The 107,036-nt window shown below is 46.4% G+C and overlaps 3 protein-coding genes across 17 annotated transcripts; 2 read left to right on the forward strand and 1 right to left on the reverse strand.

Annotated features, from left to right (window-relative positions):
- The first annotated feature begins 13,246 nt into the window (after positions 1-13,246).
- NHSL3 (NHS like 3) lies at positions 13,247-41,831 on the forward strand. 5 transcript variants are annotated; one of them, XM_067725308.1, is made up of 7 exons: positions 13,247-13,537; positions 35,092-35,262; positions 35,348-35,403; positions 35,696-35,819; positions 36,378-36,494; positions 36,580-39,114; positions 39,538-41,831. In XM_067725308.1, the coding sequence occupies exons 1-7, from the start codon at positions 13,306-13,308 to the stop codon at positions 39,558-39,560; spliced, it is 3,258 nt and encodes a 1,085-aa protein (XP_067581409.1). In that variant the 5' UTR covers positions 13,247-13,305; the 3' UTR covers positions 39,561-41,831. The 5 variants fall into 5 exon arrangements, with proteins under 5 accessions (XP_067581409.1, XP_067581408.1, XP_067581410.1 ...); XM_067725307.1 differs by having other exon boundaries at positions 13,248-13,537; positions 35,089-35,262; XM_067725309.1 differs by lacking the exon at positions 13,247-13,537 and adding an exon at positions 23,079-23,235 and having other exon boundaries at positions 35,089-35,262.
- A 281-nt stretch (positions 41,832-42,112) lies between these two features.
- On the reverse strand, positions 42,113-72,783 carry YARS1 (tyrosyl-tRNA synthetase 1). Of its 3 annotated transcripts, XM_067725314.1 has the most exons (14): positions 72,558-72,783; positions 69,284-69,430; positions 68,972-69,147; positions 61,406-61,535; positions 58,155-58,235; positions 53,908-54,000; positions 51,052-51,187; positions 50,489-50,574; positions 47,247-47,382; positions 46,380-46,477; positions 45,324-45,517; positions 44,642-44,783; positions 44,464-44,506; positions 42,113-42,971 (listed from the first exon to the last, which is right to left on the reverse strand). In XM_067725314.1, exons 1-14 carry the CDS (start codon positions 72,612-72,614, stop codon positions 42,967-42,969), a joined length of 1,524 nt encoding a protein of 507 aa, XP_067581415.1. In that variant the 5' UTR covers positions 72,615-72,783; the 3' UTR covers positions 42,113-42,966. The 3 variants fall into 3 exon arrangements, with proteins under 3 accessions (XP_067581415.1, XP_067581414.1, XP_067581416.1); XM_067725313.1 differs by lacking the exon at positions 44,464-44,506 and having other exon boundaries at positions 72,558-72,782; XM_067725315.1 differs by lacking the exons at positions 44,464-44,506; positions 53,908-54,000 and having other exon boundaries at positions 72,558-72,782.
- A 133-nt stretch (positions 72,784-72,916) lies between these two features.
- Positions 72,917-104,752, forward strand: S100PBP (S100P binding protein). 9 transcript variants are annotated; one of them, XM_067725319.1, is made up of 9 exons: positions 72,986-73,066; positions 75,385-75,440; positions 76,015-76,056; positions 78,987-79,103; positions 79,867-80,708; positions 81,368-81,453; positions 82,958-83,061; positions 99,837-99,924; positions 102,143-104,752. In XM_067725319.1, exons 5-9 carry the CDS (start codon positions 79,869-79,871, stop codon positions 102,282-102,284), a joined length of 1,260 nt encoding a protein of 419 aa, XP_067581420.1. In that variant the 5' UTR covers positions 72,986-73,066; positions 75,385-75,440; positions 76,015-76,056; positions 78,987-79,103; positions 79,867-79,868; the 3' UTR covers positions 102,285-104,752. The 9 variants fall into 9 exon arrangements, with proteins under 9 accessions (XP_067581418.1, XP_067581426.1, XP_067581417.1 ...); XM_067725325.1 differs by lacking the exons at positions 75,385-75,440; positions 102,143-104,752 and adding an exon at positions 86,458-86,485 and having other exon boundaries at positions 72,956-73,066; XM_067725316.1 differs by lacking the exon at positions 75,385-75,440 and having other exon boundaries at positions 72,957-73,066.
- Positions 104,753-107,036: the final 2,284 nt, after the last annotated feature.

Below are 107,036 nucleotides of genomic sequence, written 5' to 3' on the forward strand. Positions count from 1 at the left end.
GGCCCAGCCACTCCGCGGCATGTGGGATCTTCCCGGATCGGGGCACGAACCCGTGTCCCCTGCATCGGCAGGCGGACTCTCAACCACTGTGCCACCAGGGAAGCCCCTGAGTCCTTTTTCTTTTACAGAGGACCTCCCCCTTGATGGAGCCCATCCCCATCCCTAGAGAGTCCCTAGCTTTCTCTGAGTCTCTGTCCCCTTACTGAGCTCAGGTCCGCCTCACAGAGCCCTCACGCCGGAATGGGAGCTGGTAAACCTTTCAGTTGAGTCCTTCAGGCACTGTCCTTTCTCACCTGCAAAGAGGACTATCTGGACCCTGAACCCATCCACTCAGGTTGGGTTGAAGCCCTATTGCCCAAAGAACTGCAGGGCTGCTAAGGAGAGAGGATGTGCTCATTTGCATGGGATCATTTAATATTCAAATGTCCAAGCTTGGACTGGTGAGGAATGACTGCTAGAAGGCATGCTATTTGCATATTTCCTTTTTAGTGAGGAAAACACCCAAACCCTCCTCCCTCCCCAGCTCCCCTGTTTGGAGCCTGACTGGGGGAGAGCCTTAGTTGGGCTCTGCAGAGAAGGTACAACTATGGAGAATGTTAAGTAGGAGCTAGTTTAGGTACTAGACCCCAGAAGTATGCTGAGGACAGGCCTTGGATGGGAGAAGAAGCAAGGATTCCCTCCCCATTCCCCAGAGGAAGCCAGGATCTGGAACAGAAAGTAGAATGAAAAGGGGGAAAGATTCTTAGGATGTTAAAAACTGAGGTGGCTCTTAGGGATTTCTTAGACTCTACACAATGGCTACACAGGGTACATATACTACCACTGCTCCATTCTGCATCCCCTGCGTCCATGGCAGACATGATTAATTGATCACGGCACTGTGAACCCAGAGCCATTTGAGGCAGCAGTTAGCATATGAAATTAAATCTATTTGTCTCCCCTGATTACTTCAACCCTTTTCTTTCCAGACAGGGAACCGGAGGCCCAGAGAGGATGCAGAAAATGCAGATTTATCCACCCATCCTCCCTGGAAGCACATGGGTCATTCTCTTGGAGGGTGAGGGAGGGCAACTCCACTCTGTGTAAGAAAATCATCACAAAAAGGTGCTTCTGGGTGGAATTACAGGTGATTTTGATTTACAACTTTGTACTTTTCTGCATTTCCCAGATTCTCTTTGAGCATGAATTCAGTTTGTAATCAGATATCTCCCAATAATACTAAGTATCTCTCTTTTTTCTCTTTTAAACACTATGTGGTACCTGCTTTAGGCATTATCTAAATCAACCCCGACAACCACTCTCGTAGGGAGGTGTTATTATTGCTATTCCTGTTTTAAAGAGGAAGAAACCGAGACTCAGGGAAGTCTAGAAATTTGCCCAAGGTCACACAGCAAGTGGCACATCTGTGACTCTAGCCACATTAAATGCAATTGAATCAATCAAAAGTTAATATCAGGGATGGTCCAGGTCTATGGGAGAATGCTGATTGGCTTGCTTTTCTGTATAATCTACATAGGCTGCCCCATTCAGGAGGAGGGAAGTAACTTGCCCAATGTCACTCTCAAACTCAGTGTTTGTCCACTGTTGTGTGGACAAACAGCCTGGGCCCCAGAGAAGGCTGCTGAGCAGCCTGAGGAGAGAGTAGAGGCCTGGCATGATCCCCCGCTCCTCCCCAGGACCTGGACACCTCTCACTGCTCAAGACAATGGGAACACTGTGCCCTGGCAGAGTGCAGAATGGTAGGACACCGCCTGCCAAGGTCCTTGCTATTCCTCTCAGCATGGCACGGTGAGGAGAGGATGGAAGATGCTGAGGAATGAGATAGGGGTGCCTCAGAGCTGAGCCAACAACAGCAAGGGCAGAGCAGGGAGTGGGGGGGAAGGAGGGTCTGCCTTCCACTGGGACTTGGGAAAGGGGCCATTTTGGCAGGACCATGGGCCTAGTGCCTCCCTCCACCCAGCTTTTGCAGGCGTCACCCACTGGTATGCCTGAGCCCCTCAGCCCCCTTGTCCACTGTCTCCAAACACCATCCCTTCCTGTGTGCCCAGAGCACGGGATGAGGACACCAATGGACCAGCCCTCCAATCTCTGTGACCCTGCCCAAGTCACTTTGTCTCTCTGAGCTTCCTCACCTGTGAAAGGGAGGTGACAGGTCCTACTTTTCAGGCAAGACCCTACTTTTTTTTTTTTTTTAAAGAAGATGTTGGGGGTAGGAGTTTATTAATTTATTTAAATTTTTGCTGTGTTGGGTCTTCGTTTCTGTGCGAGGGCTTTCTCTAGTTGTGGCAAGCGGGGGCCACTCTTCATCGCGCTGCGCAGGCCACTCACTATCACGGCCTCTCATTGCAGAGCACAGGCTCCAGATGCGCAGGCTCAGTAGTTGTGGCTCACGGGCCTGGTTGCTCCGCGGCATGTGGGATCCTCCCAGACAAGGGCTCGAACCCGTGTGTCCCGCACTAGCAGGCAGACTCTCAACCACTGCGCCACCAGGGAAGCCCAAGACCCTACTTTTTAAAGGCAAGCATAGAAGCAAAGGACCCCAGCTGGAGTGGGTGACGCAGCTCAGCAAATGCTGGCTGTTAATGTGACAAGGGCTCTCCTCTCCCAGCCTGCCCCACTCAGCTGGCAAAGTGAGGACTGGCCAGGAGAGCTTGCTGGGGAGGAGCCCTCTTCCTTCCTGCCCCTTTCAGCTGGGTATCAAGATCTGAGACCAGATGTGTGGCCGAGTGACTCAGCCCTTTCCTGCCTGGAAGCTCCTCCCTGCCTGCCTCACCAGGCTGGGCCAGGGAGGGTGAGACAGCAGATTGGAAGTGGGGATGGCTGGTCCTGAACAACCTCAGGGGAGCGGTGAGGACAGGGTGGGGGAGGGAGAGGAAAGGATGAATGAGGCTAGTGTAGCTTGGCCTGCAAGATGGGAATGGGATGGAGGAGAGGGTTTGATCATGGGGCTGTCAAGGAAGAGACTGAGGGTGTCCTTGAGGCTAGTTGCTGACTCAACCCACAGTGCTCATATGCTCACCCCCCCCCCACCTGCTTGCATCCCTTCCCCAGTATTTCCAGGCCAGCCCCAACCTGTTTGCCCCGCCCTCCTAGGCCTGCATACCGATGGGATGCTCCCTTTCTTCCCTGTTCTCTCCTTCTCTTTCTAGCCAACCGCCTCCACTTTCTCACCTCCCACTCAGGCAGGTCCTATTATGGACTCCCTGAAACACGTGGAAGCAGCTCTCTGGAAGGTTGCCTCTCAGTTGCTAAATCCCTTGCCCAACCTTGATCTCTCAGGGACAGTGGGCACTGTTGACCTGACCCTTCTTGGAGCTCTTTTCTTGGCCTCAAACACTACCCTGCTGGTTTCCCTTCTATCTCTTGAATGGTTCCCTCTCTGATCTCAGCTTCCTACTCTCTCCCTTAAAGGTATGTGTTCTATAAACTCAATCCTCCATAGTCTCCATATGGAGGCAGGATTAAGTGCGTGGACTTTGGCATCTTGTGGATCTGGTCTCAAATCCTGCCTCTGCCTTTTATTAGCAATGCAACTTTGGAAAACTACTTCTCTGAGCCTCAACTTCCTCCTCCATCAAATGAGTTGATATTACCTATCTCTTGGGGATCAAATGGGATAAGGCACATAAAGCTTTCAGCACTGAGGGACTTCCCTGGTGGTCCAGTGGTTAGGACTCCAAGCTTCCACTGCAGGGGGCATGGGCTCCTCCCTGGTCTGGGAGCTAAGATCCCAATGCTGCAGGGCGTGGCCAAAAAAAAAGTTTTCAGCACTGGGTCTGGCACTAGTCAGTATTCAGTTACTGGCGGTTGCTGTTAATATCTTTTCTTCCTGGTCAATTTTCCTCCGCACCCCACCCCAACTCCTACCTAGTAGGTATATCCAGCTGAATGTCCTAGTAGCACTTCAGACTCCAAATGGCCAAAAGCAAAATCCCATCCCTTCTTTTTCCTCCCTAAATACTAGCTTCTCTTCTTTTTTTTTTTTTTTTTTTTGGATAAAAATAATAACAAATGTTTATTAATAGCTTCTCTTCTTGATGCCCCTATTTCTTTTTTTTTCTTTTTAATTAATTAATTTATTTGGTTGCGCTGGGTCTTATTTGTGGCACGCAGGATCTTCTTTACTGCGTGTGGGATCTTCCATTGCGGCATGTGGGCTCTTAGTTGCGGCATGTGGGATCTAGTTCCCTGACCATGTGTCGAACTGGGCCCCCTGCATTGGGAGTGTGGAGTCTTAACCACTGGAACACCAGGGAAGAAGTCCCAATGTCCCTATTTCTGTTAGAGCCCTTGGGATGTCATTCATTCATTCAATGAAAAGCTATGTGCAGGGAAGAGAGACTTGAAAAATCATTGTCTTTGCCCTTAAGGAGCTCATAGTCTGAGGAGGGAGACAAGCAATTTAATACAATAAGATCTATTAGAGGTTTGTATGGAGAAATCCATACAAACAAATCCTTACAATCCAGGAAGCCTTCCTAGAGAAGGGAGCATTTGAGTTGGCACTCGCAGGCTGAGTAGGAGCTTGGAAGGTGAATGAGTCAGGGAGAGCTAAGGAACCAGCCATGGGCAAAGGTGCGGCAGTAAGAGGTATGAGAGAGCAGAGAATGGCCAGGCCCTTAGAGCTGGAGGCTCATGGTTGGGTTTATTTATTTAAATTAAATTATTAATTAAGTTAAAAAAATTTTTAAAATTGATTTATTTTTAATTTATTTTTGGCTGTGTTGGGTCTTTGTTGCTGCGCTTGGGCTTTCTCTAGTTATAGCGAGCGGGGGCTACTCTTTGTTGGGGTGCGCGGGCTTCTCATTGCGGTGGCTTCTCTTGTTGCGGAGCATGGGCTCTAGGCATGTGGGCTTCAGGAGCTGTGGCACGTGGGCTCAGTAGTTGTGGCTCGCGGGCTCTAGAGCACAGGCTCGGTAGTTGTGGCGTATGGGCTTAGTTGCTCCGTGGCATGTGGGATCTTCCTGGATCAGGGCTCGAACCCATGTCCCCTGCATTGGCAGGCGGATGCTTAACCACTGAGCCACCAGGGAAGTCCCTAAATTAATTATTTTATTTTGGGCCACACCATGTGGCTTGTGGGATCTTAGTTCCCTCACCAGGGATTGAACCCAGGCCCTCAGCAGCGAAAGCACAGAGTCCTAACCACTGGACCGCCAGGGAATTGCCCACGGTTCGGTTTAGAGAGCTCACTTGGGGCAGCAAGGAGGACTGCTGGGAGGAGGCAGAAGTGGAGGCAGCAGGGAGACACAGGAGGAGGGTTAGGGTCTGAAAGTTTACCCCTGCTTTGCTCTGCATGCTCTGTGCAAACTTGGGAAAGTCACTTGACCTCACGGAGCCTCCATCCCTCATCTGTCAAATGGAGATAATAATAGGCACCCGAGGGGATGTTGGGGAGGGCTGGATGAGCTAATGGAAGGGAAAGTGCTGGACAAAGGCAAGCTATTGTTGTAAAATGTCCACCAGGGCAGGCTGGGTTCCAGCCACGCCCCACCTCAAAAATGGCCTCCTTGAGTCTTGTCTGAGTCAGCCCACATCCTCCCTGGCTCTGAGGTGGGGGGTAGGATGCAGGGGCACAGATGCCCACACAGCTGACTCTGGATCTTGGCTCACTGGCTGTGTGACCTTGAACCAGTGTCTTCCCTACTCTGAGCCTCATTTCTCCAGCTGCAAAAATAGGATTGAGAGCCTAACTGCAGGGCTGTTGGGAGGATTCCATGGCACCTGGTAGGTGATCATTAACTGTATAGTTCCCTGTTCCCTGTTCTCTGGTCCCCTTGTCCAGGGCCTGGCACCAAGCTGAGCAGAGTGGGAAACAGTAAATATTTAATAACAGATTGGCTGAGAGCTCCTGACGGGAGGGACGTTTGGAGGAGCCAGAGGACACCTGCTCCCCTAGCAGGGTCTGCACAGATGTCCCTGAGATCTAGGGGCAGACACATCCCAATCTTGAGGGAACTCTTGCCTTCAGTGACTTCCTGGGGAATCCCATCTAGCAGGGGTCCTCCCAGGGTACCCCAGTGTCTCCTATCCTATCCTCTCTTATTCTGTCGCAGCAAATGGATGGGGACCTCATTCAACAACCGTTCACTGAGCCCCTCCCCACTGTCCAAGCCTGTGCCAGCACCAGAGGTTCAGAGACGAAGGAGGCCAGGAAGAGATGAGGAAACCTGCTCTCCAGGGCTTCTAGCTGGGAGGGCAATGGAAACATGTTTGCTATAATGTGGTTGTATGTGATGTGGCCAAGGACTGACTTTTGAGAAAATCAGACCTTAAAGAAGGGACTCAACCTCTCTGGGCCTCCATTTAACCATCTGTAAAATGGGGACAATACTTCTTATCTCTTTAGGGCTGTTGTAAAGATTAAGGGAGGCAATTATATAAGCACTTAGGGCAAGCCCTGGAAGCTGGTCAGTCCATCAGCGGAGATGCTTTGACAGTGATGATTGTAAGTCATGGCGGGTGTCTGCTGAGCGCACTGTGGGGCCGGGGTGAATCTGCACGGGGGAGTCAGTGAAGGCTCAACAAGAGGAGCATTTGGGCTGGTCCTGAAGGACAAGTACTTTGCCAAATGCAAAAATGGGGAGAGGGGGCTTCCCTGGTGGCGCAGTGGTTGAGAGTCCGCCTGCCGATGCACGGGACACGGGTTCGTGCCCTGGTCCAGGAAGATCCCACATGCCGCAGAGCGGCTGGGCCCGTGAGCCATGGCCGCTGAGCCTGCGCGTCCGGAGCCTGTGCTCCGCAACAGGAGAGGCCACAACAGTGAGAGGCCCGCGTACCGCACAAAAAAAAAAAAAAAAAAAATGGGGAGAGGGAGGTCAGGCTGGAGAGTGAAGGGCCCTAGGTGTCCAAGAGGCTGGGATTTACACTGGAGTCAACAGGAAGGGATTTAAGCTGCCAGAGGGACAAGATCCAGATATAGCATCAGAAAAGGTGCGTCTGGGGTGTGTGGAGAAGGGATTGAGAGGTTAGGAGACTGGGGGGAGCTGGGGTTGGAGCTGTGCCTGCATCACTTAGTCACCTGCCTGGTGCTCACCTGGGGTCAATGATTCAAAGGTTCCTATCCCAGGAAGACATCTGCCCCTTAACAGGAATTTATAGGGGCAACGCCTTTAGCCAGAAGAACAACCCGGGGAACCCAGAGCAATCAGACAGAAAGCCTGTTGGGCCAGCCCTGAGGTGCAGCCCCTCCCCCTGCCCTGGGCCTCCCCTTTGTGAATTTGTGTCTCTGTGGTTGTCTGTGGGCTGAGGCAGCAGAAAGAGTATTTTGGAGTGAGCCAGAGCTACATCCAAATCCTGATTCTGCTAACTGGCTCTATGACCTTGGTCACATTTCTTAACCACTCTGAGTTGCTTTTGTGGGAAGTGTTCAGACTTGTAATATTTTTAAATGCTTGTATGTAAACGCGTAGAAAAAATATATGCATACTGCCCACTACCACTAACAGTGGTGAGGTGGAGGTGGGGAACATGCGTAAAGAGGCACTTTCACATTTTACCCTGTTTATTGCTGCTTGGTTTGGGCATTTTATAGATACATATATTCTACATTATCGCATTTGTAAAAAGAGGGGATAACAATGCCAACTTCACAGATTGTTGGAAGGATTTTAAGAAGATCCTACAGATATAATCCCTTTCACACTGCCTATGCAGAATTGACCCTCACCAAGTATTAGTTCCCTTCACTTCCTCTTGCCTGAATGTGTGTTGGGTTTTGTGCATCGGTGCTGCCATCTGTAACTGTTTGTTTATATTTATGTGACTAGGCCTTCTGTATATCTCTCTCTGATTTATGGGCCAGTGGGTATCTGTGTGTGTTGTTTTTGTATCAGTGGATGACAGTATGAGTGTCTGTGCATCTGGGAATGTGAGCATTTGTGTATATATGTGTGTGTGTCAGCATGTCTGTGTATAATGGGGTATGTTTCTGTACCTGTGTGTGTTTACATGTGTTTAGATATCAGGCTGTCTCAGTGTACCTGGGCGTTTATGGGTACTCAGAGGTATCAGTGTGTATCTGGGTTTGTGTCTTGGTGTGTGTCCATGTATCTGAGTATGCCAGGGTAAACTGGTGTGCATGTGGGTCTGTCAAGCTGTGTTTGTGTCTCGGCGTGTTTGTGTAGGCCCTGTGTGCGATCATGGGCCCCAAACATCTTGACCCCTCTCCCAGCTTCCAGAAGGCCCTGAGTGTGGGCACTTCCTTCCTAGCCCTGCCCTTGGGCACAGGGCCAGCCTTGCTGCCCAGGACTGGTGGAGTGGGTGTCTGCAAACACCTGGAGGCCCCACCCAGCAGCTCCCTACAGGAAGCCTTATCAACTGGCAGACCAGGCTGGTCATGCCCCTGTTTCGGGGGTGAGAACTGAGAACTGACCGCCCTCCTTGGACAGCAGTGAGCCCTGTGGATCTGGGGGTCAGGAAATCCTGGCTCTCTCAGCCTAGGTCAGTGTCCATCTGGCCAGCTTTTGTGCTTGTCAGATGCAGCCAGACAGTTGGGAAACAAAGCACATCTCCATGGCAACTCGCCTCTGCCTTTGAACTTGGGCAGTTCAGTGGTTTTGTGGCTCCTTCTTCAGGTCTGGCACTGGGATGGGGGTGGGCGGTGAGGATGAGTAATGAAGTTTCCATATATGCTCAATGCATCACCCCACACACCCCAACCCACTCCAGTACCTCCACTCACACTCTCCTTTTCTAGGTGAAATCAGATATTCAGATGGGGTAACTGGTGCCCAGAGAGGGCAAGTGTCTTACCCAAGGACACCAAGTTAGTGGCAGGACCGAGATGAGAAACTTGTTAGGCTAACTTTTAACAAGCCATTAGCCTGGGCTGGCTGGATAACTCATTTCGGTGCAGACCTCAGATAAAGCTTCTCCTGACATTTCTACCAAGATGCTAAAACTCTTACCATTTGCCCTTGCTTGTCTATGAAGTGTAGTATTTTCTAATTACTGACTAAGAGAAACTGTTGCAGAAATAAACTGAACGCTGGCTCTCTGTTAAAACAATAACCACACCTGTAACTCAGGATTTCAAATTTTTAGTCCATCAAAATGTTGGCATTGTTCCTGCTGATTTATTTTGTGTTAAGTAAATGTTATACATTTTGATTTATAAAAATAAATTCATATGTATAAAGCATTGCTTTTATCTGTTTTATCTGTCAGACAAAATTCAGGGGGCTTTTGTTTGCAGGGAAAAATAAAAGTTCCACTGCTAAAAGAAAAAGGTTGAAACCCACTTTTTTACACTGTGTACAGCTCAGAGAGTGACAGTCTGATCACAGAATAGCTGGTCAGTCTGGAAGCCTTGGAGCACAGAGCTGGTGCTCAGGAGATAGTGGCTGAAAGAATGCAAGGAATCAGAATTCATTCCACAATGGAGACTGGGCAGTGGCAACAGCAACCTTTCCTTTCTCTCTGTCTCCCCCTCCTCTCTCTCTTTCCTTCCCTCCCTCAGCCTCCTAGGAGCTGGCAGCAACTCAGAGCTGAGAGCCCACAAGACTCCATCTCCATTCCACACACATCACCAACACCTTGGGCATTATTTCACCTCTCAACCCAGCAGGGAAAATGGATGGAATTAGGCTTGGGGCCTGATTCTAAGAGATGCTGGGAGGATCAAAGAAGACCTCAGCAGGGAGGTTGTTTGAAACGTTGATACGCTGCCACAGATGCCAGGAGCCACAGAGTAGGGGCCACAGGAGTGTCCACTGTGGGGATGAGACCTGCAGGGTCTCCCCACGCCCCCAGGTTAGGGAGGAAAGAGGTAGAGGGCAACAGATACAAGGAGCCCGTTTCTATCTTCTCCCACTGAAAAGGATCAAAGTGTAGATTCTTAGTTCATTCTGAAACAGGAACCCCTTTGAGAATCTGTTAAAGCTGTGGACCCTTTCCCCAGAAAAAATGCATACAGGTGCATTTGAAGTTAAGCAGAACATTTCTGGAGGTTCCTGGAGGGCCAGCTGCGGCCCCAGGATAAATACTTTGCTTTTCCAGGGTCTTAACTGCCCACCCTTGAAAGCAGCAGGGGTGGGGCAGGGGCACAAAGCAAGTGATCAATTAGAACCCCCCCCCCCCGCCTCCCCCCCCACGAACACAAATCAGTTTTAAATTCCACCTCTGCCCAGAGGTAGCTGTGTGCCTGTTGGCAAGTCACTCCCCCTCTATTTACGCTTTCTTATCTATGGAATACGAGGACTATTAATCTCTCAACATCCTCGACTTTGCAGAACTGCTCTGCCCTCCAACTGGTCTAAGAACTGAGGGAAGCCAAAGGTGCTCCCACCCACAGCTGCATGATTTACAGACTCTGTCCCTTCCTCGTGTTCCCGGTAAAACGAGGGAGGCTCAGCCATACCTTGGCGTGGCTGCTTAGTCTGGAGTCTGTAGGTGGAGGCCAGGCCTAGCAGCGGACAAAGCTGGAGCCTATGGGAGGCAGGTCTCCCAAGGGTGGGGGGTCAGGAAGTGTAGGATGGGTGTGAGGGCAACATGGGGTGGTCCTGGGTTTTCCAAAAACAGAGGGAGCAGGGAATTCCCTGGCGTTCCAGTGGTTAGGACTCTGCACTTCTAAGATCCTGAAAGCCATGTGGCACAGCCAGAAAAAGGAAAAAAAGAAAGACAAAAACAGAGGCAGCAAAGCTGGATGGCCTCAGGGGCTGTAGCCCCAAGCTTGGTTATTGCTGGTTCCTCCCTGGGGACAGGCTGGCAGCTTCCTTCCTGGTCAGGTGACAGCCTGGCTCCAGGATGGACTTTGGGCCCTGCCGACAGTGACTGCTGGGAAGTCAGTTTCCTTAGCTGCCCAGAGGGCCAGCAAAGAAATGTAGCTGAGCTGAGCAATCATGAATCCAGAGAGCAGTGTTGCAGGCTAGCCCTTCCCAGCTAGCCCTGAGGGTCTCAGAAGCAGGCCAGTCCATTAGGCCAGGGGACAAGCAGTAAGGCTGGGCTGCTGGTCTGAGGGGTGGCTGGAGATGGGAGGTGAGAATGTCTGGGTGTTAAGAGTTAGGAGCAGTGAGGGGAACACAGACCTGACCTCTCCCCACTCCCCTTTCCTCTCCTCTTCTCCTAATCAGGGGACCCAATCTGTGAGTTGACTCCTCGGGGTTGTGTTTCTAGGGGACCTTTCGCTGAGGAATTATATGAGCCACTGGCAGGGCCAACTTCGTGGGCGTAGTCCACACGGCCCTGCTCTTAGAAAGGCCCCATGTTTGGTTGAATGCTCTGCCGTTGCCTTCTTGAAATTTTTAATAAATTTTGAATAAAGGCCCTGCATTTTCATTTTGCACTGGGCTCTGCAAACTGTGTAACCAGTCTGGCCACCAGGAAGAAAGGAGGTGCTGAAAGGGTTGGTGGGGGGCAAGATTGCCCAACATTCCTCTCCTGATCGCCACTTCCAAAAGCCAGAGCATGTTTGCTTTCCTCTTTCCTCCCTACCAATGCATCCAGACTCTCCAACAGGCCAAGGCCCTGTGCATCGCTCGCTCTCCGAGTCTCAGCCCTGCCTATAACTATTTTCCTCTGATACTCACCAATGGAAGGAGAGGTAGGGTCCTTAGGGATAGTGCTAGGCTGGGCAGAAACCAAATGAATGGTGGTTAGATGGGAAACTGAGGCCCAGCAAGGACAGTAATCTGCCCCAGGTCCCCCAGGTGGTAGGGGGGAGGTGTCAGTGATGGCCCAAGTTTGCCACAGCTGAGCCGCTGGGGGCACTCGGGGGCTAAGGCAGGTTAGAGAGGTCACAATGCACACTCTAATCCTTCTATAATATAGTGAGTGTTGTCTATACCACAGCAGGGCTGACTGGGCTGGGTGGGGACCAGGAGAAAGCTATTTGACCAGGGTCAGGTTGGGCGATGAAGACAAATTCTAACCGGTGGGGTAATCATGATGCCCTTCTGGGGACCCAGTGAGGGAGTCTAAGAGCCCTGAACCCACAGCTGGACCCTAGGGCAATTTCTAGCTCCTGGGGACCAGGCAGAGACAAGACCTAGGTTGTCGATCTTAGCTCCTCTGCTGCTGACCACCTCTGTGCTCTTGGGCAATCACTGTCCTCTTCTGGCCTCAGTTTCCTTTCTGTACTATGGGGGTATCACTCCCTGCCCTGCTTCCCTCAGAGCTTGTTGTGGGATCAGATGATATGAAAGTGCTTGATCAGCTATAATAAAGAGCCAGAGGTCTGGAGGAAACAAGCACAGCATTTTAATGATTCTTAAAGGCTTCCTTTCCCTACCAGCTTCCTCAGTCACACTTGTCACCTGCAGAGGATCTCAAAGCACCTTATAAAGTTGTGAGTTTAATCCAAGATCAGCTCTAATCAGTGTTGAGCATCTCAGTGGAAAATTCAGACCCAGGCAGGAGTGCTCTGGGGACTCCCTGCCTGGCCCAAGGGTAAACTGAGGCACGGCTCTCCTCATCCCAGTCACCCAAGGATGAAGCAGGAACCCAGGAGGCATGGGTCCCAGCTCCACATCGAGGACAGATGGAGGCTGGGGGAAGATGGGGTGAGGAAAGGTGAAGGTGAAGGTGGGGTGAGGAAGGGGAAAGGAGCGAAGGGACGACTCCCAGTCGCCAGATGGGAGAGGAAGACCCACTGTCGGTCACAGGTCTCGGGTGGGTCTGACGTCTGTCTCTAGAGCAAAACCTCCAGTACTGCCCGGGTCCTGGAAAACATTCTCAGAATTCCCTTATTGCAGAAGAATTCCAGAATCCCCCATCTCATCCCGGACCAAACTCAGGGCACCAGGTTCTCTTGGGGTCCAACCCCAACACCTCTCTCCCCCCTTTCCCTGCGCATCCCCATCATCGCCCCGTACTTCTCTGTTCGAACCCAGCTCTCCTCAGTGCCCCCGCAGAAACGGAACCTCGGTACCGCCCCCTCCCGGACCCGCCCCGCCCCGCGACCCCGCCCTCTCGGCCCCAGCCCGCAGGCGCGGCTTGGGGGCGCGGGACTACCCTCCCTCTGCACCGGACCTCGCCCTCCCCGAGTCCCCGACCTCCCGGACCCGGGCCGGAGGGCCGGAGGAGGCGGGGAGGGGCCAAAGGCAGCACCGCCCCCGCCCCGCGGCCTCTCCCTCCCGGCTCTGTCCCTCCCGGCCGGCCTCCGCGCCCCGCCCGCCGGCCCGCGGCCCCTCCCGCGCCGCTCCCGCCGCCCGCCCCGCTCCTCGCCCTCTCTGCCTCCGCCGCCCAAACTTTTCTGCGGGCGCGTCTCCGCGCGGCGGCCGCCTGCCCGCCCGCCCGCCTGCCCCCGGCCCATGGGCGCCCCGCCGCAGGGGGCCTGACCCTCGCGCCGGGTACCCCGGCCGAGCCATGGCGGCCCGCGCGCCCCCCGCCGCACCTGCGGCCGAAGAGCCGGGGGGCCCGGGCGGCCCCCCGCGCAGGAAGAAGTCTCGCTCCGGCGTGTCCGGCCTCCGCCGTGCCTTCAGCTGGCTGCGGGGCAAGCGGCGCAAGAAGGCGGCAGGGACAGAGGGCGCCGAACCGGCCGCCCCCCGGGCCAAGAAGGCGGACGACAAGGCCAGGAGGGCCAAGGGTAAAGGCCGAGGTAAGGCGACCGGGCACCTGGGCAGGCGCCGGGCGGCGCCGAGGGTGCGGCCTGGGTGGCTCCTCTGGGGGTCCGCGGCGTGTCGGAGGTGGTGACTCCCTAGGCGCCGTTGCTTGGGGAGCGAAGAGCCCAGGGCTCAGCCCCGCTCGAGATGGAGAGGACCCCCCGAAGGGGGCAGGAATCCCCTGGCTTAAGCAGGAAGTGCTGGCCGCCCGGCTCTTGGGACGGTGAGGCGGTGCCCCCTTCCCCCAGTCTCACTCAGGTTCTGCCCTCTGCTGCTGAGTCAGGGGGTCAGAGTCTTGACTCTGGCCTGGGACCAATGGGAGAGGCACGTGACCTTACATCTCTGGTGGGGGGGTCCCTCTGGGTCTGGAAAGCCAACTGCACTCAAAAGGTGTTTCAGTCGTCGAGGTGGATCCGGGTTTCCAGCCCCACAGAGGACCCAGCACGGAGCATAACATGCTTTAGGTTCTTAGCAGTGTTAGCTTTTCCTACCTGGTCCCCCTCACCACTCACCTGGGCCAAACCGCAAACATCCACCTCCTGGGGTGGTGAGCTCAGGATCTGAGCCAACTGCCCCACCCACCACTCCTTCCCCCCGCCTTGGTAGAAACGGTCTTGTGTTGGAAGTGTGCTTGCAGATGGGGGAAACAGGCCCAAGTTAATGGAGAGGCTGTACCTGGGGCAGCGGTGGTTACCTGATGTACTACAGCTAATTCCTTGCCTCTAGGCTCCCTCTGGCCTGATGGATGGGCAGCCTGACGGGAGGGGTGGCTGATCTGGCCCATCCCTACTGGAATCACTTTTCTTTTGGCCGCTTGCTTTGTTCTTCCCTCATCTTCCTCTCTGTTTCTGTCTCCTGATTGAGGTGGAGGGCGTGAGTCTCTGCAAGAGGGTGGGGCTCCCTTGGGGCCAGCCGTCCTAGGAAGTCTACCTTTCCTGTGTTCCTGCTTCAGTGCTAGAGGTGAGGAAATGGCGGTGTGTGCAGGCCCATCCCATTCTGCCTGTGTTTACCCGCCCAGTGTCCTTTAACCACCTCCTCTGGAGGATAATTAGATGGAACACTTTAGGGGTCAGGAAGAGGGTGAAAGGCCTCTTGTGTGATTGCTTCCGGCCTGATCTTCCTTTTGGATATGGGCCCTGCTCCCCTGCAGCCCAGCCACAAACAGAAGTTGGGTGCTGGGGCTGAGATGACTGGGCCAGGCCCCATGGGAAGGTTTGCATGAGGGGTGTTTCCAAGGGCTCTGCAGTCCCCACAATATATGAAGTCTGTCCCAGGGCTGCCCCACTGGGATTCAATCTGAAGTCATCCCTATCACACTCGAGGGGGCATGGGTCAGAATTGCAGCAGGATGGTTTGTGGTCAGACTGTCAGGATTAGAGATAGAAGGCTAGTGGCATACCCCAGGGCAGTGGACACTTTTCCCCTGGGAGATCAGCCTGGGTGCAGGGGCTGGAAAAGCTGACTCTGTAGGTCCTTGCTCCGACAGTCTGGGTTAAGGGTCATTGGGTCAGTGGCAGGCCTCCCCCTGCCTCGTGTTTGGTATTGGGTAGCACTGGGCTTTCTGGGCAGCAGGTCGACCTGATTTGGGACCACGTGCATGGGCAACACCTCCCTGCCCCTGGCTGTTGTTTCTCCAGGTCTGAGGGTGGCCGTAGGTATGTCTGGAGGAAGTCCTGCTTCCTTTTGCTCCAACCTCCTATTATTCCAATTGTTTCCTTGTCACCTGCCTGGCCAAACTTCTTTTCTGTTTATTAAGAGAAATAAATCCAATCTCTCTAATATCCACTGGCACTGCTGGTCAGGAAGGGGAAGCCCAAAGAAGGCTTAACTCTTTCTGGGGAAAATGTTTAGAATGAAGATTGGGGGAGATGGGGAGGAGGCACACACAGAAAATTCCTGGGAGGTCAGGGGCCTTTGCTAGGGAGGTCATTATCTCCCTGCTCCCAGTTGCTGAACCAAAGACCCATAGATGCAGGTCTTGGCTTCTTTAATCTGAGTCCCCTACTATAAAAGGGAAAACTGAGCTTGGGATAGATTTTGAGCCTCTGTTTTCCAGAACCCCCGTGCTCCCCGCACTGCCCTGCACAGACTTAGAAAGGAAAGAGAGGAAGTCTGACATTTATTTATTATTCTGAATGTGCCAGAACGCCCCCCCCCCCACCTCCCCGCCCCACATCCATTACCTCCATTATCATTTACGACCATTTGAAGATGGAAAAACTGAGGCTCAGGGACAGTTTTGAGCGATTGATTTGGCCACCTGGGATTTGAACTCAAATCATCTGACTTCCAAAACTGGTCCTGCTTTCATGATTCTCCCAAGGACATAGACCAGGGGGTAAGGCTTAAAGATCTTCTCATCCAACCCATTGTACAGATGGGAAGAGGCCCAGAGAAAAGTGAGGGAACTTGATAAAGTAGGAGGAGTATCAGAGTCAGGCAAGTTAATGAGAGTTCACATCCTGGCCCAGCGGTTAGCAAGCCCTGTGACACTGGGCAAGCAACTTCTCTGTGGCCTCACTGTTTCCATTACTGTCTCTTGAAGAGAGGGGACCTTCTCACTGGGCTAACCTTCCGGCTAGACATATCCTTGATGGGTCTGTGAGCTTTCCAAGATTCTTACAAAAGAGGATGTGAAAATTATTTGAAAGTGAAGTCACCATAGAAATGTAAGGGGTCGCTGTTATTGTGTTTGTGAGTTTATTCACCTGAGTTGTAAGGACCCAGTCTGGAAGGAATGGGCTTTGAAGCTGACAGGACAATTCTGTCCTGGGCCCTGGTCTGCCCCTCTCGGGCCATGTGACCCCGGCAGGTTATTAACCGCTCCAAGCCTCAGTTCTGCTACCTGTAAAATAGAGATAACAAATCCTGGCTTTACAGGGGTGTTTCAAGGATCAAATTAGAAAACAGACATGCAAGTGCATTGTGAATTGTGGAGCATGGTCCAGATGTCAGCGGGTTGCTGCTGCTGTGATGCTGAGGACTTGAGCATTAGCTAAGTTTATCCTGATTCATGTTTGGAAAACAACTCATTGGTTACACCTCAGATACCCGTGATGATGATGATTATTGAGGGGGGATCCACGGAAGGTGGAGTCTTACCTTTGTCCAGCGGAGGATTCAGGCACAGAAAAAGTAACAGACAAACAAACAAGCAGACATCCATATATTTCAGAAATATCATGTGGACTCTAGACAAGTGTGTGGGGAGGAAGTGTTTCTGGGATGGATGCCAGGACTGGAGGCTGGCAGATAATCGGGGGAGGCTTCCTGGAGGAGGTGAGCAGAGTGTGGAAGGAGGGCAGGGTGCTGACTAATTTGAAGGGGAACATGAAGGCTGCTATGTGCCAGACCCTGGCCAGGCATTTTCATGAATGTTTTCCCTTGTCCTCAACAACCTGGGAGGTGGTCAGTTACAACCATTTATAGGTGAGAAAATAGGCCCAGAGGGTGAAAGTAAGTTGGTCAAGGTCATTCAGCTTCATTCATTTGAAAAAGACATATTCCTTCCTAGATAGTGTCATGTACTGGTCAGGGTAATGCAAATATTTGGGACAAGACGGGCAAGGTTCTTACTTGCATGGACATGATGAACATAGCGTAGCACTGACAGAGCCACTCAATCTGTCTCCAGAGGCCATACTCCAAACAAGATAATATGAGGTTGGATGTGTTTCTGACTCGAGGGGAGTAACTGCTGTAGAGCTTAGGATCAACTTCGGGGAAAGGAGTATACAGCCCTCCCGAAGGTTTCTGTCAGGCAGTGGGCAGTGGCTGGGGGGGTGGGTGCTGGGGATGGCTCCGATACTGATAGTGAGAATTTAGGAGCTACCCTGCCAGGCTCAGGAGATTTAACCCCATGAACGTTGGCCACTCACTCAGGGAGAGCTGTGCTGGGCATGGGGTTATGGAGAGAATCCTGCGTTTGAGTTCTGCTTTGCCAAGTCCTGCCTCATTCTTGGCAAGACACTGTCTGTCTTAATAAAGATGGGGTTTAATGACCTCTGACCATTAGTGGCCCTTTCTCATTCTAGAATTCTGTGAGTTTGAGAATGGTCTGGAGGAGCAAGCTGGAAGGGGGAACTGGGGGTGGGAGCTATGTTCAGGGAAGGAGAGCCTACCTTTGGCCAGTCAGATGGACACGACATCGGGACCCAGTGGTCTGGATGTCATAGGAAGGTGGGTGAGGATGCAGGGTGAATAATGCCAACTCTCCCTGCTGAGGAAGGGGCCTGTGTAGCTCTAAAGCAAAGTGAGGACCCAAAGGCACTTTGGTTAGTGGTCACTTTGCCTCTCTGAGGTCCGGGTGGTATCTGTTTGCCTTTCAATAAACACTCCATGTATTTCCACATTCTGTGCCATTGCATGTGCTGTTCCCCACCTAGTATGTGTTTCCCTTCCCTTTTCTATCCAGTACTTCTATTCATCCTCAAGGCCTGGTCCAGTGTCATCATCTCTGTGATACTCCTGGGGAAATTATTGCCCCCAGACTCTAGAGCAGGGTGCTCAAGAGATTTGGAGTTGAACAGCATATGCTTTTCTTTCTTTTTTTAATATTTTATTTATTCGTTTATTTATTTGGCTGTGTCGGGTCTTAGCTGCGGCATGCGGGATCTTTTGTTGCAGTGCGCGGGCTTCTCTAGTTGGCGCACGGGCTCTAGAGCACACAGGCTCAGTAGTTGCGGTGCGTGGGCTTAGTTGCCCTGCAGCCTGTGGGATTTTAGTTCCACGACCAGGGATTGAACCCTTGTCCCTTGCATCGGAAGGGGGATTCTTTTTTATTTTTTTGGCTGCAATGGGTCTTTGTTGCTGTGCTCAGGCTTTCTCTAGTTGCGGCGAGCAGGGGCTACTCTTTGTTGTGGCGTGTGGGCTTCTCACTGCAGTGGCTTATCTTGTCGCAGAGCACAGTCTCTAGGCGTGCGGGCTTCAGTAGTTGTGGCTTGTGGGCTCTAGAGCGCAGGCTCAGTAGTTGTGGCGCACAGGCTTAGTTGCTCCGTGGCATGTGGGATCTTCCCGGACCAGGGCTCGAACCCGTGTCTCCTGCATTGGCAGGCAGATTCTTAACCACTGCACCACCAGGGAAGCCCAGAAGGTGGATTCTTAACCACTGGACCACCAGGGAAGTCCCAGGATATGCTTTTCTGGTCACCTTCTTCTTGGGGAGGGGCATCTCAGTGTCCTTAGCCTGGGGCCTTGGCTGATGTGATATGGGCAGGGCTCCCTCTGCTGTGGGATACATCAGTGGGGGAGTGGTTTCCATAAAGGAGTCTGGGTCCACCTTCTCCAAGCCCCTCTGAAGTGATGAGCATTGTCTGCCTTGGGTCCAGATGGGAGAGGGGGTCTCACTAATTTATTTCACAAATACTTATTAAGTATTTAATATTAGGTAATAAGTACCTACTATGTGCCAGACTCTGTCCTGAGGATGAATGAAAGACAAGGTCCCAGTCCTCGTGAACCTCACAGTTTGAGGGGGGTAGTAGACATTGAACAAGTAATTAAGGGTCAAGAAGTGTGACTAAGGAGGGAACAGAGTGATCTTCCCCGAGAGGTGATGCGAGCTAAAATGGAAGAATGAGGGGAAGCTGGGGTTGAGGGATTTGCAGAGCTGGAACCAGGCAAGGCTTCTGTTGGGGGTTGGGACCAGCTGGCTGTCGCATTCCGTGGGCACAGGCATCACCATACCTTACTGTTCTGAACATCCTGAGGGCAGGCCCTGGGCTGACTGTCTTTTCCCTCTGCCCTGCCCAGCACAGGGCCTGGCATTAAGTGGCTTTGGGTGATAGGTGGGTAATCTGATATGGGCCCCCAGAGCACGGGTATCTCCAGATCCTGGGCGCTCAGAGCTGATAGCCTGAGATGTCACAGGGAGCCCTCACGGCACATACAGATGGGCAACTGAGGCCCAGAGGAGGAAGTGACTTGCTCAAGGTCATACAGCCAACCAGTGTTGGAGGCAGAACAGGAGCCCACACCTGCCAGGCTGACCTCAGCTTCCCCACTCCTTTGTTCTGACTTCAGATGGAAAATCCCATCCCAGAAAGGGCCCTCGAGCAGGGGTGGGATGAAAGGAGCAGGAAGCCGAGGAGGCCGAGAAGGCCTCATCCATCCCCTCCCTTACCTCTGACACCTTCAGAAGGGGCCGGGTCCAGCTGCCTCTCCCCCTCCCTCCTCAACGGAGGCCCTGGATCCGCACCGGTGGCACAGGGCCCAGGTTCTCCTGGAAATCCCCTTCAGGCTGGGGGGCCCTCCCCCCACCACTCTCCCTTTCCCTGTGGCCAGAAAAATCTCTAATCTGTTGTCGGCAGAGGGCAGTGGGAGCGCCTCCCCTCCCCCACCCGCCCCTCGGAAATTCCCCTCTCCTCGAACCCTCAAAGCTGTCTCAGCTGCTCCTGGCCTGTCACATGCTGAAGAAAACTAATGAGAGGCGGCATTGTATATTGTTTAGGCCGCAGTGAATGTGGCGGGGTGGGGAGAGCAGGTATACACACCTCTGCCTCCCATCTGGAGAACCCATGGACGGCCACCTCCAGTCCTGTGGCTGACTTGGGGGAGGAAGTGGGTGGAAGCAGCTTCCTTGGGCAGCAGGGATGAACTCGTTGTCCACCTCCCCCATGACTATACTCCCCAGGACTCTGTGCTCTAGTGTTCCGCTGTCCTGGGGGCCGGTTCACCAAAGGCTGTCAGCTGCACTCCCAGGGTGCTCTGTGCTGGCATGGAGGGGAGATGGAGACAGCTTAGCCTGCCAAGGGTTTAAACCCTGAATCTTCTGGCAAAGTGCATGCTTCCCAGGAGGCTGCTGATGGGGTCTGTTCCGAGTAGGACCTCCTGCCTGCTTTAAGATACCCTCTCCTCTAAGCCCCTAGCCAGCCGAGGCCTTTAATACTATCCTCCAGGAGGGTCATGAGACACTCAAGCCCTGCCTTGTGGTTCCAGGAGTTCTGGTCCATATGCCTACCATATCACCTACTTCTTCCCACCAGTCCTACCCCAGGCTCTCCCAGGCTCTCCCATGCACTTGACTCGTTGGTAGTACTCTTCCTCCTGGATCCGGGAGCAAGCACAGCATTTGTAGTGAAAGAAGGTAAGACTGGGAGAGTGCCTTGGACTCTCTTGCCTGTGCCTCTTCACCTCCATTAGTGCTCAAGGTGCCATCATCACCACCTTTGCCAGTTTCTGTTCAACACGTAGGGATACCTACTGTGTGCCAGACACTGTGCTGAGCCTGGGGCTACTAGGAGGAGTGAGAGGATCAGTGTCCTTGAGGAACTTGTTTTCTGGTTGGAAAGGGACATACCAAAGCAAACTGTTGCCTTGAGACAAGTGCTGGGTTGGTGTTACACAGGGTGCTGGGGAGCCCTGAGGTGTGTGATCAGTTCTGTATCAGCGGACAGCATTAATGCCTGTGGGAGCCCCAAGAACTGGGCTGGGGGAGGGGGGGTCAAGGAAGACATGGAGGAGGACACTGTCTAGCAGGGCCTTGAGGACAGGCAAAGGTGGAAGAGGAAGGAGCTTTGAGAATGAGAGGGGTGTGGTCAGAGATGAGGCTGAACTGGTGAGCGGGGGCAGCTCCTGCAAGGTCTCCTGTGAAGGCCAAGTTACCTGCTACACTCCAGACATCCTTCTAAGCTCTTTGCATGCCTGTCCTCACTGAATGTATACCAAGGGATTTGGACTTTACCCTTGAGTGTTCTCTCTGCCCCCCCATACCACCTTTCCCCTTTATGGGCCTCAGGTTCCCCACCTGTAAATTAAGGGAATTGGGCCAGCAAATCTCTGAGGTCTCATCGAGCTCTGCCACTAGGACCCTCTTCTCTGTGCAAGGCAGGGAGCCTGCTGCACACAGCATGGTATACAGTGTATGCTCAACAAGTATTTTCTGCGTGGATATATAAAATACCAGCCCCTCAGGGACTACACTGTTGTCAACCTCAGTCTCTTAACAAGAGATGGGCCTCAGGGAGGGTGTGGTTCAGCTTTAACTCTCCCATTTTGCAGGGAGGGAACAGGGTGTCTTGGAGCCACTGGGCATAAGAGGCAGCGAGGTGTAGTGGAGGGGCTTGCTGCGGTGGCAGAAAGGATGAACCTTAAGGGGATTAGAACTGAGGGCCGTGGGCTTCCAGCCCAGTGCTCTTTCTCTGTCTATACCATGCTGCCCCTGGTTGGAGAGATGGCAGAGTGATCGTAAAGGAGAGTCCTTGCCCAGTATGTGGGCTCCTGGGCAGGTCCCTGGACACAGGGCATTTGTGAGAACATGAAGATGTGGGGGCCTTGGGCAACCTGGAAGGCTTTCAGAAGAGGTGAACCTTGGCCTGGGCTTTGAAAAACAAAGACTTATTTAACGGGAGATGAGAGAGAGTTAGGGTTAGATGCACACAGACATGTGCTTCCATGTATGTTTACCTATATGCTCCATTACTTACACATACCCCGCCCCCCAAAGGTAGATAGATATGGGTATATCAGCAGACAATTGCACAGTCATATTGATACAGAAAAGCACATGCAATTACAGTCTTATAGACAAACGTTTTTACTTACATGCACTCAAGCAGACTATTACACACTCAAATACACAAAAAGCAGGGATATTCAGCCAGCTTGAGGGAGTCACAATTATATAGGCAAATACACAAAAGCACACATCCAGACCTATGTAAACAGACTCAATTATATGGATACAGGCATGCAGTCACAGATGATGACACAGAGAGGAACCCACATGTTCAGGGTCACAGATGCACAACTACACAGCCACATTCAAGAACGCAAATACAAATGCCCAATTACATGCCCTCCTTCAAGGTCATGGAGAGGCACAGATAAAGTGGTGGGGTAGGTAGCCTGGAGCAGTGGGTATTGGACTCAGTCTGGGTTTGAGTACTGGCTCTGTAGCTTAATGCTGTTTGACTTTGGGCTAATCATTTGATTTCATGGAACCTCAATTTTCCCATCTGTAAAATGGAGATGATAAAAGTACCTACCTTACGGAATTGTTTTGTGCATGAAATTAAGTAATGCATGAAAGCAGTTATCACAGTGCCTGGCACATAGGAAGCGCTATATAAAAGGGTTCTATTGTTATTTTGAACACCATTACTACAGAAATACAGTCAGATAGATGTATTTGTACAAACAAGCAGAGACAGGAGATACACAGACACGTGACACTCACGGGGTGGTGGTTGGTGGGCCCTAGCAGCAGCAAGGCTCCAGACCCCGCCTGTCTGGAGCCTGGGCACCTAGTTCTCTTGGTTCAACTGCAGTCCTCAGAGGCAGCCCCTGGCCTGGGAGAGCGAGCGATCCGTCGGCCCCACCTGGACAGACCCGGCCTTTCCCAGAGCACTGGGCGGGGCGGCTCAGCAGGTCTCCCAGGTCCTCAGAGGGGTGGAGCTTACGGGATGTGCGCCAGGCCCCGCCCCCTGCCGGCCCCTCCCTCACCCCGGCCATTGGCCGCAGAGCCCGGGGGCGTGGCCGAGCTGGGGCTGGGGGCGCCTGCGGTGGCCGCCCGCGCTTCTCTCTGCCTCCCTCCTGTGGCTGCGGGCCCGGCTGCCGGGCTGGTAGGGCTGCGCTAGGGTTCCCGCGCCGGCTCCCGCGCCCACCATGGGCAACTCACACCACAAGAGGAAGGCCCCAAGCGGCCCCCGGGCCCGCAGCTTCTGGCGGTTCGGGCGGTCGGCGAAGCGGCCGGCAGGTAGGGGCTGGGGGTGGGGGCGGGGCAGGCGGGGAGGAGGGTCTTCCTGCCGCAGCCGCCGCCGCCGCTGCTGCCCCCTCCTGGGGCTTGTTGGGTGTGAGTTTGGGGGGCCGGGAATCCCCCGCACAGACCCCACCCCTCACATGCAGACAGAGACACATGTACGCACGAATACCCGCGGGCGGGCACATGTACATGTTCACAATTTACAGTCACATACACAACACCCACTCAGATGTATGGACATGCAGACACAAAATCACATACACATTCACACCCACACGATCGCTGTGGGAGGCACAGATCCTGAGATACAGGTACATATACCTATGTATACGGTTTACCCAGCCACACGAACACCACCACAGTCGCAGATTCAGACACATTCGTGTAGGTACAGTTGCCCAACGTCTTAGGCACACGTATGTACACACAGGTTCAAAACTGCACAACCAGCCAGACCCCAAAGCACTTATACATACACACACACACATACACACGCACGCACGCACATTTGTTCCCCAGGCTTTAGCCCGCACAGGCTGAAAGTTTGCAGGAAGGAGGGGAGACAAAGGTTGAGGGGAGAAGCAGGAAACCAGGGGCTGGAGACTCGAGCCGCCTCCATCTGGCTTGATCGGGAGTCGGACTGGTTCTCTGGGCTCCCTCCCCACCCCCATCCGCACCGCCGCTGCCTCTCTCTGTCCCCCTTCCCCCCCCCACCCGCGGTCCCCATGGTCGCTGCCGCATCTCCCCCTTTCAGTGCAGCCACCGAGCTGGAACGCAGCCCTTCCCAGCGTGCTGCAGGATCTGTCCGCGGGTCACATTCCATCCTCCAAGTCGGGGGGAGGGGGCAGAATGGGAAGGCCTCCAACCCCAAGGCTGGGAGCCAGGATTCCTGGTTCCCCCCAGTGGGTGTGGCGGTTCAGGGTATCCCCGGGTCCCAAGACGTGTTGGAGGAGGGACTGTCTAAAGTGCCTAGTTCCTCCGCCTGGTGAATCCAGACCTGGGGTAGGGGCAGGGTGGGGATCCACCCCCCACCCCGCAAGATAAGGGGTCTCCAACAGAGTCGGGTATCTGCTGGTTTTGGGGAATGAAAAAATCCTGGAGAAGGTGGCTTGGGGGGCCTCCCTCCTGTGGTGGGAGAATCCACCCATGACTTCCCAGGATGGCCTACATTCCTAGAGGTTCTGAATTGAGCCTGATGATCTCATCCCTCCATGCAGGGGGCAATAGAAAGGGCCTAGGCTGGGATTTAGGGTGTCTGGGTTCTCAGTGTTCCTCTGGTATGGGCTCTGTGACCTTGAGCAGATTGCTTTCACTTCTCTGGACCTTCCTGGCTCCTAGAGGGAGGTCTGTCTGTGAAATTAGGGCAGCTTAGCTTCGGTGACTTCTTGGGACCCTTACAGTTCTGGCTGGCTATTTCGTCGTGAAAGAGACTGATAGAGAAGGTGGGCTTGTCCAAGGTCATTGCCTGCAGTGGTTTGAAGAATAATCATGATTATTAAGAAAAGAATTAATTAAATTCTGGTACGCTCTCTGAGGTTCCTCAGAAGCTGGGTTGATGAGAGACTCCTGGACCTTCCAGTAGTCTCCCTGTCCCAGTAATCCTGAAATCTAGGTTGTGCCCACCTGTCTCTCCTCTTGGAATCGGCACCAAGGGGCTGGGGCTGGGGCTGGTGAATCTTCATCTGCCCTCGTATGGCCACTCTAATCTGATGGTTTCCTGAGAACCAACTGTGGATCCAGACTTGTGACCATTTGTGGTGGGGGAGAGAGAGATTAAGAGGGCTGTTTACAATCTCCTGCCCGCCAGCCCTTACAGAAGAGGCCTGGGGCTTCTAGCATCTCTTGTGCTCTTCCAGTTCCTGCTGCAACTCAAGGGTCAACCAGGCTTTAAAGGTGTTCCTAAAAGCCCAGAAAGCAATGTCAAGGCAACATAGAAGAAAGCGTGGGGGGCTAGGGAATATTCTAGGCTATATGTTAAAAGGCTTTTGGGTTGCAGTCAGTTTTAGAAAACTGGGGAGCTGGTATTAAAGAAGTAACTGTAGGGTTGGAATTAGTCCTGAATTGTTGATTAGACAAGAGAACCTGCCCAGGGATGCATTTCAGCTCTGGGGTATGGTCGTGAGCAAAGGCATGGGGTTGAGACTGAGTGTGGAGGCTGGAAAGCAAAGTAGTTGAGGTTTCTTCCTTGTGCCTGGGAGGAGAAAAAGTGAATGTAAACCTCAATCTCTTTGTTTTTACTTGTGCTGAGGATTCTAAGGCTTCCCTGGCTTCAGCCTCTGCTGACACAGGTCCAGGTATGGGACTGGGGCTTGAGTGCTTACTCCTTTGATTAGTCTGTGAAAGGATGGGGGAAAGAACGCAAGGCAAGCAGAGAGGGCTGGAGTCTACAGGCCAAAGGGAGCCAGTGAAAGTGTTTGAGCAATTGAGGAGCCAATGAAAGTGGTATGTTAGGAAGATGGCAGGTGCAGGCAGGACAGGTTGGGGGGTGGGGTGGTGAGAGTGGAAGCTCATAGAAAGGTCTGGAGGCTGTTGCAGTAATCCAGGGGAGAGGCTGATGAAGTGAGGGCTGGGGACATGTTGAGGGCTGTGGGAGTGGAGAGGAGTGGCAGCTGCAGAGACACTGCAGAGGAGGTGGCAGAAGTGATAGGAAGGACCTGGGATTAATCAGATGTTGAGAGTATGGGCCAGAGAGTGCTGTGAAGGCTCTATGCGTGAGGCTGCTTGGCTGGGGGTGGCAGCAGAGCTAAATGCTATGCTAAACCCTTTACTTTGATTAATTCATTTGTCCTCCAACGGTCTTACAAGCTGTAAGCTATTATTCCCATTTTACAGATGAGAAAGCTGGAGCTCAGAGAAGTTAAGTCACTTGTCCAAGGCTACTCAGCAAGGAGGTTGCTGAACAGGGATTCAAACCCAAGCCTGTCAGATTCCAAAGCCTGTGCTCTTAATTATTTTAGGTGTAGATGGATATCCTCTTATGACGGAGGGGCCTGCATGTCCTCCGGGTGAAGAAAGCCGGAGGCCCTGGGGGATTTGGACTCCGTATGGTACACAGGTGGAGGAAGCACTGTGGAGGAAGGGCAGGGGTTGAGGACTAAGCATTGAAGCCGCCAAGAGCTCAAAGAGGGAGCTGGTTGGCAGTGGGAGGGGAAACTGAGTTTCAAGGAAGGGTTGGTCCCATGTTACAAATGCCCTTGGACCATAGAGAAGGGTGAGGGTGAATAGGGAGAGGCCTCCTCACTGCTGCAAAGACATTGTAACCTGCTGGGATTGTTTGGCCTTGGTTCTCAGGAATCCAACTCAACCCTCCCAGCCCCAGGCCATCTAGGCACTTGGTCCTGGGAGGTACGGAGAATTGGTGAAGGATGTGAATTGGGAGCTCAAGGAGCACCCCCAGCACTCTGTCCTCTTCCTGTTCCCATGCATTATACTGTCAGGCTTACACACATGGCCCTCCTCCTGATAGGGTTTATTGTTCCCACTTTGCAGATGAGATTGAGGGAAGGGACTAAGTCATTGGTGGAGTCAGACTCCGCCCTGCCTCTGGACCTAGAGCACCAGTGGCCGCAGCTGGGAGAAGACCTGCTCCTGTTACCTCCCTTGCCCCCTTTCTTCCTGTTTCCTCTCCCTTACTGGGGTGGGGAGACTTGTGACCAACTGTATGTCTAGACTTGCTTGTGGGAGCCCTGGGCTTCCAGATAAGGGGCTGGCCCAGCCCTCTCTGGTCTGAGGGATCTGAGATAAGCTGAACCCCCTTGCTGCCCCAGGTCCTGACCCGAAGTGAGGGACCACTCCCCTCCTTCTAGCGGCAGAGTCATACATGCCAAGGGCTCCTTAGAGATCATCTCCCCAACCGTCCCACCTCACAGATGAAGAAACTGAGGCCCAGAAGATGGCAGTGCCTGATTCAGGATCATGCTTCAACTGAGGGGCAGTGAGAGCTCAGGCCTAGGACATCTGACTCCCGGGGCAATGGGATATCTGGTGTGGGCTCCGAATTCCCTTTCCTCCCAAACAGGGGGCAGTTAGGGCTGCTAGATAGGGCTAGGTCACTGAGGAGCTGATAGGAAGCTGATGTTAAGTGTCCCTTATCAGACCTTATCTTAATAATGGTTCTCAACTCCACTTGAGATTTGAAGAGAGCTCCAGAAGTGGATGGGAGAGGAGGCCTCTAGAGGCATGGGAAGAACAGCAGCCAGTGTGAGCTGGGCTCACATCCTGATTCTGCCATTATTAGCTGTGTGACCTTGGGCAAGTCACTAACCCTAGGGGAGTGCCTCTGTATGGTGAGGAGGATTTAGTGAGAGACCATGTGTGTCTCAGTCAATTGGCACTCAGTAAATGCTGGCTTATGATTGGCGAAAGTGAAAAGGCCCCCATGCCTGGATAGGCAGAGGCTCCCTCTGATGACAACACTGTGTTTACACTTGGTTGCGTGGCTTTAACTTTCCCAGGCACTCTGTGAGGTGGGTGTTAGTCCCACTTTACAGATGAGACTGCAGCCCTGAGAGGCTGATTCATTTGTCCAAAGCCTGGAATCCAGACCTTCCGACTCCCAGCCTTTTTCTCTCCTGGCTTCATGGTGGCTGCCTCTCTGGCATCTATGAAATGAGGATAATCATGCCTTGAAGGAACAAAGGAAAGGGCTTTGGAAAGTCAGGATCTCACCCTGGCCGAAAAAGATTATTATGTTACTGTCGGCAGCAGATACTGACCCGGAAACTCATTATGACATTTACTAATATTATGGTAGCTAATTCCTCCCTGTGTTACTGCCTGTTCCCCCAGGCGCCTGTAGGACGGGATCCTCCCCTTTCTGTCCCAGGCGCTCCCTACCCACCAATATTTACCGTAGAACCGGCCTGTCAGCTCTGCCCTGGCTAGGCTGGGGCTTCGCACTGAGAAGAGGAAGGAGGGAGATTCCCCTCGTGCAGAAGTGGGGTGCAGAGCTCCCCCACTTTGGGCAGTGACTGAGGCTATGGCCCCCTCCCTCCCACGCCGACCCCTTAACTTCCTGAGACTTAGGGTCACTAAGGCGTTTGCAGTGAGACCCAGGTTCTGGGCTCTGCCACTTCCTGTTTGGGTGACCTTGAGCAAGTCACTGTCCCTCCAGCCTTGTGCTCATTTGTAAGAAGGGAACTCACACCTACCTTTCATGTTTCTCATTCGCTTTCTTCGAGACAGTAGAAGAGGAAAATGTTTTGAGAGAACCATAAAGCGCCTTCACCTGAGAGTTGTGTTCACTTCCTTTTGTCTTGCCTCTAAGAGAATAAAATCTACGCATGCTCTGGATTCTGCTCCTATGGGAAGGCCCGGGTCCCCTCTGGGCCTTGGTTTGCCCACCAGTACAAAAGTGAGGGGCTGAGACTTAGGGGCCTCCAAACACCCTGAATCCTGGCTCCAGAGCAAGGCCACCTGGGCAGCTGTGCCCTCCCACTTCATTCCTCTCCCCTGAGTCAGGCCAGCCTGGCTGCGGGGCATGCCGCAGCCCCCGCCCCTTGCTCTGGAATGGGGCAGGTTGAGGCCTCACCCCGTGGAGGATGTTGCCAAGACAGTACATACGCATGCGCACAGGTGCACGTGGCCTTGGGGGGCGGGGGCAGGGGCTCCCTTTCCTATTCCTCTCTGTTTCCAGGCTCAGGGGGGCCCCAGAGCAGCGGGTACATGCATCTGCCCTCGTGTACACGCAGCCACCCAGCAAGACCCTGCATGAATCTGCGCAGTGGCGCTCGGGTGTGGGGAGGGCGTGGACTAGGGAGGCGTGGGTGTGCTTTGTGGACGTGGTGGTGAGAGCACCCGCCTGTGAGGGATGGCCCCAGTGAGGCTTTTTGGAGGTGCGGTCTGCACACTTCTGCTGGTGGTCTGTATCTCAGCTCCTTCCGGAACTTGCAGGTGTGCTTCCTGGTGTGCGTGGCCTGGAGCAAGGTGTCTTCTCAGATCCAGGAAGCCTCCTCCCCTGGGCAGGTAGGGGAGGCAGAGGCTGCGTGGTGAGCCTCAGTCCCAGGCTGCACCTCTGGACTGTGCTGAGGCTGAAGGTCCTGGAACACGGACTCCAAGTGTGGCCTTAGGCAAGGTCCTTCTGCTCTCTGGGCCTTAGTTTCCTTGCGAGGTGCATGCTCTCCATCCGAGGCTCGGGTTGCTGAGCCTCTCCCCAAACAAGCTACAGGTGTGTAGACCTGCGCCTGGGGTGGCTCAGAGGGACCTCAGGCTCTGGCCAAGGCGTGGGTGGGGGTCGGGGGGATGGGTGTTGCTGGGGGAACCAGATGTTATCAAGTGTGAGAGCCTTGGATCCTGCTGGGGAATTTGCAGCTGTGACCCTGACTGCAAGCTATGGGCCTGGGACCTTGATGAGCTGATGTTTCCCCACCCCTGACTTAGCAGAGCTCAGCCCTTAGTTTCCCTGGTTGGGAGAAGCTGAGCATGCCTTTGTCCTGCATGGTTGAAGCCTCCAGTTTTGGAACCAGCCAGAGCTTGGGAAGTCACCTGGCTCTGTGAGCCTCACAGGTCAGTTACCAGGAGAGTATCTTTGAGTACCTGCTTCGAAGGACTGTTGTCAGATCTGTGAGGGTAGAGACTGCCTTCCACCAGCACCTGGCATGGTGCCTGGCACGAATTAATCACCCTACAAGTGTCGGTCTACTGCTCTTTTCTGTTTGAGTGGGACTAATAAGAGGGATGGATGGGTATGGCCTAAGAGAGAGGGAAGAGGGGAGGATGTGGTCAAGAAACCTCAAATTTTGCGGGATGGTAGGGTCATCCAAACCTTCTTCAGAGGGAGATCAGGTTTGTAGCTGGCACAGTGGGCAGAACGTGGCTTTTGGATTCAAGTGGTCTTGAGTGTGAATGCTGTCCCGCCACTTACCAGCTTTATAATGCTTGCCCTCTCTGGTGTCCATTTCCTCATCTGTAAAACGGAGATAAAAGTGCTTACCGGGCTTCCCTGGTGGCGCAATGGTTGAGAGTCCGCCTGCCAATGCAGGGGACACGGGTTCGTGCCCCGGTCCGGGAAGATCCCACATGCCGCGGAGCGGCTGAGCCCGCGAGCCATGGCCGCTGAGCCTGCGCGTCCGGAGCCTGTGCTCCGCAACGGGAGAGGCCACAACAGTGAGAGGCCCGTGTACCACAAAAAAAAAAAAAAAAGAAAAAAAAAGTGCTTACTTCGTGGGAATTCCCAGGCGGTCCAGTGGTTAGGACTCGGTACTGTCGCTGCGGGGGCCTGGGTTCAACCCCTGGTTGGGGAAATAAGATTCTGCAAGCCGCACAGCACAGCCAAGAAAAAAAACGTGCCTACTTCTTAAGGGTGTTGTTTAGATTTCAGTGATCTGAGGATATATACTATCTAGCCCCACAGAATTTTGTTCTCTAGAGAGCAAAGGCTCAGGTATCTGCATGAGTGGTCCCTGAGAAGTGGCACAGCAAATGGGGAAGGACCAGTAGGAGGATCTTGCAGCATGGGAGCCATTGTGAATTCTTAGATCCCTAGAGACTCAGAGAGAGAGAGGTGCTGTGAGAGAGGGGTGTCCTCAGAGTCTGGGGGACAGCACTTTATAGTTCACAGACCTTCTCTTCCACAGTCTCAGCTACTCTTTGTTTTTTTTTTTTTTTCTGGCTGCAGCGTGAGGCATGGCATGCAGGCTCTTAGTTCCCTGACAAGGGATGGAACCCATGCCCCCCTGCAGTGGAAGCACGGAGTCTTAACCATGGGACCACCAGGGAAGTCCCTCAACTACTTTTTTTGGAGTTGCCAGGGGGAATCTCTTTTAACACCGTCAATACTCAGCTGAACCTTTAGTACTGACCTCTTGGGGTTCTTTGAATAAAATCCTGACTCTGCCAAGGCCTCTGGGGCCCAACCTGACCTGGCTCCTGCCTTTTCTCACCTGCCATTCTCTCCCTTGCTCATCATATTCCAGCCACACTGGCCTCCTCTCTGTTCTGGGAAAACCACCCCACCACACCTGCCTCAAGACACCTTTATGCTTGCTGTTGCCTCTTTCTTTTCTTTCTTTTTTTTTTTTTTAATATTTATTTACTTATTTGACTGCGCCAGGTCTTAGTTGCAGCACACAGGATCTTCGTTGCTGCGTACGGAGTCTTCATCGCGGCATGCAGAATCTTTAGTTGTGGCATGCAGACTCTTAGTTGCAGCATGTGAGATCTAGTTCCATTACCAGGGATCAAACCCGGGCCCCCTGCATTGGGAGCGTGGAGTCTTAGCCACTGGATCACCAGGGAAGTCCCTGCTGTTGCCTTTTTCTAGAAGGTTCTATGCCTAGCACTTGCCCTGGTTGGCTTCTTCTTTAGGTCTCAGTTCCAATAGCCTTTCCTTGATGCCCCCTAAAGTCACCCACTTCCTGTCACATCTCCTCAGCCCTCACTATCTAAAATTATTTTGCTAGTTTACCTCATTCGTGTATTCATCAAATATTTATTTATTTATTTATAAAAATTTATTTATTTATTTATTTATTGGCTGTGTCAGGTCTTTGTTGCTGCGTGTGGGCTTCGTCACGGTGCATGGGCTTCTCATTGCGGTGGCTTCTCTTGTTGCGAAGCACGGGCTTTCGGCACGCGGGCTCAGTAGCTGTGGCTCATGGGCTCTAGAGCTCAGGCTCAGTAGTTGTGGTGCATGGGCTTAGTTGCTCTGAGGCATGTGGGATCTTCCCAGACCGGGGCTCGAACCCATGTCCCCTGCATTGGCAGGCGGATTCTTAACCACTGTGCCACCAGGGAAGCCCCTCATCGAATATTTATTGAACTCATAGTATGTGCCAGACACTAGAGATATACTGGTGAACAAGATAAAAGTTTTCCAATAGCTGTAGCCCCTAGTACTAGTTTAATAAATATTTGCTGATTAAATGAATGGATACAACAATCTTATAAAGAGGAGTTCTTAGCCTTGTTTCCATGTGAGGTCATGACTTGTATGTGATGGAGCTAGATTTGAACCTGGACCTGACTTCCCTCCAAGTACCTTCCCTCCTGCCCCCCACTCTTACTGCCCTCACCTGTGACTAATTCTGTTCTCCCCCCTGCCTGGTGATCCAAGAGAGTCGCTGAGTCACAGAGTGAGACCAGTGAGAAGAATCCTGGGCTGGAGGAGGGAGAGGTCTGTGTTGAAGGCCTGCCTCTGTTTGTGTGACCTTGGCGAGTTAGTGCTTTTCTGGCTGTTGATGTTACATTACTGAAGTGGGAAGATAATCCTTTGGAACGTCTGGGGCTGGACAGACACGTGAGGGGTTGTTAGCACCAGCCACTGTGATTCCGCTCTGGGCATCTCCCCGGCTTCCCAGCACTGTGTCCTGGGCTGGCTCCTGCTCCTCCAGGGACCTCTGCCAGTGTGTCCTTGCCATCCGCCCAGGCAGTCCTGGGCTTCTGCCTGGCTGCTGCATGCTGTGAGCCCCTTCCCCAGGGAATCACCCTCAGCAGCCAGGAGGACTTGGGGGTGGGCACCATGCCAAGTCTAGTCTAGTGGCTCTTCCACCCACCATCTGGCAGCCGGCACCCTTGCCTTAGCTCTGGCTCGTGACCGTTTAGAAAAGGACTTGGAGACAGGGGTAGTGGGCTGCCCCTGGAATTGAGTATCTTTGGCCCTCCTAGTCATCCTTTGCACAAGAGCCGAGCACCCAGAGACTCCGTGCCTCAGTTTCCCTGTCGGAGTCTGGGAAGGTGCCTGCTCCTGCCCTGCACTCGAGGGGCGGGGTCGGTGGATGGGCGGGAGCAGTGGTGAAGGTGGGAGGAGGACCTGGAGAGTAGCCCCTCCCCCTCCTCTGCCTGGAGCCGGCGCTCTGCGGCTGGGCGGGCAGACTCATCCCCTCAGCGCTGGGTTATGGTGAAGGCATCGCCCGGCGTTCTGGAGAGGTCAACGTAGGGGACGGTCCGAGTGGCGTAGGCAGTCATGGTGGTGTTCCTGGGCCGCCACCTCCCGGCGCTCCTCGGGCTCTTCAAGAAGAAGGGTGAGTGGGTGTGGCTGTGGGGGAGATAAGAGATCTCCGACACCCCCATTTGCCAGACCCTTACGTAGAATGGGGGATCAAGGCCGGGGAAGGCAGTGGGGTGGGGGATGCGGGCTGGTAATGAGGCCAGACTCCCCTGTCCGCCACGGTGCCTTTGTCCAGCAGCTTTCCTACTGCCTTTGTTTGATTTCTGCTTGTGTTTCAGAGGATGGCTCTAGGTGTCTCTGACCTTGAAGCCCGCAGTCCTCGGGCAAGATTGCCTTCCTCCAGGGGTACTCACGCTTTACTGGGTACATCCCAATACCTCAGTTCCAAGAGGTAGTGCACCCCCTCCCGGGTCAACTCAGTGTGTGTGTGTGAGGATGGGATGTGGGGAGCAGAGTAGAAAGGAAAGTAGTGCCCCTGGAAGTTGGGGAGCAGATCAGGAAAATCGTGTTTAGAGGCCTGGGGGTGAAGTTTTGAGGGGAGGGGCCTATCCCCTCCTCCTCCTAGGAACTGGGCTTTCAGGCCTGGATTAAGATGTGGGGGCCAGAGGGCCCCCAGTTTGAGTGTGATTCAGGAGTCCCCTCGGGAAACCTGGAGTTTAGTCTTGGCTCTGACTCCGATTTGCTGGGTGACCTTAGGCAAGACCTTTCCTCTTTGAGCCTCTTTGTGGACTTGTAAAATCAGGAGGTCGGGGAGAGGAGGGTCACTGAGAGACCTCCTAGCTCTGACCTTGTGGGATTCCTGAGGATTCCCTGGGCGGGAGCTTGGCTGTTGAAGAATGCGCTGAGGAAGGCGGAATGGGCAGTTCAGGTGTCTGAATTGAAGATCCTGATCTTGGGGCGTGGCCCTTTAAAGGGCTTGTTTTGTTCCTGTCCCTCCACAAGGTGCTGCCAAGGTCACATGACCCTGCCAGAGCTTTTGCTTATGTTGTGGGTTCCGTTTAAAGGGGGGCTGGGGCTGCAAAGTGCTGACACAGCCCCTATTCCCAGGATTAGATGCCCAGCTCCTCCATGGGCAGGGCCTGTAACAATATCCTTTGTAATGGACCCCAGGCTCCTCTGCACCAGGGCCCTGGGCCTCCAGGAGAGGGGGATACCTGGGACTGTTCCCCAAAGAGAGGCTGGAGCTGCCTCAGGGGGAGTGGAGTGGCTGGGGTCCCTCTTCTCCCCTCCCCAGCCTATCCTTCCACGAAGGGACAGCTGCGTGGGTGATTAGGGGACCCAAGTGGCCATATCCTTGGCTTAGCCCACACCCCAGGACTTCCTGGGAATCTGGTTATGACCTTTGCTAGTGCCCACCCCCTTCCTAGTGTCCCATGTGTCTTTTTCTTGGGGTGTACAAAGAGGTGGTTTGTCTTCCTGTAAAGTGGAGCTCAGGATCTGGAGACAAGAGAAATGTATTTGCTATGGGCTGTGTGTACACTGGAGTGTCTTGCATGGGGCCCTGAGTGACAGTTGTGTGTATATTTGGGTACTGTTTGTGTATATACAGACTGGGGACTGTGGGTGTCATGTGTGTATGTGGTGGCTGGGTGTGCTCTTGGTTTTACTTGGATGCTATGTGTTCGTATACATGCTGAATGAAGCCTGTGGGTGTTGTGTGCATATATGGTGGGCATGTGTGCCTTGGATATTGTGCCCTATATGGGGCCCTTTGTGTGGTGTGGGTGCTCAGGTATATGTACACTTGGATTATAGCTTGTGTATGTACTTGGGGGCTGTGTATATTGAGTGTATACCCCAGGACTGTGGGTTGTGAGTACAGACTGGGGGAAGTAGGCACTGCATGTATGTGCAGGTGCCCTGTGCACTCTGGGGACTGTGGGCGCCCTTGTTGCAGTGCCTGTGCCTTCCCAGGGCCCAGATACCTTTGGGCCTCACTTTCCTTCCTCCTCCATTCCCAGCAGGCTCTGCCAAGGCTGAGAGTGACAAACGACTAAGTGTGGGGCCAGGCCAGGGGCTAGGGTCTGCAGTGGATGAGCACCAGGACAATGTCTTCTTCCCCAGTGGGCGACCGCCTCACCTGGAAGAGCTGCACACGCAGGCCCAGGAGGGGCTCCGTTCCCTCCAGCACCAAGGTAACCTCCTCCTCTTCTCTCCAGCGCTACTTTCAGCTCCCAAAGTCAGGGGCCTAGCTCAACATACCTTTCTGATGCCTTTCAGAAAAACAGAAACTGAACAAGGGTACCTGGGACCATGGAGACACACAGAGCATCCAGGTGAGCCCTGCCCCCAGCTCAGTCTTGATGTATTCCTCTCTCCCTACTTGACCTCTGACAAGTATGTCTTTGAACCCTTCTGGATCTGTTTCCTTTCTGTATCATGAAAGGCTAGACGAGATGCCCCCGAGGGCTGCTCCAGGGTAGCTCTAGCTGATGCCTGCTCAGTGCTAGGTGATGCTGGGGCAGGTCGGTGGGGGGTGAATCTGAGTCAGAAGTTACAAAGGGGAGCCTGAGGAGGCAAAGGTAAGCCCCACTCACGCCTCTGGGCTGATCCTTCTTCCCCCAATAGTCCTCCCGGACCGGACCAGATGACGATAGCATCTCCTTCTGCAGCCAGACCACGTCCTACACAGCTGAGAGCTCCACGGCAGAGGATGCTCTCTCCGTCCGCTCTGAGATGATCCAGCGCAAAGGTATCCACTCACCAGCCAGGATTGTTGGGCAGGAGAGGGGGTGGTGGGCACCCAGCACCTGCAGCTTTCCCTTTTCCTCCTAATCTAGTGTTTCCCAAGACTGTGATTCAGTGGATTCAGGAAACATAGTACCCTGTGTCCTCTTGGAGGTTCATAATGAGCATTAACTGAAAAGCAGGACAGTGAAGAGTTGAGAAACCTGGTTTTGAGCCTAGTGTTGCTATTTACAGCTGTGTGATCTTGGGCCAACCCTTTACCTCTCTGTTTGATGTTCTAGAAAAATGAGGATAAGAATACGTACCTTATTGGAATGAATGCCAAGTGTTTAGCATGCTAACACATTTAATAAGTGTTCGCTAAATGGAAATCATCATTATTGACCTAGTAAAGCCTTCCAGAAGGCTTGCAGAAAAGTGTCTAGCTTTGTTTGTTGCCCATGCCTACTTGACTGTGGAAGTCTTTTCTCAGAGTTCTTATTAATATTCTATAAAAGTTGTGCTCTGCAGAATGTGCCCCAGACCTGCTCTAACAGTTTCTCTCCCTGGACTCTGCCCACAGGCTCCACCTTCCGACCGCATGACTCATTTCCCAAATCATCTGGAAAGTCAGGGCGTCGGCGGCGGGAGCGGCGGAGCACGGTGCTGGGACTTCCACAGCACGTGCAGAAGGAACTCGGTGAGCGCCTGATGAGGAGGCTGTGGGCGGGCAGCCCTGGCCGCCCCCTCTGCTGACCATCCCACACCCTCCTTGTCCATTCCAGGCCTGCGGAATGAACGTGAGGCACCAGGTACTCCTCGGCCTCCCGGTCCACGGGACGTTGTACGCATCCCCACGGTGGATGGCCATCCGGCAGGCCCGGCCTCAGGGCCAGGGGCCAGGGTGTCCCTGCAGGCGCTGGAGGCAGAGGCTGAAGCCGGTGCCCAGGCAGAGGCCATGCTGCAGCGCCACATCGACCGCATCTACCGGGATGACACGCTCGTTGGCCGGTCCACGGGGGCCCGGCCCTTGCCGCTGACCCGGCCCATGTCCCTAGCAGTGCCCGGACTGACCGGAGGGGCAGGGCCTCCAGAACCCCTGAGCCCGGCCATGTCCATCTCGCCCCAGGCCACCTACTTGTCGAAGCTGATCCCGCACGCCGTGCTGCCGCCCACAGTGGACGTGGTGGCCTTGGGCCGCTGCAGCCTGCGCACGCTGAGCCGCTGCAGCCTGCTCTCATCCAGCCCGGCCTCCATCCGCTCGCTGGGCCACTTTTCCTCCGTCTCCAGCCCGCGGCCCCGCAGCCGCCACCCTTCCTCCTCCAGTGACACCTGGAGCCACTCTCAGTCCTCTGAGACCATTGTGTCTGACGGCTCTACCCTCTCCTCTAAGGGTGGCTCAGAGGGCCGGCCAGAGAGCTCTGTGGCCAACAGTAACGTGGCGCCCCCTCCCCTGGGGGGCAGCGGGAGGGGCTCTCCCAGCGGGGGCAGCACTGCCGAGGCCTCGGACACTGTTAGCATTCGGAGCGGTGGCCAGTTGTCCAGCCGGAGTGTGTCCCTACGGAAGCTGAAGCGGCCCCCGCCACCTCCCCGCCGGACCCATTCGCTCCATCAGCGCAGCTCAGCAGCACATGATGGGCCCCTGGGGCTGCCTCCCAAGCCCGAGCGGAAGCAGCAGCAACAGCTGCCCCGGCCGCCCACCACTGGCGGCGGGTCAGAAGGGATGGGGGCAGCACCCTGTCCATCCAGCTCAGCAGGCAGCTGGGTGCCTGGCTTGTCTCCAGGTGGCTCCCGGCGTCCCCCACGCTCCCCAGAACGGACACTCTCACCCTCCAGTGGATACTCGAGCCAAAGTGGTACCCCTACCCTCCCTCCCAAGGGTCTAACAGGGGCCCCTGCTTCCCCAGGCAAGGCCCAACCCCCTAAACCAGAGCGTGTCACTTCACTTCGATCTCCTGGGGCCTCAGTCTCCTCCTCCCTCACGTCTCTATGTTCCTCCTCCTCTGATCCGGCGCCCTCAGACCGCTCTGGTCCGCACGTGTCGACCGCCCTGGGTGACAGGTTTGTCATACCTCCTCACCCCAAGGTGCCTGCCCCCTTCTCCCCACCTCCCTCTAAGCCCAAGAGCCCAAACCAAGCTGCCCCTGCTCCAGCTGCCCCTGCTGTGGTCCCTGGGCCCATCTCTACCACTGCTGCCAGCCCTGAGACCCCACCTACTCCCCAGACATCCCTAACCCCGCCTCAGGCAGCTCCCGGTGCCTCCAAAGACCAGTCGCCCCCACCATCCCCACCCCCATCTTATCACCCGCCCCCGCCACCCACTAAGAAGCCAGAGGTGGTTGAGGAGGCCCTGTCTGCCCCAGAGACTGCTGAGGAGGCCCTCCAAGATCCCACCTGGCCCCCACCCCCGCCTCCTGCACCGGAGGAGCAGGACCTGTCCATGGCTGACTTCCCTCCACCCGAGGAGGCCTTTTTCTCTGTGGCCGGCCCTGAGCCTGCAGACCCTTCACAGCCCCCGGAGCCCTCCTTAGCTACTGTCTCTTTCCAGAGCCAGCCCTGTGGTACCCCAGATCTTCCTCCAGCTCTGCCAGCCCCATCTGTTGCTGGTTCTGTCCCAGAGCTTCAGGCCAAGGTCCCTCGGAGGGAACCAGGGGGCTGCAGCAAGGGTGGCGGCCTTCCCAGGGAGGATGCTGGTGCACCCCTGGTCACACCCTCACTCCTGCAGATGGTTCGGCTGCGCTCTGTAGGCACTGCCACAGTGGCTCCGACTCCAGCGTCAGGGCCGTCGGCCCCCCAGAAGCCACTGCGAAGGGCCCTGTCAGGGCGGGCCAGCCCAGCGCCTGCCTCTTCAGGGCTCCACGCTGCTGTTCGGCTCAAGGCCTCCAATCTGGCTGCCAGCGTGGGCCCTGTGAGTGACCAGCCCAATGGACCACCTGAGGCAGAGCCGCGGTCCCCTGCCTCTACGGCCAGCTTCATCTTCTCCAAGGGCACCAAGAAGCTGCAGCTGGAGCGGCCCGTGTCCCCTGAGACCCAGGCTGACCTCCAGCGGAACCTGATAGCTGAACTTCGGAGCGTCTCAGAGCAACGGCCACCCCAGGCCCCAAAGAAGCCACCTAAGGCCCCCCCGCCTGTGGCCCGCAAGCCTTCTGGGGGAGTCGCCCCCCCCACCTCCCCCAGCTTTCCTCCGGCTGAGCCCCTTCCTGCTCCTCCCAGCAACGGGCTCCCCCATGCCGAGGACAGGACTAAGGAGGAGCTGGCAGAGTATGGAGGTGTGCTGCAGCGGGTGGGTCCAGAGGAGAAGCTGGGCCTGCCTGGCACAGGTACGGTGGGCAGGGAGGGGTGGGGTGTGGGTCCCATCACTGGTAATGGCAAACAGGTATCAGAAGTCCTGCCATTAGGGATTTGCTCTTGGATTCTGGTCTCGGGGTGCCTGGGAAGGGTGACCTGTCACCTCTGATGAGCTGCACTGAAGGAGCATGGATGGTGGGGCTTTGGAGTCAGACCTACTGAAATTTGAATTCCAACTTTGCCATTTTATCTACCCATCCTAGCCTCGGGTTCCTCACTGTAAAGTGTGAGGCAACGATACATTATAGTGGCAGAGGGAACGTTTGTAAAATGTCCAGCCCAGTGCTGCTGTCGTGGTCAGTAAAGTGAGGGGGTGAGGATGTGCCCTGGGCTCTCACTGGTCAGAACCAAGCTAGGGGGTCCCTTGCTGAGTATCCCTTCTTTTCTCTCCACAGACCCACAGAAAGAGCTGGTCTGACCACCAGGCACCTTGCTGGCACTGCTGACCCATCCCAGGAATACAATCTCAGGGACCTGAGCGGCTCCAAGGATGAGAGGATACGGCAGACACTTAACCTAATAGGGAGGACGCCTGCAGCCTTAACCTCCACGGCCTTCAATATTTACACAAGCCTGGTGTGGCTCCTGTCCTCCAAGTCATCCGGCTCTCATGCCTTTTCCTGAATGGATTCACCTCTGGCAGCTGCCGCTTCAGTCGTGGCCTTAGCCTCATCTTGAAGGAGGTAGCTGGTGGGAGTGGGTGTCTGTGCCCCCTGCTGGCCTCAAGGCCACAGAATTGGGAACAGAACACCTCACTTGAGGTTTTTTTTTTTTTCCTTTTTTTTTAAATGTCCAAATCATGCACATGCTGTAGTCCAGAATCAAAGCACTTTTGAAAAGTGGCTGCATGTCCATCCTCCAGGGCCCGCGAAGCCACATTCCAGGGGCCTGTTTACATGGCAGCAGCATCAGTCCCCAGTAGCCAGCCCATGGCTGGGACTAATCTGTCCCCCTCCTCCGATCCAGTTTGCAACTTTTCTTAGTTCTTGGAGGTAGGCAAGTCGTTGTATTCCCACAGGCTTCTCCAGGCTGGAGGCAGGAGTGGGGCTGTGGAATTCCAAAGCACAAAAGGTGCAGTGGGGGTTAGCCCTCCTGTGCCTCAACTTACCACCAACCAGCCTCCTACCTTCTGGTTCTGCCAGGTGCTCCATGCAGGGGACAGGAAGTGGGAGACTGCCAGGGCCCAAATGGGTGGGGGAGAAAGAACCAGAGGGGAGGTCCACAGGCTCTCTCTGTCCTGAGAGAGTGGGAGAACAGAGTAGAGAGTCACGTCATGGGGCACTTGGCCCTGTTTTACTTGATCAGGTTGGGGTGGGTGGGCACGACTCTTCAGAGGCCGGAGCCGCAGGCCATGGCAAAGCTGGGTTCCTGTCAGCTCGACAGGAAGTACTGAGGACATGGATGGAGGGGTGGGTCTGGCAGGGAAGAGCCTATTTGGGCAGTGGGCCCAGACCCGGCCCTATGGATTATATCCTCTGACCTTTACTCTGCTCTGAGCATGTCCTTTCTGCAGCTGCCTTTCAGCACAGGTGGTTCCACTGGGGAGAGCTGACGCTGAGTGACAGGATGGGAAGCCAAAGAGGTGCATTCTATGACAGACTCTTCCCTAGTCAATGAGGGGGAACTTAGCGCTCCTAGCGGCGGGCTGGGTGGTTCCCCCCTAGACATCAGCCTCTGCTACTGATCTCTCCTCCAGGAATTTTGCTGACCTTCCCACTTTCAACCTGTGCCACCTATCTCGGTAAGCTGGTTTCCTCACTGGCCCCGGTGGCTCCACGGGGGTGGCCCTAGTGCCTCCTTCCACTGCAGCATGGCTGTCACCAGGTCACCCCTTCTGTCTTGATCCTCTTTCCTCAACGGTGACTCAGGCTTGAGCCGGGCAAGGGACCTTGCTTTTAGCTGCTTCTCCTCCACCCAGGAGAGAGGTTGACCCCCTCCCAGAAAAAGAGATGGGAACACAGGGGATGTGGTCTGAGATCCCAGGTTCCTATGGCCCTCTCTCACTATTCTCTTCTCTCTGTAGCTATAAACCAATGTTCTTCCCTGCCCTTTGGGTAATGGAGAGCTGCTGCTGGGTATGTGTTGTGCCTGCCCAGTGAGTTGGGGAAAGAGGACAGTCAGTAAGCCCTCCTCTGCTCAGAGCTCCTGATTCAACCCCCCGGGAACTGGGAACCAGAAACCAGGACCAGGCCAAAGCTTCCATGACACCAGGCCCTGGCAGCAGCCTCGGAGCTGCTGGAGGTAGGAGGGAGCCCACCTTCTGTGTTTCTTTCCCTCCCCTTCCTATGTTACTGGAGCCCCTTGTCTTTAGTTAAGACTCCTCTGAGCTTGTTTTCCCACTGGGTGGAACAGAGTAGAAAGGAGAAGGGAGGACCTCCAAGAGGCAAATCCTTTTGTCCTCTTGGGTAAATGAGCTTGCCCTAGTGCACATGGAGACCAAAAGCCTCTGATTTTTAATTTCCATAAAAATGTTAGAGAAGTGTGAGTGTGTGTGTGTGTGTGTGTGTATACACATATATATATATATGTATATACACACACATATATATATTTCTTTAAGTTTCTGAGTCTTTGATATGTCTATACAAACAATCTATTCCCTCTGCTCTGAAGCTGGAGTGATACACGTGGAAAAAGCTCTGTGTGGGTTTCATTCGAAGATGTTAATTAATTAAATGATTAAAACTTGGCTGTGGCTGCTGCTTCTTAATGGGGTGGGTCAAGGTCGTGGTCTGGGCCCACATTTAGAAGGGACAATGTTCTGGACCCTAAAATGAGCCTCTTCTTTTTAACACTGCTAAAGGGGAAGTCAAGGTGTCTGCCATCCAGCCTAGTCCACCCCCGCTCCCATTACAGGGTCAAAAGTCCAAGATACAAACAGCCCGAGGCTGGGTGAGGGGCCCAGAAGCTGCTACACACTGTGTTCTCCTTTCCTGAGATGGTGCAGCTCACAGACAGGTCCTGTCCAGACACCCTTGTTCAGACATTTTATTTGAATTTATGACAATGATGCTTAGTGGTCCTGATTGAGATGCCTTACGGAGAAGCACCGCACCCTCCCTGAAGAAAGAACCAGGCTGTGCCGTCTAATAACACGCAGCTGGTTTAGGGAGTGTCCCCCCCAGCAGGATCAAAGGGCAATCCAGGAGTCCTGGGGCAGGCTCTGCCCCCAGCGACAAGCCTCAGGGTTGGCAAGCATTCGGGAAAGGTGCCAACCACTTGGTAGACCACTAGGTTCTCTGTTTTCCCTTCCCTTCCCTTTTCAAACCCCCAGTTTCCTGTTGGGGAGAGGCTGTAATTAGCCCAGTTCAGGCACCAGATCCCAGCCAGAGGCATAGCTGCTGGGATAACGCTAAGAAAACTGGAAACCAATATTTTTCCAGTTACAAGGATTATGGCATAAACTTTTTCTGAGTTAACAACATATTGAAACCAGATTTGTCAGGTCAGCTGCCAAGGGAAGAAGGTAGGGCTGCACTCCCTGCATTGCCCCGTGCTCATCACTACCCGGGAGGTCAGCCTTTCCCTGCAGCCAGACAGGATGATCCTGGATCCTGGGGAGGCTGAGCTGCACCTCACCGAGTCTTGCACCTCACAGAGTCCCAAACTTCCTGCTTCAGTGTCCTGGGAGATGGGTAAGCAGATGATGGATGGAGCAAATTAAGGAGACAGCAGATGACTCAGGATGATGAGAGAAGGAAGGAAGACGCCAGGTTGGCTAGCTGATGTTCCCCCCTTTCAGTGATTTACAGGAGATGTACCCTAGCTTGGTCATGAAGTTGGTTTGCTTCCACTGTGCGATGCACTCCTCAGAAATTCTGAAGTCAGCCTGGACAAGAAAAACAACAACAAAAGTGATTATAGTGATGGTGGCAAGACTACAAGAAAACAAAGACTCTTATACTACTAGTAGTGTAAATTGACTTAACTTCTCTAAGAGGGCAGTTTGCGAAAAGCTTTCATTTCAAGGTATTTCTATCTTTTGCCTAAGGTAAGTCCATTTTAGGGATTTAGTTGTAGAAAATAATCATGAATAAATACAAAGAACTAGGTACCAGGACATCCATCGTAGTATTCTAAGAGTGAAAAACTGAGAACCACCTCAATGTCTAATAAGGTTTGGGGTTAATTATGATCATTATGATATAATACTGTATATATGTATGTGTATGTGTGTGCGTGTGTGTGTGTGTATGGTTCTCCCCCGCCCCTCAGTATTTAAGAAGATGGGGAAATCTTTGAGGCCTAAAGTTAAATTAAAAAAAAAAAAAAGAAGAAGAGGGACTTCCCTGGTGGTCCGGTGGTAAAGAATCTGCATTCCAGTGCAGGGGATGCAGGTTCGATCTCTGGTCAGGGAACTAAGATCCCACATGCTGCGGGGCAACTAAGCCTGCGCGCCACAACTACTGAGTTCACGTGCCTCAACTAGAGCCCGCGTACCGCAAACCATAGAGCCCACGTGCTCTGGAGCCCGTGCCACAACTAGAGAAGAGAAAACCCGCAGGCCACAACTAGAGAGAAGCCCGCACTGCAGCAAAGAGCAACAAGCAGATCCCACATGCCGCAAGGAAGACCCGACACAGCCAAATAAATAAATATTTTTTTAAAAAAGAAAAATAAACATGGTATGACTCAAACTATAAATATATTATCACTATGCATAGAGAAATTCCAGAAGGAAATAATCACTAATGACATTTTTCAGCATCTCTAGGTAGCAGGACTATGGATGTTTTATTTTCATTTTCCCCTACATTTTAGCCACTTCTACAATGAAAATTTATTTTATAGCTAGAAAAAAAAGTGGATTCAAAAAACTGGCCTGGAAAACTAGGAAAGGAGGGAGGGGACAAAGCCATTTGCCACTTGCAGGAGGATGGAGAGGTAGAAACCACTCTAAACACCCTCCAGAAATACTGTCTAGTTGAGGAAACAAGGAACTAACTAGGAAAAGTCACACGTGTAGTGTTAGTTCCACGAGGAGAGTGAATCTCTGCTGCTTTACTCAATGATGTAGCCCAAGCACCTAGAACAGTGCCGGACACATACATTAGGGTGCTGAATGAATGAATGAATTCTGGGCAGGCCATGTGAGTCAATGCCCCTGAAGCAAAGAGAATGAGTGCTCTCAGATCAAGGTGGGCAGGAGGGATCCCGGGAGGGCTCTGATCCTGGCTCCATCATTTCTGGTGACCCTGTGTGGCCTTGGCAGGTATCCTGCCAGATAAATTGGGGATCATCTATCACAGACGGAAGGTCAAATGAGGAAATGTCTCAAGTCCCTGACACAGTGCCTCAAACAGTCTGTCAGTGCTCAGTACCTGCGAAGGCCCACAGGCTCCTCAGGCACCTCATTTGACAGGTCTGGAATGAAGAAGGAAGAGGGGCTTAGACGCAGGAAGGCCCAGCTGGGAAAAGGGCAGGTGTGGACTCAGTAACAGAGCAATCTGGAGACAGTCCAGGCAGCCCTGGTATGAGGGAAAAAGTGCAGATTGTTACCTGCAATTTCTCAAAGACTTTCTTCTTGGGCTTAAGCTCTTCATCTGGTTGGCCTTTCTCATAGCCCTTCACAAACACTCGCTCACCAGGAGCAGAGCCGGCAGGAGGGTCCAGAGGCTCAACCTTGCGGCTTGCCCCTTCTCTGGGAAGACACACAGGACAAGATAAGAGTGAGGCTATGGACTGTCTCCAGCTGCCATGGAGGCCAAAGCACTGGGGCCTTTTCCTAGGGGCCTAATGGGATTTAGGGAACCCTCAATGCCAGGGCCCTAGGAGTACTTCACGGCTGTACTACGTCTCTGGATATCACCCGCATTGGGTTAACCAGGGCTGAACTGAAATTCTGTCAGGAGAGACTCCAAAATCTGGGCTTTTAGGGGAGGGAGTATATGACATAACAGCCAGCGAACTGGGTCTGAATCCTGGTTTCACCTCTTACTAGTAGAGAGACCTGAGCATGCACACAGCTTAGAATCTTCAATTCCTGTTTTAATAAAGTTAACTTTAGGTAAAGTGCTTCATCCAAGGCTCTTGTACAATAAATAATCCCTCCATGCATCATCTTTTGGGTAGTGTTCTCAGGGCCTCCACCTGGCATGTGGAAGGGCAGCATGTGGGCTAATCCCCCCTCTTCCGGGCCTCCCCAGGCCCTGTGCTCCCCACCCCCCAAGTCCGCACTCACATAGAAGCACACAGAAGCATGCCTTTGGACTCGATTCCTCTCATCTTCTGGGGTTTCAGATTGCACAGCACCACCACCAGCCTGTCCTGCAGTTCCTCCCTGGGCGCAAACTGCACCAGGCCACTCACCACAGTCCGTGGTTCAGCTTCCCCCACATCAATCTTCTCCACATACAGGCTGTCTGCATCCGGGTGCTGCCAGCAAGAGATGTCAGGCTCAGAGAACATCATAATGGAATAGATCATGGGGCCTGGTGAACCCTCTGACTCCAGAAACGGGCATCCACTCCTTACTGAGGCCCTGGAGGAACCCTCTTAGCGCTAACTCTCCAGGTCCCAGGCAGCAGACATGAGAAGGGGCCCCAAAGAGGCAGATTTGAGTAACATGAGCCTAATTACTTGTGTTAGAAGTGGAAGGAACCTCTAACAGAGATTAAAATGGCCTGAACTGCCTGGGTGGCCACCATTATGGCCATGTGTGCACCAGATCAATCCCAGTCCTGGGGGGACTGGAAGACAAGAGGCAGCTGCTGGCTTCACCATCCGAAACAAGAGCATCAGCTATTTCAAGGTAGTTTTGGTGGTTAGTCTAATACGGTGAAAAGCAAATCAATACTGGGAGAAAAAAATACCCAGACCACTGGTCCCAGGCCACTGGTTGCATAGCCATCTGCCTCTGGAAAAAGGAAGTCCTCCCTTCACCATTTCCTGGGGTGGGGAGAGGGAAGGACAAAGCAGCTGATCCAAGATAAGGCCTGTGGCTAGTCCAGACAAGCTGGGAGAGACCAGGTGAGTCAATCAGACTGGATTTGGTAGATAAACAAGCTCCTTCTGACTAACATCCCTCCGTATTCTGAGTTCCTGGCTGTGTTTGTTTGAATAAGGTCCAGAGATAGCAAAGGGAAAAAGCCTGATGCCTGGAATTAGATGCCTGGGTTCTGACTCGCAATATGACCTCAGGGATGTTACTTCCCATCCCAGGCCAGGTTTCCTCCAGATGGAAGCAGACAAACCTGACCCCTGTCTGCCTCTCCGGGACGTGGCGGAAAATGAGTACCTTGTCCACACTTATGACTCTCCCCACACGGATATCCAGGCGGGATGGGATGACCTCCTCTGGTTCTGAATTCTTGGCTGGGCCTTTGGCAACTGGCTCTGGAGATGAGAAGAACCCAAGGCTCAGAACTCTCCTCCTTCCCACGACAGGTCAGCTGCTGATCCCCCCAAATGACACTAGCAGGACTTAGTGCAGAATCCCCAGAATCTACCCACTGAATTATACCTTCTTTAAAACAGAGCCAGCAGCCTTTGAGAAGTGACATGCCAGATTTCATCTCTCTCTCCTGCAGGTATTGGGCTGGAGGGGAGGGGAGGGGCCCAGTGTAGCTCTGCCACCATTCGGGCATTTCACATATATTCAGCCATTCCTCCTTTTCTGGCAGGGCCACACAAGACTCTCAATGTTATCTCAGCATCGTTGATGCGTGGCTGGCCAACTAAGAACCAGTCAGGAGCACGTGGAAGGGAACTGGGCAAATCTAGAGATGAGCTTCCCTGAGATGCTGCGCAGACCCTGCCCAAGCAGCTGTTACCCTCATGGTCTAACCCAATTGGTCTCCTTAACTGAAGAAGCGGATTTTGTGAAAGGATCAAAGTACATGTCTCAAACCAGCACTCACAGCAGTGTTGGTAGAGCAGGATGTAATCACTTCATAGTACCCACCAAACCAAATTCAAGATGACTGGAGCTCCATTCCACCAGTCACGGGGCATGACATTCCTGCACTTCAGACCATGCCCCCACCACCGGCTTCTTGGGGCTGAATTGAAGACAGACCCTTTTCTGAGGCCCACTGACAGGCTCTCTACCTGATGATGTCACACCCAACCCCCCCAAGCCCGACCCCTCCCCAGCTGGCCTTACTCTGCTTCGAGGGATCTGGGTAGGCAGCGCTGGACAGTTTCTTTAGTGCAGGGGTATTAAACTTTTCCCGGATGGGATCCAGCAACTTGTTGAGGGCGACTTCAACAGAATTCTTTAGGTCTCCAGGGTGCACAACCTGCAAGTGTTCAAGGCCAGGTGAGAAGGGGCACTGGAACAGGTGAACTGGGCACAGGACACCTGAATCTACTAAGAATAATGTGCATATAGGATGCAGGGTGTTTTCTGAGCAGAGTCTTATTTGAACCTCAGAACAAGCTTGTGAAGCTGGTAGAGCAGAGAAGGGGAAATAGGTTCAAAAGGTTATCTAATACGTCCAAGACCCAGGTCTTTTGACACTGAATTCCACACTAACGTGGGGGTTTTTAGAGGCTGAATGTTTTTAATTGACTTCTTCTAGTCCCTCCATTTATGCTCAGAGTAGTGGCGTAAAGCACATGTTATTTACAGGTAGGGAAACATTCACATAGGGAAGCTAGGAGCTAGAGACAGCCTGAGAGGGGAGCTGGGTGAGCATGAAGGAAGAACAGGGCTTTGGAGTTAGAGCCTGGGGTGAGTCCCAGCTAGCTGGCTGACCCCCAACCAGGCACTTAACCCCTCTGAGCTTTGGATTCTTCACTTAAAAAATGAAAATAACAATACCTTTACCTGCTAGAGTCAGAATAAGGATTAAATCACTTAACATGGGTAAAAATGGTGAGTAGTGCTAGTACATGGTAGGAGCTCAGTAATTCCATTTTTTCTTCTCATGTCCTGTGACTACCACTTTTACATCCAAATCTGGCCCCAAAGGATCTTCTAAGATATTCTGAGGGGACGTCCCCTAGGTATGAATACATGTAATAAAACAATGCCTATGTTTTTGTTTCTGAGATTATTCCTTCGTTTCCTCGGGAATGTTTCATTTTTTTTTAAAAATAAATTTAGTTATTTTAGGCTGCATTGGGTCTTCGTTGCTGCACATGGGCTTTCTCTAGTTGCGGCGAGCGGGGGCTACTCTTCGTTGCAGTAGGCATGCTTCTCATCGCAGTGGCTTCTCTTGTTGTGGAGTGTGGGCTCTAGGTGTGAGGGCTTCAATAGTTGTGGCACGTGGGGTCAGTAGTTGTGGCGCACGGGCTTAGTTGCTCCGCGGCGTGTGGGATCTTCCCGGACCAGGGCTTGAACCCGTGTTCCCTGCACTGGCAGGAGGATTCTTAACCACTGTGCCATCCAGAAAAGTCCTGAATGTTTCTTTCTTTTTTTTTTTTTGCGGTACATGGGCCTCTCACTGTTGTGGCGTCTCCGTTTGGAGCACAGGCTCCAGACGCGCAGGCTCAGCGTCCATGGCTCATGGGCCCAGCCGCTCCGCGGCATGTGGGATCTTCCCGGACCGGGGCATGAACCCGTGTCCCCGGCAGGCGGACTCCCAACCACTGCGCCACCAGGGAAGCCCCCGAATGTTTCATTTTTAATAGAAAAGCTTTAGACCTGCACTGTCCAATATGGTAGCCACAAGCCTCATGTGCATATTTAAATGTAAGTTAAAATTCAGTTCCTCAGTTTACTGGTCACATTGTGAGGTTCAACAGACACATGTGGCCAGTGGCGACTGTGTTAGTACAGACAGAACATGTCCACCATCACAGAAAGTGCTGCTGGTTACGCTGTCAGACTCCTTCTTCAGAAGCGTTTCTTCTATTCCGTCTCATCAGTCCCACAAAGGACTGTTCACAGGGTTGAGGAATGGGGTGTGGGTTCTGTGGCTGCCTCAGATGGCAGACAGAAGGGTTTCAGAGCAATTAGCTGCCAAATGTCCAAAAAATGGGCCTTAAGGGCCCTCAGACCTCAGAGGTCATTGAGTCTCTTCTTCCACTTGATGCTCAAACCCTCATACAACCTTGCCTCCAGTGGTCCTCTGGCCTCTGCCTGAACACCTCAGTGATGGGGAATGCAAGGTCAGGCCAGGCAGCCCTACCCACCACCACATCATTGAGGCCACTAGAAAGTTCTTCAAGCCTAAACAAGCCTCCCTGTGGTTCCCCACCCGCAGCCCTAGTTCAACCGTCTGGTGCCACTAGAAGGAACCTCACCCCTCTCCCAGGAAAGCCCTTCCTGTGTTCAAGGATGGGTGAACACATACTTGCTTCCCAGCTCAACACGCCCAGTTCTTTCAGCTGTGCTTTGTGACACAGTTTGCAGTCTGTTCCCTATCATGGCATCCTTCCTCTCCCCACCAGCACACCCCAGATTGTCAAATAAACCTCACACAATTGAAGTCCAGGGCTGAATGCACAACCCCAAAGGTACTCAGAACAATGTAGAACTGAACGGACGATCAACTCCCTGGTTCCAGACTCTACATTTCTGATGGCTGAGGCCAAGACCTCATGAACATTTCTGACAGCCCCGTCACATTGCTGATTCAGCCCAAATTCAGTCAGTCAAGACCCCTCCTTTCATTCCCCATACACACTGTTATCACTCCTTCCCTTCATGATCTGGCCCTGCCTCCCTCTCCCGCAGTGCCCCCCCATCACCTTGTAGACTCTAGTCAGACGAAAGCACTTGTGATTCCTTAGACACCATGCTGTTTTCATCTTACCACATCTGTGCACAATGCATTCCCTCACAGGCTTCCTCATGAACTCCTAATCCTCAAGTGAAACCGTGTTTGGATGTTGTCCCCTCCATAAAGCTTTCCCAGACAGCCAGGTAATCACTTCCTCCTGTTCTATTTCTGGACCATGTATACTTGGTACAGTAACCAGTAAATGATTATTTATTTACACGTCTGCCTCTCCTAGGGACTATGAGCTTCATGAGGATTTAATCCTCTTTGTAATGCCAGCCCCTAGCATGGTGCCAAACACATGCGAACCTAGTGAGTCTTTTGTTAAATTTTTTGTCGAAATGAGTAGTATTCTCTATTCTGTTCTTTAATAGTTGTGTCTCTTTTCTGAACCTTGATTTTGTACCTGTCCCTGAAATGCTTCATCTTGTTGAGTTTGTCGGCCCTTCATTCTAGGTTAAGTCCTTTGGAGTGTGATTAGGACACCAATATATTAGTTTTGTGCCATTGCTAATCTAATCCATGAACCACGTGAATCTAAGCCATTAATACAAAATATATGGACCCAACAGCATGATCACAGAGCCCTGTGGCACGTAACAAGAAACCTGGCGAGGCCACGTGGAGAGATTTGTCAGAATGAGTTCAGTGGAGATTACGCCTCCTCTGGTATTACCTCATCAGCAAAGTCCTTTTCCAGGTCCAAGTAAGCTGTGTAGGTTTTGTTTCCACCCCATTTTTCATCTCGAAGGATCACGAACTCTGTAAGGAAAAGGATCCATGCCAACAAACTCACTGATAATGGCAAGTCAGCATTCCTGGCCCAAATGTATGGGTATCTGTAGTTTCTGCCATGTATCTTGAACTTCATCATATGGCATTTTATTGTTTTTAAATTGGATGAGTGGCGATGTCGTATACCCAGCTAGCATCCAAGCTCGGGGGAACGATTGTGTCTTACATCTCTTTTGTATTCCTCTAGTCCACTTGCCTGACCCCTTCATTTCTACCACCCCTGCTCACCCTGACACCCCACTTAGAACCTACCCTGTTAACAAACACACAGATAACTCAACGATATCCCCACTTCAATCACACATTAATATATGAGAAATCAGAGCAGAGATTCGGGGAAGCCAGCCCCTGGAGGAAGACTCTGTGACAAACCGCAAGTATGATCACAGCACTGGTTTTGCTTTTTCAGCCTGGCCTCCGAGAAGAAAACAGGCAGTATCTTACCAGACTTGAGGGGAAAGAGGACGTGCTTGATGAAGGACAGAACGCCGTTGTTGTCCACATTCCCCGGCTCACAGAAGGCCTTCTTCAGTTTTTTCTTCACATCCTCTTTCCGATCCAGGAGATCTATCTTGGACTCCTAGAAGCCAGGGAGGAAAGGAGGACCTCTTGTGGTTGAAAATGAGAATATGCTCAACTAATCTGTATTTTAATTTTTTTGGACAAAGATTTAAACATTAAATGACTTTAACAAAAGCAGAATTAATCGGAGTGAAGGACCACTCACAATACTAAATAAAAATATTTTAATTTTTCTCTCTTCTTCCCAGGCCTTATTTGCAGCATATGGAATCGTTACAAATTTGTAGCTGGAGAATAAACCTCCTGTGTTTTTTCTCTTGAGACTGTATCATAAGTACTTTTGAGTGGCTACCTAGTCTTCGCTTGTAATTTTTATGCTGTATTATATTCCCAATTATTAGTGACAACATAATTTATTTGGCAATTTCTAAACTGTTGGATTATGTTCTCATTTTTACAAACTATATACAATGCTATGATGAACATCTCTGCAGAGGTCCTTTTGCCTTCTCTAGGATTATAGCTACCAAAAACTGCTAGGCCCCAAGCTGTTTTCTGACAGGCATATATCAAGTGACATTGCCATCAGCAGTGTGTCAGAATACTTGTTTCACAGCCATCACCAACACCAGGTATTAGGTATTATCTAGAGCCATTTGTCCTTTTTAGGGTAACAGGCTTTGTTTCTTATTTTGGAGTGAGTGAACTCAACGCCCGTTTGTGTCCAGTGGTTACCAAGCTCTGGTCAACATACGACTGTATGTGAATCACCTGGGGTGCTTAAAATAACACAAATTACCAGCTCCACCCAAACCTAATAAATCAAAATTTCTTGGGGTTGGCCCAGGCATTTGCATTTTAAAAAGCTCTGCACGTGATTCTGCGGCAGTCACATTTAGGAACTGCTGCTGGCACTGATTTCCAGGATGAAGATATGGTGAACGTTACTAAATAGGGTGAGTGATAGACTTTGTCAGAGAAACAACTGACACATAGGGTATTTTAATGAGAGAAAAAGGAACGAGTCTATTCCTTTAAAAATAACAATAATGGTTTCTATGTCTATATTTACTAATTCATGATCAGACAAATATCTAGAAATCAAACTTAAAGCACTAGATGAGTGTCCAAAAATGATTCCAATCAGAATCAACTAGTAAGCTTTGAAAGAAAATACAGATTCCTGAGTTGTTTCCCAGAACCACTTTATCAGAATCTCTAAGGACAGGGCCTTAATCAACTCTCTCTCTCTCTCTCTCTCTCTCTCTTTTTTAAAAGTCCCCTAGCTGATTCTGAAGATCAGCCACATTTGGGAACTCAGAACCCAACCTTTCACATCTTTGAGTTCCACTAATTCTTCTATTCTGTGCCTTAGTGATCAGAACAAAACTGCACTTTCCCCAAGCAGGAGTTTTAAATGTTAAAAGACATCATATTTATCAAAATCATTATATTAAACATCACCCTAAGAATCAAGATGCTAACTGGTGTCAACAAGGACATACTGTATAGCACAGGGAACTCTACCCAATATTCTGTAATGATCTATATGGGAAAAGAATGTGAAAAAGAATGGATATATGTGTATGTATAACTGAATCACTTTGCTGTACACCTGAAACTAACACAACATTGTAAATCAACTATACTCTAATTTTTTATATAAAATTTTTATATAAAATAAAAATTAAATGAAAAATAAAAAGATGCTCAGGACTTTCCTGGTGGCGCAGTGGTTAAGACTCTGAGCTCCGGGCTTCCCTGGTGGCACAGTGGTTGACAGTCCACTGCCGATGCAGGGGACACGGGTTCGTGCCCTGGTCTGGGAGGATCCCACATGCCGCGGAGCGGCTGGGCCCGTGAGCCATGGCCGCTGAGCCTGCACGTCCGGAGCCTGTGCTCCGCAACGGGAGAGGCCACGGCAGTGAGAGGCCTGCGTACCGCAAAAAAAAAAAAAAAAAAAAAAAAAGAGACTCTGAGCTCCCAATGCAGGGGGCCTGGGTTTGATCCCTGGTCAGGGAACTATATCCCACATGCATGCCGCAACTAAGAGTTCGCATGCCACAACTAAGGAGCTCGTGAGCCACAACTAAGGAACCTGCCGGCTGCAACTAAGACCCAGTGCAACCAAATAAATAAATAAATAAAATATTTTTTAAAAAAGATGCTAATTGGTGAAATGCAACCACAGCCTTCTCATTAATAAGGCTGACTTTTATCACAGTTCTATGGGTGAAGAAACTACTTTTGCTTGTACATTTTTTTTTTAATTTATTTTTGGCTGCGTTGGGTCTTTGTTGCTGCGCAGGGGCTTTTTCTAGTTGTGGCGAGCGGGGGGCTACTCTTCGTTGCGGTGCATGGACTTCTCATTGCAGTGGCTTCTCTTGTTGCGGAGCACAGGCTCTAGGAGTGTGGGCTTCAGTAGTTGGGGCTCACGGGCTTAGGTGCTCTGTGGCACGTAGGATCTTCCCGGACCAGGGCTTGAACCCGTGTCCCCTGCATTGGCAGGCGGACTCTTGACCACTGCACCACCAGGGAAGTCCTTTTGCTCGTACCTTTTATCAGCAGCGGTAAAACTTAAAATTATGATTGGATCTCATCAGGACTGCTCCCCGGGTCCTTCAATACTCAAGAACCACTGGAATTAATTGGATAACTTAAGATTTCTTATAGCTCAGATATTTGAGAATTTTAGTTAGCCAGGTTACTGTTCTTTCTAGTCCTCAATTTCTTCATCTCTTGAAGATTTCTCAACTCAAGTCAGAGCTGGCAACCTACCTCTTCAGAAGAGCTCATTTTGCTGCCAGTTAATCCTGGAACCATAGGGTTCATCAGGTGGACCCGTTTTGAGTAGCCAAGTGCAGGGAGGTACTAGGGGGTTAGAAAGAAACACACGAAAGCAGATATTAGTATGCATTCCTCCTCGGTGCCCTGATCTCATCTAACCTGGCCTGCCACATAACAGTTTGATATATTCGTGCCAATCTTTTTTTTCTACTGAATATATAACTTTTCAGTGGTGATCATAATATTAACAAGGGTTTTTTTTCCCTACTGTTTTTCTATTAGTATTACATTGTGAGGCTATTGGACTTACCCTACCGCCATAAACAACTCTAAAAGCTGGAAATATAGAAATATTCCATTTCTATAAGCTGCAAATAACCATTTGCAGACATTAGACAGCAACAAGTGTAGGGCTACAAATCTTGAGAGAAGGGAGTTAGGTGACCCTACATCCACCCTGGCTTTCTCCTTGAGGGCATTTTTTTCAAACTGAGTGCTGAGAAAAAAGAGACCAAGCAGAGAACAGCAGTCTGACTAAGCAGAGGAGATAGAGATTGGAATTCAAGGCTACCAGGAGGCTAGGATTTGGGGAGGGTTCCAGAGAGAAGGGAGCCCCCTCCAAAAATCTAGATCAAAGTTCTCCATTGCTTTCTTGATTGACTCATAGCTGTGCGTTCATTCGGAGAGACAGCAGGAAGCCCAGCAGAGAACAGGCTCTGGGAGGCTGGAGACCTGAACAAATTTTAGGGGCTCCACAGTGCTGGGGAGACAGAAGTTGAAGTTTAGGTCCAATCAAAGCAGAGAGGGCTTTGTGAAATACCCTAAGATTTCAGTTTGAGACCCCAGAAAGGCCACATACTAAGATAAGGTCCATATTATAGGAGTAAGAGCAAACTGAAATAGACCTATTCTAACAAAGCCTAAAACCCACCCTTGACAGAATCAAGGTGACAAGTCAGTAATTAAACAGAAAACATGCACTCTATAAATATAATTCAGAGCCTCTACAGCATATCTACGGTGTCTCTGATATACTGAAAAGTACTAGAAATGGGAAGCAGAAAAAAAATGACTGATAGCCAAGAGGAAACAGTCAATAAAAGCAGATGCAGAAATAATCCAGATACTGGAATAAGGAGATCAGGATGTCAAAATAACTACGATTGGTGTGTTAAAGGAAACAGTGGAAAAGATGGACAAAATGGATAAAAGATGGAGAACTATAAAAGAGAACTGGAATCTATAAAAAAGGATCAAATGGAAGTTCTAAAATGGCACAGTACAATACTGGATGGATTTAACAGAAGACAGGATTAATGAACATGAAGAAAAATCAATAGACAATAACCAAACTAAAGCACAGAGGGAAACAACAGAACAGGCTATGAGACATGTGGGACATGATCAAGAGGTCTAATGTGTGTAAAATTAGGGTCTCAAGAGGAGAGACAGAAGAGGACAGAAACAATAAAGGAAATAGTAGGGGACAATTTTCCAAATGTGATGAAAATATCAACCATTAGACTCAAGAAGCTCAGCAAAATCCAAGCAGGATAAATACAAAGAAAACTAAAGCTAAAAACACCATTGTCAAATTGCTAAAAATCAGAGGCAGAGAAAACATTAAAAGCAACCAGAGAAAAGATATACTATCTGCAAAGGAGAAACAATGATACTTACAGGTGACTTTTCAATGGAAACTATAAATGCCAGAGGCAACAGGACAACTCCTTAAAATGCTAAAAGAAAATAACTACAAACCTAGAATTTTTTACCCAATGAGAGCCAAGGGAAAAAAAAACAAAAAAGAAAGCAAAGGAAAGATGTTCTCAGACAAAAGAAAGCGGAAAGAACTCATTACCAAGAGACCTGCACTGCAAACATAAAACACAAAGGGGGTCTTTAGGCCAAAGGAAAATGATCCCAGAGGGAAGCACAGAGGCACAGAACCGCAGGAAGAAATCAAGAGTATCAGAAAGGGTAAGTGGAGGTAAATATACATGAAAATTGACTGTTTAAAAAACAATTATAGGGCCCCGGTCCGGGAAGATCCCACATGCTGCGGAGCGGCCATGGCTCATGGGCCCAGCCGTTCCACGGCATGTGGGACCCTCCCAGACCGGGGCACGAACCCGCGTCCCCTGCATTGACAGGCGGACTCTCAACCACTGCGCCACCAGGGAAGCCCTGGGATTTAAAATATATGTAAAAATGAAATATATGACAACAGCACAAAGGGCAGGAGGGCAATAAATGGGGTAAAACTGTTGTAGGTTCTTGCATTGTTGGGAAGTGGTAAAAATATCTAACAAACTGTAATAAATTATAAAGACAGATGTTGCAATCTCTAGGGCAGGGCTGAGCAAAACTTTTCTGTAAAAGGTCAGATAATAAATATTATAGGCTCTGTGGGCCACAAGTGGTCCCCACTGCATATTCGTTTTCATTTTTTTTTAATAGCCTTTAAAAAACATAAAAACCATTCTTAGAGCTTCTGAGTCATACAAAAACAGGCCATAGGCCATACCTTTGCTAGAATAATAAAAGGTTCAACTAAAAAGTTAATAGAGGAGATAAAATAGAATAAGCAATACTTGAATAATAATAAAAATACATGGACTGTAAACATTTCCCCATTTATTAAATATATCCAAAAAACATTTTGAAATATTATATGATATCCCACTGTTAGGGGACTTCCCTGGTGGCACAATGGTTAAGAATCCTCCTGCCAATGCAGGGGACACGGGTTTGAGCCCTGGTCCAGGAAGATCCCACGTGCCATGGAGCAACTAAGCCCATGCGCCACAACTACTGAGCTTGCACTCTAGAGCCCATGAGCCACAACTACTGAGCCCGTGAGCCACAACTACTGAAGCCCATGCACCTAGAGCCTGTGCTCCGCAACGAGAAGGCACTGCAATGAGAAGCCTGCGCACTGCAACGAAGAGTAGCCCCTGCTCGCCACTAGAGAAAGCCGGCGCATAGCAACGAAGACCCAACTCAGCCAAAAATAAATAAATGAATAAATTAATTTTTTAAAAATCCCACTGTGAGGATTTATCATAATGTATTTAACCAATCCCTTGCCATTGAATGTAAGTTTATTTCCTAGATTTTGATTTAATTTGATAAAATAACAAATACTTTTATACATAAGTCAAGCTGTACTTTAATTTTTTTGTAATTAAAAAAATTTTTTTAATTTTGGCTGTGCCACATGGCTTGCGGGATCTGTTTCCCCACCAGGGATTGAACCTGGGCCACAGCACTGAAAGTGCCGAATACTAACCACTAGACCACCAGGGAACTCCGAAGTTGCACTTTTAAAATTATATCTTGGGGCTTCCCTGGTGGCGCAGTGGTTGAGAGTCCACCTGCCGATGCAGGGGACAAGGGTTCGTGCCCCGGTCCGGGAAGATCCACATGCCGCGGAGCGGCTGGGCCCGTGAGCCATGGCCGCTGAGCCTGCGCGTCCGGAGCCTGTGCTCCGCAATGGGAGAGGCCACAACAGTGAGAGGCCCACATACCGCAAAAAAATAAATAAACAAAATAAAATTATATCTTGAGGACATATTTGTATACTTATTTGGACAAAGGGTAGAAACATTTCAGAGTCATCAAATCACCCATCAGGAATCTACTTTTTTACTAGCAGTGTTTTCTCTACTCCCTTACCAATAAGAGGTTTTGAGAAGCTTTCAAAAATACCAACCACTTCTCAATAGCCCCTTTCAACTTACTCAAGTTCTTTCCCAGAAAAGAAGTATTATGGGTTTGTGCTAATTTCCTCCTTTAAACCCTGTTAAACCTCATCTCAGAGATGAGTCATTTATTTAAGATCCAGAGCAATATGGACCAAATGGTCTGGGAAAGAACAGTAGTTCTGACTGGTGTTAGCTTTCCCTGGAAACTGAGCTACTAGGAAAGAAGCAAAAAAGAAGAAGAAGAAAAAAAAAGAAGCAAATCCAGCAGCTTTGGGGGCAGCTTCCTGGTGGCGGCAGCAAGAGCACAGGCTTTTGAGTCAGACAGATCTGAATGCTAATTCCTGCTCAGTCACTAACTGTGTGATACCGGACACCTTTCTTACTCTCTCTATCCTCAGCTTTCTCATCTGCAAAACAAGGTGAATAATACCTACCATACCACATGATTGCTGGCACTGGCACATTCAAGAAACTTTAATGCACACCTCTGCGGGTCAAAAGAAAAAAAGATAGTAAAAAAAGGACTCTAACCTTCTCCGCAAAGGTGAAAATCTTTCTCTGGTCAACTCCTCCAAATTGGGCATCTACTTTCAAATACTCTTCATCCAAGGCCTGTGGAAAGAAACACATGAGCATAAACTCCTACTGTATTTCCTCTCTATGGGTCTAAGAAATCAGAAACTTTTGAAAACCACTAAAATTTTCCAAAGGTAGAACCAGGAAGCAAATAAGCAGCACTCAGCCTTCCTGTTGGCTTCAAGAGCTAGATACACATTTGCTGAGTGCCTGCAGTGAACAATATTCGATGTGGATGTCATGGGGTAAAAAAATAAGAAGAGTCTCTGCTCTCAGGAAGCTCACAATCCAGTGAGGAAGGGAGAGAAGACATATCATAGTCATGTCAAAAGTACCTGTGAATAAGGCAGCCTGTGATAAGTGTCAAATAACTGGCATAAAAAGGAAGTCCTGTGAGAGCTCAGAAAAATGTGGCAAGACTGAACTAGTATAAACAGTTACTATCACTTATTAGATGTCAGGCCTAGTGCCAGTCCTGTGGACGCAGAGATGAATCAGACCCAGATTCTGCCTTCAAGAAGCCAATTAACTAGCTGGGGAGAGAGACGTGTGAATACGTAATTTCTATACAGCATGTCAAGGGCTAACTTACATGTTCATTTAAGGAACATGTTAACACGAAGAAAGAAATTATTATCTCTGTTCAGACTGGTGGTGGTGAAGGCTTCCTAGAATCAGATTGTGGGCTAAGCTTGGTTTTGAATATATAGATGCTTTTCACCATGCAGAGGAAACAGAATGTGAGAGGGCACAAAGGTGTGAAGTGTTTAGGCAAATTATGAGTGATTCAGTCTGCAAAAGCACAAACTCCAAGGGATGTGGGAAGTGGTGAGTGATGAGGTTAGAAAAGTTGGTAAAGGGCTTCCCTGGTGGCGCAGTGGTTAATAATCCGCCTGCCAATGCAGGGGACATGGGTTCGAGCCCTGGTCTGGGAAGATCCCACATGCCGCGGAGCAACTAAGCCCGTGCTCCTACGCTCTAGAACCCACGAGCCAAAACTACTGAGCTCGAATGCCACAACTACTGAAGCCTGCGCGCCTAGAGCCTGTGCTCCACAACAAGAGAAGCCACCGCAATGAGAAGCCCGCGCACCGCAATGAGGAGTAGCCCCCGCTCACCGCAACTAGAGAAAGCCTGCGCAATGAAGACCCAACGCAGCCAAAAAATAAATAAATTAATTTTTTAAAAAAAGAAAAGTAAAGTTGGTAAGGACCCTGAATGTCATGTGAGGGTGCCTAGCAACATCCTGGCCAGTGAATGATTTTAAGGAGGGAAGAAACATGATTCACACACTGCAGAAAAATCACACCAGTAAGGCGGCAGAGTGTGGAGTGGTGGCCTGAGGACTAGAGATAAAGAAAACGGCCAGAAGGCTGCTGTGAGAGGCCAGGTGAGAAATAACAATGAACCAAGTCGGTGAGGACGTAGAGCAAGAATGAATTTAAGAGATTTTTAAGAAATAGAATTGATAGGGCTTCCCTGATGGCGCAGTGGTTGAGAAAAAAAAAAAAAAGAAATAGAATTGATAACATTTAGTGTCTGACTGGATTCAGGGGGAGAGGAAGAGAAGGTGAGCAAGCAGTTAGAATGTGAGAACAGCATTGTCCAACAGAACTTTTTGTGAGGATGAATACGTTCCATATCTGTGCTGTCCAACAGGTTAGCCTCTAGCCACACAAGCAAACTGCAAACTGAAATAACAGCCAGTGTGATTGGAGAACTAAAAATTTTAATTTTAATTACTTCAATAGCCACATATGACTATGACAAGAGGCTACCATAGTGGACACTATAGATCTAGAGTGCCTGGCCAAGGGAAGACTTGATTTTCTTTTCTTTCTTTCAACTTTTTTTTTTTTTTTTTTTGCGGTATGCGGGCCTCTCACTGCTGTGGCCTCTCCCGTTGCGGAGCACAGGCTCTGGATGCGCAGGCTCAGCGGCCATGGCTCACGGGCCCAGCTGCTCCACGGCATGTGGGATCTTCCCGGACCGGGGCACGAACCCGTGTCCCCTGCATCGGCAGGCGGACTCTCAACCACTGCGCCACCAGGGAAGCCCTCTTTCTTTCAACTTTAAAAAAAAAAAATTTATTTTTTAAATTAAAGAAAATTTTTTATTAAAGTTTAGTTAATTTAAATGTGTGTTAGTTTCTGGTGTATAGCAAAGTGATTCAGTTTTTTATATATGTATATAAAATATATATATATTCTACATATGTATATATCTATGTACATATATTCTATTACAGATCCTTTTCCGTTATAATTTAATATAAGACATTGAATCTGGTTCTCTGTGCTATACAGTAGGACCTTGTTTATTTTATATACAGTAGTTTGTATGACTTGATTTTCTTATACCAAACATTAGAGAAATATACAAAGGAAAAGCTAAGTCTATCGACATTTTCATCCTACCTTCCTGAGCTAATAACCAGTATCAATAGCTTGGTTTGAATTTTTCCATGCTTTCTCCATGCTCACACAAATATGCACACACAGGAAATATGATGTGTTTGTTTTGCTTAATGGGAAATAAGATCATGCTTAAAATTTATTTTCACTTATCACTCTGAAATTAATGTTCTTCAATTAAGGGATCATGATTACCCGTAAAGAAGACATGTGAGATTAGCAGTGTTTTAAAGGACAGACAGGTAGGGGAAGAAGGCAAAGAGTGGTTCAGGGGCTTCCCTGGTGGCACAGTGGTTAAGAATCTGCCTGCCAGTGCAGGGGACACAGGTTCGAGCCCTGGTCCGGGAAGATCCCACATGCTGCAGAGAAAGTAAGCCCGCAAGTTGTGGCTCTAGAGCCCACGAGCCACAACTACTGAGCCCGCGTGCCACGACTACTGAAGCCTGCACGCCTAGACCCCATGCTCTGCAACAAGAGAAGCCACTGCAATGAGAAGTCCTCACACTGCAATGAAGAGTAGCCCCTGCTCGCCGCAACTAGAGGAAGCCCGCGTGCAGCAACGAAGACCCAATGCAGCCAAAAATAACTAAAGAAAATAAATAAATTAAAAAAAAGAGTGGTCCAGGAAGCCTGGGGGAGGGGCAGTGGGAGAAAGGAAGACAGGAAGGAAGGCCTACGGCAAGGTGAAGGAACAGCCAGTATGTGGGTCTGACTGGGGCTGAGAGAGAGGTTTGTGACCAGTAGTAGTTAGAGTAAAAAAGGTCATCAGGCAACTCCATCCCTCCCAGGTACCTGCAGGCCTGGGTACAGCAGGCCACTCAGCAGAGGGTGCTCCACCTGCTTCACCACCTCAGCTCCTGCTTTCTTGGCATCGTGCTGTGTGACCACGGAGGAGAGGCGATACACATCTAGCGTGTACTCTCTGAGAAGAGACAAGAGGGGACAGCTGTAAGACAGGGCCCAGGCCTCAGTTTAATCCTGAAGGGTGGTGTTAATTTACTCTCTCAATCTTAAGACATTCAGAGAGCATACTGCCTGGTAATTTCTAAAACGTGAGCAGTCCATCCTCTCCTTTAAAATATGACTTTATTGGGACTTCGATGGCGGTCCAGTGGTTAAGACTCCGAGCTTCCACTGCAGGGGGCCCGGGTTTGATCCCTGGTTGGGGAACTAAGATCCCGCATGCCATGTGGCACAGCCAGAAAAAAGGATATTCTTTTAAAAAATAAATACTACTTTATTTTTTTTATTTTTCCTTTTTGAAGATGGCTTTAATTTAATCTTTTTCTTTGCTTATCTCTTGAAATAGGGCTTCTCTGCCATTCCCCTCTACTCTCTTCTTCTGGAATGCCTATTAAATAAACATCAGAATTTCTTCAGTCTATCTTCCTTGTCTTTTTTTATTTCTTTTAACTTAAACACATGTAAGGAATAATGAACAATATTAAGAATAGAATACCCATCACTCAGTTTAAGAAAAGGGACCTACACTTGTAAAGCTCCTGTGCACCCCTCCACAATCCCATTTCTTCCTTCTCCAGAGTAACCAACCACGAGCCTGAACTTTTGTATTTCTTTCCTGTTTTATACTATGTTTGTATCTCTAAACAATGTGCTATAAATATTCTCATATGTGTATCCTGGTGTACATGTGCAAGTTCCTTTATATATGCTTAGGAGTAGAATTTCTGGATCATAGGGAATTTGCATCTTGAACTTCAGTTCAAGATAATGTCAAACTATTTTACAGAGCGGCTTTTAATCAATTTTATTACTTAATACTCTCACTATTTTAAATTTTGCCAATTTGGTAAGCAGGAATGGTTTCTCACTGTAATTTTAACCTGTATTTCTTTGAATAATAACCAAGGGGGTTAAGCAAATGTACTCATTGTTTGGTTTCTTCTGTGAAATGCCTATTTAAGTTTTTCCCACTGGATTGATTCATTTTTGACAACTGATTTTGCAGTTTTTGACATATAATACTGGACATCACTCCTTTGTCAGTTATATATGTTATAAACATCTTCTCCCAGTTGGTGGCTTGTCTTTTTACTTTATCTTACTTTTGATGTACTGAAGGTCTTAACTGTAATGAAGGTAAATTCATCTATCTTTTCCTGTGATTTGTGCTTTTGGTGTGTCTGGTTTAATTTTCCCTGACCTGCAATCATAGGACAGCTTTATACATTGTCTTTTTTGTTTTTTTGCAGTACGTGGGCCTCTCACTGTTGCGGCCCCCGCTTCCGCCGCGGAGCACAGGCTCCGGACGCACAGGCCCAGCGGCCACGGCCCGCGGGCCCAGCCGCCCCGCGGCATGCGGGATCCTCCCGGACTGGGGCACGAACCCGCGTCCCCTGCATTGGCAGGTGGACCCCCAACCACTGTGCCACCAGGGAAGCCCTATACATTGTCTTTTATATGTTTTGTAGTTTGGCCTTTACAATTAAAATTTTAATCTACTTGGAATGAAGGGATCATCTTTTTCCCTATGTGGATAACCAATTGTGTCTGCACCATTTTTTCTTAAAAAGTTTATTCTTGCTCTGCTGACCTGCAATGCCAGCTCTGGCATATATCAGGCTTCCATATTTGTGAGGATCTATTTCTGAACTCTTTATTCTGTTCCAGTAGTTAATTCTCTATACTCATGCTATATAAATGAAAAAGGACTTGGTATATAGAACACACAAGGAACTCTTAAAAAAAAAGTTAAAAAATGGGCCAAAACACTTGCATAGATACTTGATTAACAGAAAAGGAAACACAAATAGCCAACAAAAACATGAAAATAATTTTTTTTCAATAAATATTTTCAGATATTTTATCACTACACTTGAAAGGTAGTTTGGGTGGGTACAGATTTTTAGGTTGGAAATTCCTCTCCTTCAGAATTTTAAAGGTTTTGCTTCAACCCCTTTTAGCTTTCACTATTCCTTTGGAGAAACGCAAAACCATCATGATTCCTGACATTTTGTATGTGACTTCTTTTGTCCCTTTGGAAGTTTGTATAATACTTTTTTTTTTGTCCCCAGTGCTTTAAAATGTCAAGATAATTCACTTTATTTATTAATTGATTGATTGATTTTTCATGTGGGATCTTAGTTCGCAGACCAGGGACTGAACCTGTGTCCCCTGCAGTGGAAGTGCACAGTCCTAACTACTGGACCACCAGGGAAGTCCCAAGACAATGTACTTTAGTGTGGGTTTATTTTCATTCATTTTATTAGGCACTCAACAGGTCCTTTCAATCTGGAAACTCATGTCCTTTAATTGTCCTTAAATTAGTACTTCATTTCCTTTCCTCTGACTCTTTGTTCTCTTTTCTGGAACACTTATTACTCAAATATTGGACCTTTTGGCCTAGTACTCTAGTTTTATCTTTTCCTTTTTTTCTTTCCCATTGTGGTCTGTGAGGCCACAAAAATCAAAATTCAAGCACATACAATTCAACCAGCTCCCTCAAGGTACATGTAGTCTTAAGTGTTCTTGTATTTTACAGATTCTAAGACACATTTTTTTAAACATTTAGCATCTCTGAAATCTAGGTGACTTTTTAAAATAAAGGCATGTCATAGATTAATTAGCAATGCTTTTTTTTGTTGTTTTTATTTTATTTTTTTGGCTGTGCCACATGGCATGTAGAATCTTAGTTCCCTGACAGGGATTGAACCCGTGCCCCCTGCAGTGGAAGTGCAGAGTCTTAACTGCTAGACTGCCAGGGAAGTCTCTAATTAGCAGTATTTTTGAAAGCATCTTAGATTAACTGAAATACAAATCTCTTTGTATTTCCACTTTCACTTGGTTTCTGGACACTGAGTATTCTTTTTTTAAAAAAATAAAAATAAACAAATTTATTTATTTTTGGCTGAGTTTGGTCTTTGTTGCTGTGCGCGGGCTTTCTCTAGTTGCAGCGAGTGGGGGCTACTCTTCATTGCGGTGAGCAGGCTTCTCGTTGTGGTGGCTTCCTTGATGTGGAGCACGGGCTCTAGGCACACGGGTTTCAGTAGTTGTGGCTCACTGGCTCTAGAGCACAGGCTCAGTAGTTGTGGCGCACAGGCTTTGTTACTCCGTGGCATGTGGGATCTTCCCAGATCAGGGCTTGAACCCGTGTCCCCTGAACTGGCAGGAGGATTTTTAACCACTGTGCCACCAGGGAAGCCCGCCACTGAGTATTCTTGACTAATTTGCCAATTCATTTATTTGAAGCATCTAGGAAACTTTAAAAATATTTTATCCAGCATTTTTTTTTTAATTTATTTGGCTGCATCAGGTCTTAGCTGCAGCACGCCAGCTTCTCTTTAGTTGTGGAGTGCATGCAGGCTCCATAGGGAGCGGGCTCAGTAGTTGCAGCATGCAGGCTCTAAAGTGCCGGCAGGCTTAGTTGCCCTGCAGCATATGGGATCTTAGTTCCCCAGCCAGGGATTGAACCCTCGTCTCCTGCATTGGAACGTGGATTCTTAACTACTGGACCACCAGGGAAGTCCCTTATGCAGCATTTTAAAAATGCTTTTCAGGGTCTCCCTGGTGGCATGGTGGTTAAGAATCCACCTGCCAATGCAGGGGACGTGGGTTCGAGCCCTGGTCCAGGAAGATCCCACATGCCACAGAGCAACTAAACCTGTACGCCACAACTACTGAGCCTGCGCTCTAGAGCCCATGAGCCACAACTACTGAAGCCCATGCGCCTAGAGCCCATGCTCTGCAACAAGAGAAGCCACCGCAATGAGAAGCTTGTGAACCGCAACAAAGGAGTAGCCCCCACTCGCTGCAACTAGAGAAAGCCCGTGCACAGCAACGAAGACCCAACACAGCCAAAAATAAATAAATTAAATAAATAAATTAAAAAAAATGTTTTTCAGCAGGAAGGTTGGTCAGAGTACCTAGTCTGCCAGATTGTTGGAAACAAAAGTTCTTATCCACATCTCAACCATGCTTACAGTTTTTTTGTCCATCTCTCTGGGCTGTATTCTGGGTGAATTTCTTAGTAGAGGCAGACCTCGTTTTACTGCACTTCACTTTATTGTGCCTTGCAAATACTGTGTTTGTTAAAAATTTAAGGTTTGTGGCAAACTCCTTTCATCAAGCAAGTCTATCGGCGCCATTTTTCCAACAGTGTTTGCTCACTTCATGTCTCTGTGTCGCATTTTGGTAACTTAAATATTTCAAACTTTTTCATTATTATTATATTTGTTATGGTGATCTGTGATCAGTGATCTTTCATATTGTAGGCATACCTTGGGGATATTGTGGGTTCAGTTTCAGACAACTGCAAGGAAATGAATATTGTAATAAAGTGAGTCACACAGATTTTTGGTTTCCCAGTGCATATACAAGTTATGTTTACACTATACTGTAGTCTATTAAGTTTGCAATAGCATTATGCCTAAAAAAATGTAATACCTTATTTAAAATGTAATACCTTATTTAAAAAAATCTAATACCTTAATTAATAAATGTTAAAAAACACTAACCATCATCTGAGCCTTCAACAAGCTGAAATTTTTTGCCATAGTGAAATCAATAGTTTTGCGAGCTTCAGACTTCATGAGGTTTACGGAAAGAAGCCATCTCCATAACATAAAAGTGCAAGGTGAAGAAGCAGGTGCTGATGTAGAAGCTGTAGCAAGTCACCTGGAAGATCTAGGTAAAATAATTAATGAAGGTGGCTCCACTAAACAACAGATTTTCAATGAAGACGAAACCACCTTATATTGGAAGAAGATGCCACCTAGTACTTTCATAGCAAGAGAGAAGTCAGTGCCTGGCTTCAAAGCTTCAAGGACAGGCTGTTAGGGGCAAATATAGCTGGTAACTTTAACTTGAAGCCAGTGCTCATTCATCATTCCAAAAATCCTAGGGCCCTTAAGAATTATGCTAAATCTACTCTGCCTGTGATGTATACATGGAACAACAAAGCCTAGGTGACAGCACATTTGTTTATAACATGGTTTACTGAATATTTTAAGCCCACCATTGAGACTTACTACTCAGAAAAAGTTTCTTTTCAAAACATTACTGCTCATTGACAATGCATCTGGTCACCCAAGAGCTCTGACAGAGATGCACAATGACATTAATGTTGTTTTCATGCCTGTTAACACAACATCCATCCTGCAGCCTGTGGATCAAAGAGTAATTTCGACTTTTAAGTGTCATTATTTTAGAAATACATTTCGTAAGGCTATAGCTGTCATAGACAGTTATTCCTCTGATGGATCTGGGAAAAGTAAATTGAAAACCTTCTGGAAAGGATTCACCATTCTAGATGTCATTAAAAACATTTGTGATTCATGGGAAGGAGTCAAAACATCAACATGAACAGGATTTGGAAGAAGTTGATTCCAACCTTCAGGGGTGAAATTGAGGGGTTCAAAACTTCAGTGCCGGAAGTAACTGCAGATGTGGTGGAAACAGCAAGAGAACTAGAACTACAAGTGGAGCCTGAATTGCTGCAATTTCATGATAAAACTTAAACGGATGAGGAGTTGCTTCTTACGGATGAGAGGAGAAAGTGGTTTCTTGATATGGAAACTACTCCTGGTGAAGTTGCTATGAAGTGTAGAGAACAAACATATCGACACCAAGGGGGGGAAGTGGTGGTGGTGGGGGGTGGTGGGATGCATTGGGAGATTGGAATTGACATGTATACACTAATATGTATGAAATGGATAACTAATAAGAACCTGCTATATAAAAAAATAAATAAAATTTTAAAAAGATACTATGAAGACTGTTGAAATGACAACAAAAGACTTAGAAGATTACATAAACTTAGTTGATAAAGCAGTGGCAGGGTTTGAGAGGATTGACTCCAATTTTCAAAGAAGTTCTACTGAGGGTAGAATGCTGTGAAAATGTATTGCAAGTTATAGAGAAATTGTTTGTGAAAGAGTCAATTGATGTGACAAACTCCACTGTTGTCTTATTTTAAAAAACCGCCACGGCCACCCCAACCTTCAATAACCATCACCCTGATCAGTCAGCAGTCATCAACACCAAGGCAAGACCCTCCACCAGCAAAAAGATTATGACTTGCTGAAGGCTCAGATGATGGTCAGCATTTTTTTAACAACAAAGTGTTTTTATTTTTTAATTAATCTATTTTTAAAATTTATTTTATTTTTGGCTGTGTTAGGTCTTTTTTGTTGCATGCGGGCTTTTCTCTAATTGCAGCAAGCGGGGGCCACTCTTCATTGCGGTGCATGGGCTTCTCATTGCAGTGGCTTCTCTTTTTGCGGAGCACAGGCTCTTCGTGCGCAGGTTCAGTAGTTGTGGCTCGTGGGCTCTAGAGCACAGGCTCAGTAATTGTGGCGCATGGGCTTAGTTGCTCCACGGCAGGTGGGATCTTCCCGGACCAGGGCTCAAACCCATGTCCCCTGCATTGGCAGGTGGATTCCGAACCACTATGCCAAAAGGTAAGCCCATGACAAAGTATTTTTAAATTAAGGCACACACATTTTTTTTTTTAGACATAATGCTACTGCACACTTAACAGACTACAGTATAGTGTAAACATAACTTTTATATGCACTGGGAAATCAAAATATTCATATGACCCCCTTTATTGTGATATGTACTTTACTGAGGTGGTTTAGAACCAAACCTGCAATATCTCTGAGGTATATGCTTTATTTAAAACTCTAAATGTCCAACAGTGGGGAATGTAAAGAAAGTTAAGTTAGATGAAGTAAAAAAAGAAATCAACTTGTAAGCAAGATCTGGGTTCACATGATGGTCCTTCTACTTACTGGCTGCATGAACTTGGGAAAGTTAAATCTGAATCTATTTCCTTATCTGTGAAATAGGATAGAACAATGCTTACCTTAAAAAGTTGTTCTAAGGGTTTAAATGCAAAAGCGACCATTAGAGTGATACATGGCTTATTTGAGAGGTTAAAAAAATTAAAGAATGTGGAAACTATGAGGCAGCGGGCAGGGGATAGGGGGAGTGGGCGGCAGTTACTTAGGAAACTGTACATTAAAAAATTAGGACATAAAATTATATGTATGTTAATGTTACAAATATAAATTTTTCTTTCACATTTCTTTTATCATTATTTGCTGAGGCTGGAAGGAGAAAGTGAGACTGAGTTTTTCACCACTCTCCCATATGCTGTGAGGTCTGCAAGGCCAAGGACTTTGTTGTGGTTACACTTATATTTCCAGCAAACAGTATGGTACCGAGGCATTTACTAGTCAGTAGATTTTTGATGGATGAATTAAAAGGACAGAGTGTATACAATTTTTAATGGTTCTTAACAGGTAGAGCCCAACAACTTCTAATCCTTGACTCCCCAGGCCTGTAACTAGCTAGGAGCACCAGAGCCACAAGGAGGGTGGATGACTGAGCACTTACTTGCTGAGCTGGTAATCAGTGCCTTTGATGAACCTGAGCTTCTCCAAGGGTACCCCAATGCTCTCCAGCATTGCCTTGATCACATTCTCATAATAGCTGGTTCGGAGTTCTAGAAGTTCCCATGGGGCCTTCATGTTATCCAGGTACGCGTGAAGATCCGCAAACAGAATTGTTACCTGGGCATAAGAGATAAGGGGCCATCAAAATGTGAATTCGTCCAAGTACCTCCAAACAAGTGAGGTAAGTCTTGTTAAGTCTCTCTTTTGGCCATTGCCCAAGGGCAACTGCTTGCTTTATAACATTAGTTCTTACCTCACATCCTGCTTTCAGGAAGTCCGCGATCTTAGACATAGGCACAAAGTAAGCCACATGTGGTTTGCCTGTGGTTGCTGTCCCCCAGTAAACTTTAAGTTCCCGCTCCTTCAGTATCTCCTTCACCTTCTCTTCCCCGAGAACCTCCTGTTGTGGAAGCAGAAGAGCTGGTTTAATGCCAGTGCCCCACCTTGCTCATCCTTTACCCTGTGACAAGGAAAACAAAGGTATGTTTCACTGAGGGTCCAGGCTCAGAGTCAGCAGGGAGGTCTAGCCAGGCTCTCAGTGCTGAGTGACAGCCAAATGAAGCCGGTGCTCTTGCCAGTACCACTCCAGTGCAGACACTGATGTTAGGGGAATGGAGCATGTCTCTAACCGTATCTTCCCCTCCGTCTACTTTTAGCTCATGCTCCTTCCTTTCACAGCCAATTTCTTGAAAGGTGTCTCTTATTCTGCTCTCCATTCCTTATCTCCCCTTCTAGTCTGAATTCTACACAGCATCACACCACTGAAAATGCTCTTGCTAAGATCACAGATGGCCTCCGTGTTGCTAAATTCAGTGAATACTTTTTAGTCCTCACTCCCCCCGAAACAATCTCCTCTTTTGGTTTTCTCTATTTTACTGTCTTAGTTTTCCTCCTACTTTTCTGGCTGCTGGGACTCAGATTTCTTTGCAGCTGTTCTTCTTCCTAATCATTTAAATAATAGCAATCCTTGGGGCCCTATCTCTTCTCTTCTTACTCTACATTCTCCCTAACTGATCCTCTTCAGTTGCTTCAATTACTACTTATGAGCTAGCAACTACCAAATCTCCTGCTCACACCTATATACATGTACTTGTTATCAACCCAGTTAATTCAAACACAACACGTGCAAAATTAAACTCAGGATTTCACCTTCTTACCTCACTCCCCAACCATCTTTTTCACTTAGTTTCACCCCAGTGCAATAAATGGTACTATCATTCACTGAGCTGCATAAGTTACTCTGAAACAGCTCTTAAGTCCTCCTACTTCTTTCCACCTCTACACCACCAACCTAGTCTTGGCCATCATTAGAGATCACACCAAGATAACCGTAATAGCCTCTTAACAGGTCTCCCATATCTACTCTTGTTCTCTCCAATCCATGTCCCAAAAGGAAGCCAGAGAGGTCTTTAAAAACCAAAATTTGATTAACTCATTCACCTATTTAAATACTTTAATAATAATTTCCTTTTGCCCTAAGACAATATTGGAAAAATCCTAATAGGCTAGTATGCTGCTGATAAAAGATTTTAGTGTTTCTTCAGGTGATGGTTTGTGGGGGGCTGTTGGAAGCCATGAAAGACAAAAATTGTTTTGCTGGTTTGAATCACCTATTAGTAGGATTTGTTAAAATCTTGTGTTCCAAGCCAGCTGGAGGCTGATCCTCTGAGCCGCTGACTATTTGGATACTTGGAGAGTTTCCACTACTCAAGGAAAGGTCATATCACTTACCCTTTAAAACCTGAGTAAGTCAATGCCACTAGCTTTGTGTGCCATTTCTTCCCAACCTCTCTTTATTTTACGGAGAGAGATTAGGAAACAAAGGATCTGCCTAAGGGGAAGCATGCAAGAATCTCTGGTTAAGATCAAATTATGAGTGAAAATAACCCAAATGTCCATCAACTGACAAATGCAGAAACAAAATATAGTATATTCATATAATGGAATATTATTCAGCCGTCATAAGGAATAGAGTTCTGGTAAGTGCAACAACATGGATGAAACTTGAAAACATTATGCTAAGTGAAATAAGCCAGACACAAAAGGCCACATATTATGATTCCATTTATACGAAATGTTTAGAACAGGCAAATTAGAGACAGAAAGCAGATTCATGTTTCCCTAGGGCTGGGGAGATGGGAGGAATGGGCAGTGATTGCTAATGGGTACAGGTTATTTTTGATGATGAAAATGTTCTGGAATTAAATAATGGTGATAATTGAACAACCTTGTTGCTACATCAAAACCCACTGAATTGGGCTTCCCTGGTGGCGCAGTGGTTGTGAGTCCACCTGTCGATGCAGGGTACATGGGTTCGTGCCCCAGTCCGGGAGGATCCCGCATGCCGCGGAGCGCCTGGGCCCGTGGGCCGTGGCCGCTGGGCCTGCACGTTCGGAGCCTGTGCTCCGCAGCAGGAGAGGCCACAACAGTGAGAGGCCCGTGTACCACAAAAAAAAAAAAAAAAAAAAAAACCCACTGAATTGCACACTTTAAAAGGGTGGATTTTATGATATGTTACTTGTATCTCATAAAAAAAGAAAAGCAAGCTGTGGCCCAACTAATGTAACCACTGCCCTTTCTAAAACCCCAATGTTAAACATAGCTTACAAGGCCTTCATGACCTGGTCCCTGCCTGTGCCTCCTAAACAAACACGTAAAATGTACAGGATGTCAGATGGTGGTAAGTTCTATGGAGAAACAACAAAAGGCAGAGCAAGGGATGTGGCAGTTCTGGTGGCAGCGGTTTGTTATTTAAATAACGTGGCCAAGAAAGGCCTTCCAGGCAGCGTGACAGTAGAGGCCTGAGTCAAGGGAATGAGCAACATAAATATTTCCTAGTGCTTGGTCTGCATTTTGCTTCCTCTACTCCAGCCAAGTTAGCCTTCTCTCTGAACCACAGGGTTCTTTCTTCCCTCTGGATCTTGACCTGGGTTCCTTCTACCTGACACGTTTTTAGCCCCCAGTATTCTGGTTAACTTCTACTCCTTCAGTGCCTGGAACCAGCAGGAACACATGTGGAGTGAAGAAGTGATCCGCATCCTTCAGGGCGCAGTTTAGAGGTCACTTCCTCAGCTTTCCCTGACACTGCCCCCGGCCCTCCCCCGAAACTTCCTTTCAAGAAAGATCTCCGCGTAATGTACCTTCCAGTACTTGTTTCGACTGTAATTAAATGTTTGGATTATGGGTCATTTTAAACGTCTGATTTCCTCCAGACATGCTCTGGGAGGGCAGGGTCCGCCCGACGTATCCCCCAGCGCCTAGCACCGCGCCTGGCACATAATAGGGTGGGTGGGGTGGGAGCCCTGGATTCGAAGCCTGGCTCAACACAAGTAACTGCACACTGGAGGTGAGCCTACTGTGATTTCTGTGGGACTGACCGACGGGCAGTGAGGACTGCAATCTCTCTCAGAGCGGCCTCGGCGCGGAGTCCCCGGCCTCACACACTTATGACCCCGTAGCGGGGCTCAGGATCACTGGACCTCCGGCCCCCAGTCCCCAACGGCGCACTTCCAACCCCGAGGCCCAACCTGCAGGTTCCGGGTGATAAGGTGCAGCTTCTCTTCAGGGCTCAGAGCGTCCCCCATGGCTCTGTCCCCTCCGTCTCCCGCCCTGAGCCCAGCACTCGCGCCCCTTTCTCGGTCGCCGCCGCCGCCGCGTGCCGGGAACTGTCACGCAGGTCCAGTTAGGTTGCATCAGCTGAACTCGTCGCTCGGCTTGCTCGGCCTGGACCCTTGTCCTCCTACCAGCAGCCAGGAAAGAGTCAGGAGCAGCGAAAAGTCGAGCCGGTCGATGAGACGAAAAGGGGTGGAGCCAGTAGGTGGGGTAAGCGGTGCGGAGGGCGGAGCTGCGGCGCCTGCGCGGGGCACAACCTTCTGAGAGGCGGGGCGGTTTCCTGCCAATCACTGCCTGTCTGCCCTCCCCCTGGCGCTGGCCCGGCCGCCTCGCGGTGGGGGAGGTCGGGGAGGGGGCGATAAAATGGCGCAGGGGGCGGAGTGAGGTGCAGTCGTTCACCTAGGCTTGGGCCCGGCTTCTGGAGGTGAACAGCTGAGGGACGAGGGGGTCGGCGTTCCTCGGCTGGGAGGGGGATGGGGTCGCCTGTTGCTTCTCCAGAGGGCCGCGCAAGCCGTCCGCCCTGTTGAGGGGTTGAGAGGCCCGCACCCTGGCGGGAGAAGGGCTTGTTGTCGTTTCTGAGGTGATGGCGGTGGGGGGGGGGGAGTGTCTCTGCCCCCCACCTCCACGTCGGCGGGCGATAGATGCCCCTCACCCTGCCGAGGCAAAGGGAGGCCGTCTGGTTACCCGAGAGGGGGAGTGAGGTCCGTTCTCCCTACCCAGGGGGGGCGGGGGGGCTGGAGGTGGAGATGGAGGGAGTGCTTCTGCCCTCTACCCCACGGGGCCGGGAGGGTGTCGGTAGGCAGAAGATCGCGGTCTTTCTGGCCGCGCCTTGCGAGCGGGGGGCTGGGGGGTGGAGAGGCTGAGCCGCCCCAGGGGGGAGCGGAGGCCCGGGTCCAGCTGAGGTGTGGGGTGGGCAGCCATCCGCAGGGTGAGGGTGCACTGCGCTGGCCTGTTGGCGGGCCGCTTTTGCTCCTGCTGGGGGAGGGGTGGGCAGCAAGCCCCGCGCTTCTCCCGCCTTTCCCGGGAGGCGGGAACTCTTGGTCTTTTGGGAGGAGGGGAGCCGGAGGCGGGAAGTGCGAAGGCCCAGCCCCGAGGGCGATGCCGTGTCGCAGCGCTTCTGAGGGAGAGCTGGGGGCGGACAAGCCGTATCCTACGAAGGGTGAACTGCGATTCCCCTTCCTCCTAGCGCTGTAGGACTGGAGGCGGCACCGGTTCCTTCCTGGGCTGGAGGGCGGGCAGTTGGCACTGCAGGGTGGGCCCCGGAGAGGAAGTGATTGAGTTGCGTTCCTGCTGCCCCAACCTGACCTCGTTTCCTGTGGATTTGTTAGAGGCTTCAAGCTTTAGCAAACCTATCTAAATCATTTAAAAGACATTTTCTTTTTAAAAAGAAACCTGTTGCTGCAGCTGGGAAGTATTTTGTCTTTATGCCCATGTGGGATGATGTCCTGGCACCCTTATCTAAGCGAAACGTTATCTCAAGCAGAGATTTCCAGTCCTGGGTCGTTTTTCTGTCCTGCAGTGTTTACGGCAAAGGGCATTGCAGAATTCTCAGATAATTTCAGTTCAGTTTGATTTTGATTAAACTTTATGGCCGTTTTATGGAGTGATAAAGCCTACTGAGTGCCTTTAGTGCTGTATGTCTCACATGTATTGCATGTAGGAAAGGTTGGAAATTAAAGGTCATTGGGGAAGTCCGGTCTCTTGGAAATAATCCTTTCCCTTGGCCATACCTGTCAGATCCAGCTTGGTAATGGTCTTGGCTTTAGAGCCTTGAAAGAGGGATGTGCGGTTGTGTCTGGTGTTGCAGTTTTCGTGGCCTTAATAAAATAAGGCTTTGTGCTTTAAGGCAGTAGGTTTTCTTAGGTACGATAAAAATAGAAAGGGAGCCAGTTTCTGAAGTTGCAACCAGGAGGTTAGAGAACAGAGGGAGGGGGTGGTAAACTGAAGTGTGAAGAGGGGGGTGGACAGGTGAGAGAGACATGGAAGGACAGAATAGGGTCACAGAAGGGATGGGGAGCAGAGAATTAAGAGATAGACTTGGGAGATGGTGAAAATATTTTTCCTTTAAAAATAAGGAGATCCTCATATTTCAGATCACTACAAAGCAAGTGCCAAGAAAGGCAGGTGATGGTGGAATGGCAGACAGGGAAGTACTAAGGCTGTCTTGTGGAACTTCACTTTAGAACTTCAGTTTTATCCGGGATTATTTTTCCTCCCTTGCAGATTTATTAAATATCAACTTTCATTAGTATAAGGCTTTTAGGTTTAGAATGCTTTCATAAACATCCCCTCATTTGATCCTCATGATAATCTGTGTTTGAAGTTAACAGTGACTAATTATCCCCCATTTTTCAGAATGGTGTTCTCATCTGTATGAGGTTCAGAGACTTCAAGTGAAATACAGAGGTCTCTGAATTTTAGTCCAGTGTCTCACTTCAGTGACCGTTAATTTGCAGAATTTGCCTGATATTTCAAATGTCCATACGGCCTCATCTTTAACCAATTTATTGTGACAGTGTGGTTGACAAGATGCTGGGTTAAATTAGAAGGGATTAGAGCATACTGAATAATTTCTTAACAAGCAGGGACCAGGGGAAGTTTCCTATCGGTTTAACAATCTTTTCCTACCATTACTGTGCTTATCTTAAGACTGACTGACTCTTCAGGGGTCAGGAAGATGATGATGGTGGGGTAAAATAATAACCAGCCACTACTAATTTAACTTTTACGTTGTGCCTGTAGTATGCTAAGTACTTTGATGTTCATGATCTCATTAATTCTTGCAACAGCCTTATGAGGTAGGTACTGTGATGGTCCCTATTTTACAAGGGAAGACATTTGAAACTTCAGAATATAATCATTGTATCTTTCCCCACTGACTTCTTAATTTTAAAATGTTTTTATTATTAAATATTTCAAGCATATAAAAATTATAGTTATACCATGTAACAATAACGAATACTGTTATACCCACCACCTAGCTTTATTGTTTTAGGTCTTTTCTTATTAATGTTTTTTAAAGAAATAAAACATTACAGATAGAATTGAACCTCCTCACACCCCCTTGCCATTCCTCTTCCCTCCCCACCACCAGAGGTAGTCACTATCCTGAACTTGGTGTTCCTTATTTCTATTTAATGATGTATATATATGTATCCATACACAATTTATGTTATTGTTTAACAAATAAATTGTAAGAAAAAAAAGATGGGAATCTGTAGATTAAAAAACTCACAAGACCTATCAGCCGATTGCAATATATGGCCTTTATTTGGATACTGGTTTTTTTTTATCTTAAAAAATATGACATTTATAAAATAGCTGGAAATATGAACTGGATATTTTATGATGAGGAATTCTTGTTATTTACAGATGAAATGATGTGATTCCTGGGACTTGCTTCAAAATAATCTGGTAAAGGGGGAAGTGGATGGGGCAAGGTTAGCTATGGGTCGATAGTTGTTGGAGCTGTGTGATGCGTATGTGGGAATTCATTATACTATTACGCTGTTTTTGTATATGTTTTAAATTATAATAAAAAGTATTTTTTAAAATGAGGAAATAAAATTGTGAAGAGAATGATTTGTGAAAGTTAAATGTTATATGTATATGGTATTCTGCATGCTTTTGCTCCTAGACCTATTGGAACATTCTATGAGAGAAGCTCAGAAGAGCCAGCTCTGTGCCTGTGGATGTCATGTGGCATAGGAATTGATGCTTTCAGTGGTTATGAAGAATAGTGGTCCTTTGTGTGCACAGTAAAGTTTGCAAGTAGTGATGTTTTTCTTCCAATGAGGTTTGGCCACATTCACAGTTATTTCTCATGTTATTCCATTCCACTTAGGAAATCAAGGGAAGCCTGTGCAAAATAAGGTGGCTTAAATTATTTTTGCCAAGAGACCAAAAGCCCTCTTTGATGTCTGCATCCTTCGTAGTATATTAGAGAGTGTACTGAATGTAGAAGGCTCTGCCATTTGCTTACTGATCCAGGGCAAGTCTATCACAAGGGTGGTAGAAAAAAACAAGAAAAAACATTGTCTTTGGAATTAGACTTGGGTTTGGATCCTTGTTCTAGCATATTAGCTCTGTATACTTGATATACTAAATGCCTCTGAACTTTAGTTTCCCAAAAGTGAAAATGTATTGAACTCTTCATTTGATTAAGCAAGTGCTTGGACTAGACCTTTTGTTTGTTTGTTTCATTTTTCTTTTTGGCGGCACCATGCTGCATTTGGGATCCCGTGCCCCCTGCAGTGGAAGTGCGGAATCATAACCACTGGACTGCCTGGGAACTCCCAGGACTAGACCTTTTGGAAAGAGTTGGAGAGTGGGGGTGGTGGCTCAGAAAGAGCTTCTCTCGGAAATGTGGCTGCTTAACCCCTGTGCCTGTGATACTTGTGCTTGACACCCACAAACTTCGTTAAGTAAAAGAAAAATTTTTCCAAAAGTAAACTTTTTTCTTACTGCTGCCTAAAGAAATAACTTCACTTTATAATATAACCCAGTCACTGGGCAGAGAAATTACTTTTCATAGAGACACCTGCTTCAGTGCCTAGAACTGTCTCCCAATTGCTGAAATATTGGTAAAATAAGATAAAAAGCCATGGCAACTCTTAAGTTTAATTATAACAGCTTAGTTTCTTTGATAAGATCTGTGTTATAGAGTTATATTGAGGGGTTAGAGTTGTAAAATGTGTCTCACAGTGCGTAGTTTATAACAGGTGCTTAATATTTCTTCCCTTTTTGTCCCATCTCATCTCTAAGACGGACAAGCCTTTTTCTTTAACTTGTTTTTCCCCCAGTTTTTTTGAGATATAATTGCCATATAACATTGTATTAGTTTAAGTTATACAACGTGATTTGATATATGTACATAATGCAAGATGGTTGCCACAATAAGTTTAGTTAACATACATTACCTCACACAGGAATTTTTTTTCTAATGATGAGAACTTTTAAGATCTCTCTTAGCAACTTTAAAATAAAAAATACACTATTGTTAACTATAGTCACCATGCTATACATTACATAGGTCCCTTCTAATTCTAAAATTCTATAATCCTTCCCATTTCCTTCTAACTTTCTCTAGTACTTCCCCCCACCCCGCTCCACCCCGCTGTGCTGCGCCCCGCCCCGCGGCTTGTTGTATCTTAGTTTCCCGACCAGGGATTGAAACTGGGCCTTAGGCGGTGAGAGTATGGAGTCCTAAACACTGGACCACCAGGGAATTCCCTCTTTCTATAGTACTTTATTGTCCATAGCATTTTGTATTTTCTCATATTGGTACGTAACTTTCAGTGTTGTCTCTGTAGGAAGATTATACATTCCTTGAGGGTGGAAATCGTATCTTTATTTCTTAGAAAACTTATAGAGACAAATTATCTAGCTCAGTGCTGTGTGAGGATAGTAGCTCAGAAAATGTTTCCTGAAAGAGTGCATGAACCAAAACTAAAATTCAGGGAGGGAAGTGGGGTGGGGGAGAATTCACAGTTAAAAGGCTACAAGAATTTTCCACAATTATTGAGTTTGGTGATTAAGTGTTTCTTATAGCTTCTTAGCTGTTGACATGTGATATGTAAATATCAGCTTTCTATCACCTTTGCCATCTAGAAAATAATTAGAGATTAGGTCCGTCATTAGCTATTTAAGAACTAGGTTTTAATTATACAAGTAATATATAAATATTCAAGTAAAAAAGTAAAATACTAAAGTCTCCCCTTGTCCTCTCAGGATTCCCCCGCAGGTTATGACAGTCATCAATTTTGCATTGTATTTTTCCAGACCTGTTCTTTGTGTTTATATATGTATTGAAAATGTATGGTCATAATTATATATGTATATATGTATGGTCATAATACATATATCGTATGTATTATGTATGGTCATAATTATAGCTTTTATATGTATGGTCATAATAATAACTTTTAGATCTTGGGGGAATCTTAGACATCACCTAATCCCTGTTCTCCATCCCTTCCCTATTTTGTAAATGAGGAAACAAGTCCCTGGTTAAGTGGCTTGCCCAAATTATCACAGCTGGTTATTGACAGAACCAGGACAACAACCCAGGTCTTTGGACTCAAGACAGTACTCATCTTACTAGAGCAAATGATATTCTTAAGAAAGTATTGTTGGGAGGAGGAAAATTAGTTCCTTAGTTGCATAATTTTTCCTCTAAAGGTTTTTCTTTGATGTTCTTGACTCGAAATCCAACTTCGTGGTATTTAAAAAAAATCAAGATCAAAATTAATAGATGGAGCACCTTAAAGCATAATGCAGTTGACTTTGTAATTAGCAGAGTTGAAAGTGATGAGAAGATCCTCTAATTTTCTTTGTGCCTGCAGGAAGGTGGGAGTCAATCATTTTGACAAGTCTCCTGAAAAGAACAGCTAGCAGGAGCTGAACCCTTTTTCCATTTGGTCTCGTGGCAAAGGCAGAGATCACACCAGCAGCTCCACACAGTATGAAAGACAATTCTTTATCTTATTGTATGCTTAAAGTTTTTTTTGTTTTTCATTTTCAGAAGTAATACATGTTTGCTTTCTAAAAAGTGTAAACTGTGAAAATCCAAACATTTTACATACATATTTATTTTGTTTGTATGTTATAGATATTATTCCATGATAGTATATACAGATCCACTTCATTGTGTTTTTAAATAATTGTAAAGTATATACAGATACACTTCATTGTGTTTTTAAATAATTGTAAAGTATTCTATAACATGAGTGTACCATGATTTTACTGAACAGTTCTGGTGATGGACATTCAGGTTGTTTCCAATACTTGGATGTTTTGAATAATGCTGCTTTGAACATCTTTGTAAATGTATCTGTGTGCCTTTGTACAGGTACTTCTGCAAGATAAATTTCCAGAAGTGAAATTGCTGGGTCAAATGCTGTTGCCAAATTTCTCTCCACAAAATATTGTACTGACTTACACTGTCACTGATAGTGTGTGAGGATCCTTGTTTCTCACATTCTCACCAAACTAGATTACTGTGTCATCTTAATTTTTGCCATTTTGATAGGAAAAAAAGTATCTCATTGTTCTGATATATATTTCCATGATTCTGGTAAGCTTAAATATCTTAAAACTTTCTCATGTTACAAGTCATAGTGCAAAGAATTTGAAATACTAAGACACCACCACTCTCTAGAGCAGATTGGAATTGATATAAGAGTATTTCCTGTTCCTCAGCGAAACTGCCTTTTATTTCTCCAGATATGCCGTGCTCACTAGTGCCCTCTGAACAGTCTTCTGGTACCTCTCTTTTGCCTAAAGACAATGCCCCATTTTCTTGGGATTCCTTGGATGAGGACGGATTGGATGACTCCTTGCTGGAGCTGTCCGATGGGGAAGATGATGGCCATTTCAGTTTCACGGAGGAAGAGATTCAGGAACTCTTGAAGGATGATGACCTATCAAATGAGCACTTTTCTTGGGGAGGAGGCTTGCCTAACCATGACAGCAGGAATGTTGAGAAGGGAGGGAAAGGGAGTCAAATTCCACTTGATACTCCCCAAGAGAAAAATTCATTGTACAGCTTGGGACCAGAAGCTGAGACCACTAGCCTCTTCAAACTACCTCAACTAAATACATCAGTTGGTCATGGACCAACTCCTCCTAAACCATTGAACAGACGCTTTGCACTAGAAAAGAATCTTATAAAAGTTACAGTTGCACCATTTGATCCAACAGTTTGTAATGTTGTACTTGATAAGGACAAGACTGATACATCCAAAGTTACTGAAAAACCCTCCTCCCTTGGAGAAGAGATGAGAGAAGATGGTCTTAGCCTAAATGAGAGCACAATTTGCACAGAATCTGAAGGGATCAGCCTCAGTAACTCTGCCTATGATGGGTCCCCACTCCCTTTTTCAAACAGTAACTTTCAACAAACTGTCTCTGATAAAAATATGTCTGACAGTAAGAAACCTACACCTGTATTCTCTCAGATCTTGGACCATTCAGAAACTCCTAATACAGGGTCAGCCTGGAGAAATGGATCACATAAATCAAGTTTTGAAATGAGGTTTCCGGTTGTTTCCAGTTCATCAAACAAAGTAAGTATATTTTTCAAGGTGAAGAGCAGAATGAAATTATTTTCATTCAGAAGCTGTATAGCAGAGCTTTGTATTCAAATAAATTGGGGTTTGAATCCTGACTAGCACTGTGACCCTGGGCAAATTATTTAGCTTCTCTGTTTCCTCACAATTTCTTACCTATAAATTGGAGTAAATGATACTTTACAGTATAGTAAAGATTAATTAAATAATTTATTGACAGTAACTGGTACATAGTACTAAATTAACCATTTACTGAATAGACTAAGATGATGATGATTTTATTATTTCTCCTTTCTTTGGGTTTCAGCCTAAGCCTCAATCTTTGGTTGCCACGCTGTATATATTAGATAAAACAGCTCTGAGTCAGCCACTGAAGAGCTGAAAAATCTTGGACAATTTACCTAACCTCTTTGAGCCTGATTCCCTATCTGTCAAATGGGTGTAACAGTCCATACCGCTTAGGGTTTTTTTTTTTTTTTTCCTTGAGAGTACTGTCATTATCTCATTTAAAGCACCTCCCTTAGTGCCCAGTACACACTAGGGTTCACGAGTATGCCTATGTAGCCATTAGTTCAAGAATATTTCCATAAATGATGTTTTGTTATAACTAAGGGCCATCTTTGCTTCTTCATTCTTTCTGCTCTGAAAAAACGCAGGATGTTCTTGACAAGGATTCTGGGAAGCTGAAGGTCCATGAAAAAAGACTAGGCAAAGTCATTCCTGTTCTGCAAACCAAAACAAGGTAATGGTATAGTGAAGTATTCTGGTTTCTGTTGGTTCTCTTCATTTGCTTTCTTCCTCTCCTGAGTTTCTCCTTAGTGTGGGGAAAAAGCCCTGCACCAGAAGTAAGCATACTTGAAGTTCTGGGACTACCAATGACTGTGTGACCTTGAACAAGTCAAATATTCTCTGACCTTGGTTTCTTTGTCAATAAAATGAGGCTAATGATGCCTTCCCTGCTGCCTCACAGGGTTATTTTGAAGAGAAAAAAAGACATATTAATGAAAGCACTGTATAAATGTAAGATTTCTTTCCCTGCGTGTGGAGAAACTTGGTCACAGATATAGGAAGTTAGAATAATTTTTACAAAAATGTTAAGATATAACTATGTAGAAAATCATTTAGCCATCTCTCCCAACTTGCATATAACTGTCCTTGGGGAGAAAATTTTATAGAGTTTGCAGATCTGGGTCACCTTTTCAATCTGTTCTCTTGTTGCCAGGAGATGGCAGTATCTCTACATGGGCCTTTTCAATTAGCAAAGCTGTTTTTTTAGGTTGACTCAGATTGGCTTCCTTACAACGAGATTCTTTTAAAATTTTTGATTACACAGATACTAAATTTATTCCTACCACCCCTAATCCCAGTTTTCTGGGGTTTTTTTCTTGTTTTGCTTTGGTGACTTGAAGGAACTTTGTGAATTGTATACAGTGGAAATTAAGGCTACTTGGAGCAGTAATAAACTCACTATCTCATCCACAGACTCCTTAGTACAGTGTAATCAGCATGAGTGAGGGCCAGAAATTGTTCTTGCCAAGGTCACCAATGTTTTAATTGCCAGATCCAGATGGTTCTTTTTGGTCTTTATCTTATTCAGTTTTTCTGTGGCTCTATGAAGTAACTATTTCCTGACTAACCTTGAATTACTCAACAAATGCTTTCTGTCTCTATGGAGTAGGCAGTCTTTGCTTTGCTATGCCTTGTTTTGGTTTTTTAATTAATTAATTATTTATTTTTGGCTGCGTTGGGTCTTCGTTGCCGTGCGCGGGATTTCTCTAGTTGTAGCGAGTGGGGGCTATTCATTGTTGTGGTGCATGGGCTTCTCATTGGGGTGGCTTCTCTTGTTGCGGAGCTCGGGCTCTAGGCGCGCGGGCTTCAGTAGTTGTGGCACGCGGGCTCAGTAGTTGTGGCGCACGGTCTTAGTTGCACTGCGGCATGCGGGATCTTCCCAGACCAGGGCTTAAACCCCTGTCCCCTGCACTGGCAAGCAGATTCTTAACCACTGCACCACCAAGGAAGTCCCTATGCCTTGTTAACAGGAGGTTATATCTATTTTTTTTCTCTCAACTCCATACTTGGTTGCAGCTTCATATTACGTGACTAACACTGTCTTTTGTCATTGGATCTTAGAGAGTGTTTTGAGAGTTAGTTGTTCTAATCCATCAGCTGTATATGTCTTCTCTGTACAAAGCACTATATTCATGGTTCTAACTGATTGTTTTTCCTCCTGGTTTGCTTTGTTCAAGGACTAATATTCCGACGTTTTCACCATCAGATCTAGAAAAGCAGAAGCAGAGTTATCTCAGGAATGTCATTGCTCATATAGAAGACCCAGTGGACTCTAACCAAGGTAACACAGTAATCAAAGAATGGCATATAAAAAATGTGATGAGACTTTTTTTTTTCCAGTGTAATATAGCTTAAACTGAGAGATTGTCTTGAATTTTTGTAAATTGGTGAGAAAGATAACTTCTTTTCCAAAGATTTTTACTTCAAGGGATTGCCTAACCAGATAATCCTCAAAGTGGTTTGGCTAACCAGTATTAGAGAGGGGTCCAAGGAGACTCATACCAGTACATGAAAAGTGTCTCCCCCATGGCTGAGGGCTGTAACCAGACCTTTTTTGCTAGGGATTTTTTTGCTTCGGATTTTTTGGTCTAAAAATTAGTAGAAAAAAAATAATAAAAAATAAAAATTAGTAGTGGACGACCAGGCACTGCTTGGTAATCATTGGTTTTTTTATTTGGAATTATTTTCCCTGTTGCCTTCAGCATTTAAATGTAAAAAGCAGGCATTTCAAATACCATCTTGCATCTTGGCATCTGAATAAAAGCTCTTGAAAGGCTTTGACTATCTTCCAGATCCTTCAGTCTGAGTTCTCCCTAGTTCATTAAAAGCTGTTGCAAACCAAAACGGCTGAATTCTTTCTCCAGCCCTCAAGAGACTATAGTCCATGTTTTCATTCATTCATCCTAAACTATTGGCTGATGGGGAAATTCCTAAAGTGAAGCTTGTGAACTGTACTGAAGGTGTAGATATTAGAAAATACTGGTAAAACAGTTCCTTCTTATAAAGATCACTCCATATTCTATCATCTTTAGCTTTTTTCTCTATTCATTCAGCACACCTTTCTTGAGTACTTTCAGTGGTGCTCAGTTTGAAGATTAGGGATTGGAAATGTAAAGACTAAGATAGGGTCTCAGACCTCTGGGAATTGATAATCCAGAGAGGAAAAGATAATTACACTGCAGTATTGATTAGTGCTCTAGTAGAATTATGTATAAAATGCAGTAGGAGCAGGGAAGGAGCCCTTCTGTTTGTGCTTGGGCAGAGCGGAAGATGGGGAAGGAGGATGCCCTTGGTAGGCTCCACAGAGAAGATGATGTAGTTCAGTTACTCTAAGATCTATTGTAAATCAGTAGGGAGGGTTTTAGAAGAATTTTTGGCTGAAGATCAAAGGAGAACTCCCCTTTCTTTGACAAATCTTGAATTACTTAGTAGTTTTTTTTTCTTTTTATAAGGCTGTGAGTGAAAGGTTTAGAACTCTGAGACATCAGCCAGAAGAATTTTATATTCCGGGGTCCTTTTATTTTTTACCCAGAGATTTCATTAAGCAGTCAAATACTGCTCATACTGATTACTTGGCCTTACGTGTGAGATCACTTTGCTTGAACTCAAGGACTTGTGGAACTAGAGACATCCCCACTCCCACCCCCCGCTGTCACTAGAGGGGCAAATTAAAAGAAGTTCGTCTATATTCAACCTCTGTGGAAGAGACTTGATCATTGCTTTCCCTCTATGAGGTGACTTACTTTCTTTTGTATCCTAGGCAGTTGACAATGATGATATCCAATCACATTTTTCTTTCTCATTTGGGGCATTTAGAAAAGAAAATTTCACAAGAAGAGCAGTGAGCAGCTGCTCATATTATTGCATCTTTTCCAGTCTCTTCCTCATTCAGCAGTCCCTCTTCCACTTTATCACAACAATCTATATGCCATAAGGAACGGCTAGAATAACTAGAATAGAGAAAAGTCAGCTTGCTTTAGTGGTCGGGAAAACAAAGTCTGGGCTAGAGTTAACTTCTGGGTTCATATCCTTGCACCACTGCTTACTGGCTTTGTGACCTTGAGCCAGTAAAAACTCAGTTTTCTCATTTATAAAATGGAGATAACAATGAGGCTTAGTTTATGGAAAAATTATACGTGAAAGTAGTAGTATAATGCATAGAACAGTACCTAGCCATAGCAACTAACATTTATTAAATATTTAGTAGTATTAGCAAGGAAGTGTATCTTCTCATACTGAAGTTTTTATAGGTAAAAATAGTGTGATGTCAGGTGTTTGCTTTTAAATCTAAAAACAAAACAAAATGAAAAAACTCAACCTGAAAGATTAGAGAAAACAGCCTTACAAAAATGTTGATAAATGAAGCTGAGTGATGGGGGGGGAGGCTTATTATACTATTCTCTACTTTTGTGTATATTTGAAATTTTCCATAATAAAAGGTTGGTTTTTGTTTGTTTGGTTGGTTGTTTTTTTAAGTGCATCTTTTGGGGGATTTCTTTTTTACATCTAAGAATTTTCAACATTACCAGTTACTCTAAAACCTTCATAGGCCTCCAGTGCTTGCTTCTGCCTTTCAGGAACCGAATGTGATACTAAATGCTGTGTCACTTTCCACTGCCTAATAGTCATACATCCAACATTTAAAGATTTTATAAACCATATTGCAGGGGGGGTGTGGGCATATTCTTTCTCTCCTCTCTTTATGTATGAATTACTGGGCAGCTAGAAGCAAAAAGAAGGAGCAGAGCGTCTCCTGCCCTTCTTCTTTGAGATGTTTAGTGCTATTTCACTATTTCACTTCAGGTTCCTTATTAGACACAGAGAAATTAATAGGGGGCAGGTTCAAAATTAGTTCCTATCAATTCAGTTTGAATCCTCTCCATTAGGTTAATCAATCATCTTCTTTTACTTTATCAATAATTATATATTATTGATAACAGAATAGAATAATGTAAATCATTCTTCAACTCTATTATTGTAATATAGGTATAATCTCTTTTTAGTTTAGTGCCACATGGGTCTTTAATAGCATTTATAAAGAAATACCAACCACTTCCTTTCTGACATCCCAGCTAATGGATAACTTTATATGGGATTATAAATTCTTAGAGTAGGAAAGGACCATTAAGATCTCCTTAATCTCCTAACATATAAATCTGTTCTGTATTATCTTTGCCAAGTGACCCTTCAGCCTTTGCTTAGAGTCTAATAGTGCAGAACTCATCACCTCATGAAGCAGGCCATTCATTGCTTAGAAAATTCTTTTTTTTTTTTAATTACAGTATAGTTGATTTACAATGTTGTATTAGTTTCAGGTGTACAGCAAAGTGATTCACTTATACATACACATATGTTCATTCTTTTTTAGATTCTTTTCAGAAAATTCTAATTGTTAGAAAATTAGTCCTTACATTGAGCCAAACTGTGCTTCCTTATAATTTCCAATGGTAGTTCCTAGTTCTGCCCTCTAAGATCCCAAAATATAACTACTCTCTTCCATTTACTTAATGTATTAGGGACCTTTCCATGTTAAATATCTCAAATTAAGATTTTTTAATGATTATGAAGTATCATTTATTATTCCATCTTGATAATTAGCTTATGTCCATTTTCATTAGTAATGCTGCAGTGAACATTCTGGTTCATAAATGTTTATGTACAACTCTTATTTCTATAGGATGAATGCCTAGAAGTGGAATTGCTGGGTAGAGTATATAAACATTTTTAAAACTTTCATTACACGTTACCAGATTGTCCTGCCCAAAAAAATTGTATTAATTTTTGTCACCAATTTGACAGGTAAATTTTAACATTTTTTTTTAATAATTAATGAGGTTAAACATTTTTCACATGTTTCTTGGCAATTTATATTTAATCATAATTTCTTAAAATTATCTAATATCTAGTCCATATTCCAGTTTCCCCTGTTTTCCCAAAAATGTCTTCTTGTAAATTGTTCAAACAAGATCTAATCAAGGTTCATGTGTTTAGTTATTGTCTCTTTAGTCTCTCTTAATCTAGGTCACTTGGTTTGTAGTTTGTCCCACCTTCTGAATTGCGTCTGATTGTTTCCTCGTGGCGTTGTTTAACTTGTTCCTCCATCCCCTATATTTTCTGTAAACTGGAAGTTGGGTCTAGAGGAGGGATTAGATTCAGACTAAGCGTTTAAAATAAGCTGGAATAATTCATAGGTACCATTGTGTGTTCATCCCATATCAGATAAGGAGGCACCACCTAATGACAGATTGTTCTACTAATAGTGATGCTAAGTTTGATCACTTTGTTAAAGTGTTAACTGCCATATCTTTCCATTCTAAGGTACATTTTCCCCTTTGTAATTAGTAAGTCATCTGTGGGGTGATTCCTTGGTACCATTTGAATATCCTGTTCCACAACAATTGTTCACCTAATGGTTTGAGCATTCATTGGTGATCTCTGCTGGAATCAGCTACTACACAGAGTTGCATAGAAAATGTTTGTTTTCTAAATATATCGTTTCTTCTACAAGTACTAGCTAGCATACTTGTATGAAGATTTCAATTTTTTTTTTAGTATCACTATTATCTCATGAATTAAAAAAAATCAATGTCTTCTAATCAATTATAGTCAGTATTCTTTTTGATGCTCAATTTGTCCCAGTTTTGACCAATGAGAAATCCTTCAAGCGGGCTCATGTGTTTTCTGACATGACCCGTTAGTCTTTTTTTTTTAATTGTGGTAAAAAAAAGTAACATAAAATTTACCATCTTAACCATTTTTAAGTGTATAGTTTAGTAGTGTTAAGTTTATTCACATTGTTGTGAAACAGATCTCTAGAACTTTTTTATCTTGCAAATCTCAAACTCTATACCCGTTAAAAAATAACTAGCCTTCCCCTGCCACTCCCCCAAAGCCCCTGGTAATCACCATTCTACTTTTTTTTGAAAAATAAATTTATTTATTTAATTTATTTTTGGCTGCATTGGGTCTTCATTGCTGTGTGCGGGCTTTCTCTAGTTGTGGTGAGTGGGGGCTACTCTTCGTTGTGGTGCGCGGGCTTCTCACTGCGGTGGCTTCTCTTGTTGCAGAGCATGGGCTCTAGGCTCGCGGGCTTCAGTAGTTGTGGCACACAGGCTCTAGAGCACAGGCTCAGTAGTTGTGGCGCACGGGCTTAGTTGCTCTGCAGCATGTGGGATCGTCCCAGACCAGGGCTGGAACCCGTGTCCCCTGCATTGGCAGAGGGATTCTTAACCACTGCACCACCAGGAAGTCCTCAGTGGGCCTTTTTAATTTGGATATATATTTCTCAGTTCTGAGAATTTCTTATATTTCTTTGATAATTGTTTCTTCTCTGTATAATCTACTCTCACTTTAAGAAATTCCTAATAGTTAGATATTGAACTTCCAAGGATTGATCTTCTATGTCTCTTACTTTTTCTTTCCCTTTTCTGTCTCTGTCTCTTTATTCTATTTTCTGGGATATTTTCTATTCTTACTAACTTCTTTATTTTTACATTCACATTTATGACTTCTAAGAATTCTTTCCTGTTTTGTTCTTTTTTTTATGTTCTTATTTTATGAATTTCTTACCTCTCTCAAGATATTTTTTCTCTCTTGAGTTTTAATTGAAATACAATAAACTGCACAAACTTAAAGTATACAGTTTGTTGAATTTTGACATATGTAAACACCCATGAAACTATCACTGCAATCAAGAAAAACATACTGTAACACCCCAAAATTTCTTCGTGCCCTTTTGTGATTCCTTCATCCTGCCTTTCCTTGCTCCCTCCACTCCCCAGGCAACTGCTGAGCTGCTGTCACTGTATACTCTTTTTTGAGCCTGGCTTCTTTCTTAAAACATAATTATTTTGCAGTTAATCATTTTCTTGGTAGTTTATTCCTTTTTATTGCTGAGTAGTATTCCATTATATAGATATACCACAATTTGTTTATCCATTCATCTAATGATGGGCATTTGGATTGTTTCCAATTTTTGGCTATTTAAATAAAGCTGTTATAAACATTCATGTACAAATCTTTGTATGGATATGCTTTCAAATGACTGGGTCATACAGTAGGTATGTTTAACTTTTTGAGAACCTACCAAACTGTTTTCCAAAGTGGTACCATTTTATATACCCACCAGCAGTGTATGAATTCCAGTTACTCCCATCTTTACCAAGATTGTTGCTAGTATATGGAAATTCAGTTGATATTTGTACATTTTTATTAGAAACAGGTATTGGGTTTTATTAAATACTTTCTCTGCATCTACTGAGATAATCATATAATGTTAGAGAATTGTATTATTTGATTTTCCAGTATTAAACCAATCTTGCATTCCTGGTCTTAAGCATTCTGCACTTGGTCTTAAAGTATTATCCTTGTACTAATAGTGTTGGGTTGATTTGCTAAAATTTTGTTATGAATCTATCTTCATAAGGGATATGGTCTGTACTTTTCTTGTAATTTCTTTGTGTCATCTTGGTAGCAGAGTAATGGTGGCCTCACAGAGTGAATTGGGAAGTATTTCCACCTCTTCAATTTTTTGGAAGAATTTGTATAATAGAAGAACTGGTATCTCTTTTTGGGTGAGCTTTGGTAGTCTTTCAAGGAATTTGTTTATTTCATCTAAGTTATTAAATTTATTGGCATTAAGGTTAATAATACTCTGTTATTAACCTTTTATATAGTATCTAGTGATACCATCTTTCCCATTTTTAGTATTGGTCATTTGTGTTTTCTCTCTTCCAATCAGTCTGGCTAAAACTTTATCAACATTATTATTTTTCTTTTTTAAAAAAACAGCTTTTTCATTGATTTTTCTCTGTTTTTCTGTTTCATTAATTTCCATTCTGATATATTTTTTTGTGTGTGGTACGTGGGCCTCTCACCACTGTGGCCTCTCCCGTTGTGGAGCACAGGCTCCGGACGCGCAGGCTCAGCGGCCATGGCTCACGGGCCTAGCTGCTCCACGTCATGTGGGATATTCCCGGGTGGGGGCACGAACCTGTGTCCCCTGCATCAGCAGGCGGACTCCCAACCACTGTGCCACCAGGGAAGCCCCCATTCTGATATTTATTACTTCCCTTTTTCTGCTTACTCAGAGTTTCATTTGCTCTTCTTTTTCTAGTTTCTGTAGACGGTTGCTAAGATCATTCATTTGAGACCTTTCTTTTCCAATTTAGTGAGGGATGTTAGGAGCAAGAAGAGATAAACTCATGCAGTCAACCTGTTATATTTATCTGGAAGTATGCATTAACTTTTTTTCTTTTTTTAAATCAACTTTAATGTGGTATGTTTTACATGCAATAAAATGTACCCATTTTAAGTGTACTTGGTGAGTTTTGACAGAACTATGCACTTGTGAGATCATCACAGCAATCAAGCTTGATAGAACATTCCCACCACCCTAAAAATTTCCCTTGTGTTCCATCCCAGTCAATCTGTCCCTGCCTCCACTTCAGCTCTAGGAAAGCACTGATTTCTTTTTGGTCATTATAGATTAGATTTGTCTTTTCTAGAGTTACATATAAATGGAATCATGCAGTATGTGCTCTTTTGTGTTTGGTTTCTTTTACTTGGAGTAGTTTTTTAAAACAACAAGAAACAACTCCATGTTGTTGCATGTATGTTCTATACATCCACTGCTGAATTTTTCCTTGTATGAATATACCACAGTTTAATCATTTGTTGATGGACATTTCTGTTTCTAGCTTTTGATTATTATGAATAAAGCATCTATAAACATTCATATATGGGTTTTTTGTGTGAACATGTGTTCATTTCTCTAGGGAAAATAATTAGGAGTGAAATTGCTGAGTCATTTAGTATGTGTTTTTTTTAACTGTATTGGAAACTTCCAAACTGTTTTCCAAAGTGATTATACTATTTTATGGCTTTTTTAAGGCAAAGGTTAGGTTCTCTTTTTTTAATATGAATATCTAAGTGTTCTAACACCATTTATTGAAAAAATTATTCTTTCCATGTGTTTATTTCTGACTTCTCTATTCTGTTCCATTAATATATGTGTATTTTCTTATGTCAATATTACACTGTCTTGATTACTGTAACTTTATAGTAAGTCTTAAAATTGTTTGGTCCTTTGAATTTCCATAATTTTTTAAAATCAATTTCATCTTGTCAATTTGTTAAAAAAAAATACCTGTTGGGTATTTCACTGGGATTGTGTTGAATCTGTAGAACAATTTGGGGAAAGTTGATATCATAACAATATTGAGCCTTCCAGTCCATGAACAGGATATAGTTCTCAATTTATTTATGTCTTTAATTTCTCAGCAGTTTTTTGTACAGGTCTTGTACATATTTTGTTAAATTAATTCATAAGTATCTTATGCTTTTTTATGGTATTGTAAGTGATACTTTTTAATTTTCAATTTCTAGCTGGTCATTGCTAGCATATAGATATACAGTTGATTTTTTATGTTGACCTTGTGTCCTACAACCAAGCTAAGTTTTTCTATTACTTTTGGTAACTTTTTAATAGACCCCTTAGAAGTTTCTTTGTTAACATGACTTTATCTGCAAATAAGGACAGTGTATTTCTTCCTTTCCAATCTATAAGCCTTTTTTATTTCTTGCCTTACAGCACTGACTAGGATCTCTAGTACATTAAGTATGATATTAGATGTAGATTCATCATAGATGCTCTTTATCAGGTGAGGAAGTTCCCCTTCTATTTGTAGTTTGGTGGGAGTTTTTATCATGAATGAATGATGAACTTTGTCAAATGAATTTTCTGCATTTATTTGGATCATATTGTGTTTCTCCTTTATTTTGTAACACAGTGTACTACATTTATTACTTTTTTTTGACTGTTAGGCCAACTTGCATTCCTGGGGTAAAGTCACTGGGTCTTGATGAATTATCCTTTAGTCAATTTGCTAGTATTTTTAAGGGTTTTTATGTCTTGTTTATGAGGAATATTGGTCTTCAATTTTTCTTGTATGTACTGTCTTCCTCTGGTTTAAGTATCATGGTGATGCTGGCTTCATAAATTTAGTTGGGAGTTGTTTTCTCCTCAGTTTCTCAGTTTGTGCAGGATTGGTATTGTTTCTTCCTTTAAATGTTTGGTAGAATTTACCAATAAAGCCTAGAGTTTTCTTTTTGGCAAGGTTTGTAACTACAGATGTAATAGATACCGGGCTTTTCAGAATTTCTTTATCTTGGTAATTTGTATCTTACAAGGAATTTGTCCATTTTATCTAAGTTGATGAATTTATTGGCATAAAATTATTCATTAAAAATTTCCTTATTATTCCTTTAATTACTGTAAGATCTGTAGTGATGTTCACTGTTTCATTTCTAATATTGGTAATTTGTCTTTTTTTTCTTAAACAAATCTAGTTAAAGGTTTATCAATTTTACTAATTTTTTCCCCAAAGTAAGTTTTTAGTTTCATATTTCTATGTTGTTGGTTATTTTCTTTTCTTCTCTTTATTATTTCTTTTCCATTTACTTTGGCTTTAATTTGTTCTTGTTCTCTAGATTTTTTTTTTTTTTGTGGTATGCGGGCCTCTCACTGTTGTGGCCTCTCCTGTTGCGGAGCACAGGCTCCAGACACGCAGGCTCAGCAGCCATGGCTCACAGGCACAGCCGCTCCGCGGCATGTGGGATCCTCCCGGACCTGGGCACGAACCCACGTCCCCTGCATCGGCAGGCGGACTCTCAACCACGGCGCCACCAGGGAAGCCCCTCTCTAGATTTTTAATGTGGAAACTTATGTCATTGATTTGAGACCTTTCTAAGTCTCAAGTTTCCCTTTAAGTGCTACTTAGGTGCATGTCACAAATTTGATGTGTTTTCATTTTCATTTGGTTCAAAGCAATTTCTAATTTCCCTTGTGATTTCTTGTTTGACCTGTGGGTTATTTAGAAGTGTGTTGCTTAATTTCCAAATATTTAGGAGTTTTCAGCTATCTTCCTATTATTAATTTCTAGTTTAATTCTGTTGTGGTTAGAGAATATACTTGGTGTGATTTCAATCCTTTTAAATATACTGGGGCTTACTTTATAGGCCAGCATATGGTCTATCTTGGTGAATGGTCCATGTGTACTTGAAAATGTATATTCTGATGTTGGTAGAGTGTTCTATAAATTTCAATAAGGTTTTGTTGGTTGATGGTAGTTATCAATTCTATATCTTTACAGATTTTCTCATTAAAAGAAGAGTTCATATCTTCAACCCTAGTTGTGGATGTTTTTGTTCCTCCTTTCAGTTCTGTCATTTTTGCCTCATGTATTTTGAAACGCTGCCATTAGATGCATATACATTTAGCAATACTATGTCCTCGTGAAGAATTGACCCCTTTATCATTATGAACTGTCTCTTTTTACTCTTAGTAATATTCCTTGTTTTAGAGTTTAATTTGTCTGATTTAAATAGCCATTCAAGCTTTCTTTTGACTAGTGTTTGCATGATATGTTTTTTTCATCCTTTTACTTTTAAACTATCTATATGTTTAAAGTGGATGTCTTGTAGACAGCATATAGTTGAGTCTTGTTTCCCCCTGGTCTCACAATCTGTCTTTTAATTCAAGTGTTAGTCCGGTCACATTTAATGTAATTATCGGTTGGATTTAAATCTACCATCTTACTACTTGTTTTCTATTTGTCTATATGTTCGTTGTTTCTTCTTTCATCTTTTCCTGGTTTTTTTTTTTTTTTTGAGTATTTTTTTAGTATTCTGTTTTATCTCCATGCTTGACTTATTACCTATACCTCTTTGTTTTATTTTCAGTGGTTGTTCTAGGGTAGTAGTTCTCACAGTTTCTGGTCTCAGGACTTGTTTACACTCTTCCAGATCATTCATACTCTTAAAAATTGAGGACCCCAAAATGTTTTTGTTTGTTTGCATTGTATCTATCTATATGCAACCATATTAAAAGTTATAACTGGTAAATTGTTAAAATATTTATTAATATATTTTAAGATAATTCATTGCATGTTAACAATGTTTTTATTAAAAATAACTATAATTTTCAAAACAAAACCAAAAGTTTAGGGAGAAGAATGCATTGATTTACATTTTTGCAGATTTTTTTTAACATCTAGCTTAATAGAAAACTACCAGATTCTCATATGTGAATCTGCATTCCATATCATGTTGTGTAGCCTCTTGAAAACTCCCCAGTACACTTTTGAGAGATTGCAAGTAGTAAAAACAAATAACATCTTAGTGCTGTTATGAAAATAATTTTGATCTTGTGAAGCCTCAGAAGGGTGTTGAGGACTCCCACAGATCCTGGGACATACTTTGAGAACTGTTGCTCTATAGTTTACAATACAGATCTTTAACTTTAATCAGTCTACCTGCAAATAATATACCACTTAACATATACTGTAAGGCCCTAACAATAGTACCCTTACAAATCTCCATTTTTTGTTACTGTTTTTATACATATATTATAAACTCTTCAATACATTATTGCTTTTACTTTATTTTTTTGTTTTCTTAAAATATTTATTTATTGATTTTGGCTGCTCCAGGTCTTAGTTGTGGCACGTGGGATCTTCACTGTGGCATGCAGACTCTTAGTTGCAGCATGTAGACTCTTAGTTGCGGCATACACGTGGGATCTAGTTCCCTGACCAGGGATCGAACCCGGGCCCCCTGCATTGGGGGCACGGAACCTTACCCACTGGAACACCAGGGCAGTCCCTGATTATTGCTTTTACTTTAAACAGTTATCTTTTAAAGACACTTTTTAAATGAGAAAAGGGCTTTTGTATTTACTCACATATTTACCATTTCCAGTGCTCTTGATTCCTTTCCATCTCATATTTTCTTTTTTCCTGATGAACTCCTTTTACTGTCTTATAGTGCAGGTCTGCTGTTGTGAAGCCTCTCTGCTTTTGTTTACTTATTTTATATTTGTTTTGCCTTCATTAAAAAAAAACTTTTTATTTTGAAAAATTATAAACTCATAGACTCATAAGAAGTTTTGAGTCTCACCTCAATTGTTTCCTTTCCCTTAGGGATTACAGTTCTGAGCAGTCTGAATATAGTTGTTTCATACATTTTGCCCAGTCTCTAGTTCCTTACAGTGGAGGTATGCCCATTCATTATGATTAGAAGTGGAAGTCTGCTTTGATTTTTACTGAAGACCATAAGCAGCAGTGATTATGTAAATTCTGTTTCTACATTTGCCATTACTGTTGAGAACATTCATACATTGTTCAATATCCCCTGTACAATACAACACTGCAGAAATGAGTTATATAATAATTCCTGTTTCTTTCTTTTGTTTTTTGCCTTGTATGCATGGAAAAAATCAGTCAAGATTTGTACTAGATCATCACACTTTTGTTGGCCTGGATGTTTGCATTCTGGCTTTCTACTTAATCTTTTTTTCCTTTTTTTTTGACCACACTATGCGACTTGTGGGATGTGGGATCTTAGTTCCCCGACCAGATATTGAACCCGGCCCATCAGCAGTGAGAGCATGGAGACCTAACCACTGGGCAGCCAGGGAATTCCCTATTCCTATTCTATTAATCTTTTTGTAAAAGCAATAGCCTATACCCCTGTAGCACATTTTTTTTTCTTTCCTTCCCTCTTCATTCCCTCCCCTGTATTAGGTAGTTTTTTGATTGCATTGAATAAAGACATTGTGATTGCCTTTAAGTAACTGAGTTTAAGGATTTACAGGAAAAGATGAAGATTAGAGGCTCAGCTACATAGCTTGGCCTCATAATAAAAAGAATCAACCATAGAGCCAGGCCCCTTCAGAAATGGATGCCTTTGTTTCCTTTTCAATAGGTTTTCCCTGCTGAGTTAGTGATTCTGGTACTTCTAATCTTATCTATCTCTATGACTAGTGCTTCTGCTGCTCTCTATTAGCTATCTCAAGTGTCTGTCCTCTCCTAGAGCCCTACCTCTGTGTGCTGTTCTCTCTCTTGTTCTCATTATTAAAGCTCACATTCACATTCCAAGGGAGAGTATCTGATTGATTCACTTAATGACCTGTTGGTGCCAGGCCAGATCTTAGGTCATTAGCCAGCAGAGAGAGTCTCTGTTCTTGGTCATGTGGTACAAAGTATGGTGATGTATAAGACCTGTCAGAAGGGCCATTGGCATAGCAAGCATTCAGCATTATTATTACTCCTCCTTTATAACAGCTGCATATTTATAGATTGTTTCGGTGAACCGCTGATCTCATCTCTGAAATGTTGAGGTTTTTTTCTCCTAATTTCATTCTTAGATGAATTTCATTCTTAGCCACAAAACAAAGGACAGTCTTCACCACCTTTTAGCCACAACTTAAAATAAACCCATCGTACTGATTGTTGGTCCAAGAAAGCCCATCTGTTGGAAACTATGAAAAGAGAAAATTTAAATGTTTCTATTCTTGTTAGCATCTCTAAATTTGGAGGAAGAAGAGATTGAAGCTATGAGCTGAAATAAGGTTTTTGGATTAATAGCCCCACATGGGTTTGAATCCTGGCTTTCCCATTTACTAGATGATAGATGAGTATCTTTTCTAAGCTTCAGTTTATTCATGAATAAAATGGAGATAATGGTATTTGCCTCATGTGGTTGTTAGGATTAAGTGATAAGATACATGGAAAGCAGTTAGCAAAGTGCCTGGCACATAATAAATGCTTGATAAATATTAGCTCCCATTATCTCTAGATCATTAACCCTTATTAATAATAAAGGTTACCCTGGTACATCAGTTAAGTTCTTAGTGCTAATGAAAACTAACATTTCTTGGTACATAAGCCGAGACAATAGTTATTGAGCCTTTGTTTACTCAGCGCTGTGCTGAGGTACCAACTGGATATACAAGACATATTGCAATGTGATTCTTGCTTTCTAATCCCCACAGTGAAATGTCAGTCCTAGAAAATTTTTCAGGAAACTCAACCCTATGATGGTATTCTGTTATTGGAATTTGGACTCTGTCACTAGCTGTGTAACCTTGGACCAATTACTTCTCTGTGCCTCTTCATCTGTAAATTGGGGGAAATACCTCATAGGATTATTGTAAGGAATAAATATGTTAATATATGTAAAGCACATAGGATACTGCCTGATACATGGTAAATGCTGTATGTAAGTTGCTGCTGCTAGATTATGACGCCTAGCAGTTGAATACTTGAAGCCTCATTGGGCCTAATTGATCAGTCTTTTTCTTCTTTTAGTTTAAAGTGAATAGGTTTCTTTGTAGGAGGTTTATAGGTATATCTTTAGTCTCCATCGTCAGGACAGTTTTATAGAGTCTACGTGGTAAGAGATGAGTAAGCTGAAGGACATGGTCTACAGATAATCTTGTCCCATTTGAGACTGGACACCAGACTTTCCATATCTTGCCAGCCCTCCTTTGGTGATGCTTTGGCAAGAAAAATGTATCTTGAAATTCTTGGAAAGCTGATTTCTCACCATTGAAATGTCCTTTTTGTGGGGGCTAGAGGGAGGGGGATGCTAGTGATATGAAAGTATGGTAAAGGAAAAGCAATTTGAGTAGAGACCTTTGATTTTAGCTTAACAAATCAAACAGGCAAGGGATTTTCTAATCAAAAGCTACTTCTCTCTTAAAGGGAAAACTCATTTCTTTCTTTCTTTTTTTTTTTTTGGTGGTACGCGGGCCTCTCACTATTGTGGCCTCTCCCGCTGCGGAGCACAGGCTCCGGACGCGCAGGCTCAGCGGCCATGGCTCACGGGCCCAGCCGCTCCGCGGCATGTGGGATCTTCCCGCACCAAGGCACGAACCCGTGTCCCCTGCATCGGCAGGCGGACTTTCAACTACTGCACCACCAGGGAAGCCCAGGAAAACCCATTTCTGATTTGTATTTCCTTTTCAAGAAGTGAGATAATATGTTTTATTTCCATATTAGTGAGATTGAGCATCTTTTCATTACGTTTATTGATTACTTGTATTAGTTTTGAGAATTACCTATTCATGTCCTTGACCTCTTTTGTTTTGTTTGATGAGGAGACTTATCTTTGCAGAATAAGGACAGTAAACCCTTGCAAATACGTTTCAGGTACATTTTTCATTTTGTCAGTTGTCTTCTTTTACCCTTGGTTGTGCTTTTTTATTTTAACTGCATAGAAACATTTAATGTAATGAATCTATAAATTTTTGCTGAAAAGTATCATCTCATTATGGTTAGAGAATTTCTGCTGAGTGTTATAAAGCATGTCATAGTTTATATGTAGACTGATCCACTTAATAAGCATTTTTTCCTTATAAATAGGTGATTGATTGTCACAGGCTTTGAAGAGTCTTTGCAAACTAACATAGTCCCGAGGCTGTAACACCATAATAATAATAGCTACCACTTACTGCACACTGCCTGAGTGCCAGAAGATATGCTAGGTCTTTTATGTACTATATCCCTAATATTTAAGTTCAAGCAAAATATTATTATTGTCCACATTTCATAGATAAGAGGAATGATTTACCCAGGGTTACAGAGCTAGTTAGTGGCTGGATTGGAATTTTAACTCAAGTCTGCCTAAACTCCAAAGTATATACTTTTTCTACAGAGTTGGGCTTCTTGAGGCTTCAAATAAATTATACTGGTCCTAAAAGTTAAGTAAATATCTTCTACCAGAACATGAAAAGATGGTCTGTCGCCTAGTTTGACAGCTCTTGGTTCCTGAGAGCAGGGTAGATACGATAATGAGAAGTATGTAAACCAGCTGAAAGAAGGGTCTCCACTGTCTAGGGCAGAGGTTTTCAAAATGTGGTTCCCAGACCAGCAGCAGCAGTAGCATCACTTGGGCGTTTGTTACAAAAGCAAATTCCCATGTCCCACTCCAGACCTACAGAATCAGAAACTGAGGTTGGGGCCCAGCAACCTGTTTTATATTTGCAGCTGATTATGATGCATGTTAAAATTTGAGAGCCACTGGTCTAGGGGAATTATTCTCTCTAACCATAATTTTTGGCTTTGTGAGCTTCAGCCGAATTCTCAGCCCTTAAGTGCAAAATAAGCATTATCAAATAGTGGCAAAAGCATGGAATCTAAAAAGAGCCAGTTTTTAGTCCAGTTTAATAATCATTTAAGGCAAGTTCACCTCCCTGAGCCATAGTTTCCCATCTCTAAAATGATTTTAATAAAAATCTATCTCCCGGGCTTCCCTGGTGGCGCAGTGGTTGAGAGTCTGCCTGCCGATGCAGGGGACACGGGTTCGTGCCCTGGTCTGGGAAGATCCCACATGCCGCGGAGCGGCTGGGCCCATGAGCCATGGCCGCTGAGCCTGCGCGTCCGGAGCCTGTGCTCCGCAGCGGGAGAGGCCACAACAGTGAGAGGCCCGTGTACCGCAAAAAAAAAAAAAAAAAAAAAAAAATCTATCTCCCTACAAGATATTTTTTTCAGAATTAGTAAGATAACATGTATAGTGCCTAGCACCTTGCCTGGCTCCCAGGTGTTTGAGAAATTGCCTCCAGTTATTTTTCTTGCTAAGCAAAAAGCCCCTACCCGCCTTCTATTCTCAACTTCTCTTGTTTCTTGAATGTATTTTGCTGTCTTGTGTCTCTGGGCCTTTATTTTAGCTATTTCTACTGGATATCCCTACCTCCCACCCCTCCCACTAACGTCTATACATCCTTTAGATCCCTGCTTATAATTTACTTCCCCTGGAGGGGACTTTCTCTAACCCCCACTCCCCAGTCTCTGTACTCATAGCAGCATGTATTTCTCCTGTCACTACATATCAAAGTTTTTGGAAACTGGTTTTTGCCCAGTTTTGCAAAGTTTTTGCCCGTCTTCTGTATAAACTTCATTGGGCAGGTCCAGTGTCTTGTCTGTACCATATTCTAGGACCCAGTAAAGTTTCTCACACATTATAGGAGCTAATAAATTAATGTTGAATGAATGAATGGTGGCTGTCATTATTGCTGCTTCTTCATCATCATATCATCCAAGAGCAAGCTCTCTTCTCTGGCTTATAGTTTCTGTGCTGACTGCTTGTGATAATCATAAATAGATAGTATTAGGACCAGTGCCTGTTTTCTCCTTCCCTGAAAGTACATGTTTTGACCTAGGCTGACACGGTAGTTCACTGAGCTGCTTCCTAACCACTGATCTCTCTGTATCACAGGTACCTTGGGGGAGCTGTGTGCCTTGATGGGTCAAGTTCATCACATGCAGAACCCAAAATGGCAGCATCCTTCGGACCTCACCAGGCGGTGAGTGGGTGTTTAGAAGAAGGAAGAAAAGGGTAGAATTTTGCTACAGGAGAAATGTGGTAGGGCTTTGGTAGGGCTGTAATCATTGTTTAATTCCAGAGGTAGAAAAAGAAGTGATATAGTATAATAGAATAAGAATTGGACTGAAATTCAGGAAACCTGGGATCTAATACTGGCTTTGCACTTTTTAACTAGCTATGTGATTTTGATCAAATCACTTCATTTCTCTGGTCCTCACAACAGTAAAATTAAGATATTGGACTAATTGATGTCAAAGAGCCTTTCTAGTCCTGAAATCTTCTGGTTTCTTGATGTAGTGTGGTTTTACAGATTTATTCAGTTACTTGATCCAATTATTCAGAGACCTTGGAGTCATCTGTGATTCCTTTCTCTCTTATTCCATAGGCAGTGCATTAGCAAATTCTATAAGCTCTACGTATAATATATCCAAAACCTGATCATTTCTCAATCATTTTCACTTGGATTGTTGCAAGTCTCCTAAATGGTCTCCCTACTTCTGCCCTTGCCTGTCTACTGTTCTCAACTCAAGCAGCCAGAGAAATTCTTTTAAAGCATAAGTCAGATTCTCTCTTCTTTGCACAGAGTTTTCCAGTGGCTTCCCATCTCCATGATCACAAGTGCCTATATGTTTTGGTCTAGGCTGACTTGGTTAGCTCACCACCCTCATCTCCTCTACTATTCACTTTGCTCACTCTGCTCTAGTCACACTGGATTCCTTGCTATTTCTGTTTTTCATACTGTTTAGTTTATTTATTTATTTATTTTTGGCTGCATTGGGTCTTCGTTGCTGTGCGCGGGCTTTCTCTAGTTGCAGCGAGCGGGGGCTACTCTTCATTGCGGTGCTTGGGCTTCTCATTGCGGTGGCTTCTCTTGTCATGGTGCACAGGCTCTAGGCGCACGGGCTTCAGTAGTTGTGGCTCACGGGCTCTAGAGCGCAGGCTCAATAGTTGTGGTGCACAGGCTTAGTTGCTCTGCAGCATGTGGGATCTTCCTGGACCAGGGATCGAACCGGTGTCCCCTGCATTGGCAGGTGGATTCTTAACCACTGCGCCACCAGGGAAGTCTCTCCTTGCTATTTTTCAAGTATGTCAGACGTACTCCCACATCAGGGCCTTTAAACTTAGTGTTTTCTTTATAGTTGCCAAAATGACAGCAGTACTCGGAAAGGCAGTGTTGTGTAATAGTTATTAAATTCTGCAGTCAGATGTGAATTCAAATCCAGGCTCTTCTACTTACTCCACTCTACGACCTTGGGGAAGTTATTTTACCTGAGGCTTAGTTTCCTATCCTGTATAAGGAGTTAATGAGAGTACTTTTCTGGTAGGATTGTCATTAGGATTAAATGGTGTGAAATGTTTAAAGAATTCAGCAAGTATTTGCATATAGGGCTAGATAAATACCAAGTACTGTTAAAATTATTTTCAACCTGGGCTATTCCCCATAATCACCTATGGAGATGTCTAAAAATACAGATGTCCAGGGCTTGACTCAAGGGATTCTAAGTTATTAAGTCTAAGGGTGGAGAGAGGGGCCAAGAATCTATATCTTTACATTAAAGCTTCCCAGGTGGTTATTAGGACAAGCTGGAGTTGAGAATGGGGTGAAATTATCTCAGAGGGTCCTGCTCAGAACCCCAGCCCAGTACACAACTAAAGGAGGCTCTCAAGAAACTTTGAGTCTGTTCAGTTTCTAAACTTGCAGTGTGATTCTCACGTGATGCTTACCTTCTCTGGGAATTTTATTCTAATTTTAACTGCTGTGTCCTGAGCAACCTTGAGCTGTGTCAGACAGTGAAGTCCTATTGGAGGTACAGGTCTGATGCAAGCAATAAAATATAGATCCTGTTCTAAATGTTTCCAGAGGGAGAAAATGGGTTTTTCCTGCTTAAACATTATTATACATTATACATTGGGTTTTCTTAGAACATTCATGTATATGGACCATATCACCATAATACCTGTATGGGAATTAGGTGGCTTTGGAAATTGGAAGGAAATAGAACTTATAGTGTGACTTTCATATAAGGAAAATAATATAAAATTTCTAAAATTATGAGAATCGAAATATAAAATGAATATCCAATTTCCAAAAGTAACAGTATTCTTTAAATAGTTTTCTTGGCCTTTTTTGTATACAAATAACCATTCCAGCTGAAACCCTCATCTGTCCTCTTTTTATTTTCCCTCTCTGCTGATAGAAACTACGCCCGGTTCCGACAAAAGTCTCTGCAAAGATACAGTCTGACTCAGTGGGTTGACCAGAACATGCGAAGCCACCATCGGTTCCAGCGTCTACCAGATTTCCCGTATAGTTCATTTGTCTCCTCCCATCAGCAGTGAAGGTCCCTATCCAGGGTCCTGTCCAGAGCAGCGTCTCATCTTCTGCTGTTTTGTGCTTTGTAGATTTTGAAATTTATTTTTCACAACATTTTAATTTAAAGAACTCGTCACCTTTTGGAAATGCCCATTGCTGACTTGAAATTTTTTGTATAAGGTCCTTCCTGTTTATGTGTGTGTATGCATTTAAGCAGTGTTGAGTTGATAATAGTTTTAATTTTTTAATTTAAATTGAAGGTGGCTGCCGCCTGAAAGCCGGCATTAAGTCAAAACACCCAGGATCAAGCAAAACACCCACCTCTATGCAGAGGTGAAGTCTACTTCTGGTGCCCAAAAGAAATCATCTTTTAATCTCCTATGAGGAAGAGATTCTTTATCAGGCTGCAAGCCAGTGTTAATTATTGCTGATGACTTATAAATGGATACAAGTCACTTTTAACAACGCCTCTTACCTTTTTTATTTGAATCTCCGAATACCTGTCAGTATTTTAAAGTTGGTAATCCAGGACATCTGAAGTAGTTGAAAGGACAAATTAGAAGTGTAAATCTTTTCTTCTTTTTGTACCTACTAGCTGCCTTTATTTTTTGGCTTTTTTTTTTCATTCTTCATTAAATTTATTTTGCACAATAGTGTTTACAAATTTTGTACATCTTAACTCTAACAGAAGACTGGTGACTAACAACCCCTGTTGATTTGTGATCTTGTGACTGTCTGCCTTCTCTGCCTTTCTTCAAGGATATTCCTTCTTTTTTCCCCAGTGAACTTAGGGCTCTACTGGCATATTCCTGTATCCTGTTAGACATAGATATGCCTCTTAAGAACAGCCTTACTGTGCTTTTTATTGAAGAGCCACCCACCCAGAGTCTTGACTCTAGGACAGGCCAGAAAGCAGTGCTATTGAGAGGTGTCAGTTGGTCTTCAGTTTCATCTGCTGAACTCCAGTTCAAGTATGAGTTGACGTGTTAGTGAGCTTCCATCCTGTGGGAGAGACTTTGGAGAAGCTGTCTTTTGTCTCCATTATTAGTTAATAAGAGGTGCCTTTTGATCCAGGATCTCCTTACTTGGTCAAACCTCTGATGTACAGTTTTACAAAACTACTAAAGTGAATCTAAAATAGTTTTGATTAAGCCTGTGCACAAAGCATTACCGGATCTTAAGGGTAATGCTATATGCAGCTATCTTAATGGATGTCTTAGTAGTTTGTTATTCTCTTTACAGACAGCTCTAGACATCTATTGGGAGATTTTGCAGTCTGGCATTTGTGCTGTTGTTCACTCTGTGTGACGGTTGTACCTAGTTGCTATAGCACACAGCCTGTGATACTGGGCTCATTGCCTCTGTCTGGTTTTGTTGTTCCATCAGCCCCATCTTTGTATGCAAGTAACCCATCTTAAACATCCTACCCTGCTTTAGAAACTGATTTGGGAGAAACTTGGTCATAGTTACCAGTAAACTTAGATGGATATCCCTAAGTGTTAACTATTTCTATCCAGTCAAGGATTCTCTTTTCCTTCGACATCTGGTTTAGAGTCTGGGACCAAAATGCAAAGGAGAAGTTCTGTTCAAAGGCAAGAGTCAAAATCTGTTATTTCAGTTGGCATTTCCTATATCAGTCACTTCTCCAGGTTTCCGTAAATTAGTATGATGGAGTGGGACAAACATCCACCTTTGGAACTATAGCATAGTTAGAATTAATTGTTGCTGGAATAATTAGCATTGCAGCTGTCTTGTTCCCCACAGATAGCCAAGGAGTAAAGGGACAGCCTTTTGCTTAGGCAAAAGTCTAAGACTCATGTTCCTGCCTCCCTGGTACAGGAGGGTTTAAGACTGATGTGTAATGGGAGCATCGCCTTTGCCAAATCAAATGAGTGATGGGTTAACGAGAAAATGTGACAATCACATTTCCTCTTTGCTCAGATAATTCTGTTTTTCAAGCTTTAGCAGCTTAATTAAATCTGTTGGACTGGGGGAGGAGAGAACTGTTCCCTAGCGGTTAACATGGTATTCTTTAAGAAGAAAAACAAAGCCAAAGAAAACTCATTATCAGGCATGTTCGCCTTAAAGACGGTAGTGGGTAGAATCTGGAGTTTTAATCTGTTTTTAAAAGCTACATATCTCACATTTAGTGTTGGCCTCTAAGTCTAATTTTCATGTAGAATTCTTGCCGTGTTTTATTTACATAAGCGTTGTGTGCATTTAACTGCCTACCTAGCTTTCTTTATCTGTGATGACATTCTCGCCACGGGGGTCTTGACAATGCAGAGTAGGAATGTGCTGTTTACATAGTTTACTTGTATATAAAGAGCCTGAAATAACCTTAGTTTTGCATCTAATGCAGGCCCCAGTTTACTTTGGTTGTTGTCAGGATCAATTATGAAAGTGAAGTTTGGTGCCTCCTCTTTATCATGTATTTCTCCTTGTAGCAGTTGTATTTAATGTCATTGCAAAGAAATAAAAGTTCTTGTCGGTGGCTTATGTACCGTGGCCGTCTATTGCGGGCTCTGAAGGAGGGCTTCTTCCTTCTTTGTGCAGGTAGGTTAGTGGGGTGTGGGAGGGGCGGCAGTTAGTAGAATGTGGTACCGGGGAGGCGAGGGTGTGTGCTCCCTGTTCTTTTGAGGGTAAATTACAGTGTTAAGAAAGGCGTTCCAGCAGTTAAGAAATGTTGAAATTGATTGGGATTAGCAGCTACATATAGTGCACATCAGGAGCGTGACATAGGGAGAGCCTTAAATATCACTGTGCTGCTGTTTTTGCAGAGGGGGAAAATGGCTCAGCCCCATCACACAGACACTGCCTCGCATTCCTTCCTGTGGCTGATGGCTGACCCCGTGTCTCTCTGCCTCTCCAGAGCCAGCACTGATAAGGAAGAAACTGAGCTACCTGGGGCATTCTGCCTTTGAAAGGGATGTGAGAAACCAGAATTGATAGTTGTTCTTAACCCAACTTCTCCAGAAATTGTTCCTAGAACCTGGGGTGAAGGTTGGATAAGTGTGGGTAGATGTGGGAGACAGCGTTAGATCACTTTTGTGAACCGAAGCTTCTTAGACTCACCCCAGGAGCAAAGATGAAAAGGAAGGCAGTAAGAGCTTGTCACCTGTATTAGCCAATGCTTTACAGTCTCAGCTTGTGCTGAGACATTAAGTAGCAACATACTTGGATAGGCTTCTCTGTCCTGCTGTCCTGTAAGTTTTGTGGGGTTTTTTTGGTGGTACGCGGGCCTCTCACTGTTGTGGCCTCTCCCTTTGCGGGGCACAGGCTCCGGACGCGCAGGCTCAGCGGCCATGGCTCACGGGCCCAGCGGCTCCGCGGCATGTGGGACCCTCCCAGACCAGGGCACGAACCCGTGTCCCCTGCATCGGCAGGCGGACTCTCAACCACTGCGCCACCAGGGAAGCCCTGTCCTGTAAGTTTTTAACATGTAGCCTACAGTCCAGGTGAAAGCCTCAATATAAATTTTCTAAATACTCAGCTGTTTAATATTCTTGTCTGAATCCGAGGGTCCCTTGACCTATACATACACATATCCATTTTGTCCTCTCAGGTGTAGGTGTTCCTTTGTCCAGTAATTGCTTATTTCCTTTTTAGCAATGTGTTATTGTAGGCCTCAAAGGTTTCAGAGACTAGGCTGGATTCTCTGAGCTGGTGGCGTCCTTTACCCTCAGTTCGTTTTATGTTGTGGAGAAGTGAGGAGGAGGAGAAATGGACCTTCTCTAAAAGCTCATTCTCTAAACAGCCTGTTGTGAACTTTTACGGGAAGAAAAAGTCCCAACCACCTAAAACTAGAAAGCAGAGTTTCCTGCTTTTCTAAGAGAAAACAATTATTCCTAAGCTGATTCTAGGGTATGCTTGTTTTGTAGGCCAGAGCACCTGTCAGGAAAAAAATGTCCACTTGTCACAGGAAGTATCAACTGGCCAACGGTGGAATTCCTTAATTAAAAGCTCCCGCCCTGTCACTCCTCCCCACCTGTCTTCCCCCTATGACAACTGGAACATGCCACAGACAGAAAAATCTGACCCTCCCAGCACCCATTGGGAAGCGGTGGAATGTAATCTTTTGGACAACCTTTAAAGCCATCTAGTCCTGAAATGCTGTATCACTAAGGAATTATTTGTATACAAAGATCTCCTTCAATTCGGCTTCAAATAACATTTGAGGGTTTGGGAGTATTGTACCGATGGAGCTTGGGGGGTGGGGTGTCCCATTTACAAAAGCATTTTGTTCTTGGAGGCTACTTTTTAAAAGCAAAATCCAAAATCTGTCAAATAGGTTTATAGAGGGTGAGAAAGTAGAAGTCTGAAACATTACGTGACTGGGGTGGTGAGATGTTAAATATTTCTGTAAAGGGTTGAACTAGAGATCATACAAGTGGGTTCGAAAGGAGGCCTACGCTGAAAAGCTGGGGTTGAGGGGACGACTGGAGAGAGGAAAGACTCGTGCCTCATAGAAACACCAGTCCTCCTTCCTTTCCGTAGACCCCGGGGTCTGTCTCCTGTCCCATAAGGAAACCCTTTGGCTCCTACTCTAGGTGGTGGGTGGGGTCTGGGAATCCTCTGTTCTTACCCCTTGGTTTTTGACAGATAAGGAGCCCAGGGCCCCATCAGAGAAGTAACTGGCCTGAGGGTCTCCTGCCTCAGTCCACCGTTCCTCCCACAGACCTGCTGTGGTCTTGCAGGGCAGGTCTCTCAGTCTCAGACAACTTGCCTGAGCCCTTCCCAAGCTGTGGGGACTCTGCAGATCTAAGTGAGGGGTGAAG

Source organism: Pseudorca crassidens, chromosome 2 (assembly GCF_039906515.1).
Source record: "Pseudorca crassidens isolate mPseCra1 chromosome 2, mPseCra1.hap1, whole genome shotgun sequence".
Lineage (NCBI taxonomy): Eukaryota > Metazoa > Chordata > Mammalia > Artiodactyla > Delphinidae > Pseudorca > Pseudorca crassidens.

Excerpts from the sequence above, each read along its gene's own strand:
- S100PBP (XM_067725317.1), top strand. The coding sequence starts at position 79,869 with ATGCCGTGCTCACTAGTGCCCTCTGAACAGTCTTCTGGTACCTCTCTT. Across the intron at positions 80,709-81,367 it reads TTTCCAGTTCATCAAACAAA|GATGTTCTTGACAAGGATTC; the intron begins GTAAGTATATTT and ends GAAAAAACGCAG. Across the intron at positions 83,062-99,836 it reads CCCAGTGGACTCTAACCAAG|GTACCTTGGGGGAGCTGTGT; the intron begins GTAACACAGTAA and ends TCTGTATCACAG.
- YARS1 (XM_067725313.1), bottom strand. The coding sequence starts at position 72,614 with ATGGGGGACGCTCTGAGCCCTGAAGAGAAGCTGCACCTTATCACCCGG. Across the intron at positions 58,236-61,405 it reads TGCTGTACCCAGGCCTGCAG|GCCTTGGATGAAGAGTATTT; the intron begins GTACCTGGGAGG and ends TTCTTTCCACAG. Across the intron at positions 45,518-46,379 it reads GAGTCATAAGTGTGGACAAG|CACCCGGATGCAGACAGCCT; the intron begins GTACTCATTTTC and ends TCTTGCTGGCAG.
- NHSL3 (XM_067725307.1), top strand. The coding sequence starts at position 13,306 with ATGGCGGCCCGCGCGCCCCCCGCCGCACCTGCGGCCGAAGAGCCGGGG. Across the intron at positions 13,538-35,088 it reads GGCCAAGGGTAAAGGCCGAG|CAGGCTCTGCCAAGGCTGAG; the intron begins GTAAGGCGACCG and ends CTCCATTCCCAG. Across the intron at positions 35,404-35,695 it reads GAGACACACAGAGCATCCAG|TCCTCCCGGACCGGACCAGA; the intron begins GTGAGCCCTGCC and ends TTCCCCCAATAG.